Source organism: Sparus aurata, chromosome 14 (assembly GCF_900880675.1).
Source record: "Sparus aurata chromosome 14, fSpaAur1.1, whole genome shotgun sequence".
In the NCBI taxonomy this organism is placed as follows: domain Eukaryota; kingdom Metazoa; phylum Chordata; class Actinopteri; order Spariformes; family Sparidae; genus Sparus; species Sparus aurata.
The window spans coordinates 12,565,331-12,709,509 of record NC_044200.1 but is presented as its reverse complement, the minus strand read 5'-3'; the positions used below and the strand labels follow the sequence as shown (position 1 = coordinate 12,709,509).

At 41.5% G+C, this 144,179-nt stretch overlaps 7 protein-coding genes across 9 annotated transcripts in view; 4 read left to right on the top strand and 3 right to left on the bottom strand.

Moving 5' to 3' along the window:
* The window catches only part of ccdc146 (coiled-coil domain containing 146), a 51,557-nt gene extending 13,601 nt beyond the window's left edge, over positions 1-37,956 (bottom strand). For 2 of the 3 annotated variants that reach the window (XM_030440112.1, XM_030440114.1), the window contains exons 1-18: positions 37,791-37,956; positions 36,886-37,094; positions 19,297-19,379; positions 17,785-18,000; positions 13,260-13,317; positions 10,900-10,982; positions 10,573-10,666; positions 10,382-10,455; positions 9,573-9,800; positions 9,348-9,437; positions 8,853-8,949; positions 6,705-6,797; positions 6,057-6,224; positions 4,962-5,050; positions 3,705-3,869; positions 3,424-3,499; positions 2,736-2,884; positions 2,410-2,638 (exon numbers count right to left, since the gene is read on the bottom strand). In XM_030440112.1, coding sequence (XP_030295972.1) covers positions 2,410-2,638; positions 2,736-2,884; positions 3,424-3,499; positions 3,705-3,869; positions 4,962-5,050; positions 6,057-6,224; positions 6,705-6,797; positions 8,853-8,949; positions 9,348-9,437; positions 9,573-9,800; positions 10,382-10,455; positions 10,573-10,666; positions 10,900-10,982; positions 13,260-13,317; positions 17,785-18,000; positions 19,297-19,379; positions 36,886-37,094; position 37,791 — 2,202 coding nt within the window. In that variant the 5' untranslated portion in view covers positions 37,792-37,956. The remainder of the gene's footprint in view (positions 1-2,409; positions 2,639-2,735; positions 2,885-3,423; positions 3,500-3,704; positions 3,870-4,961; positions 5,051-6,056; positions 6,225-6,704; positions 6,798-8,852; positions 8,950-9,347; positions 9,438-9,572; positions 9,801-10,381; positions 10,456-10,572; positions 10,667-10,899; positions 10,983-13,259; positions 13,318-17,784; positions 18,001-19,296; positions 19,380-36,885; positions 37,095-37,790) is intronic. The other variant, XM_030440113.1, reaches the window with a different exon arrangement.
* On the top strand, positions 24,248-36,572 carry fgl2a (fibrinogen-like 2a). The gene is made up of 5 exons (XM_030440115.1): positions 24,248-25,122; positions 25,914-26,118; positions 31,994-32,213; positions 34,272-34,442; positions 34,525-36,572. Exons 1-5 carry the CDS (start codon positions 24,523-24,525, stop codon positions 34,838-34,840), a joined length of 1,512 nt encoding a protein of 503 aa, XP_030295975.1. The 5' UTR covers positions 24,248-24,522; the 3' UTR covers positions 34,841-36,572.
* A 26,746-nt stretch (positions 37,957-64,702) lies between the features above and the next one.
* Positions 64,703-94,639, top strand: lrrc17 (leucine rich repeat containing 17). Its single transcript, XM_030440692.1, has 5 exons — positions 64,703-65,034; positions 77,494-77,865; positions 78,692-79,172; positions 90,428-90,583; positions 93,643-94,639. The coding sequence occupies exons 2-5, from the start codon at positions 77,593-77,595 to the stop codon at positions 94,086-94,088; spliced, it is 1,356 nt and encodes a 451-aa protein (XP_030296552.1). The 5' UTR covers positions 64,703-65,034; positions 77,494-77,592; the 3' UTR covers positions 94,089-94,639.
* A 598-nt stretch (positions 94,640-95,237) lies between these two features.
* Positions 95,238-103,096, bottom strand: LOC115595863 (ras-related protein Rab-19). Its single transcript, XM_030440693.1, has 4 exons — positions 102,074-103,096; positions 98,720-98,903; positions 97,755-97,858; positions 95,238-97,673 (listed from the first exon to the last, which is right to left on the bottom strand). Exons 1-4 carry the CDS (start codon positions 102,266-102,268, stop codon positions 97,485-97,487), a joined length of 672 nt encoding a protein of 223 aa, XP_030296553.1. The 5' UTR covers positions 102,269-103,096; the 3' UTR covers positions 95,238-97,484.
* Positions 103,097-104,435: 1,339 nt separating this feature from the next.
* LOC115595479 (tetraspanin-8-like) lies at positions 104,436-112,623 on the top strand. The gene is made up of 9 exons (XM_030440031.1): positions 104,436-104,736; positions 106,658-106,723; positions 107,206-107,319; positions 107,716-107,790; positions 107,896-107,994; positions 108,680-108,766; positions 109,781-109,840; positions 109,975-110,058; positions 110,565-112,623. The coding sequence occupies exons 1-9, from the start codon at positions 104,653-104,655 to the stop codon at positions 110,667-110,669; spliced, it is 774 nt and encodes a 257-aa protein (XP_030295891.1). The 5' UTR covers positions 104,436-104,652; the 3' UTR covers positions 110,670-112,623.
* Positions 112,624-114,064: 1,441 nt separating this feature from the next.
* On the bottom strand, positions 114,065-120,249 carry pus7l (pseudouridine synthase 7 like). The gene is made up of 10 exons (XM_030440030.1): positions 120,025-120,249; positions 119,019-119,854; positions 118,189-118,348; positions 117,789-117,999; positions 116,961-117,059; positions 116,804-116,885; positions 116,279-116,444; positions 115,532-115,658; positions 114,785-114,838; positions 114,065-114,693 (listed from the first exon to the last, which is right to left on the bottom strand). The coding sequence occupies exons 2-10, from the start codon at positions 119,806-119,808 to the stop codon at positions 114,313-114,315; spliced, it is 2,070 nt and encodes a 689-aa protein (XP_030295890.1). The 5' UTR covers positions 119,809-119,854; positions 120,025-120,249; the 3' UTR covers positions 114,065-114,312.
* A 5,918-nt stretch (positions 120,250-126,167) lies between these two features.
* On the top strand, positions 126,168-134,460 carry LOC115595477 (tetraspanin-8-like). The gene is made up of 9 exons (XM_030440029.1): positions 126,168-126,410; positions 130,143-130,208; positions 130,315-130,431; positions 130,573-130,647; positions 131,548-131,643; positions 131,792-131,884; positions 132,083-132,142; positions 132,326-132,409; positions 133,479-134,460. The coding sequence occupies exons 1-9, from the start codon at positions 126,351-126,353 to the stop codon at positions 133,611-133,613; spliced, it is 786 nt and encodes a 261-aa protein (XP_030295889.1). The 5' UTR covers positions 126,168-126,350; the 3' UTR covers positions 133,614-134,460.
* Positions 134,461-144,179: the final 9,719 nt, after the last annotated feature.

The following is a 144,179-nucleotide window of genomic DNA, read 5'->3' as shown; positions in this document are numbered from 1 at the left end:
GTTGTCGAGAAGGCCTTACTGAACAAAACAGAAATGTCAATCTCATGGTGGCGCTAACGGATAAGTCGGGGATCATCAAAATCATTAGGATTCATCCCCTGTGGATCATGCTGTCAATAGCTGTCAGGATATTTCAGTCTGGACCAAAGCTTTGGACTGACCAACTGGCAGTCATTTCCAGCTATGGAGTGCAAAAAGGACAGAAGGTAGGAATGTACCGTATCTTCAGCCAAACACAAGGTCAGCCAGAAAAGAAAGGCGAGAAGAGAAAAATGGGAGTATGGACAGGAGAGTGAAAGGGACTTTCTAGTAAAATAAGATACTCCCAATGAAACAAAACGCCTAAAAATGTCTCGAGGGAGCAATAAAAGGAAGGATGGGTGAGGAGGAAATGAGTAAAGCAACTAATGATGACAGACACAACAGGAAAAAAAGGGTGAAAGACAAAAGATGGCACCAACAAGGCTTCTTGTAGCAAATGATAAACAGCAGAAGGAGTCAACAGATGGAGAAAATGGAAAGGGGCGTTTTTCAAAAAAAAAAAAAAAGGCAGCACATGGTGGAGTCTGTTCCAACGCTGTGTTCATCCAAAAGAGCACAAGACTCAGATGAGAAAAGTCTGGTCAAAACCAGTCACTCTGATCCCGAACAGCAACACACCCAATCCCACGACGCAGACACTGGCAGGGAAACTCGGCGTGTGTGTGTGTGTGTGTGTGCGTTTGTGTTGCCTCTCTCGAATCTCTATCCTTCTATGCGCCTGTCACTCGAAGTATTGAAAAAAGTTGCTTGTGTGTGTTTGTTTGTATGTTATTTATTCATGTGCGTCTCTGGGAAACTTGTGCACTGTGAGGTTGTTTGGGTCTGTCCCCCTTGGTTTCCATCTTCGTCTCCTTTCTGCATGTTTGTCTGTTGAGTTTAGCTCGCGAAAAAGTTGTGATTCTGTGTCTGTTCAAACCAATGAGGATGCTAACCACTTCAAGAAAACAACACCTCTGAAAATAAGGCTGAAACTGACCACTTTTGATGGGTGAAAAACACAATACTTTCTTACAGAAATGCTTTATTTTCAAAGCCTTGGATGGGGAAGTCATGGAGAGTCTGCCAAGACTTTGCAGAATATCTGGAGTTTGGTCAAAATACATAGTTTTCTGATAGTAACTGTAAGCAAAGTAGAAAATGAGCGCTGGATTTGTTCATCAGATTAAAAAGAAAGCCTGCAATATTATAATAGAGCTGCTCAAAAGTCTCATACGCTGGAGCTTTGAAAGTATTTCAAAACAGAGATGTGCTCAATAGCTACGCTGTTAAGTGAATCTGAATGTTTTTAAGTCCTGTCCTCTGGAGCTTGTTATCAACTGTTCTTTGTGGTTTTCCCCTAACTTGACAAAGATACACGTACCGCTGAACAATAGTCTGGAATACCTTCAACCCAGACAGCTCACATGTACACACAATCATCTGCTTCTAAGATCCTTTGAGGACTCTCACTGACATCACATAAATCATACAAATGTCCAAATTTGTAATTTTCACAGGGTAAGGAACACACGCACACCTTGCTGGGAATGGCCTAAAGCACTATTCGATAAATTCTCTGGCTTGGACATGCATAAACGCACACAGAATTTGCAAGAAGATTCCAAAGAAAATCTTGCAGACACACAATATTTTCAGTTTTATCATCCGATCGCACCGGGAAGAGCTAATTGACAGGCCTAACTGCTTCCAGATAGGATTCTCAGTCTCATAACTGCAGCCACATTCTCATGTAGTCGAGGCTCAAGCTGTGATGGGACACTGTGGAAATGTGGACAGCAGTATACTGAAGGCAAAATCTGCACAAAATTAGCAGACATACTGCAGGGGCGGTATACAAAACAATAACACAAGCCTCTGCGATGCTCATTCAGCGCAATAATAATCCACCTGGAGGAGGCCCTAACTCTAGCCCTTGCAAAAAAGAAAAAACGAAAAGACAAGGAGCACGTAACAGGTCTAAAGTGCACCTGCACTTTGCTGTAATTTTCGGGAAACTTGGCAGCAGCGTCTATTCAGTGTTTTTATATCTTGCTGGCAAAGAATGAGAAAGGACGGAGTGAAAGGAGGAGTGGGCGTTAGGAGACTGTCACCAGGACACTGTTCACACAACAGATCAAGAATTTAATGAATGATTTCCGTTAGACATGTCTATAACCCATCCTCAACAATTTTTAAGTACACACAGATCTTTCTCCACCCACAAGGTTTTCAAGTAATTAGTGTGCAGTTCTTCAAGTTGAGTGGATTTACTTCTTTTGTTCAAGTTTTCTTTGTCAATAATAGGTAGACTGAGAGGAAGTTTAGATGCTCAAAAACTAATGTTTGTGTTAGGATGTGTTTCAGTTTATGTTGGTAGACTTCTCCCACCTCTATCTGCAGCGTGGCGATGTCTTTCTCCAGACTTTTCATCAGGGGCCCCTCCTTCTTCATCAGGTCTATCTGTCTCTTCTCCTCATTAATCTCCAACTGTAAATCCCTCTTCTCCTTCTCCAGCGTCTCCAGCCCCATGTTGCCCTTATTGATGGCTGCCTCCTGGACGTTCACCTTTTCATAGCAGTTGAGTAACACCTCTTCATGCTCCAGGAGCTGAATGCCACTGTAGGTGACACATGCAAACATTATTTGGCAAATGTAGTTTAAATCCTCTACTTGAATTCATGCAGCATGATGTGAAAACTCCAAATTACACATACAGAAAATTGCGTCGCTGGATGGCCGTTTCATGATTCTTGTTTATTTCCAGAAGGGCTTCCTCCTGGGCGCTGATCATTTGTGTGAGCTTCATCAGCTCCAGCTTGTTGTCCTCACACTCCTGAGTGATCTGACTGTGCTTCCAGGTAACCTAAAAAATATATATATATTTTTTTTACATACAATCGTCCGAATACGCCTCCATTGCTTATTGTTGATTTAGGGATACTTGTTAACCTCCGTCTGATTGTCTGATCATGAACTGTACATATTTGACAGCAACATTTAGTTTGGCACACGTTTACCCTTCAACTGCGATGGAATGCCTCCACTTAATGGTGCTAGGCAATGACTTTAAAACAAACAAGAAGCAACATACAGTACACGACAAAAGTTTGCGTGTCACTGCTCAAGTGTATTATGAAACACAAAGATAAATACAGAGGAAACTGCATGTCGGTTTGCCTCGTTACACTCGCAAGCTGTCTCATAACACTATTCAAGGGCCCTGCTGAAGAAAAAGAAAGCAGTTTTGACTCTGCATCTCTGTTGAACTCCACACCCCTGGATCATAATCACTCCTCATAACATCTGTTTATTTAAACTGCTAAACTCGTGATACTAGCTTATGGTGCACCATGTGTTCTGACTGGTCTTATCTTGTGTTCGTGTCTGTACGTGTGCCTGGACCTTGGAGATGTCATTGCGCAGTTTGTCCCTCAGTTTGGAGCTGTTAGAGATCTTCATATAAGCCTTTGTGAGTGATCTGGAAAGAAAAATATCAGAAACTCGATGATGATGACAGATAATAAAAATAAATTAAAAAATTTGCCTTATAACCTTTAGAAAGACAGCACTGGTTGCAGTGCTATAACAGTATTTCATTATGGAGGTTTATGCATTCTTTTCTGCGGCAGTGTTAATAATGCTAATGCTAACATAGACGAACAACAGCCCTCTACATAACACACCTGTCCTTGTTGATGACTATGGTACGCTGGATCTCCAGCTCGTTGTCCTGCACCTTCGCCTGCTCCCTCAGCTCTGCGATCGTCTGTGAGGCGATCTGCTTCAGCTTGACGTATTTATTCTTCTCTTCCATAATCATGTTGCACAGATTACAATACTGTGATAATCTAAGTGGAGAAAAACACTCATTAGCAACAAGCTCAGGCTGACAAGAAATTCCATCATTTACAGTTGACTGTTCTTTTGATTTAGTTTATTTCTCTTCATCTCGTTAGCTACTGTAGGATTTAGTTTGTGTCGAATTTATACCCACAGCCAACGACAGTTTTCCATATCCGGACACTTTATATCAGGTGAATCAGCCATTGAAAACATCTGCATCTAAAGGCTTTAGGTCTAGGTTAGGGTTGGGGGATGTGGCCTTAAAAAATAATGCGATATTTAAGTAGTGTTGAGTGTCAGTATTTTGCCCAGTCCAAGAGTACTATTAGGCATGTTTAAACTAAAGAATGGACCTAAAAAATGCCATAACCATAATGACGCCTTCTCAATACTAATTAACATCAAATTTGTTCAAATATGAACTAAAAAGTCATGTTGATGTCACAAATTATCCCTGAAACAAAACAGTGTCATGACAGAACTGAAGTGTAATTCAGTGTGACATGTCATTTAATTACCATTATCAATAAATAATGCAAGTTGTGAAGAACTATCACAAGGAGAGTCAACGCAATATTTAATTATCACGCTTTGTTTTTGCTTGACTACATGCAGTTTTCGGATCAGATTCCATGTCGAGTGCAGCCACATAAGACCGTAATCTGTGGTTGTGACCCAACAGAATGCACCGTCAGAGACTGCAGTTGTACTGGGTGGTGCCAGACACATTAGTCTGAACGCTGAAGTATGACCAATTAGTAAGTTATGGTTTTCTACCCCTGACAACATGTGCAGATGTCTGAATTAATTGTGATCCCAGCTGTTCCGCAGATCAGAGCAGCCAAACAAATAACCAGGGAATCAATTAACAGCATATTGTAAACAGGAAACCAGTGAGATGCTGTGAAGACTGTGGACGTATTGCACAGGTACCAGTTGACCATGGATGCAGGAAGAGCACATATTATCACCACAGGGACAGGAAGCATGAAGACAGTGGCAGAGAAGAAGAATTCTCCGTAACAAACGCACTCTTTTATGACACACACTTTGCATTTAACGACGAGGAAATAAGAGAGAGAAAACTGCAGTGACACCTGCGCTGTAGCATTGTGTTCAGCTTGTTGTGGTCCATGATGATCAGGTCTTTTTCTATCAGCTCCTGCTGGATGTGCTGCTTCAGCTGCTGCGGATGGAGTTACACAGGTAAAAAACTACAGTCTCATCACTTCTGTGTGGCTGCGTTTACAGTATGTGCTCACAAACATTAACCTTCAATCAGATTTGTGGCTGTACATTTTCCTGTAGCAGCCTTTTTTTCTGACACTTTCAATACATAAAGGATGAAACAATAAATGAATTAGCTGATCTTGCAGTCCTGGTTTTTTGATTTTTGGGAGCTCACTGATGTATTTTGGTGCTGCTCTTTGTTGATATAGGTTGTCATTACTTTCTCCGTGAATTCTCATGTCACAAGTAACAAAATAACATACAAAGGGAGTTCAGAACCATTTATGAAAGTCATTGCTGCCTCCTTAGGCTCTGACTTCTATTCAACTGAACTAAAATTGCCTACACACTACATTTCCTTCAAATCATACCGACAGCGTTGAAAGTAAGTAATTTGTTAGGGTCCTTGCACTCTTTGAAATTCAGTTGTTGTCATTTTTTGTTGCTCTCCCGTCCCACTAACCTTCAGAGAGCTTAAAAAATAAACCTTCTTCAGTTCGTCTTTGATGTTTTTGACACATTTTTTTGTGTAAAACATGCAGGTGTATAACTCCTAAAAGCTAGAAAACGCTCTAATAATGACATCAAAACCTACTTTAAAGGTGCACTATGTAGTTTTGGAAAATAAATTCAAACTCAGAATTTTAATATCAAATAATATTAATGAGGCAATAATCCAAACCCAGTGAACTAAATGAACAAGCTGCTCTCAGAGGCAAATAAGGTCCCCAGAACACTGTCTGAAGCCTGAAAGGTGGCAGGGTCCGCCAAAGACAAACAAAGTCAAACAGTATGAAATTGCGTTGTCCTTTAAGGTCCGTTTGTTTATTCAGTCAAGAAAACAAAGAGAGTTTGTTTATTGAGTTTGTTTATGCATATAAAAATCAATCAAGTTTTTCTCCTAAATGACATAGTGCACCTTTGAATGCACCTTAGTGCGTGTCTGTGTGTTGGCATTGAACCTCAGCTCTCAGCAGTTCACGGTGCTTCTGGCCTCTCTCCTCGGCTTTGATCTGTGTCAGACATCTGAGGTTATGGAGTTCTTCTCTGAGGCAATTTGACTCCCTCAGCAGCCCCTGAATCATCCCGTACTGCCGCTTCTTCTGGCTCTCCTCCTCGGCTACTGATAGCTGGTTGGGAACACATTAAGCTCCGTTTTCAGTGAAAAAAAAAAATTCCCTGATTACAATTTGACAGCAATTTAAGGGTGACAGCAGAATGGGTCCAAGTGGAGTGAAAGTCCCTTAATACGAGGGAAATGGATAGAGGGCGGATATTGAAACTTTTCTGTGCGGACCTTTCTTCAATGGGGTCATTTAAGTTTTGTCTAACTACGTGACAGGATGATAATGAAACGAGAAATCTAATTTTTCAGTGATAGAAAATCTAAAAATGGAATTAATTTAGAAGAAGTGCAAGTGGTAAGAAGGGGAACTAAGCTAAGATAGAGTTGAACACACAATAAACACTCTGCTGTCACAGTTTCAACAAAAAAAGAAAATGTCAAGCTCCTCAAAGATAGATTTAAGAGAGGGCCTCTGAAGTAAACAGCATTACATTTGACAGTTACTAATGATATCCTTTCCATGCACACACACATTGTTCCCTACCTTTTTTTCAAAGCTGACTTTTAGAGCGTCCACCTCTTTCTGGAGCTCCATCCCCTGCTGAGCGCCGGCCTCACTTTTGGGAACAGCGTCTAACTGGAAATTCAATTCAGAAGTTAAAGTCAGAGTTAAGTCTGTTCAAACAGATCTCACATCTGCTGTAAGTCGGCCCTGCAGCTTAGTGAGAAGCTGTAAAAATGTATGATCACTTGTTTCTCTGGTTGGAGGCCACTAAAAGACAAGAGCACACGTACTCAGTACAGCATTACCAAACTGAAGATCAAATACAGTTTGTGCATATTCAAACCCACATTAAACATTGACTGCAAAATAATTAATGCTATATATCAGAGTTTCCCCCTGAGGTCTCTCTTATAGCAGTTAGATCCAGTGACACTCAGACTGTTCACTGAAGCGCATTAAAAACCGAATGCTTTAAGGCGCTGAGATTGCCCTTCTCTGCAGGGTTGCTGGGCCTTGTGTTCAGTGGTTCAGGGTACTTCAATTCTAAAGGTTAAAGTGTGTTTACAGGTCTTGGGGAGTAATACCGGATTCATACAGTGACATACTTTAGAAGCGAATGTCCTGATAAATCCTGAGCTCCTGTCTGGTAACATTTATTTCAGAAGATCAAAGTTTAATTCTGTTTTCTCTGTCCTACTACGGCTTTTAGATTTGCCGCTTAAATGTGTCAATGTATTTGCTGCGGTAACAATACTGCTTGCATGGAAATTTTTTTAATAACTGAAAAGCAATCTCTCTAGTCAGTAAAGCAGAGTGTACATGTGTTTCGAACCTGCCCGTGTAGGCACATCTAACCATCTGAATAATGCAGCCTGTGATAGCAGGAAAAACACTGCACCTTTGACTAGAGAACAGCTTTTTGCCGCCTAAAGACAGCAGTGTGCCATTACTGCGCCTGACCACACCTCATTTTAAAACCGAAAGGGGTGCACAGATGGGCGCATTTGCTATTTACACAACATGGGTGCTGGATGCGAAAATGACAACTGTGTCTGTGTGAAACTAGCAATGATATTTAACACCAGGAGTAAGATAAGATAAGAGATAAGATAAGATAGAGTCCAAAGACTTGTGACTTGACTCGAGACGTCATGACTCAAGTAACTTGTCAGTGTCCATTTTAAATTTTCATTTTAGTTTAATTTCTTTTTGTCTGGTAGTCACTGCATTTCACTGTTTAAAAGTAATGGGGAGAAAAATGTTCTTTGTTTGATTACATTTAGATAAATTGGCCAGTAATAGCATTATTAGATAGGTAATAATACCTTGTCTGTTCACTCTATTCAGACCAGATACTGCAAGTAAGACTGCAGTATCTTGTGGCTGATAAAAGTGCCGTGACTTGTCTTGATTATGAATTATGAATTTGACTTCACTTGACTTGACACAACCTGCGATTTGGCTTCAGTTGACCAAGAGAAAATGACTGAAGACTCGCTTGAGGACTGGACCAAGTGATGAGATAACACACCACGGTGTAAATATCACCATTGTTCACATCAGATTAAAGATTACTGTGATGCAATTTCTTGGTACACCCATTAAAAAATCATTATGAGTAACTGTTCACGTGAGAGTCAGTAGTTGAGTGGCGTATTATTGGAAATGAATGTACTGTACTGTACAAGTGCATTTGTTTTCAATATGTGTGTAATCCCTGGTGCGTCATGTTGATTTCCTTTCATATGGTTATGTGCTGGTGAGATGTGCTGACACATTTCCCTTGACTCTTCCTCTCATCTTCTTCTCTCTATTTTCTCTCTTTAAAAAACTGTCACAATCAGTAAAATGACAGGAAGCTCAAGCATGAAAAAAAAGCTTCTCTTGTCATGCAGATTAACAGTTTTTATGAGCTGATTACTGTGATCATGACATTTATACTTAAATGTTCCCACACCTGTGTTTAAGACAGGGAAATGGTCCTATCCGATTGCCAAGACTAGTGAAAACATAATGTGGCAACTCATTAGGAGTGTGTTGCTTTTAGAGGCATGTACAGAGTCAGTTTTACATCATTTGGATGTTTTTTTTATTGTAAATAATGAAAAGTTCCAGACCAAACAGGAATATTTAAAACCGGTTTACGATTGATCAGATCTATAGTGAAAGAAATAATCTAGAGGTCACCTGTGCCTGTAAGTCATTGTAGATAGACTGTGTGTGTTTCAGCTGCTCATTGGCCATGGTCAACGCATGCTCCATTCTCTTGAGGGCTTGCATCTGCCTGAACAGAAACACAGGCACCATCATCATCATCATCATCATCATTAAAATCATCTTGATCAGGCTCTGCTTCCTACACAATATGAGATATGCAATTTAGAATTAGGCTCATTACATATGGCTTACTGTCAAATATACAGGTTTTGTTTTTGATCTTCTTTTGTCAGCCTTTATATTGTACATCCACCGTGTAAGACATTTTTTATTGGCAAACTTATCTAAAAAGTACAGCAACAAGCTGTCAAAACTAACAGCTCTTTGATTTAATATCTTTTAAGTACACGTATTTCCTGTATTCTTTTGGTGCAAAACAGCTAAATCTCTTTTCGCACAGGGTGTACTGATGTGTGGGGACTCAGTTACGTGTGTGATGGAGCTCAACTTGGCATCATCCTGTACCTATTTTTCTCCCTGAGCTGCACAGATTGACTCTCGTACAGGTGCTTCCGGTCACACATGACATTGTGCAACTTCATTTCCAGGATACCTCTGGTGATGAAAGACACAAAGCGTGAAAACACACAGCGAAATTCTCTCCTACTTGAAACAATTCGAGTTGAATTGTCTATTTCTACCTTAATATATTTATCTAATGAAATCACTTTTTCTCTTTAGGGCATGTACCTGTTCCCTGTGAGCTGAGCCTCCTCCTCAATTCTAACCTCCAGCTCTTTTAGCAGCCGTCTGTACTCCCTCTGACCGGCCTCTACTTTTGCTCGAAGACCCTCCAGCTCCTCATTCATCGCCTTCTTCTTCAACCTGAGGGAGTGGTTACGCTGCTCTACCTCCCTCACTTGCTGCTCCGTTTCTGAAATCTCTCCGTTTAGTGCTTCTGTCTTCTTCATCGCAGCTCTGTTGCATTTGGAGGGATGAATTTTAAAGATCATACAAAAGACAAAGGGCGATCTTAAGAACCAAGAGAAGAATATCCATTCATTGCTCCTCGCTTGCACTGCAAGAGTGCATATCTGATGAAATAACAGCACGTGTAGCCATATTTTTTTCATATGCCCCCCACCAGTACGACTCAGCTTTGTGAATTTCAAATTACAAGTCGTAGCTCACATGGCGCATACAGACCGCTCCACTGCATCACTTGCAAGCCAAATATTAATTTGAAAAAACATAAAAGAGACTGCAGAGAAGTGGAACCATTTGCGAGTGAAGGAGGGGCTTGTGACTACAGTTGCACTTAATGATGTTAGATGCACATGTTTTTGTTTTTTTTAATCAAATCAGATGGACTGGATTCGAGCCACACGACAGAAAGGATTGTGTGAATCAGGGAGCAACTTTTCAAAAGTCTGCCGTCTTTTATTCTCAGCGCTGTCTCCCCGAGCACCCTGACTGGCTCATTTCTATTCCATGTGGTCAGTACATTAACTTTCTTGCCCTTCTCCGATAAATAATATTCAGGGGTTAAATGTACTTACTCCTTCTTAAAGTGTTTCCTTTCAATCTCCTTCAAAATCTGGTCAGGTGTGCTGATGAGCTGGGCCTTCTCAGCCTTGTTACAGCGCACAAAGAGACACACACAAATGGAAGAAGCCAGATGATTTGTTATTCTATTGATGGTGCGCTGCCAGCTATGCCCACTCACACGCATGCTCTCATAGACACAGACCTCTTTGAGCTCTATGATCTCCTTCTTGTCTTCCAGCTCTTTCTGTTCTTTCAATATCTGCGTTTCATGGGTTTTCACATCCTCCATCAGGCTTCTGGGCAGGGAGTGAGAGCAAGACACACACCAAAAAGCACGCTTATTATCTGAGCAACTTTGATGAACAGAACTTAAAATATTCAGGCGTGCTGCTTCTTCTTAAAACAGACAATAAGGGCACACTGAACTCAATGAAACTGAAAGTCATGAAGTAACACAGTAAGCGCGTACACCTATGCCAACGTGCAGGGTGATTTGGGTAAACTGCCTGTGTGCTCACAGATAAAGTACCTGACTTCCAGTTGTCTCTGGGCAACCTCTTTCTTCAGATCCTCATATTTGTCCTGCAGGTCCTTTGTTCTGCTCTCCAGCTCCTGGAGGAGCCGCCAAACAGTTTGAAGATTAGATCACACATCAAGAAAATCAAGTCTATGATGAGAATTTAATTGTGCTCGAGGCTGTACGGGCATAATACTACAGTTTGATCCCAGCTCTCAGAGTCAGTTCCAGCAGCATTTGTTTTGTCCTTCATAGAGTTTTGTCTTCAGTCATTTACATATTTTTGTCCCAGAAAGCTAGTTTTGGTCTTTTTTGTTGTTTTGGTGGTAAAACATGTTTTTTTCATTGCTGTAATTAGCTTTTGTTTGACGCCCAAAAATGTACATCCCTTTCTTGACAAGTTGTTCTTAAATATTAAAATCAAGGGCTTTCCAAGGACAATTCCTTCAAACTTCGGTCCAGACAGAAGACAGAAACGGAGACAGAAAAAATCAAGTTTAATTTAATTATTGCTACATGAGACTTTCTTGTAGAACTAGCTTGCTTTACAGAAAATAAAAAAAATATCAAAAGATGACTTTGTCTATTTATGTCTATTTTCAAAGACTATCTAGACCTTGATTTTTCCCTCAAATTCCCAAAGGTTTAATGATTCCAAGGACTGTGGAAAACCAAGTTGGACACTAAAAAATCATTGAGAAAAAGTTGGATTACAATAGCCGGTTTGCCCACTAAATTAGCTCTGGTTCTGGAAGGATTCTGTTTAAGATTCTCCGAACCAGCGTTGCACAACGCATAATGACTTGTGGAATATGACAGCCCCACTTCGGTTTGGTTGTTTGGTTTGGTTTCAGCTGTTAAACATTTCTGAACCAATTTATTTTTGGTCGAAATGCTCAGAATGGTTCAAAATTAGGTGTGCTAACCAGCTGCATGTTGGAAATGCAAGCACGCCTATGAAGAAAAACAACTGCAACTTAACAGCTGTTATCAATTGAACTTTTATAGCTAGAGTGCGTTTTTGTTCACTGCAGCATTCATCTACTGTATAAACCACAGAAATAATTAGAAATGTATGTGAGGAATCTGCGATGACACACATAGCTTTTTAATCATGTTTGACAAGTGTGTATGTGTGCATGTGTGACAGAGAGAGAATAGCTCCCTTGGGCGCCTTTGAGTGTTTCATTAGTTTTGATATCACATTTGATGCAAAAGGTCCCGTGGGTAAAGGACTCAGAGAAAAGGCCCTTTTACACATACACTCCTTTACATAAAACTGTTCTGGTAAAGAAGCAGTTTCTGTTAATCGAATATCAAACAGAAGAAGGCATTGCTTTTATGGATATATTTTGACCACACACTTCTGGTGTGGTACATTTTTAGAATTGGACCATGTATGGAAACTAAACCAGCTAAAGGCATAAAAGCAAAGCTGTAGTGCATTTAGGATGTTTTGTTCCTGGAATTAGCAATCCAACAGCAGTTGTGTAATTGAATCCCAAAAGTATAAAAGATCCAATAGTGAATTAACACATGCTGAATTTATTTAACACGTTCTAAAAAGCTCAAACTCTAACCTTATTCAGCCCTCAACAGAATTCTGATGAAGTCTGTTGATTGGAGAATTGTGAATGTGAAGCTCCTTGAGTCTACCCTCAGGGTCTTGTTGTTTATGTTCATAATTTGTTACCTCTGAAAGGATTTTCTTCAAAACAGTCTTAGGACTGAGAATTTAACCCCTACTGCAGATTTCAATGCCCATCCAAATGTTGGCAATGTTCCATCTCCCCTTCATTTTACTGTAACTACATCTGATAGACTAAATCCCAAAAATTATAGGCCTACTGTAGGCCTATTATTTTTGGGATTTAGTCTATCAGATGTAGTACAGTATTACACCCTACAGAATGAATAACAAATACTGAAACTTTAGTTCCTTTTCACATAATCTTGCAGAGATCATATATATTACGATATATGATATAGTGTGAGCATTATTACATCGAATTGTTTGAGTTAGATGAGAAGAAGAGATTCATACAGGAAGCAAGAATGCTCTTAGCAGCTGACTTTTTCAGTTTCCTTTGTGGATGATTACCAGCTATTACTCACTTAATTCTCCTGTTTAAACAAAACAAGGATTTAAACTCATTCTTTTGTCTGAATGGGAGACTGGAGTAGAAAATGTTTAACTTTCAAATTGCTTCGAATTGCTCCAGACAGAGCCAATGGTAAGTCTTCATTTTTTAGGGATTAAGCTTGAATGGAGGCTTAAAGTAAAACTCATATTCATCCTCTCTGAAGACGGCTGTTTGAGTAGTAATCCACGTCTATGAAACTACACCTGCATGGTGCAACGATGAACTTACAGCAGGCTCCGGCTGAATCTCACTCTCTCTCTCCAGATACTGCTTCTCTTCCCAGAGACTGCACGGGGTGAGGTAAGGTGAGGCGGAGAGAAGGAGGGAAACGTTTGAATAAGAAAACAAAATGAATATGTTATTAAGAGAAGCAAACATGTTTCAGTTCGTGGTTCAACAGAAAGAGGAATGCAATGAGAGGAAGGGGCATTTACATTTTTTTAAAAAAACATACTCGTGCAGTTTCCAGTTAATCGAAGGTTAAATTCTACTTACTGGAAAGAGAAAGCACCTAAAAGGAAATGACACAGACTGCATATTCTTAAAACTGGTGTCAAACATTTAAATAACTTGCTATGAAACCTTTCTCCCATTAGTGCATGAATTAAAAAAAAGAAAAGAAATCTATGTACTTCAGACCATGGATTTCCAACCGTACCCTCAAAAATACCCACCCATTCCTATCAGATGAACTCAAGTACCCCGTTTATTAACACTACCTATCATGTTCCCAATCTGCTCTTATGAATGGAATATAAACTGGATTTGGACACAACACCAGAACAACATTACTGCTCTATGAAACCCAGCACATATCGCATTAGGTCTGAAAGGCCCTTTATTCACCTTTAACTATATACAAGTAGATACTTGTTTTTTCATTGATTCAACTGACTGCTACATAGCTACTACCACAATTTCATTACTGCTACTTAAGATAATAGCTTATTAACTATCTTAACCATGTATCCATTACCTTTAGCTTACTTTTCCAACTAGTTATCACTTTTAGTTGACTGTCTCAACTGATTATGTATTACTCGGATGTAACTATTTCAACCATTTATCCATTATTTTTCAGCTAACTATTCTGTTTATTACTTTAAGCTAACTGTTTCAACCATGTATTACTTCTAGCTTATCATTGCGGCTGGTTAGCTAATTATAGCAGCTTGTTATCAAATATTTACTATTTCAACTAGTTAATCATTATTTTTAACAAACTAGTTCAACTGTTTAGCTTATTCTTTCAACTGACCATACATTACTCGTATCCAACTATTTCGCATTAATCCATTACTTTTAAGAACCTATTTACTATGTTACTTTTAGCTGTCTATTAACTTTTTGTCACTTGCTTACTAACATAGTTTTCACGTATTTTAAATAAGTGTCAGGGTGTTAACCCTTATGAAGTATTTGGATCCATATTTTGAAGTCAAATTAAAACATTTTCTTAAGAAAGAGCTTCACTTAATTTTTCCAATGTACTCTCCTGTCCACTGCAGAAGTACCCCAGGTTGGAAATTACTGTCGTAGACCAACATAATGAGTAAAAGAACCGTGCCATACAATCTCTTCCAAACATACACAAAGAATTGGAACTAAACTATCCAACACTGTGCAAGTGTGCATATAAAAACATGATTTCCATGAATTTTTCATCTTCCTGCGGCAGACGCTTGAGCAGCTGATTAAACTTTGTACGAAATAATTTCAAGTCAGCTCTGTCATTGTGAAAGAACCTTACAACGACACGTATTGAACAGCTACACGTTTCACAAAGTAAATGATATTAATCTTCTTGACAAGTTGATATATTGGATATTAACTGATATTCGGAGAAAGCTGCATGAATGCTAAAATATGCGACTGGAAAAAGTGCTGAATTCCTGTGTATCGGTCTGGCTTTAGATAAAAGGACGCAAAGATTTTAAAAGGCATATTTGCATGCTGAGCATCTGCTTGTCATATGCAGACTGCTGGCCATTTGGGCAAGAGAGGGGAAAAGAACAGAAGAAAACATAAGGAAGAGGGGATTAGATTAGGCCAGAGGGGACAAAAGAAAGGGCAGAAAGAGGTAACGAGAGGACAAGAGAGCTTACTACCAAAAGCTGTCACAAATAATATGCACACTCATTGTCTAGTATTGTCTATTACTGCATCCTCTGAGGATACTCTGTAAGCGGTTTTCATTCAATATTTCAATTACTGCTGTGCCTCCAACTATTTGCCACAGTGTGTGTGCTCCGCACTAAAAATCACCGTATCCTACAGATCATATCTTTGCAATACAGTGGTGACTTTACGTGCTGTGATGGGTTTAATATTGCTGAGGCAATCGAGGGGCAAATGCAAAAAAGGAAAGATACGGACAGAGATCTACTTGTGAAAAAGATTATAAGCTATTGAGTAAATAATGAGCATTAGAAATGTTTAATTTAGAAGTTTAATTCACTTATTTTTCTTTCTTCTTCTAACTTTCACAGATACGTCTGAGAGCTTTTTAGCATGCAAAAACATCTTCTTTTGAAATTATTATTTTTCAGACCCTCGTCTAACTGGGACCTTTACAACTCATCTTCAACCTGTACATACACATTCATATTTCCAACTAGAAACACCTCTCTATTTCATCGTGTTAGTTCAGCTTTTTCAGAAGTTTCATAGTTATTTCATATTCATAGTTCCAAGTTTCATGCTCTTTTCAAACCCTGTCAAATGTTCGAACCAAGAATGCAGTGATTTCTTGGGTTTCCCTCCCTTGAAATTACTTATACTTCACCTATTTTCAGTGCTCACACTTCAATTACTGAATCTTTGGTGCTTCAACTTCAATTGCAAAATTTAAATGCTTCCACTGCTACACTGAAAGAGAGAATTAAAGTGATTTTATTTTGTTATTTCACCTTTTAACTGACAGATATGGAAAGGCTTTAATCTTTTCAAAAGCGACCACTTTAAGTGATTCAATTTACAACTCCAATTTAACATCACACATTGAATTATCATTTTAAGACAGACCTGCAATTTTTAGCTTACATAGGTGCTCTTTTATTTTTTCCAGGCCTCTAAAAATGATTCAATCCAAGAAAGAACTGTCCAGCATATGTACCCTGTGACGAGGGGTCACATGCAGACGTTGCTATGTTTTCAAGGGTCATAAGCCAAATTGTTTGGGAACCACTGGTGTATGTTATCATGTTGCTTAGCAATGTTCCAGTGACCTCCCATTGGCCCTTAAAAAAATTAAGTTTGTGTACAGAGAAGAGGCAAATACTCGAGTGAGTGCATGGTTTTCCAGTTCTGCGCGTGTGTTTGACCCTTTGAACACACAGATAGTGGTGTTGAGTGAGTTGGGGGAAGGAAGAGAGAAACCTGCAGCAGAAAAGAGGAAAATTGGTTGCAATGAGAAAGGAGACTCACGGGAACGAAAGGAATGGATTAGAGGAAAGGAACAGAAAACAACTACAGGACTGACGTCAACAAACCGAACCAGTGCGGAGAGCTCAGACAAGTAAACATGTTACATACAGAGCAAACATTTTAAAAAATCCACTTCAGCCTGGTATTTATATGATGAATTGCTTACATACATTTTTTCCCTTTGACGCAACTCTTTGAAATAATGTGGTGACTGAAACAGAAACAGCATTAGAGGCAATGGCAATAAAATTTCCTCTAACAGTAACAGAACATTTTCTTCCTATTACAGGGAACAGTGTCAGTGGTACAGAAGAAAAAAGCTGTAGCCAAGCAATTCAAACACACACCCACACACACAGTACCAATACTATTTGTGTGTGTTTATGTTCTTAAACTCTTTCACCTTCACCTCCCTCTAAAGTCAATGAAAACTTGTGAAGATGCCGCCTCTTATAGCTCACCTCAGTTGGGCTCTACTTACTTGCACGCGCGTGCGTGTGTGTCTGTGTGTATGCATGTTTTTGTGAGTGTGTTTCCATGCACGCGTATGCTCTCCGACTGTACACAACACTTCTGGGTTTTGTCCTTACTCTACTCTATCTCTCGGGTCAGTGGTGTGAAGTTAATCTTGTGTATGTCTGCGTGTGTGCCTGTGTGTGTGCACTTATAAGACAGACGAAGCTGCATCTATTTGAGAGATGTATTTGTATCTTGAATCGAATGTCTTTTTCATTTAAATCATTTGACATTTGATGTAACATGAGTTACAGCAATAAAACTATATATATCAGGGTTCTCCCCAGAAGGTGGAACAGCGGCGCTGCGCCGCTATACCGCTCGGTCAGCACCGCTATACTCCGCGCGTGACAGTGTCGAGTGTCCGTCCGTCCGTCCGTCCGCCGTCCCCCGGTTGACGGCTAGGAGCTCCCGGCTGACGGCGATGAGCGTCCGTCCGTCCCCCGGCTGACGGAGTTGATGACCGGCTGTCCGTACGTCCGTGTCTCCCCCCCCGGACTGACGTTGACGAGCGGTCGCGCACCCCCCCCCATATATATATATATATATACATATATACATATATATATATACATACAGATATATATATATATACATACAGATATATATATATATATATATATATCTGTATGTATATATATATATATCTGTATGTATATATATATATGTATATATGTATATATATATATATATATATATATATATATATATATATATATATATATATATATATGTGTATATACATATATATATATATATATATGTATATATATATATACACACACACACACACAGCATATATACAGCTCACCATTTCAGTTTATGCTGTGTCTTGTACTCTCTGTCCTCAGCAGCTTTCAGTTCATTGTATGCCTGGAGGAGCTGCTGCCTCAGTTCATTGACCTCACTTTCAGGCTCCTCAGAGGTGCTTTGCTCCTCTGTTCTCTCCACCTCGGCCTGCAGCCTCTCCAGCTCAGCACGACACCTCTTTGTCTCTCCCAAAAGCTGAATCTCAGAATCCTGGGAGCTGTAAGATGAAATGATTTAAGTGTGTGGTATGCAGTATACAGATATTATTTACTAACTGCTGAGTACATTTACACTATTTCTAGAACAGTTGTTTGACCAATTTGACCTCCATTTGGAGATTATTTCATAATTATAAGTTGAATAACACAGCTGGATTATTGCATTATTTCTATTTGATCAGTTTTCTGTGTGAGGACATGACAGTACCCTGTACTTTTCAGGAGAAGTAGAACCATTGAGATGAATCCTTGCAAACCTTTGTTAACTAGAAATAACCCTACAAACAGCCTTAACTTCTATCTTTTCACTTAACCTTGCTACAATGAGCAAGTAAACATGCAGTAGCTGCTGATCGACTACTGAGCGCTGGACCAATCAAATTTAAACATGCACATTTAGATTTTGTTTTCAAAAGGAATTACACAAAGATTTGTTCTATCCACAAGACACTGAGGTCACAAAAGTTAATTTCCCTCCCTCTGTTGCGTGCCTTGGTGGCGTTTAAAGCTTAAAATAATACGTTTATGACTGACAGGTGTCTCAGCCTATTACATTCAGCAGAGTGGTTGTACCTTGCTTATACTGATTCAGCTACATCCTCCTGTCCACCTCTGATGTGAAATTAGGATATCTGGCTGCACTAAGTGAGTGTGAAGTAACCCAACTAAAGGCTTCAAAATAACTCAGATGCTACTTCCATATTTTTGGGATCATATATAACAGCAGACAACTAGATCTGATAAGGAGTTGAAGTCTCTTTCAAGGACACTTCAGCTGAATGGATTGTGGCTGTCACGAGCAGTTAACTTCTCTAGTATACTCAGCATCTTTTAGGTCACAATGCACCTCCAAAATATGACATAACTCACATATGAGTGTCACAATTATGAAAATAGGACGCAAATGCATAACACTAAAGACAGGCGGGTGGAAAACAAAAAGCAGGCTTTAATAAGCTGATGTAAAGCTGAAGTCTGAAAAGGAAGCAACAAAACAAAAACAGGCAGGGGCAAATCCACAAAAAACAAGAAAGAGAAATAAAAAAAATAAATAAGGCACAAACCAAAGAAGCACGCGGGACACTGGCAGGAACACAAAGGACACCAGGAACGACAAGGGACGGACATGGGAAAGCAAAACAGACCAGCTGACACATACTGAGCAGGAAGTAGACAAGACACAACAAATAGGATATAACTACAAAATGAAACAGGAAATCAACAAAACAAAAACCAAAAAAACCAAAAAACCAAAAAACGTGACAATTAGCTTTCATTATAGCAAGAGAACATACCTCTTCAGAGTATTGTGGAGCAGCATGTAGCTGGATTTCAGTTTGGCGACTCTGGTCTGGCTGATTTTGCCCAATGACAACAACTGAGGAGCATGAAAATAGAAATATTACCAATCAGAAATACATGAAAGAACAGTTTGTCATGAAGACTTTGGAGGTAGGACCTTATTTATGGTCTATAGTAACTCTAAGTGTGTAAGCAACATTTCCAAACTCCTATCAGCATATGATTGGTGGCTGGGATTTATACATTTCCCCCGCGTCAATCATCTACATCCGAGCACTCCAACTCCAGCTGGACATTTAAATACTGTATTCAGCTAAGTGGGCTACAAATCTTCTTGTGTGCGTTTGCCAGCTCAGGTTGCACTATTTCAACATCTTTGAAGTGACCCAGAGCTGCCTGAATAAAAGATATGAATAGAATAACACATTTTGTGGAAATCTCTAGTTGCCGTTTTTCCCAGCGAGAATATTCAATAGGGTAATATTGTTCTGAACCAGATACAATTCTGACCAGTAAGCTGTTTTGTGAAATTGTTTCGAGACAAAATTAAGTTCCAGGAGTAGAAGAAGAAGAAAACAAAACCACTAGAGACCCCTAAAGAGATCAAAAGTCAGAACAGTCAGTTTTTTGGGGGGAAAAAAACCTCTTTTATATGTGTCTGAACTTACCAACAGAGCCCAGCTCCCTGATGTCTGTGAAAAGGATTTAACCCGAAATTGGGCTGAATAAACCTTTATCAGCGCAGCAGTTATCAGAGTATCAAAGCACCTATCACAATGAGTATGAAAAAACAAACCCCCAACTATCTGCAATCTCAAAAAGAAAAATCTTTGAAATTGGCCCGAAAAAACATCAAGTTACGTCAGTTTTTGAGATTACAGCTACCATTAGCTGTGTTGGAGTAATTTTAAAGTTGGTACACAGCTGTGAAACCTTGGTAAAAACAAAAACACGGCGACAGCTTTACAAAAAAGGGAAAATTATCACCAAGAGCTGTTGATAAATTTCTCTCTGTGCGAAGGTTGTTGTGTGCGTACATTACAGTGATAGAAACAGAAGAAAGGTGTTGTTCTCTTCTTATCTCTTCAGAGCCAGGTTGGCATGGTGGGGAGTAATGAGGGATAGCCTCGTCTGTATCAAAGAGCTGCAGAACTGAGGATATCTCAGGTCGGACTGTGTAGCGGCAACGAACACACACAAACACACTGATTATACGCACATACAGGCACACACGCACTGATAACTCTCCCCGACTTCAAACATTAGGGATAGCCGATTATGTTTTTAGATTCATCCCATTATACTGTTTATCTGGGTATTGTCAAACGTGCTCGCAAAGCGCCCGAGCACGTTCCAAGGGCTGAAAGGACAGAGATATGGATGCTGTGAATGATGCAGATTAGGGCTCTCGTTAATATGATTTATTCTGATGTTTTTCAGTCACTTTGCATTAGCAGTCACCCAAGGTCACGAAACTACAAGCAAAAACACCTTACTAGTATTACATGATCAGAGTTTAAAATGTTAAATCTCTCCCTCTTACATCTTGAAATGGTAAGTGGGTCATCTGTCCTAACTTCAACCATACTCATGTAATCTATTATTGAGTCCTAAAATAAGTGAATTACAGAAACATGTGAAATGACCTCATCAAACCAACACAAAATGATAATTTTAAACAGATTTCAAAGCTAAATAACACATCCAATATGGCCATTGTGGGGTTTTCAAAAAAGACATACCAGTGATGCGGCAGACATCCTGGCCATACGCTGGGCATTTATCTGAGAGAAGCAGCCCAAAGCGGTTTCAGGCAGCCTCTCTTATTCTGGTGCCAAGACTTATCTTCAGCAGTATAGAGAATGGGGGGAGGCTTTTATGGGGTGGCTGCATAAGGCTCACATGTGGCAGACCACATCTTTGAAGTGAGATAGAGACAATCACTGGAAGATATTGATGCAGGCACATGGACACACATACACAGATGCCCTCAACTTAATGAAGCAAGCATGTGATCTGCACTGAAGAACAGCCGTAAACATTCCAGCAATGTGAGTGCGTGGTGCAGCAGGTATGTGAAATGGGTAACAAAAAGAAACCTGTGGGCTTTCATACTCCGCACCCTCAGGGAGAAAAATAATGACCACAGAAGCACGGCAGTGAAATCCTCTGTGTGACGGAGACAACCACCATCTCTCTCGGTGTGTATCTCTACCTTCACGTCTTAATATTTCTGAGTTGAGCCTATAGCTAGATTGAATCACTTTGTTAGGAGAAGTTTCCTCCATCAGGGCAGAGGGCCACTTCTGTAGCTGAAATCAATTATCCGAAAAAACTATGTCACTTCTCTGGAAATATGACGAGTGCATGAGATATTCAACCGAGCCCAGAAAGAGAAATCCAATTACATGACCTGTGGTTATGAATCACTTAATATACCGAAACAAAAGCCATGTCCCACAAACAAATAATCAGTGCCAAGTTAACGAATCGACATTGAAGTTTATAACAAGACTCCAAGTAGGGTAACATCCAGGCTGTGGGTGAGGATCCACAGCTAAGAGTCACTCTGCACAGTAAACAATTAATTTAAAGAGCTTGTATTGCTTAATCATTTTATTACTAATAAGATGCTCCATGAGATTCCATATTGTATGAGCAATGTTTGTGGTTGTGACTTTAAAAACCATCAAAAATGACCACATGACCACATCGTCATTACAGATGAAAACAAGAGGATTGTTTGTTGTTTATTCATTAAAACTTCATTATCTGTCTGCTTAGTAAGTAAAAAAAAACTACATAAACCAAATCATAAAGGCATCAATGCTACTGCTGTGACATTGCAGCAATTACAGTTTTAATACATTTTAAATTAAGTTGTGCAACTTTATAAACGTATAAGGGAGCGCTGAGGATGAGAACACTTCATTTAAACCCGCCTGTCAGCCTACATCTGCCATGGTGATGTATCCTCCAGCAACACTTACTGTAATATAATAGATCAATAATCCAATTTCCCGATCTCTCTAAGAGGGAGGCAAGTGAAATAACTTTCAAGCGAGGTAATAAAGTTCAAGAATGTTTTCTAAAAATGCCAACAAAGGGCACTGTTGAATATATTAATTAGTCACATACATCATATCAGGTCAAACCCCTTGAGATGTATCTCCTGTTTTCAAGGAGGTCCCAAAACAAGTGTGTTGTGCTACTAAAACGTCCCATTTCCCTTCATTAACACACTCCTAAGACACAGCGGTAAATGCAAGAGAATCGTTAAGCAGCACACATGAATAGAGAGCACCCAGCAGTTTCAATTAATGATATCCACCCTGACAGCCAGTGAGGCGACCAAAGCAAGCCAATTTTGCATTTATTTCAGTGACATGTTGCAGGCGAATATTGTGTAGACATATTTTCTTCATGATACAGATAAAGAAAGGCTATTCAGTCCAAATTCAGTCCACACTTTCCTAAAAGTGTGACAAAGAAGTAAACCATTAAAACTGCAATATGATGTAGGCTAAATTTAGTAGAGCTAGACTGAAATGCAGTTTCTGGGGGTGATGCCAATATTAATATTAGGAAGTGAAAAATTCAGATTTTTATTTATTGGCCAATATACAAACACCTTATGCCATGATCCCTCAAATGTGTTTATCATTCTTTTGTGACAAAGAGATGTAATGGAGGCAGAATATTTTACAGATTAACAATCAACTTTATAGTCTAGAAGGATATCAGTGAACTTAAACTGTAGACTTAACTCAAAATTGAATAATTGTAAATCATGTTCTTTGAAACCAAAACATTTACATATCAGCCGATATCAAGAACAAATACGCCAATACCGATATATCTGTGATAGGCCAATATCAGCCGATAATATCGGCCAACTCATATATCAGTCATGGTGTAATATTTACTTTTTAAGCACTTTTAGCCATTAGAATCTATCTTAGCTCTATTTGCTTTACTCATTCCAAATAAAGTTATATTGTTAATGTGCAATCTGCAGCTGTATTATGTAAGATAAACGATATATTGAATCCAGACAGAGTATCAGCAGTAAAGATTGACTGATATGGTTAGTTATTTTGCAGATTCAGATCATTAATACAAAATGACACTGACACTTGTTGTTTAATCAATTAGATAGTCTAAGTAGTAGTAGTAGTGTGGACATCGAGTGACACCACAATGGTTACTACAAACAGAGAGAGGCGACTTTCATAGAACCAAAACAGCTTAATCAATTATAACAGAAACTGAAAGAAGATATTGGTTCCAACAATAGTTTAATTTCAGGGAAAACAGATTTTGAAATCTCTTGATCATTTTTCCGCTTCATTTGCAACATCCTCAGCCAGCCTTGTAAAATACAAGTAAACAAACAAGTTGTTTGTACTTGAACTTGTAATTGCTTCAAGCTAAGCATGGATTTTACAGTAATTGTGCCCACCTGAGCCTAATTTGGAACTGGAAAGTGACCGGCAGAGTTTTTCAAATGAGGCATTGGAGTCTGGACTGGGTCAGGGGACGAAACCTTTAATTTTTTTTGCTGCGGACATCCAAAACCACAAAACAACAGAGCGTGAAAGAACATCACCCTAACATCAGTTGAGTGGATAGTTCCTGTGCACTGAGTCACTTTGCTCTTCGGGGAAATGAGCAGGACGGCACCATGCCCTGACTGCAGGAAAAAGGACCTACCATCACTCTCTTCTCCCCCCCCTCATTTCCTCCCCCTCTTTCTCTCCCTCTCTCCCACTCCCATAATTTCTGTCTGCGTCTCTGTGGTTTTTCACAGTGCTGCTGATATGGTGTTTTGCATTACGCAATAGTGCTGCCCCTCCCATCTTCTCTCACTCAGCACCCTCCCTCTCCCGTCTCTCTCTCTCTGCCTCTCTCTCCTCCCTCCCTCACCCGTCCTGATATTAATGACACAGCTATCTGAGGCAGCGGCAGTTCCCCTGCGCGCTCTCCGTCCTGCAGGCTGTGCTCACACACACTCTCACACACACACACACACACACACACACTCTTTTAAACCAATAGGATACTGGACACACACTCATATACTCCTATACTTGCAATCTACAGCTGCGGGCACAGACACACACTCTCATTCATACAACTATAGGCATCCAGACACTTTCTGAGTTCACATCTGAGGCAAGTGCAGACACTCTCACTTTACACACACTTATTTCAGTAAAATGAGGACACTTGTGCTTTGCGTTTGTGCCAGTCTACTGCTCACAGCCACCTTGGTGCCGCGCACTAGCCGGGCAGCGGACCTTCCCATCAACTCACACCAGAGATGGGACGCTAGAGGACCCTACTCTGTGGGATCTGACTCTGGTACCCCCGTCTCTTGCCCCATGAAACTGAGACCCTCTGGCCAGTGCGGGAGCTCGGGGGCTGGGGCAGAGGAGGGGGAGGATTGCCCTTACCAGCTCACCTTGCCTCCCCTCACCATCCAGCTGCCCAAGCAGTTCAGGCTGCTGGAGAAGACGATGAAGGAGCTGCAGAGTCTGAAGGAGGTGGTCAATAAGTTGAAGAGCGGGTGCCAGGAGTGCCGTGGGGCACGGGGCAATGAGGCTTTTGTACATCAGCAAGCTGACCAGGGACAGACGCAGATCCCAGTTCAAAGGGACACCGAAAATGTGAGACACGACCTGACAGGGCAGGATGTGCAAGCTGGGTCCAGCCAGGAGGAGAGGGGAGACGGGATGGTGCCTAGAGTGGACAATGCTGGACCAGGTTCCATTTTTGGGAAAATTACACCGAGCCCGAGCACTATGCAGGAGATGCAGGTAAGAGTGCAGAACAGTCTCACAAAGAAAATATCATTTTTAACACTTTTAATCAGAAAATGTTGGATTCTACAAAGGAATGAGCTCTATTTTAATATCCTTGTTTCGATGCAAAGATGAAACCTCAAGGTTTATTTTCTATATTCAGAAAATCTTTATGAATTTCTCATCACTGAATGGTGTCTATAAAAGTTAAGTGTATTTGTCATCCTAGTCTAAATTTGGGTGAACATTAGTTTGGGAATTGTTCAAAAGATGTCAAAATCTACACTGATGCACATTCTGGATCAGATAAACATAATTTGGAGTGCAACAGTGTCATTGCACCAATTTCTGTTTTCCATCAGGACCATGTGAATTCCCAGTGAGCCAGCATCATTATCAGCCTTGTGAATATTTTAGTGACACTTATCTAAACAAACTAAACTAAAATGTGCTCTATAAAACACTAAAGGAGAAAAGTCATCGAAATTTGTCCGATAAAATGTACACAGCTGGAATGTAAACTGGCCAGATGTTTATAGACCTGTGAAGTCCAACCTGGCACCAGACCACCAGGGAAAATTCCTGCTACTGTCAACGGGGTGGGGAATCGGCGCTAAATCTTTGCCCTGTCTGCTAACTTTGTTGACTCTCACACAGCCACTCTGGCAGACAGCCAAACATCACGCAGACTCGTTCCTATTCAAAAATTCTAATTGTCTGGTGAAACACTGAGGGAGGCTGGTGACTTCAATTATCCACCTGCTTTGCAGTCTGTGCACAGATATTACTTCCTTTCCTTTCCCCAGGTGAAGCTGAATAGGATGTCGGCCAGCCTGCGCAATGCCAGGAGCCAGATCTCTGCTCTGCAGGGTCGCCTGGAGGGGCTGAACCTGCTCAACATAGACAATCTGCAGGCAATGGTGGACAGGAAGGTGGAGAACATCACAGGAGTGGTCAACAAGCTGAGCTCCACGTGCACCACCGCGTGTCCAGTGCAGAATTCCCCTCAGTGTAAGCCTGCTTTTACTAAGATTCTCTATTTTGGTATTTTGAATGCTCCAATCTTTTTTTCTATCCCATCTTTCCTCTCCTTTGAAAGCCCTCTCCATCTTTTCAGCTATTTCCTATAAATGTATTCCCATTTCAACGAAAACCCCTTTCTTTGTGTTTTCTGTTATTTTCGATTCTGTTCTATCTGCTGTTTCAAAAGCTGCCTCTCCTGTTCTCTCATCCTCTTATGCATTTCATTTCTGCAATCTTTCTGAGCATGATCAAGAGGTCATTTCTCTATTCTCCTCTCTTCTGTTCCTTTAAATTCAGCACAGATGTTGTTATGGTAATGAAACTCAATTTGTAGACCGGGACCGGGGATCTATTGGTCTGTAGTGGGGTGAATTTTCTGGCATAGGATGTATCCAATCACGCTTAAGTGGACATAGCGACTTGTAATCACTACAAACAACTAAACTCTGGGTGGTCACCTTCATCCAACTTGGCCTTTCTGGGAAATGGGAAATGAGATCTTTCAGGCTGACAATGACATTGTCTACCAAACACAGTGGTTTGTTGCGACATGCCTTCTCCATTACTGATATGAACGTATTTTTTTTGGAGGGGGGGAATTGTAAGAGGAATTTTTCATCACCTTTAAAAAGATAAAAGTCCAATGCCAACAATAGCTGCCTGCGTCTGCTACACTACTAAAACAGAGCCTAAGTCGGCTTAAGTGCAGCCATAGCAAAAAGTTACCACAGCAAATATCTTTAGGTTGAGGTCATACTGTACATGAGTGAAGCAATATGACAACTGGGGTCAAAGTGAGAATTCAAATTAGTTGTTATATAACTAATTCAAGTGCTCTGACATTCCACTACTCTCCATATGGACAAACTGAAAAGGGGGAGGGGGAGGAAAGACAGATACTTGGCGCCTACGCCAATGCAAAGTGTGAACATTTCAAAAAAATAAGCAGCAGATTCTAGAGTCAGGTTTAATTCTGTAAAGAGGAATGAGGAGAACCTCCTGATGGTGAATATATGCAAAGAGTTATCAGTAGGGATTGCAAACTAGCCAAGCGTAGCACACATTCCACTTCACATTGATGTAAAAGCTTATTTGGATGAGGGCACAGTTGAAATGCAGGCCACTTTTCAGGCTGAAGCTGAATAATATCCTGATTTTGCATGAGTGAATGTGACACTATTTTGGGGCTTTTATGTGGAAAACAGATGTGAGCTTATTTCTAAGTAGATTAGCGAGGACAGTGGTGTGAAGGGAATCCCATCTTGCATTTTCTTCTCCCCTAAACTTGCCTCTTTCTCCTTCAGACTCTCCTTCAATCCTGTCCTCTCTCTCTCCCACATTTATCCTCAGTCTATCTGTTCTTCATCTATCCATTTCTCCACAGAGTGCCACTCTTTTTCACTCCTCTCTCCATAACTTTCACCGTCTCTGTCTCTCTTTAATCCTCTACCTCTGCCCCCCCCCCCCCCCCCCCCCCCCCACCTCTCTCTTCCTCTGGAGGTCATGCTCTTGAGTGCTCATTCCTGCATAAAACAACTAGCTCTCATTATCTCTTGACAACAACGCAAAAAGTAATGTGGGCGGCTTTCCCCAACATTAGTCACGGGTGGCACACAGGGTCACTAACACTTGTATTTGTACATCAATCTGTCATGTTAAAGTCAAGAACCGGCAAATTATTCTGCCGCAAGTTGGGAAATCGTGCCTGACGGCGTCTGGAGTGAATCCAAAGAAGTAGACAGGACGCAGCTGTTGTGACCGAGTAAGGATACCAAAATGTAATAAGACTCGTGCAGTTTCACAACAGGAGTATAAACAATGTTGTAACTGCTGTTTTACTCAAGTGATTCTTCTTACTCCAAAAGACAGGATTAACATTTAATATAAACAAAACTTTCAAGATCCTGAAGAGGCTCCGATGTAGGTTTTTTTCTTACTACTCATGACAGACTCATGTCACACTAATCCCATTTTACAGGCCAAACACTAGATGTGAAAACACCATTTTAGGCTTTTATGCTTCCATATCATGTTTTCCTTCAGACTGGTGTAAAAGAAAAGATCGAAAATACACACTGAAGAGTTTATTTTACTCCTCTGCTCTGGAAGTTTACACAAATTGGTGCATATTTTATCAGATACGTCTTCAGCAGCACTTACATACATCAACCTTTCCAGCTTCATATCCTATCAATATTCTGAAGGTATTTACAGGGGCGGCTTGTTCATATATCATTCATAGCCTGATTTATCTAATATTCTATTAATTAAAACACCTGGCTTTATCCAATATTCAGATTTATGTTCTAGAAATGGAATTCATTTGAAAATTCCAGATTTGCATATTACAATACAACATTTCAGGAAAGTCAAAATACAGCCGATAATTGTCTTTAGGTAAGTAATCAACGGGGAAGTTTCATTGTGTTTTTTAGCCTTTTCACCATCAGTGTAGTTTAATTAAAATACCAGGTGCTGAATTAATGTCCCCACATGCTATGAACACTACAGTGACTTTCAGTGAAAAATGTTTTCAAGTTGTTTATCACAAAATGAAAAGTGCTTAGCGAAGCAATTCAGAGTTTAATGGCTCTCCTGACTCCTGAATAAACCATCCAGCTGCCAAATTGCAGCTAAATCATTAAATAATTGTTAAATAGAGATTCGCACAAACAACATTTAAATTCCGTTTGCATCTAGCGCAAGAGAAAGCAAGCAGACCTAAAGTGCTCATCTGAAGATTATATCAGAACATTTTTAGAGACAGATGTGTGTATTTATGTAGATAGGAGCTGTGGTGATGGATCATTGGCCAACAAATGCTAACCACTCACACATGAGCTTCAGGATTTAGACATCAGCCACACTAGTACAGCTCATTAGCTACACAACACAGTTCGAACAACATTTACACTCAGTGGGTTTAGAAGAGGCATCTAAGGACACTCACTTTATTGAACTTTCTTCATCCTTTTATCCAAACTACTTTGTTCCAGGTTAAAAAATACAACAGCAAATGAACAATGCAGCTTATAAAAAAACACTGGCATAAATTACACCAACATTTTAGGCCAATGTAGAATTGCATTTTCATTATCAAGCAGGAATAATAGTTAGTTTGTCAAGATGCTTTTATCACTCGCGGCTCGCTGTGCTGTAAGCATTTATTTCACCCCCCTTTCCAAGTCCCATCCTTGCTGCAAGCACTAATCTTCACTTTCACTCCTGCAAGACGTATTAGGGCCTTGAGGTGAATTGAAAGCAATTCATGTTACTGTTCAGCTACATTAACTCAATTATAAACACAGAGAATGGATGTCCAGTCTGCCACATTGTCAGGAACTGCTTGTCTGCAATGTGGTGATACACAACTTCCTAAGGGAAGAGTGTTGCTGTTTGATGAGAGTTTCTTTCCATCAAGCAAACAGCAATATTCTATCTGAACTGTTTTTGTGGGGGAAAATCACACTATCACTTAGGATACATGTTTCCTTCTATCAATAATTGCCTATCAGTGTGACTCCTGGTGGTCAAAGGGAATGTCTCCTTGATAACAGAGTTGTCTTCCTTTTATGCCAATCATTTCTGTGCAGTCAGTTGAAAGCATGTAAGTTATGAGCCTTTAAGGGAGCCTATGGAATTATGATTAATAAGTAGGCAAGAAAGCAGGAAAAGCTATCAGCCACCCAATTAGAAAGTCATTTGACTCCACAGCCACCTCAACAGTCAGACAGCCAATCAGCCAACAGTCATTTGGACATCAGTAAGTGGCTGATATTAGAGTTATTTAGGTCAGGCACAGTGCCAGAGTAGTTAAATGAGATGGCTGTTGTCTGTCGAGGGATACTGGCTGCCCAGTCAGACAGATAGGGACAAATAAGGAGAATGAAATGTAAAGCGGAGAAACTACAGTAAGACACTTGAAGTGAAGGAGACGCTCGAAGAATTTACAGGACAATACTTTGAATGCAAAGCGCAGACAGAGCTGTTAACGTGACAAGGATAAAATTTGTAACCTCACGTTGGACTCCCAGACTGTTCTCCTTATGGGGGGATCTACCGTCTGCAACCCAAGTAGGGGTGCAATATGGATGCAGATCGATCTTGAAGGCAAATTGCAGACAGCACAGTGTTTAATGTCCTCTTGCTTCTGTTTAAACTTCACATAACCTCAGTGACTAGCAGATCTGAAGTATAAACACAACAACAGAGGGATGAAGCCAGCTAGATGGCTGTGCTGATTCGACAAATTACTTCACATGGCTCTTCCTTGGGTGATATTATGTGAACTACACAATATGAGTTATAGCTAGTGCCATGGCGGATGAGGAACTTTTTAATGCAACATTATGTTTTAAGATGAAAATGAAGAAATTCATAGGCTTATTCTAGTCTCGCTATAGTCTATAGTCTATAACCTGACACGCCAGATGGTTTCTTACGTGAAACCATCTGGTAAGAAATTGTTCAGAAAAGGGCAGGCTCTTGCCACAAAAAATGCTTGGTAGTTGATTGGACGAACAATATGTCTATCACTATTTTTCAAAGGCTAACTTCAACCGATTTGATCAACAGCATGAGAGCCCTACCAACAGAGCTCACTGTTACATCAAGCTTAAACATCTCATCCGTTGAGAAATTACTTCAGTGCCATTTTTTGCTCTTCTTTCAATAGAGAAATAATTGTCCACTTCTAAAAATAGTCTTACAGATCATTTTGAAATTCAGAAAGCAACTTAAATCATGGATCATGATTGCGTTTCAAAGCAACCAAAACACATGAAGGGTGTTTTTATTTTGTGCACCATGTACAAGTTCTGATTTAATAATGACAGAAGAACACCAAAGTCTAATCTTTTGCTAATGTTGCCATGAAGCATCCAAACTGCATGTCTCTAAACTCACCAAAACACTTTGGTCTAGACTCCCCCCTCCCTGGGCATGAACCACCTGATGTCTGGCTCTCTGTAATCGGTATGGTTCCCAATACCCTTGCTCTATTATAATCTACCAAGCCACTAAACAGATTTAACTGTGTGACAAAACTGTATCAGCAATGGAGTTCACCAAACAATCTCAGGAAGGGGCCCACATGCTGCCTGCCCAATGTCAAGATGATTTAGGCCCCAGGTGCCAAACATGCAGGGAGGGGGTATGCCTCTCTAATCCAGTTTTACACTTTCCCACGTTTTGACAAGTCTGTTCCTTTCAATTCCCAAATGCTAACTGACAGGGGCCTTTGGACCTTGGTTCTGGGTGGGGTCAGCAGCCTGCAGCGCGACACAGGGGCAAATGTTTGAAAAATAAGTGGGCAGGTTAAAAAAGTAAAGGATCTTGGAAAATAGAGAAGTTGTATGAAATGGGCATGTGGAGCAGAGCAGGGGAAGGTCAGTGACTTCTATAGTTTGATAGTGGCCTTTGTCTGTTCACTTACTTCTTAAATGTTGGAGTCCAGATAGTCAGTGTGATTTCCCAAAAGGGGACATCATGTTTAGAAATAGAGGATAAGACTATGGAGTTCTCAAATGCTTACTGGGAGTTAGTGTTTTAATGCTTGATGACTTGCTGAACTCCAGCCTGATCAAAACAAGGAACTGACCTAAAGTCTGGTTGGCTAAAGGGCATACTGAACTGTTTTGCCTTTCCATAGACTGCCCCGGAAATTAATGTAGGAATGAGAACTTCCACAATGGTTAAAGCTGGATTTCCTGCTAACTTATCGCATATTCTTTTCCCATCCTCAGCCTCAGGGGCTGTTTCTATTACTGTCTCTTGGTTGGGCAGAGAAAAATGCCAGAGAAAAGAGAAAAGATTACTGAATATCACCACCCTCCATTCTTTCTCTCTCTCTGTCTCCCTGCAGTCATCTTAGCCCCTCGGGACTGTTCAGACTACAATGTGCTTGAGGCGAGGAAGAACGGCGTGTATCGCGTGACCCCTGATCCTCGCAACGGGACATTTGAGGTCTTCTGTGACATGGAGTCCTATGGAGGTGGATGGACCATGATACAGCAACGGCTCGATGGCTCTGTCAGCTTCAACCGCACCTGGGCCGAGTATAAGAAAGGTTTCGGGAACCTCAGGTAACGGACTAGGGTCTCAATACGAGCTTCCTCTCAAAATGAAACTTAGAATGAGGGAAAGAGTTGCTTTGACGCTTTCATTGACAACCAGTTCTATTCAACTCTTACTTTTAGGCTTAAATGTAATGGCTGCAACTAAAGATAATTTGGCAGATTTGCAGATTATTTTGCAGGATAGAATGCCTATAAAATGCCTTAAGAATTGTGAAAAATGCTCATCATAGTCTTCAGTTGTCTATTTGTCCAACCAATAGTCCAAAACAGGAAGACTCTTCCTCTACTCTTACTTCAGTTGTCTATTTGTCCAACCAATAGTCCAGAACAGGAAGACTCTTACTCTAGTCTTAATATAATAAATGACGAAGAAAAGCAGATAATCATTATATTTAAGAAGCCTGGACCAACAACTGTTTCACATTTTTCCTTAAAAAGCTTTGCCAATAGTTGGCAATTAATCTTCTTGCGATGGATTTATGATTTATTGATTTAATTTACTTATCACTACGACTCTCAAGTCATATACAGACTTTAGTGTCAAAAGCTAAAATTGTATTTGGATGCAAGGCTTGATTGGGTATGCTGGGGTTCAAATATGAACACAAAGAGATATATAACAGACTTAATTACATGCTGGCTAGTGCCGCCACCCCACATAGAGGGCAGTTTGTGTTGAAAGGCACTGGAAAACTTTTAGTCTGAGAAAATAACCCTGAGAATCTAATTTATTATCTGTCAGTGCAATACTAAATCACCAGAGTACCCTTCTGACTAAAATAGTATAAAAGGCAGGCAAAACACAAACCCCAAGAAGTTCAACATAAAAAAACTTGAAAATAGAAAACTCATGGTGGGAAATCTACAAGCTGCCACCTACTTTACCTCAACTTTGGCTCAGTAACTGGCCTTTAATCATCTTATAAGTAGGCCTGCAACTAACAATTATTTTAATTTTCAGTTAATCTTATTATGTTTTCAATAATTGTACTAGTTTTTGGTTTATAAAATGTAGAAAAAAATCAACCCGTGTCTCCTGGAGCCTAAGATAATGTCCTCAAATGCATTGTTTTGTCCAAAACCAAAATATTCAGTTTACTGAAAAAATTATTTTGTTTTCGCTATTTCTTTCTTTAAAAAATACTCAAACTTTTTACCTGATTATCAAAATAGTGGGTGATTAATTAAGCAGTTGCCAAATAATCAAGTAAACATTGCAGCTCTACTTCTCAGCCTCACCTAACTGGAACCTACCACCTGCTCGGTTAACCATAGGGGTGAGCTAGACTGAAGCAAATCTTCAACATAATAGGAAACAATGCATTAATTCAAGATTCTTCTGTTACTCTTGACAAGCAGAACTCATCTTTCGAAATCCAAGTACACCCATCAGTGCACTAACTGTAACAGAATGTTATTTGTTAGAAAACGGTTTTAACCTTCCTCCCACCACTTAAGAGTGGCCCATGCTTGGAATATCTTACAATGTACACCTGTTCTCACTATCACTATCACATGTAAAACAACAAATAAATACAAATACAGCACAACAGTAGGGCTCACACATTTTATCAGGTAATACACTTCTTGACTTAAATTAAAGGACTAAGACAAAACAAAAGATTGTTAAAGTTGGGAACAGGTGAAAATGTTAGGAAGCAGCCCCTTTCACACTGATTATATTTTGTGTTCATGCAGAGCCTCTTCTATAGCCTCTGACCAGATTAAAATTTCAGCTCTTTTTCTCTATTTTTGTCTCAACTCCTGTAGGAAGGAATTTTATAAGGGAAATAACCGTGGCTACCTCTTGATAACAGTGCCTACAGATCTAGTATAACCTCCCACTGAAAGAATAATGTCTGCTCTCATCTTTCTTTTACTGCCACACTACTCTCCCCTTGCATCTCCTCCTCTCCTCTCCTCCCCTGTGGGGATGAGTAAATTCAGTTAGAGTATCCACTTTCTAATCAAGTGAACAAGCATATGAGCTCGTTCATAACCTATATCTCATTTTGTTCTCTTTCATCCCCCCTCCCTTATCTGCTTTTTTCCCCCCTGCTGTAGAGGTGAGTTCTGGCTGGGCAATGACCATATCCACTTGCTGACAAAGGCCAAAGACATGATCGTGCGTATCGAGCTGGAGGACTTTGAGGGTGTTCGGGAGTATGCCAAGTACGACCAGTTCTATGTGGCCAATGAATTCCTTCGCTATCGGCTGTCTGTCAGTGGATACAGGTACAATATTGGTTTCTCTGCATGTGTGATCAAATTTTATAAAGGAGGACTCCATCTTAAATAAATCATTGTGCCATTGCAGTGGGACCGCCGGGAACGCCATCAGCTTCAACAAGCACTTCAACCATGACCAGAAGTTTTTCTCCACGCCCGACCGCGACAACGACATGTACCCATCCGGAAACTGCGGCGCCTATTACAGCTCCGGCTGGTGGTTCGATGCCTGCATGTCCGCCAACCTCAACGGGAAGTACTATCACAAGAGGTACAAGGGAGTCCGAAACGGGATCTTCTGGGGAACATGGCACAACATGACAACGGAGTACTATCCCACCAACTACAGGCAGGCCTTCAAGACTGTCAAGATGATGATACGGCCCAAGAACTATGCTCCTTAAGAGGGCAGGTACAGTGAATTATCATGAGTGTAGTCAGTCAGACAAACACAAATAAAGACAGTCAGAAAAATGGAAGAACAAGTAGCCTGAGAAGCTCATACACATGCGCATAGTCATGCATTTGCACACATTTACACATGCATACGTGTACAGTGAAAAAGAAGTCCTATAGACAGTTTGAATGCAGTAATAACAAAAGTAATTGTGAAAAAAAATAACCGTGCTATTACTTTTTTCCACTGTGGTGAGCGTGGCCTTCAAAATGTTGGATTAAAACGATGATAATAAAGGACAATGGACTATGAACGATGATGGACTAATAAAAAAACCACACATGCAGTGTAAAGGCCAGCCTCCTACAGGGGCCATAATATTCAACGGAGGGTTACCATGAGAGATATTTTCGTTCTTTCTCCGACATTTCTCTACTTCCTGTCCTGGTGCCTCCTGCAATAAACCCAGCTGAGACGCACCACAGCACACAATGGCAGTAAAAACTAATGAGCTATCACTTTCTCCACTCTGAATGGTTTAATAATTAACAGCAGCCACTCAGGTGAGGTATATGAGAGCTAAGTTTTAAAGTGGGTCTGAAATTCATTGTCACAGACTTCACGCTGGGGTCAGAGTGTTTAAAAAAAAGCTACAGGAAGTGATATATAACACTTACAGCTTCCCTGTCGTTTATTTAATTACACTGGGACATTTTACTAATGTATAACCATCCTTTACAATAAAAAAATACCCCAGTATAAATATGCAGCCTGAGATAAATTTGTATCAGATCACTCCCAAGTACATTCTGCATTATTGATGCTTTAGTAAATTCTTCTTGACAGCAGCTGCAGAGCAGGACTGCTGCAAGATAAAAAAAAAAATGTTTTTCCACCCTTGGGTGCACTGAACTACAGCACATCTCTTGATGCCACACACCAGTTTTCACATGGAGAAAAAAAAATAAAAAAAGTTTCCTTCCTGACTCACCACTTGTACGATACTGCTGCCTGATGTTAGAAAACTGTATTGCATCATTTAATCCATTCTATACACACTGTGAATGGGAAGGATGGGGAAAGAAATGTTTCGCTTTAAGAACGTGTACAGTATTTATTTTATTTTGTGAGGTATGATAGCTTTTATATAATACATAGGTCCCACAGTACAAGTTTTGACGATTGTTGATATTCGAGCAGTGATAAAGACTGTGCATTATTGTGACCATTCATAGTAATTTTGTGTGTATTTGGAGCTTTGTGTGTGTACAATATTGACCTTTTCTATCATTCATATTCAACTGTCATGCCAGAAAATTATGCACTTTTTATATCAAAAAAATGAATAAAGTTCTAACTACATGGCTGTATACATAGCAGTGTCTGGTAGTTTTAAATCACATTGATGCCTGCTTGTTTTTGAAAGCTCCTTTCCTTATTGGAATCACCTTTTAATGAATGTATACACAAATGTATACAACTTTAGCATGAGTATCCATGAGTATAAATCCCACACTCTTACGTCTCTGTTGTCTAATAACCTGGGCGCTTTGACGTCTGTAAAAATGGAAGGATTAGTTGATGCATGCCCATAATAAATGGGTTAATCAGGTGTTGACTCAATAAAGCCGCTCAGTGAAAGAATGAGCTCATATGAAGTTCAAACTGTGGGCCTACTTGAATGTCTGCTTACTGTATGGGAGTACTGAGTTCATAATAAAGTATTGTGCTCATCCACAGTTGATTTCACTTTTGTTTAAACCTTGAAAACATCTTAAGTTTTGAGATAAGAAACATAAAACCATCTAAAGTACCATGTTTTGCTGTAAACATCAATTTAACTAGAACATAAAAATGGTTGTTGTTGATAAACAGACACATTAAATCCAGCTGTACAGTCCTCCACAAGCATTCATATCCTTCATCTTCTCATAAGTTATTCGAGTAAATCCTGCCACTGCCACTGCAAAATATGGTGTTTGTCCTCGCTGTGGAACCTCCGAGCTGCCATCCCCAAGAAATATGATGCCTTACAACATTTACGAGTCTTACCTCATCCAGGCACTGGAAAGCAGGACTAGTAGAGACATGAATAGCAGCAGAGGGTTGCTCCTCTGGGAGTGCAGCATCAGGTGCAAGGGCCACTAGGGGGGTGTCCTTCTCCATTCCCTTTTCCTCCTCCTCCTCCTCTTGATCTTCCAGCTCCACTTTCCCTCTGCTGGGAGGCCTCCTGTCCTGATGCTCCTCCTCAGATAGACTCACTAATGCAAAACACATAGATACAGTAGGTCAAGCAAGGCTAGGAAGAAATACAAGGGCACCCACTCATAACCAGTTTTGAATGAATTATACTATAATAACGAGGCACAGAGGGAGAGTCAGGTAAATATATGAACGCTGTGCTTTTATTTCGAAATGTTCGAATCGGAAGTTTTGCTGCCAGAGATCAAAATTAAAACACATTTAGCTGATACCTAACTAGCTAGGTTGTGTTACCTTAACCGTTCACATGGAATTCTGGGGTGTCTTAATAATAATAATAATAATAATAATAATAATAATAATAATAATTTTTAAAAACCTGCCAGAAAATGTATTCATAATATAATTGGATATATTCGTTTGTTAAAAAGCCAATTAAGCAACAGGTCAAATGTAACAATTTGTCATCTTGGCATAATGAAGCTCGCTTTCCTTTTCAATGTTTTGCCTGTTATGTTATGTCGCACATGTAAACCCAAATACAGATATCATTTGGCTTAATTATTGCCCTAAAACACCTTAGTTCCTCTTTAAAACATTCACCTTGAAATGTTTGCTAATAGCGTTAAAAACACTGCGTTGCCCTCTGAAAACTACACAGAAGCTAGCTAGCTAATTAGCTGAATGGAGTTAGCCCTAATGTTTGGGGTGTTGTCTGCCAAACAAAGAAGCAAACACCCATGCAAATGTCTTACTTGTCAGTTTCTCCGGGTCACCGTTCTTACACGTCCTCGAGATAGCCGTCCCTATGTCCTGTAAAACCACAGAGACCGTACAACTTGAAATACAGCGAATGTTAATGTTGGCAAAAGTCAAATCACAGATTTCTCTCTGGTTGAACTGGCGTGGTGTTGTGGTTACCATGGCAACGACGCAACGTAACGTCAGGTGAAATCCCTTATTACCATGATTATTTATACTCAAGCTACATTTAGCTTGTGTTTATTATATTTCACCAATATATATTATACAAAGATCTAAAAGGTTTAAACAAATGCACTCTTACAATCAAGTCTTATCTTTACACTTACACTGACCGTCCAGCAGATGGCGGTATTTAGTCGTTAGCTGTAGTCATCTTTGCAGCACATGATAAACATGTGTCATTCATTGGTCAGGCAGACAGATAGCACTAAAAAATGACAGTGGATTGGACTGACCTGAATCCAAGGTGAAAGTGACGGTGGTGACGCAATGCTCTCCTGTTAGCTTCTTTTCCCACAGTGCACACACTGGGAGCTGGCATGGCCTCCATTACTCAACTCCCTCCAACAGCTGCAGAGGATGTGTTATCTCTGCTGTGTATGTGAGAGCATGCCAAAATGTGTGGGAAAGAAGATCCCCTTAGGATTTTAGGTCAGCGATGATTAGCAAAGGTAGACACAGAGGTGATCAAACTCATATAAAAAGGCATGTTTAACCTCTTCACCTTAATGGGAGGGCCAGCCTTAAATCTTTGCATGAATTGTGGGTGTTTGCGTGTTTCTTATTTGCGCTGGTTTTACTGGCTGTCACACTAACAGCCCTCATCTTCAAAGGCTGATTTCTCCGTTACTGACTGTAATTATTGTCTACAAAGACAAACAAAACCATATGGCTGAACATATGGTGCAGGTATGTGCTTTGAGGGTGAGTGCATCTTCACGCGCAGGAAGATATGCATGTAAATTTGCGTGCAAAAGCTCAGCACAGTTATGCCTGCACATACACCACACCCAGCCTTTGTGAGGTTAACTGGCATCATTAAAGTAATTGCTGTGTCTATAACTTAGCTGCAATTTACTTTAGCCATATCTGACCATCTGATTGTACACTCTTTTGCAATTTGGTTGTTTTTGGCAGCGGGGAAATCCTATTTTCGTGCACAAAGTCAACAACTGAAATGACTAATTTTCCAGTGGTTGCAGTTTTGTTTGACGCATTATCCACGGCTTGGCTTCTGCTTTTTTTTTTTAGAATTTTGGAAACAGTGACACAGAGGAGAGGCATCGGCTAAATGAGCTATAATGGCAAATTTTTTCGAGCACAAAATTTCATGCATGACAGAAACACAATCCGCTGTTTTTCCATTGTGAGCCAGAACGAATTAAGCAGTGCGAAATGAAGGCGAATGTCGTCCTCCGTCTACATGCAGCACCAAATTAGACTTTTAAAGCCAGGCTCTATAATTAAACCAGTTAATTATGTAGTAGCCCTAATTTTACCACCCCTCGTTAAATCCGAACAAATCACCTGCTGCTTTGGGATGAATGTTTTTTCGATGGAATGGAGTTTCTTTCCCAAATTAACCTTGAATCCCCTCCAACAGTCTGGATATGCAAACGTCTGAACCCTGGCAGACTCCGGTGTATTTTCTGCAGAATGAATATTCCCCGTCATGTGACAAGTTGCTACCATTTTTGGCTTAATAAAACATAAGCCCCTGTTTGATAGCTATTTTGAGGCAGAGTAACATTTTGCAGATGTGGCTTCACCCTTTCTTCTCAGTCAAACTGTTCAAATCTGCTGACTGTACGTGTGTTATAAAACGCTGTTTCGCCATATCTTCCCGTCAACCCGACCAAACTTGCCGGTTAACAGGAACTGCTGTGAAATTTAACAATGTTCAGCAGATGTTGATGAATCAGTCACCTGCGGCAGTGAGAAGGGCTGAAGACTGGGATTATACAGTACGTTGAAGAGATGATATTGTACAGTTGGACGGCTTTAGGGATGGGAATGTCTGTCTGCCATCTGGTTCAGATTGAAATAGTTCCACAACTATTAGGTGGATAAGCCATGAAATTTGGTGCAGACATTTATGCTCCTTCTTAAGATGAATTGTACAAGTCCTTTTACTTTTCGTCCAGCATCCATCATCAGATCAAAATGTCATATTTTCTAATGTTTCTGCTTTATGATTACACAAGATAACCGTCTTCGCCTCAATGTCAGCAAAACAAAAGACACTGTAATTGTTGCCCCTTCACCTCAACGCTTGATTCTCAGTTGGAAAGGCAGACCGTTTTAAAATACCCTGACAGAAGCCAATTGGTCTTGCATAGATGCTAAAGAAAGGTCTGGCTGCATCAAATCTAATTCTAGTACAGGCGGGAAAATGTCGCAATGGTCTTGGTGCAGGGGGGAGCTTGTTGTATACACGGGGAGACGAGCCATGGCATCGAAATGACTGAATCCCTGCAAATGAAAAGGTGACAGCTGCTTGTTGACGTTCATACCGGTAGCGACCAGGTTAGGGTAGCTTGCCATTCTCAACATGTAGGCCGCTGGCTCTGAGGTTGTTGTTGGTGGAGTCTGGAAACTGTAAGACGCAGATAGCGGAAGGGAGGATAGGGTTAGCACCTGAAACAGGGAGGTTACACCGCCAGCCCACATCCGTGAGTCAGACTGCTGGACAGTTGCCTATAGACCAAGCTTCTACCAGCACACTCATACGAGAAATGAGACTCACAATCATCTGGAATCTTGTCATTCAGCCACTGTTATCGAACTGTTCCGTGTCATCTCTTACAAACCAAACCAAATTAACACACATAACCAACACCGCTGCCAAAATATTTGGTCTCCCCACACCCAACCTTGCAGAGCTACACAGCCAGCTTGTGTTTAGTGCTGTTTAGCAAACGTTTGCATGCTACGCAGTAAAACGGATACGGTGAATGTGCAAACGTGAAGACGTTATTCCTGCTAAATATCAACGCGTGAGCATAGTCTTCGTTGTAATGTCAGCACGCTGATGTTGGCATAGGTCAGCCTGTGGGTGTGCTTAATAGACAGTCAGTCTTGTGCTTGACTTTAGAGGCTGCTGTTTCTCTTGTTTTAGTGAACTCTGTGTAAAAGCAGGTCAAGAACCACAGAAACCAGCTGTCAGACTGTGTGTGTGTGTGTGTGTGTGTGTGTGTGTGTGTGTCCTGAGTGTGGTTGCTTGTCTACTAGCCCGTGCATAAACCAGGCCTATGGAAAAAGTTACTGTACTCCCAGGGCGAAGTGTCCAGATCCCTGTTTTACTGCTGTATTGTAGTCACAACAAACCCAACTGGGGGATTGGGGGTAATTTTACAACCCCCTCTGACTCTGGGTTCCTGTCTTTCATGTGCAGTTGGGTGCTGGGAGGCCGCTGTAAATGAACGCATTAAAATGCACACTGACTTCTCTCACGCACACACAATGTGTAGTGTTCTTTTTCCGCACACAAAATCTGCTGTTACAATTTTTCCTGTCAAAGAGGTTGTCCTTCAGACAAAGCGTCTGGAGACACTTCATAAACAGATGTTTTAAAGCCTCTTAAAACCGTGAAACCAGCTTTTTATTGAAGCTCAGACGGAATACTTTGTGCACCTCTAAGTAGTATTTGTGTCCCTGAGAAAAGCTTTACCTTATATTCAAGGGTTGAATGATATGTAATGGAAGATTTTGAGATTACTGTTATTTCACCAGAGGGTTGGAAACACAAAACATTATCCAGCTCCTCATTGTCCTCTGTCTTGGATCAAACTGCAAAATATTCTTGCACCATCAAATCTGAGATTAATAGACTACCTAAAACATAAATCACTGAAAAATTGAGATCTGCTTTTGGCAAAGTACGAGCCTGATGTCATCCTTCCCTAAAGGATCTCTGTGGAGAATCCAGAGCTTTGTTCCACTGTGTGTCAGCGTGCAGAACGAAGGCCCGGGAAGAAAACGTACCTTTTACTGTAACCCACAGACCACAAGACCCCCTCCAGCTTGGACACCCTTCACCACTGCATTTGACTCTTCAGAAATAGAAAAAAAAAAATCCTATGTGCTGAACAGGCTTGTCTGTGTTTCCAGTCGACTGAAGCCACATGTGTGAGCCATCAACAGCTGCGACCATTTGAAGAAAATCTTGAAGCAGTTGGAACAAATGCTGATCTTTGACGAGTCTCTAAATCATCACGGACATGAACAAAAGTTGCATTTTATTGGGACATATAAGGAGGTAAATTGTTTCAAGCACTGGAATGCAAAGCAACAGGATCTTGAGGGGACGAGCCATAAGCATGAACACTGTGTAGGCTGTGAAGGTTGTGTAGGCTTCAGCTCATAAACGGCTTTACCTCAAAACGAAATGAGAGGAAAACGAGGTGGCCGACACTTCAGTTACTTCCATCATCACCTCCATGTTTCTTATTTGTTTTTTTTTTTACTGGATTTACTAGCCCAACGTGACATTTTACTTTACCCTCGGGGTATCAAGCAATCTCTGTAGTTAGGCCCTATCATGTCAAATTTCCCCATTTCTTGCCAGCTCCTTAGACTTACAATATGTATGGAAATTCTGCCGTTAGGGGGCTTTCTGTCAAAACAAAAGACAGTTGTCGTTTGTTGTGTAGACACCCAGAGCCACAATGGATTCTGCTCTGATCTGAAGGGGACGGGAGGAGAGCTCAGAGATTGACTTTTTTAAATTTTGGGAATAAACAGTGGATTTATCTTCCCTCCTGTTTATCAACCTGAGTGCAGCAGCGATCTGTGGAGGTGTCCTGGCGGGCGACTAATTTAAACGACACCTCGATTAAACTTGGATTTCTCTGGGTTTGAAGATTGATGGAACCTTTTGGGATAACGTACGTACACAACTCGACAAACAAACTTTTTAATGGAGAATTCTTACACATGGTATCTTTAATTGAATTGTAATTTGTCAGCAGTATGAAAAAGCGTTTTATTTTTTACATCATATGGAACAGATACACAACTGTCACTTACGTTAAATAATACATGGATTACATAAGACACTATGCCCGGACCTTCGTATTTGTTTGGGTATCGACACATGCAAGTTAATTACGTTTACAACCTGCAAGACTGCTCCAATGTGTTTTATAGGAGGATATTCCTTTCGGCACTATTAGGAGCAACACCTGGTCTTATTATGGCGTGTGTGTCGGTGGTTGTTTGTGAACATGTGTGTGTGTTGGGGCAGAGTCTTCGGCTGCTGCGAGCCTTTGATAAGTCGAGGTCTGCCGTCGCCGGCCCCTGGGATGAGGTAGTGTTTTCATGCCCTTACCTCATTCAGGAAGTCTATAGTTGTGTAATAAAAGAAGATAGAAAAGGTTGAAGAGACCGTGAAGATCAAGAAGAACGTGTAGTTCAAATAAAGTCGTATTGACACAACTTTTCCTTGCAGTGAGCGGCAACAGACTGATCTTCTCCGTGATCTCATCGTATTTATGGGGACAAAAAGGCCTCTTCTTCTCATCCTGCCTTATAGACTTCTGAGGGAAGTGTTCATGTGGTGCTGGTAACTAATCATCTGTGGCAGCTGTGTGCACCAGGCCGATGTCCAATAAAATGAAGCAAATTGCTGCACAGGTAGAGCCTGAGAGGAAGTTTTTTCGGGTGCAATTTATTATAGGACTCTAGCCTGAGGGCCACTTCACTGACACACTTTACAGCAATAAATTGTTACAGAGAGTTCTGTCACATCAGTATTGTTGTGTTCGTTTTCCATTGTGTCTCAAAAATGGCTGCCAAGCCAGTTTATTCTGACACTTGACGCTAGAAACAATGACTGCATTTAAAGTCAGCTTACATAAATTCTAACTCCTGAAGAAAATCAATGGAAAAAACATTAAAAGATAATTACAAATCATTTGGTAAGCCTTGCTCCATGATAAATAAACGGCTGAATCAATGCGAGTTAATGCTTTTTACCCTAAATGCCCGGGCTAATTATCGTTTGCTGGAACCTACTGAATCGCTGCCTTTGTTCACGTTAAACAAAGCAGAGCCATGTGTGGTAAAGAAAGTGGACCTCATCCCAAATGTCTTTACGGGGTAGAACACTGCAGCAAACACAACACGAGAGAGACAAACATTTTGTAGATTCAGCTAGAGCTGGATAAATCCCCGTGTGTGGCTGACATAGGTGAAAATTCTAAGGTAAAGCTTTGACAGTAATTGAATCCAGGTATGTGACCCTCTGCGACCTTTGCGGGGGAATTTATCCAAGGACACCCTACAAATGTCCAGAGGGATTAGAGTTAAAATTACAGCCACTTTTCTGTTTCCACAGAGGAAAGGTTTGAGAGTCATGTATCTATTTTAACTGCTCTCCCCAAGCCTGTATGGACTTCACGGTCATGGATTTGGAGGTATGTTGGGATAACTCAGAAGGGGTCACTCAGGTCACATTACCTTACTGAGGATGGTTATAATGTCAAGTCACATTAAACAGATCGGGCCAGATTGTCTTATTGCACTGACAGCAAAGGCAAATCAATGTGCCACAAACTGAAGAGTTGGTTTGACTTCTCACGGAAACACACTCACGTTACATAAATATCTTTATGTTTGGTTTAGCTTAAGATTAAGTTTATCTTGGTGGCACTATGGCTGTTTTTTGTAAATGTGCCACAACTGTTTTTCCTTGTCGATCTTTGTCTATACACTGAGGATTTACATCCCATATGCAAGTCTCCATGATTGGCTCAGCCAGATTAGCCTCTTGCTCTACACTCAAGTCTGATTTTTAAAACACAGTCTAAAAAAATAGAACTGCCTTGATAAGAAAATAGTAGAAAGTCTCAATTTATCTCTTGAGCACACACAGTCTGGGAGTAAATCCAATATTTGTATCAAAACAGCACTATAATGTTTTAAAAATAGAAAGGAAAGATAAAGAACATAAGTGTGCCAATAAAGATTTAATTGACTGATTGATGGATTGATCTTGTTGCATTACTATGACTTAGGCGTTTATGTGTATGGAGCATTTTAGGCCACAACTCAACTACTGAACCATACTCACGCTGGCAGAGATAACCTTATTGCCCAGACAATGAGTCCTAATGAGTTTTTCACAAGCCTACTGCCGTCATCTAGTGCCACCAACAGGCCAAGATTTAAATTGGGCACAGGTAGTCATAATTCATGTTAACATTGATTTCCCAGGACATTTCACACAGTTCCCACATTTGGTTTATGAGCCAGCCTCAGCTGTACTTTGTCTTTAGTGGTCACTTTCAAATGAACAAAGAACAAACAGTTACAGAGACACAGATGCATGTAACAACATGTCAGATGAGATTGTTATCACCTTGCAAACATCTGTAACTGACCCATCCTTGAGGGTGTTAACCTTGTTTTTTTAACGGGTAACACTGGAATGTCTGCAGAAGAAAGAAAGAAAAGAAAGAAAGAAAGAAAGAAAGAAAGAAAGAAAGAAAGAAAGAAAGAACATCTCTATGATGTGTGCCTGTTCAGTGTTAGATGATTTGAGAGTTGCCCTGTCGAGACGGATGGAAACAATTAACTTCATCTGCTCGACAGATCTGCAGGGTTGCCTCTCATTTACATATATGTTGACGTTGTGAGTGTGTGTGAGTGCGTGTGTGTGTGTGTTTTTGTGTGTATTCCCCGCAGATTCACGTAGGAATCCTCCAGGGCTGCCTGGCTTCCTCCCCTTTCATCTCAACCACAGCCCGCGGACGACCACATCCTTGAAAAACGCAGCCCTCCCTGGTCGAGGTGGTCGAGTCTACGGAACATCTATGTGAAAAGATCATCCCCCTCTTTCTTCTGTCTTCTTCTTTTAGGGCCTATCCTTTCTCTCTCTCTCTATCCCCCTCTCTCTTTCTGTCACACACACATACACACACACACACACACACACTCCACATCTGGTAACTTGTCACTCGTCACCACTAATAAATGATAATAGCAAAATCTCTGCAGGGAAACAGACGTATTATATTTCTTGGGCAGCTATATTCGGCTCATATTAAGAACCCTGATGTTTCATATTGGAAAACTACTGTTCAGTATTATGGAAATATGTCTATGTGTATTCCACACACTGATAAAGTAATACCTCTCATCAAATAAAATCACATGGTATGTTATGATGTTTTTCAGTCGGGAGCAGGGGCACCCCCATATATTTCTCATAGGGGCCAAGGGAGGCCCCCTGAAATCCCTGGGGTGGCCACCAGGAGGTGGGGTGGGAGGTGTTGTTGATAAAATTCAGCCACGTAATGCGGCGTTCCATCTCGCCCCTACCATTGCGCTCAGGTCACAGAATCCTCCTACCCCTCGAGTGGTTGCCAGTTTGTGCACTAGCTAGCTGACGTTAACATCGCAAAAGCTATCTAGCAAATGTAGCATTGCTACTTCTAGTGAAAATTGATGTTTCTGATGCTAGCTAGCTGACGTTAGGGCTCAGCCATTTTTTCTCTTTCACCACAAACTGGTAACAACCACGACCGTTGATCACGCACAAAAAACACAGACACATAGACATGACATTCAATTTTGAAAGTTTGAAATAAAATGACTGATTCACAATCATAGAAAGGTTTTAAAGAAAGAGAGATATTTCATTCTGCACCTCTCCACGAGTTCTGTAGATGTGTTACCTTACATAATAATGTTATCAACGTGGCCTTTACGTTAAGCAAGTTTACCAATAAGCCCCCGCATCTTTCAGTCGACCACTGCGACACCAGTTCTCTCACTTTCCCAACAGAGAGTCAACCATCAAACTCTGGTATTTAGGCTTACTCCGATTATTTTACATCCCCAAACCCCCAAACTACCACTTTCCTTTGTTTCAATTTCTATTTTACTAAATGTACAAACCACAGGGACAGACTGTAATTTTCCATGGAGTCCAGTGCCATCTTGAAGAAGGCACAGTTCTTGCATGATATGCTACATCCACAACTTTCTTTTCTTTTCTTTTTTCCCTGTCTGTGGTCAGAAACAGGCTCAAAACTGTTTCTATGTACTGTGGAGGGATTTCTGTTTAGTCCTACACCCCAAAACCAAAATTACAGAGTAGAGAGCTCAGACTGTGAGGGGGAGGGAGGAAATATGCAGCTTCCACGATGCAAACATCTGACAAAGGGCGATTTAACTTCTTCAGAATCACAAAAAAAAAAACCTTAATCGCGCTCTCTTGAAAACAGTCATCATCTAGTCAAGGGAGAGAAAAAGAAAGGAACAAAACAATAAACAAAGAAATGACCAGTACTGGAGATCATTCAAGAAGAACTGTGTTTGCTGAAAGGCGTCATGACTCACTCCGTCTGCCAAGTCTCGGTGAAACTAATACACTTTACGGTCATCGAATAACCGACCCCCCACTGTGACCCCAGTCCTCGCACGGCTACGCCCGTCCGCCAACTCCTCCAGACTTCACTACTTAGTGGTCAGTTTAATGAGGTGTTAAAGCCTGGCCACGGTGAAATGAAGTGATGAAAAACATAGCGGCACGGACCTGCTTCTGGACCAGATGACTTACAAGTGAAGAAGAATGAAAAATGGAAAGACCAATTGAAAAAAAAACAAATAAAGGGGTATTTTAAAAGCTGCCGATGACGCGTTCATTCTGCGAGCGAGCCGACAAGTTAACACAAGTGTTCAGCCGGCGAGCGGAGATGAGCAGATGCTGAGATCACGGTGAAGATATGCAGCTCCGGGGTCGACTCAGGGCTCTCTCGGTGAACTCTGAGCCCTCTTTAAGCTGTGCAGGATTTCGGCCAGTGGTGCTTCAGGGTTAAAATTCCCCCCCAAAAATGACATTAACCAGAAAACACATCGGAATTTTGTCAAAAGGAAAGGGTGGGACTTGTTAAATCTGACTGGAGGTCCAGTCGTGGAGGTCCACGCTGATAGGAAATCCGATGGGAGAAGAAGACTTGAAAAAGTTGATTAATTCCTTCATCAGCTCTGTCAGTTCACTTCGTTCATAATGTATTGAGTAATATTAAGTGTTACCGACACATTACCATGTGAACTATCTGCAAATTATATTTTTCTTTGTCGATGTAGCTCGTCTTCTTCTTCCGTATGATTTCAGTGTTGACCATTTCCATTTGATAAAATTCTGATGTGTTTTCTGGTTAATCTCGTTTTGTTTATGAATTTGCAATCGTGTTTTTTCTGACTTTGCCATTGTGATTTGCATCCGTCGGCCCCCATATTAAATTTATAGTATATACAGTTTGCCTCCATGAACAAACCATGTGTCACTGCTCTACTGTAGCAGATGTATAAGTTCATACTGCTACATGCTGTGCTCTGTGACCAGAGTCCCACGGGTTATAAACCTTTACTATGTGCGTATGTATGTCTGTTTCTGTGAGTTCACAACGTGTAGGGAGACTCGAGTTTTGACTGAAACATTTAATAGCCTACGTGTCTGGAACGGCAGACTCAGTCGATAACTCTGTGACACTGCGGGAGACGTTTCTTGTATCTGTGTGTTTAGTGCAGATTCTCTGTAAAAATGAGAGTCCAACTTTTCATTCACTGGAACTTTTATTGAGGTCTCTCTTCATTTTTTGGCTTGTACTTTCAAATAATGGACTTTATGGAAACAGTTTGGTTCACAGACATTCTGGACGGCAACCTTACCTGCTGCTCTTCAGAAATATACCCTGGGAAACATTGTTTTGCCCTTTTTTTTTTTGCAAAAAACACCAACTGTGCTCTCTCTCCTCTCTGTACTGGTTCTCCACCAAGTGCTGAACAAAGAGTTCTTGTGAATTTTGTATAGTGGGATCAATTTGTGAAACAGAAGGGACACAGTGAAGAAAACACACTTTGGTTTGCCACGTGTGAATGATAAATAATGCAAAATTCAATAGAAGTTCAAAAGAACCTTGTGGTGCCAAGATGGCGGCTTAAGCCAAAACTGAAACAGCACATGATTCTCTTTTACTGCCCCTCGTGTATGGGCTCAGTTAATGGCCAAATTAATGCAAGTGCCACTCAGATACGTGGATATATAGAGTTGACATGTATGTATGGATGTTCGGATGTTCACTTAAATATTTGAATAGAGAACATATTTGTAAGAAAAGCAGAGATTTTCCAGTCTCATTCCCAAACCTGTCAAAAACGGGAAGAGGCACTGGCGATTGTAGGACCGGCTGCCATCCCAACGTGTCAGACTTGTGAACAGGAACTTTATAGAGCATTATTAAAATGTGCGAGTCATTGTCGCTTCGTGAAAAAAATATCTTGCGAGCCAGCAGTCTTGCTTTCAGTTGTGTGACTGCAATTTTACAGATGATCCGATGGATTTATCTCGGAAGTAGGAGAATTTGCATCCCGGTTGCGTGAATCCGCGAACAATTAAGGCCGCATGAGAACTGCCTGTCCCGACTGACCGACAGTCCAAAACCCAAAGATATTCAGTCTGAAATGGACAAAAAAAAACTGCAAATCCTCACTTTCTGAACACAGAACTAACAGTATTTTATTCTTGACAGATAGATAGAAAAATCAAAATTCTTGCTTATTCTGTCAATCTACTGTATCCATGGCCGGGAACATCAGGACAAAAAACACAGACAGACGAGCCCAGAAGTCGACGCCTCATTGGGGTCGACAGCACACCAACACACACACACACACACACACACACACACACACACACACACACACACACACACACGTATCATCATCACGCTGTAGTCTCATCAGTGCTGGAAAGCAGATGTTCCGATGAGAACTTGCCCTTCTTGGTAAATCATCCTTCAGACACACCATCGACATATTTCATTCGAACACACACAAACACACGCAGACACATTTGTGTGCGACACCCAGACTGTACGGTTCACCATAAGTCAGACTAGGACCGAGAATTGAAGACGGCACGGAGAAGAGGATGTTTTTAAGCCGGCATGAGTCGAGGGGGTTTGTTCACCGCCAAGTTATTTAACCATCAGCAGAGACTTTTCTTTCGCATGCATTCACGTATGTGCGAGTGGATATGTATCTAAACCTGTCTATATGCTCAACTCTATTACATGTCTGGAGGGCAGATTTAGAAGTAAATTGGAAGAGCTGGAAAATGGTCTTTTTTTTTCCCCAAAGTCTCTCAAAGGATAGAGATTTAAAGGGCCTTCGTGGGAGGTTTAAGCCTGCGACTGACATCTGTCTGAGAACAGGTGTGCTGGCTCCAGGCTCACACACACTGACAAGATACTGACACTCACATACATTCATGAATAACACTTCCTCTCGGTGCATTCCTTCAGAGGAGATAAACTTACAACCCAGGAGGGAAAAAGTGGCACGAGAGGATAAGAAAAGGAGCTATTAGGAGAGGATGACGTGAGGTGAGGAGGGCTAGGCTGTGATGGAGGGAGTAAAGGAGGGGAGGATGAGAGGGAGGATGAGGAGCACAAGGAAGACGTTGAGCCGAGAGCTTATTCAGGGAGCGGGGGTAGTAAAAAGACAGACGATAAGAAAAAAGGGTGATAAAGAAGACAGAATGAGGGACTGAGGGGGAGAGATAGCGTTTATTTGATTTCACATATTTATTGAAGGAGCATTATCTTCATTAAGACAGCTCTGGTGACCTGGTGAGAGACACTGAAGACACCATGCTTTTTTTTAATCAAGATCTCCACAGCTGACAACCGCCAAATCTCTGATAAAAAGACACACAATCCCCACATTTCTTTGGAAATGGTATAAATGAAATGCAAAACCCCCAAACAATTAATTACTGTGCTTGTGAAAATGGAGCCTAATAAAACACAACTGCAGTGAAAAGTAGGGGAAACAGTTGTTTAATGAATGTTGCCGTGGGTCAGACTAACAAACCAAGGATTCCTGTCTCACACAGTGTTTTCATAAATCTATCCAGAAGACCACTATATCTTACAGTTTAGGATGTGTTCCTGCCAACAAGCCATATAAATTGATGATTGTGTGCTTTAATGGGTGATCTGAAGTTAAAAGTCATCTGCTGATAACATCATGTGCATACATACTTAGTGTATGTTCAGGTGAGAAACCAGACACACTCGTTACAATGTTATCTACATTGTCAGGTCAAACATCATCATGAAGATGTAAATAAAATAAAATAAATACATTTCCCGATGAAGCAAAACCACCACGGTCTGCCAGAAAGCGCGTCCGTCGGGGAGATGCACGAACACCGCGCTGAAGAAGACAAGAGACGCAGAGGAAAAGGAGGTTTTGGCAGAGGTCAGGATAAAAAAAAAAGAAAGAGGCAAAACAGTGCTGAGGAGTAGAACAGAGTTGGATCTTACACAGTAATATTTCAAGCCTTCCGTGGAACTGGTCAAAGCGTCCGGTTTGGCGTCATTCACACACGCTCAGCAAATGTGACAAATCTACTAATTCCGTTTGTTATAGTTCGAAGACACAGCTTGTTTTATGTTGTCGCAAGTTACAACATTAGACCCAGACAGGGTCTCAAACCTGGGGGCCGCTGCAGTGAGGACAAAGCCTCTGTACATGGGACGCTTGCTCTACCAACTGAGCTTACGGGCGCTTCTCAACGAATCATCCCATCAGTTTCCACGCATGTCATAAAGTTTTGCTCAAGCATTGACATCTCAGGACAATGTACCGTGAGGGACGACTTGTGCGTTTATGACAGCTGCTATAAACAGCTTGTGGCATTAATAAACGGCTCACTGAGTGGCATGGCATCAGAGCACTGTGACACACCGCAGCCTCTATTAGCGGTTGAGGTTTATGGCGCTGTCATCCTCTTAAATCCAAGATTGTAGCTTTTGAGAGAAATATAGTATCTCTATAAAAAGATCCAGTGAAAAAAAAAGCCATGCAGTTAAACAGATGTAAAACTTCCACGTCTTATGCACCAGCCAGTGGTTATCACAAAGCTGCAAAGGAAATTAGGAGAAACTGACAGCGTGTATATAAAGAAAGCGTTTCAGCCACGACTACACAGATGGGCCTATTTTTAATCTCTGTCTACCAGTTTAAAAAAAGGACTTTTCCATGTTAAAACTGTTAAATGTAGAATAAAAATGATTTAGTAATGACTTTTTAGTGAAATTATGCCAGTGGTTACCAAAAGAGGTCTACATGTTCTCTTATTCAATCTCATCTTAATCCTGGAAATGTATATAAAATTATCCTAAATGCCAACACCTGTCAATTCCAAATTGAATTCAAAGCTGTTTAACCATTTGGAGTGCAGGCATGATTTTGGGCTCCCTTAAAAGGTTAGAAGCTGATTATTTCCCAAGCTGTCAGAAGCTCTGTAAGTGCTTCACTCAATGGCTGTTGTGGGCTCTAGGGTGGGCATAGAAGCTCATATTTGCTCAAATGAATTTACGCATTGAAATCACAGTTTTTACAGATGGAACAATGAAAAAGCATTCATGGTCACAGTGTTTTCGTGGCCATTTTGTTAGCATTTAATCATGGAATACATATTTTGGACTAAATGTGTCAATTAAAACGGATCAGCCGGACTTTTAGGAATAAAAGAAGGCAGTCGACAGAAGAACTGCAAACTTTGTACTTGCTAGTTTGTTAGCTTGTTGTTGTTTGATGAAGTTTCCTCTTCAAATCTTGATTTAATCTTGAATCACGTTAGCCTATATGCTAAACTGGGATTATATGCTGTGTACTACAAGAAACTTTGAACTGGTTATGAAAAAGTAAAATACAGATGTGAACAAGACCACCAGTGAGAAGACGCTATTTCTGTACAATAATTTTACTTATTTATATGTTAAACATACACTGTGCTACACACATGATACCGGCCACTGATCTCTGGTCTTTGGTTCCCCAGGGCACTGGCATACCATGAAATATTGGCCAGAAAGATCTGAGAGATCTGAGTGTGATCTGTTATTAGCAGGTCAGTGCTTGCATTGTGTTAGTATGTGATCTGTGATTATGGTGACACCTGGTCGTTCAGACTTTATGTGTTCTTCAATTTCAGTCAAGTCAGCACAGATGAATCATAACCTACTTGCTGAGGCAACAAAGATGTATCATAGTTTCAACATGCAGCATGGCTTAGAGAAGGGATTTGAGTTGGACCAAATCGGTTAGAGGTCTGTATACATTTTGTATAACAAGTACAATTCAAAAGTACTGGTAATGGGGACACTTTGTAAAGTTGCTGTTACATACACCTTTGAAGCCAAAACCATAATAAATGTAATATAATTATGATGAACTTTACAGCACAAAATCCTTTCCACTGCTGTAACCCAAGGACAAGGATGGCCTTTGGTCAGGAGAAAAGGATTTGGGTACAGCCAGATGACACAGGGTAAATTAATGAAATGAAATAAAATCTTAAATTCAATTTTAAAACTCACAACCAGGGAAGAGCAGCATGACCTCTCTTCGCTTCGTGCCTCAGTAGGGATAGAAACTACAGTGAGTGCAGAAATGAGCAAATGTGAGATCTGAGCATGCCTTGCCAAAATAAAAGCATATTTGAGCCTTTCAAGGACTCTTTTCAGCAGTATACCTAAAATATTGTACAACGTACAAGCAACACTATACAACTGTTTTCTTTTGAGCAACAAAAGAAACAACATTTCAATAAACTGCATGCACAGGCTTTCGTATATGTATGTGTTTGTGTGTGTGTGTGTGTGTGTGTGTGTGTGTGTGTATATATGTATAAATACCAGACTGTCTGTCTCATCAGGCATTATCGTTTCCTAAATAAAGGAAGATAATACAACAACAACAACAACAAAACAATCATGGACCCAGTATTGAGCCCTGAGGAACACCATTCTACAATTTCTGTCGCTTTTATCTACAGTCTTATACCGCAGCAACATGAGACCTAAAGTAGCATGAGTGGCATAATTATTGTAGCTTTAGTCCATTATCTGTATCTACAGGATGCAATTCAGGCATAGTATTGACTGTAGTTTTCTTGCATTCTGGCAACACACTTTCCTCATCCTCCCCCAGCTGTCAATCAATGACAGAGAGGTCTTGTGAAAAGAAGGATTAACAGCTGTGGTATGCACTGGCAGAAAGACAGATTTGGACAGTGTTGGTCTTCACATTACCATCTCCTTGGTAACGAGAGGAAGTGCGAGTGGTCTCGGTCTTGTCAATGAGACTCGGCTGAGAACAGGAAAGATGATTTATACTTTTACCCTGGAGTTATTATTTAGACATGGTTACAAAAGAGCACAATGAGGACTCTTATCATCTGGTATATTTATCAGTAGTACGTGAGATTATTTAACTGTTAAAGAAAGTGAAGATAATGTACTATACGTAGGAGTTTAATAGGGTGTCTGAGTCTTCAGCAAATTATACTTCTTCGCCAGGCTCTTTTGTTGCATCCTCTACTTCATTTTGAATGTTTACTTCTCCCATTTAACCGACCCTTTCATTCTAACTTACAAAAAAAAAAAAAAAAAAAAAAAACTGGGGCATGATATCTCAGACTAAGCAGTGCCCTGAAGTAGCATTGGCTGTATCTCAGTTCCTTCTTGATATCTGAGCTCTTCATCTTGCCCTTGACATCAAGCCCACAAAGGAAGCACATTTCATCTGCTTGTGTTTGAATGTCTTTTTTCTTTTCCATCATTACCCAGAGCTCATGACCATGGGTGAGTGTTTGACCATAGATCAAAATGATGAATTACAAGCTTTTTTCCTCTGGCACAGCTTCCTCTTCAGTACAACTGACTGGTCAAACACCAATCTGCCCCAGAACGACTTGTGTGAGACTTGCCAATGTTGATTATGGTTCAATGGGATCTATCTGTCATAATACTACACAGGCTTGCATAATGCAATGAGAGTTTGTAACTAATTCTCGGCACACAAACATAGAACTTATATACAGTGATTAAGACAATAAACATGAACACGTAAACACCTACGAAACAATTCTGTAGTGCATGTTAAAGATTTATGTCTGGGCGAATGCAAACAGCGGCAATGATATGGTGATGATAATATGATCGGCAGCTATACATTCAAAGTAAGACATCAGGTAAACACTGTCCATCAGCTTTGACTGTGTTTGAGCATCAGTGACGTGGACAAAGGGTCTACCTCTCCTCGGCCAGTTCCTGTCGAGTGCAACAGCTTGGTGCAAGATGTTGTGTTGGAGACGGGTCTCTGTCAGATGTGGGCACAGCAGTTTCTGATTTCACGTTGTTTAGCCCGCCTGAGCCCCATTTAGTCCATTTAATTTCCCTGCTACCAGATATTAGCCGGGAGCAGCCTTAAAGTCAAGAAAGATTAGGACAGCTCTTTAGCCTGACTCCCTTCCTCTCCTCCCTGTGGTGGTTCAGCTGGTCAGGTTCGATGGGCGAAAGATGTTGGATCACGGACAGTAATGAAATATTTTAGTAGTAGTAGTGCAATACCTGTATCAGCAAAAAAACAAACAATAAACCAAATGTATTGAATTCTGGAGGAGTAACAACATTCAAAACTGGTGGAAATGTACGCATTTTGTGGGCTTCCGCTATGGGCGGGGAAAAAGATGTTCGCCAGTGCAGTGGAATTATTCGTCATGAAACAGGAAGTACTTTGAACTTTTCACGTGTTTGATTAGAGTCCTGCCCATAACATTTCTACATGCCAACTGGGAGGTATAGGTATGTGTATACTGTAGATGTGAACCTTGTCCGACAATCATCATTTCACTTTTAAACCTTAACATTTAATGGTGCATTCCATGACACTGTTAAACCAAACGTGTAATTAGTCAGAGTTTGCTAGTGCCACATAGCTGTAGCAGGAATTTAAAATAACCTCCTTCGCAGTGTCCAAAACACATGGAAATTCAGAGGCGTGTAAAACACTCAGTGATGAATGGGCCCATGTGCGCGGGGGTACAAGGGCCGTTCATCACTGCTTGCCGCTTTGATTAGCGTTGATCCTAGCGCTGCATTTTTCACTTTCAGTTAAACAGACTGAAACCAGAAGAAAGAACAGAGGTGATTAGAGGCATTCGCAGAGGTGAACAGAGGCTCAGTCAATTGATTTAGAGTTAATGTGTCTCATAAGAGGTCACAAGGCGTCTTCGCTGTCACACAACGGATATTTTGTCATTAGCTAAATTAGATTTACTCATTGGAGTAAATGGAGTAGGTGGAGGATTTCAGTGACATGGCTGATTCCTGCTATGAACAGGGCTGTTTCAGCAGAGGAAAGGGTGGAAAACTGGAACCAGAATTTTAGCACACTTGAGTTTTTATCATGGGTCTTGGGCTGAGGCACGGTCAGGGTCCTTGAGGTGATTGAAGCAATTTCAACTTAAGACAATACAGAGCCAGAGAACACATCTGTATGTTGTGGATACTCTAGCTTGCAGCTAATGGCTAAAGTTAAAGGTAGCCAAATCCTGCTTAAATCTCTGGACATTGCATACCTCAGCAACACATGAGTTCAGCCAGTGGGTGACAAATACCAACTGTAAATACACAGACACGAAGTTAGCTTTGGATACATTTTTTGGAGACAATTTAATTGATTCATTGTGGGTTATGGGATGAAAAGCTTGAGGTATTGGAAAGTATTTTTTTCGGGATCTATTTTAATTCGAACCACCCCTGATATTCTCCATAAGAGCACATCATAATTTGCCGCAGCGGAGCAAAGGGAGTAGAGATTCCTCAGTCAGAGCAATTACACTTGGAAGGAGCGGACAAGATGTTACTTTCACTCTTTTCCAGGATGCTGTAAGGTGGGTCAACTCTTTATGCAGCAGGGTAGTGATAGTAATATGGGATGACAGGATGTCAGGGGTTCACGCGACTTTTGAAGGAAGAGGTGCGCAAATAACCAGACTGTATGAGTCCACGGATAAGAGCCGGGTGAACTTTTGATAGCTGTGAATTATGTGTGGGATATGCTTGAAATGAACTAGTTAAGACAAGATGAATAGGATGAATTGTAAAAATGGGAATAACAGCACATACTTTCGGGCAGTCTGTGGTCTTTTCAAAAGGATTTTATTACGTTGAGCTCCACAGCAAAAAGTGACAGAGACAGTCGTGTGAAGAATGAGCAAAAGACCTTGAACGAGAAGCTGCGTACTTTCCCGCTTCTGCATACCTGGCCGATGGCCGTGTGAAGTGGGTGTTGTTGTCTGATCGTCTGTTTTGGAAAGCTGCAGCTGTGAGACACGGCATCCCCAAATTCTGGAGTGAAAAAAGGCGTAGGGGAGGAGGCTTCAGATGTCTCCAGCGAGCACGAAATCTGAAGCACACTAAAGCTTTTTGTACTTAAGTATTGTTTTCACTAGTGACCTTTATCTCTACCAAAGTAATATATTTACTTTAACTGAAGTATGACCTATGGGTACTTTGCACAACAATCGTGAACATTTGTTACTACATTACATTTGCCACAATCGTCTGTTAAAAACTAGTGCACTATACCTGCAATCAGTCCATCCGCGAGTATGCAAGGAGAAGCTTGGCTCACAAACACATTTGTAAAAGGGGAATGAACCAGAGGCTGAAAGACTTTTCCTATCTGGGTAGACATCTCAGTGTTGTTGGAGTAATTATATGAAGGGAAAAATATTATTTTGTTTGTGGTTATTACAAATGCAAGGGGAAGAAGGGACAGTATGTCAAAGTAGCAACACAGAACAGGCTGTACAAATGTTTTTGTTGGATAAATCTTGCAGGTTTTCTCTGCTACCAGAAATATCTAGAGGGAAAATGTCTCCGTTTTCATTTGTGTCCCAGAAAACCTTTAGAAATGTTTCTGTCCGTACATTTCTTATTCCCACTATGTATTTTTTTTAAGTTCTTGGACAAATCCTACATAGAAAACGTATTCCATGCATTAAAGTGTTAACCAAATTTTAAGATAATGGTGAACTGTAGAACATTAGAAACATGTCCATGATATTGTTGTTACACATGAGAACCATTCAGAGGCAAAAAAATAAATACAGATTTAATATATCCAGATTTACCACATAATATAAATAGCATGTGTATGCAACACTCTAAATATTTAACAACACTTAACCACAGTAGTTAACTTAAACAGCTACACTGAAACATCTTAAAGCCATTAATGAATTGGCTTTCGTGTCTCAAAGCCTTTTGTTTTCAGTAAAATTTCCCTCTTTATCTGGAGTATTAAATGACTCAATCGATGCGAAAGCGTTCTCTTCTTATTTTTACTTTGTTTAAACCCCCACTTGTTAAACACAGAGGAAAGGGGTCAATAAATTCACACCTTCAGAAGACTAATTTCGAACCGATTGTGCATCTAATTGTGATTTGTACTCTCTCATTTGATCAGCATTGATCTGTGATGGGAGTAACACACAGTGACAAAAGACAGATGACATATATTGTGACAAAAAAATGACCAAAACCATAAACGTCCTTGGTTTCCTTCTGTTTAACAACCTCCCGACACCCGTCTTATCATGTCACAAACTCCTCATAGCTGGAGTTTTTTTTTTAAAGTAAGCTCCCCCAGACATTGGCAGCTCAACACAAAGTCCCAGAAGCCACTCAAATGTTTATGCAAATGAGTTTTACATGAGCACATCTCCGTCTTCTTCCAGCCACTGAAAACATGGTGCTTCCTCGGACTAATGTCGTCTTGGCAGTGGAAATGTTCGGTGCTGGATAACTTGTCGTGGTGACCTCACTCTGCACTCCCCTCAGGGACGACTGCTATGCGGCCTCTGGGCTATTAGGCTGTAATTTAAGGTTTGTTTGGTCTGCAAGGGGTTACACTGGCAGGATTTTGACCAGGGTGTTGGTCCTTTTAGTCTTTGAGAAAAACAAAAAAAGAGAAAATCGTGACAGCAGTCGTGAGATTGTAGGTTATGTTCAGCAACAGGAGAGCCAGATGTTCCCATGGAAAAATGTATAAGCATTAAATCTTCAACCCCAAATACTCCCCAAGGTTGTAGCAATTAATATCAGCTTGTTTTGTTTTTTTATCAGCTTGGTTCCTCAGAGAGAAGAATCTCGGTGCACAGGCCGTCAGAAACTCTCTTGCCGTTATTTTATCACATTAGGGAGAAGAGCTGTGCAGTGATTGTGATACCTATGAAATGAGATATGGGTAGCAGGGCAAGAGAGAAACTGAAAACAAAACGTGATAAAGCGGTTGTCTTGACCATTTTAAGCCATCAAAAGTACATTTTTTGTCTGGTGCTTTATAAGTTATGTCGACTACAAACGGGGGAGTAGGGTTTGGTTTCGTCACTTAAGTGATTTATTTGTGTGAACTCTTGCTATGCGATGGATATACAGTAGCTACTGGAAAAAAAAATGTTTTTGAACAACGCCAGGCACGTTGTTGTATGTGAAAATTCTTAGGGAATTAATATTCGAGTTATTCAACATTAGCTTTCAGTTGGACAGACACTTCAAATTCACACACACATTCATACACTGATGGCGGAGGCTGCCATGCAAGGCGCCGGCCGCTCATCGGGAGCATTTCAGGGTTCGGTGTCTTGCTCAAGGGTCCTTCGGTGTGCAGCTCGGGGAGCCGTGGATTCGAACCAGCAGCCTTCCGATTACTGGACGACCGCTCCTTCAAGAAACATCATCTACAAGCCTTGTGATAGTTTCCCTTTTAGATCACACCGGCGTCCTTATCTAACTTTTTTGTCTGCTATTTCTTACGTGACTCATTTCTCACGCTCTACATAGTTCACTGAAATTGTTTGGCAAAGTGGAGTTCAAAATTACAGTTTGATGCACAGCAGATCGATGAGTTACAGTACTGTAGCGGTCTTGGCACTCGCAAACTGCACAAAATGTATCCAAAACAGTCTCGTTTCCACCCTCCTGTTAGCCTGGATTAATAGCACGTCTCTCTCTAAACACACAGCAACACTTAAGTCATTTTTTAGTCATTAGTGCACACTGAACTACAGGCGGACCTGTTATTCTCTCTCTTTGACACCTATTAAGACGTATTTAATGTCTCCCTCTGTTTATTCTTCCTACACTCCGCCTTCATTTGTCTTTGGCGTTCGCTTTGGTTACATGTTTTGATCCTTTAATCCACCACGACTCCCCGGGAAGCAGATTGCTGCAGACCTCCGGTTTATCATGTGACTCATAATCCAATCCGACAGATACAAAAGTTTGTTCATTGGGTTATTAATATCGATCTTCTCGTGCATCCTTCATTTGTCCATCTACAGACGGATTCCTGAGGTGTATCCCACAGTGCACTGCACAGTTGGAAAAGCAATTGTTCGTAATGATAGCGAGGATAAAAGACGACGGGGAAAACAAAGATGACCCCAGCATCGAAAGAGTGATTAATGTCTGAGCAATTACCTGTAGAGCGCAGAGTCAAGGAGCACTGGAAGACTTTATTGGGAGGGACTCGGCACTCTTTGATTAAATAGGATTTAGGTTTATGGCCACAGCAGATGGAGACACGGGGTCATCTGGTTTGTCTAAATAGTTGCATCCGCACGGCTGCGTCTGTGTGTACATGTGTTGTTCCGATGCGTTTCCAATCTGTCATGGATCGTGGCCAGGTAGGGAAGCATGGGACACCGGCCGAGACAGGCAGAGGGGATGATTCGCAAACAGAGGGAGCCAATAAAAGAGAGAGAGAGAGAGAGAGAGAGAGAGAGAGAGAGAGAGAGAGAGAGAGAGAGAGAGAGAGAGAGAGAGAAAAGCTGAGTTAACAGACGAATCATGTATTTCCCAGATCAAGAAGGATCCCATGGGTGATAATTGAAAAACCTCTCATGTCCGGCCAGAAAACAAAGACCTTTTGGATTCCAAGACCACAGAGGTTTGCGACTTTCTCCAAAAATAAATTACAAAGTATATCTTTTCGGAATAAAACCTTTGGAATATCGATATTATAATGTTCTGCTTCCATAATGATACCCTGCAGCCTTCCCGTCAGTTCTTCTCTAACTTTTACAGTTAAGGTCTCTCACCAGTGTTCTCTTTTTCTGTCCGGCCCACAAAACAGATGGAAGAAGCTGCGAGTTTATAGATATGTAGGTAATCTCGTCCAAATCATCAAACATTTGCTCATTTAGTAGCGCTCGGCTTCTTGGCCCTGAGTTTTGTCCTCTAAGGCTACCGCATCCTTCGAGGTCCTGATTTGAAGAATGGATGTTGGACGAGAAAGAGTGTAGTGAAGGAGCCAACCGTGGGATTGTTTTGTGGCCTACCCTTTCCAAAGATTCCGTGGGAGTTGGATATGCTTTTGCAAAAAATCAATCAGACACACGGAGCCGAACAGCAGCCGAATACACTTTTCGCTGTAATTACGGGGTTCCAGATCACTTGAATGGCCAATTATGCAAACGTTAACAGAATAAGGGACTTTGATACTGTCAAAGCTGCTAGGTAGGCGACTGGAGTGGTGTGTCATGATGGAAGGGTAAGGTCAGGGAGAGCTAGGGACAGACTGGTATACTAGACCGTCTCATTTAACAACGCTCAATAAGCCCACGCCTTGATAGACCGTGTTCTTCGAGGCATGCCTTCCCTGAATTGAGTCACAAGGAAAACGTGTTGGATTGATGTTAAGGAAGCCTTCAGACGACAGTAAGGGCTGAAAAATGTTTTCATTATTTTTTCATTTTGTTCCAAGATCAAAGATATGAAACTTAAGTGAGATGTGATGACTCAGAGGCAGAACTATCAACTATTTTTCTGTTCCATTAATGGCATTAATTTTCAATGCTAAAAGTTTCCCACATTCAAGAGTTCAGATGTGTTGTGCTGGTCGCTGATAATGCCTTAACCAGAAATGAGACGTGGGATACAGAGGTCTGTTCAGATCACTTTTTCTTTTTCTTTTTTCAACACCACTCCCCCCGATGTTTTGATCAACATGGCTGAATCAGCTGACATCACATGAAGCTATATGAGAGTTTGCTCAGCTGGATCCATAAAAGGCTTTTGGCAATGATCTGAAAAACACTGAAAAACAAACACAAAATGGCCAAATTCCTGAAGAAGAATACGTTTGCTCGCTCATTGTTGTTTCCCATAAAAATGGGGATTTTGAAAATGGAAACATGCATACAGCATAAAGGAGCAGAGTGCCTCATCACTCTAATGTAACTTAAATCAACTTTAACTGATCTTTAGCCACTTATAAGCAGCTAATCCCAACATTTTGGGTATTATCACCTCTAAGTACGCATTCAGCAGTTCTTCTTTCGGGCGTTGTAATTTTGCTGCAGGGACAGAAGAGCACTGCAGCGACCATGGACAGCATGTGTTTTCCCTGTGGCAAAGGCTGGGAATGGAGGAAATGCAGCTTAGGCATAATTAGAGGACACTTTTTCATGTTTACATAACAGAACTGCCAACTCGTCTCCAAAGCATGCAATTATAATACATAACGGCATTAAGATGAATGTCCTACCCCCCAAGAAGCCTTTTGGTTTCCATTTATTTCAATGTGGCGACTTGAAACCTGCTTCACATTCTGCGAGCTGCAAGGTTATGTTGTAAATATTGGATTCTTTTTTCTTTTCTTTTTTTTTTAAAGATATAGGAAAAGCCAAACTGCCTGTCTTGATTAAAATTAGTCATGTTAGGACATTTTGCTTTCATTTGAGATTCAATGAGACATTTATATAATACACACTGGCTATAAAAATAGCTTTAAAGGATGCATTGGGTTCAAAAGTCAACCTGGCTCTTTAAAGAATGTGTTTGAAGCGTTTTTAACAAGGCGCACATCCTTCATCTCCCCACTGGCACCGCAGCTGGCTTGGCACACAGGCGGCCTGTCTTATCGCCGGGTAAGAAACACACACGCTCTCTGGCGCATGCATGCAAGCTTTTGCAGAAATGTGTGTGTACACTTGGTGTGTGCAGGTTTTAAGGAGGGGACGATTTTGTGTCCACTGCTACACAGACTCTTTTCTAGCCTTTGCAGAAAAGCCCCAAGGTCTCCATCTCGGCTCCTCCTTCTTACTTAAAACAATTGTTCTGGTGTAAGTGCCCTCAAGCCTATTTAAGTGTTTGGCAGTAAACAATCCATTTAAGCCAGCGCAGAATAGTGATCCTAATATGGAGCTGTTTCACTCAGTGTTGATCCAGCAACGAGAGGAGAGGAGAGGAGGACTGAGCGGGCCGCCAGCGTGTTGATTAGCAGGGATCACTGTCCTCTGGCACTGTACAATTACACAGAATGCCCATTATGAAACTATTCCTGTGGGAGCTGTTTAGTGTCGGAGAGGCCGACTGGTTCATGTCGGCAACCATGTGGTAGAGAGTTTCCAGCCACAGAGGGAATCTTCACATCTTCATGAGTAAACATATGGATGTACTACAGTGCAAAACAGTTAAACAGAAATTTACCTCGGAAGAAACACCAGGAGCTCAAGCATGATTCATTAGAGGAAAGCCAAAGAGATCAAACGGCGCGAAAAAAAGAATTGCATGAATCCGTGTCTGACGTCTTGCGTTACAGCTGAGCTTTACAATTCGACCCCCGCTAGCTGGCTGTCTGGGTCGCTGTGGCAATGATATAGGCATCGGTCACTACGTACGCTGATGATGTGGCTTTCCAAGATGTGTAAGCATAAGGAACGGAGATCCAGTCCGCTCTACAAACAATCACCCCGTAAACCGTTGTTTTCTGCATTGTCTTCCATAACGCTCTGCTAGTAGCAGCATGAATTCAGACCTCAAGAACCCTGCCTTGAGAGAACAGGGCAAAAACCCTTTAAAGATCCTTATTTCCTTATTTACACTATATTTTATGTATGTAAAATAGTCAAAAAGTGGAGAAACAGCCTTTTCAAAGGGCAAAATGCATAAAACAACATAAACGTGCATAATTTCCAAGTCGAGGGCTTTAAAAACTTTAAAATGTACATATTGCTAGATTCGAAATTTCATTTGCTGCATGATGCATCAGTCTGGAGGCTGCTGTGTTAGTCGCTCAGGAGAGACGAGAAGGAAGAGAGTTGGTCATTTTTCTACACAATCAGTCATTGGTTGTTGTAGGCCCTAGGGCGGGCCTAGAAGAGCATTTCTGCTCAGATGAGCTGTCAATCAAACTGCTGCAATCTGAGGATCTCTGGTGTGGACAGGTGATGGCGTCTTTACAGAGTTAAGACCAATGGAAGCAATGAAAAAGCATCTGGGAACCATGAATGCTTGTACGAAATCCCTTGCATAAAATCTCTTAGATATTTCAGTCAGCACCAAAGCCGTGGGCTGAAATTGCTTTCATCAAAGCCATACAGCTAGCAGCGGTTAAAGGTTGCCGGACAGAATAAAACACTGTGGTTGGTTCGACCTGACGATCCTTGCACGACTCGTAAAGTGATGCCGTCCACATGATGGGCGGCACAAAACCCTGTGAAACCACAGGTTCCGCCTGCAACATTCCCGGTAACATGGTGGTTCAAGTCTCAATAGAAAAGGAGAGATCTTCCACTGAAACACCGATCAAAGGCAGATGTTGGAAGCGGATCAAGGCTATTTTGGAACAAACCTGCTAAGATCTCGAAGACGTCTGACCGGAGCCTGACACCACGCACACCCAGTCAGACACATACACACACACACACACACGGGGGTGTTTGTGGTGGTAGGTGACTTTGTCTCTGTGCCACCAAGGTGCCCAAACTCTCACTTCCTCCCTGTCCGTCAGGCTATTAGCAGCATATCCTGGAAGAAGTCTGTCGGTTTAACAGTGGGGACCAGTGCAGGGTTTCAGCCCTCCTACACGTGTGTGTGTGTGTGTGTGTGTGTTGTAACGCTAAACCAGACACAGGCTTGTGGCTCCTTTGAGAATTTACTTTGCTCAAAGTCTCTCTCCCTCCAACGTTTTCGGTGCGATCCAGCTGAGTGGGTGAAAAAACCAAGGGAGTGAGGGAGAGAGAGAGAGAGAGAGGCAGCTTGTAGAAGGCAGCAGTCAATCACTCAGCATAGGCAGCCAGAGAGAGAGAGAGGGAGAGGGAGAGAGAGAGAGAGAAAGAGAGAGAGAGAGAGAGAGAGAGAGAGAGAGAGAGAGAGGGGGAGAGAGTGCAAGAGATTGGAGAAGCAGCCAGTCGTTCGTCCCTCACTCTGAGGCTCGAAGTTTATAAGCAGCCAGGCAGATTTTCTTGGCTCAGATGCAGCGCTCATGACAGGATTAGGAGCCGGGGACACGGGACCAACCGGAGATCTGCAGGTCCAAGTGGACGAGCCCGAGCCAGATTCTCTGCCTGCACAGGTAGGACAGAAGCCCTCACATTTAACTTTAGTGCATCAGATGTCCCCGCTTACAAAAGGTTATTCAGCTGACAGCAAATCCCCAAATCCTTCCTGATACAATGCTGATCATGCAAGCAGAATTTTTGGCAAGCACTGTTCAAACCTCTGTTTAATTCTTGGTGATGAATTCCAGTTCCCTGAAGACTCAGAAAAAGAGCGCAGCATATTGTTTTAATCTTGATGTGAAATGGTTTTGTGGTTGCAGAATATGTAATAAAATCCATTTAAAGGATTATTCCTGCCTCTTTTGAATGTTTTGTGGAGATTTTAATAGAAGCATGACTCCCCCCTCTTTGTTTCTTAGACTACATGGGCATGCACTGATAGTGTCTGCACAGACAAAGCGTGAATTCTCCTCGGTCATGTTGAGAACTTAACATGTGGTAAAGAAACTGCTAACGTGATAGATACGAATGGACAGAGACGGTTGCACAACATGCAACATCGTATGGATCCGTTACATATTTGCTGCTGGGTTGGATTTAACTTCTTCTTTTCTTTTTTTTTTCTAACATCCATCCCACAAGTTGCGTGTTGGTCAAGGTCAGTGTTTGACGAATTGCTGAAGTAAGCGCTTCAGTTTATGGAAGGGTCATTGCACCCCGGCGTTGAGGTTGATTTCCTCTCAGCGGCATATAAATCATTCAGCGGGGAAAAACATTAAGTTGCCAGTTCTAGACGCTTGCTTGATGCTTTTGTTATGTAACCGGCCGGCAGTCCCATGCACCATAAGCTAAAAACGCGCTGACGGAGCTTAAGCACCACTTCTGCCAGAGTGAGGGGGTTAATTCACCCACTTGGACCCTCTTTGTACTATAGGGAACTCTAGATAGTCATCCCCATCAAATGACTCATGCTCAGTGATTCCATAGCCAAGAAATTCAATGGGCTTGTGAGACTTTGGTGTTGTCATCCAGGAGAACTCTTTTTCTCCAAAATTTAAGGGTTATATTACAAAAAAGGCTTAAAGAGGAAGTCGGAGCTGATTGCAGTTTATGTGCAGGTTTTACAAAGGAGAACTATTACTCTTTTTTTTTGTTTTCTTTTCTTTCCTTCAGTGGTTATAAAGGTTCATCTTCATGTAAAAGGTCTTGAAAGGGAAAAAAAAACAGAAGCCTGCGCTGACAGGAGCTCCTCTCTCCCGCATCGCACCTCTTGACGTCGCCATGTCACACATTTGCATAACTGTTGCCTATATTCACTGTGAAAGGGAAGCCAACTGGAAGCTGAAAACATGACATGGCCCGACTGGATACACAGTAAGCGGTGCTGGCTCAGGCATGTGTGAGCTGACCAATCAGAGAAGACTGGGAAATCCAGGAGGTGGGGCTTGAAGAGACAGGAGCTAAAACAGACAGAGGGGGAGTACAGTGCTGCAGGACTGGATGGTGTTTTTTGAGCATTAGAGCATGTCAGCCTATCCTAGTGGTACCCCAAAGTAAAACGATGAACCTGAGAGTGAGCATAGCATGCCTCCTTTAAGCACCCACTGTGTGTGTGCGTGTGAGCGCAGCTTTTATGTACATCTGCACATGCCGCCGTGTAACTCTCAGCGAAATTCCAGGCTCCCGCAGCGCAAAGCTTAGCAATGTGTGGTTTCACTCTGGAATCCTGTGCCCGCAAAAAAAAAAAAAAAAAGAGGGGAAGAGAAAAAAGCTCAACTTGCAAGTTTACTCTGATTACAGAGCAGGCGCGAGGGAGTCCCCCCCTTTTTTTTTTCCCTCCAATTTGTGATGTTTCAGCTCGCCGCACTTACGTTTAAATGGAACACGTTGTAGCAGGAGAAGTGTGCGTGATGGGTCTGTGGCATGTGTGTGTTTAAGGGTGCAGATGCATATGGCGGTGAAACAAAGCAATCGACATAGCCGGTCGGTGGGGAAGAGATTGTGTGTGTGTGTGTGTGTTATGTGTGTCTGTGTGATCTGTTAAACGTCTCAGGACAGCTGACTCCCCTGTTCTAATGAAGCCGTTGGAATACACATGATTTTCTTGAGAAAAGGAAGGAAAAGAAAACAGAGAGCACATGGGATTCTGATATAACAGATAAAGGAACATCTTCCTCAACTAAACCTGGCAACCTTTCGTCTTTACAGTAATCCCCTGTTGGACGTTGCTGTATGATGGAGCTGAGTGTTTTTTTCATAGTATGCAGTTTTTGAACATTATCATACACAACCAAGAAACATGCCAAGAACTCAGATGCCTGCATAACATCAGCTGAGAGCCGGCCAGTTCTCACACACACACACACACACACACACACACACACACACACACACACACACACACACACACACACACACACACGAGACTGACCTCTTTCTAGGAGTGTAGCTGCTATTCTTGTGGACTCCAGAGAACAGGAGAAAACTCATTTCTCAGGAGTATAAGGAACACACACAAAGGCATACATCTGGCAGCTGCAGACTCTGGATGTTCGAGGGGCAGGGGCAAAAAAAAATAAAAAACAGAGGGCCCCAGCTGTATGTGGTGGCGAACCATCATGCAGGGTCATGTTACATTACACCTGGAGGGCACTTTATCATGTTTATCTACCACGGGGGCGAACCAGAATCACTTTTTTATGTTTTTTCTTCACTGGAAATGCGCCCAAGATGGCACTTTTTTTTTTCTCCACTGGAGGGGCACTTTCACTGCATTTTTTTACCGAACATGGGAGCACCGTGGGGGGTTTCCCTCCCCGAGTGTCGCTCTGACCCCTGAAAAACCAGACGTTTTCTGTCTCTAAACTTGCCTCCGCTCCTCTGCAGAAATGTCTGGTTTCAATTAGGCTCTCAGGGATGGGTGAGGGCTCTCTCTCTCGCCTGGCTCTCGCTCTCTCTACATACACAGTATATGTTTGTCTGTGTCACAGCCTCGTCCTCTGGTTTTAGGGTTTGAGGTTGGACGATTTTCCTCCCTCTCCTCTTTACATTCTCATGGTTTGTGCTCTCATCCTTTCCTCGCATTCTTCTTCGTTCAAGCTGGTTTGCGGCTCGGTTGTAACGATCTGCAGACCTTTGGGCACACACGTAAAGGAAATCCAGCCCTAAGGCAACTAACTAAGGTCGGCCTACTGGGAGGTTGACTTGCAGAGAAAAGAAATACCTCATCTTCAAGCTTTCTCTATGTTTTTGCTTTTGCACTCACTGTTTTTTATGTAATGAGCTGCTTGACTGACCGACTGACTCTCCTCCAGTTTCCTGCCTCCCTGCCGACATATAGACCCGATGCATGCGGTGTGGATGGAGGCTGAATTTTCTGCATTTTTCTGCAGCTCATTCTTGTTTTTACAGCCTCTCCCGCTTGTTCACGCTTTCTCTCCGTAACACAGAGGCCCTTGTGTTTCTGAACTGTTTCCTCTTGAGGTCTGAACTCTTTTCCATCCCCAGTGGCCTGTCCAATATTATTGGAGCGTGGGGAGCCTCTACAGGCAGTCAGCACAGGTAAAGCATGTGCAGCCTCTAGGATTTATGGGTGAAAGGCTGTGGACACGCTTTCAAAGGTGCACAAGATTTTTAGTAGTTTTTGTATCATTTGCTTGTTACTCTGCCTGGTTGAGCTTGCGAGCTGTCATCTTCACATGTACCATTAAAGGTGCGTTATGTCGGAATTAGCCAACTGATGAATTCATCCTCAAATAGGGAGGCAACATATTACCAGAGTCAGTGCTGCTAACTGTAGCTGTTTTTAGTTAGTTCACTCAGTTAGCTGTGCTGCTAGCATACTGGACTGTGAATTTTCAAGAGAAAGGGGAGTGTTGGTGATCACACCGCTAGCACAGAAGCTTTGGACTGGGTTGGGCAAGGGCTAGCTGGCTGGCATGCTAACATTAGTAGATATCTAAGTACCACAGTATGTCATGAAGTCAAAACTGTTATTTCTTCACATTTTTTGTTTTAGTTTTTGAACGTTTTCAAATAAACTTGATGATGACATGATATTATATCACTTCATAAAGTTTGTATGACAAACATGTTAGCAAAGAAAAGCAACATTAGCATTTTTTCATGTTTCTGATAATTTGGTCAATTATAACTCTCCTTTTAGCTCCGTTTTGGTCTCCACCAATTCCAGAGAAGGGTACCTGGCTCTTTAGCTGCTTCAGTGCTTCGCCAGCTAGTTGCTAATTGTGTCTGTCTGCTCTTCCGTGCTAGGCAGGGACTGCGCACTCAGTTTGTTGGAGTATTTTCCCTTAAAAACAGCTGCCTGCTGCTGCTGCTGCTGCTGCCGGGAACAAGATGTGGTGAGAGCGAACCACAAAAGTAAAGTTCCAGGTGGTAAAACCAAAACAATGAGCTGGAAAGAAGAAAGAAGAAGGCCTTTTTTTGGATTAAGGGCAGCAGACTTCGAGACAAACGTGGCATTTTTTGACCATCCGGCCTGACCAGCTGGACCGCCCGAGGAGGAAAGTTGGGATAAGAACAATCAGAGGCTGTTGTGCCAACGCCCCGAGTCCAGTTTTTACACTAGATGTAGAGATGTGGAATGTGTGTTTACATAATTGATGCTCAAACGCAGTCGACAGTTGACGGACAGTGTTTAGCTTTGAATGTAAAGATTTTATCATCACCATCTTGCGGCCGCTGTTTACATTCACCCAGACGTAATTTTGAAAAAAACGCACTACACTACCTTTTTTTGCTATGGTATATACGTGTTTATGTATATACTGCATGGTAATATATATAAGTAACTGTACATATGTTCTATGTTTATGTAGCATGAGGAAGTTACAAACTTTAGTTTCCTTACGACAAATAAAACCCCTTGAACCCTGAAAAATGTTCAAATGCTCTGTTAGATGATTCTCTGTCATGACCAAGTGACCACTTTCACATTGACATAGTAATTTGATTCATGACTGATATAAAAATAATCATAAGTGCAGCTTTAAGCCAGGAACTCATTATGTTTTAGCCTGATGTTGTTACTTCCCGGCAGTGTTTGTGTTCTTTGGTGTTTGATTTTTGTGACCAACGTGAAAGGGATCCTGTTATTTTGTCCCACAAATGTAATCTGGGAATGTCCATTTTATTGTTATGGTGAGCTGCTGGCTCTTTCGCTGGCTGGTTATGGTTTGACAAATCTACTTGTGTGTTCCTGCCTTACCAGGAGCACTGCGGTATCACTCGAAACTAAACAAATCTCTCTCCTGTTTCCAGGGAAAATTTCCCTAAAGCTGACATCACGATATTTTAAATCCCCTTCAAGTTGACCTTCTGACATTAATCTTGCACTTCCGAATTTCCCCTCCGTCTTTTACTTTCTCCCTCTGGTTTCTTTTCAGTGCGAAACACTGGTTGAAAGTGCTTTTTTGAAACATGTGCGCTGCCTCCATCTGTATTTCTCTTACTCTCGCCGCCTCCTCCTGATGTAGGTGGGTTGTGATGATGTTAGAGGCCAACCTGTCTGTGTTTCCTCCAGTCTGATGGGACCAAATGACCCATTTGAGCCCACAGGCTATTCAAAAAACATACACAGACACACACACTCTCTCTCTCTTCTGTGTGTTGGTGTCTGTGTTTTTCTCCTCAGTTCACTGTCCCTGTATGGGCTCCTGCGATATGCATATTATAATATACTGTTTTATATGTGTGTGTGTGTGTGTGTGTGTGTGTGTGTGCCATGTGGAGACTTCCTCTGCTTCATTCACACACATTTGAACTTTGACTTTTGATTCTTTGGCTGAGTGATGTACTTCCTCTCAGCCATGTCACCCCTGAAGTCCTGCCAAACCATCTGGTTAAACTATATCTTCCATTTCATTATGCAGCGCTACCCTGAATTGTGTGTGTGTATGTACTATGTGGTGTGCTACTGTACATGATCTCACATTTACAGCCAATCATTGAGTGACAAGTGTAAGCGTTATAAGAAAGAAAGAGTTGTTTTAGTTTTTCGATAAAAAGGCACATTAGATCCGATCCAGCAGGAAGACATGAGATTCAGCTGGGATGAGTTTCGATCTAACACTCCCTGCACGCTGTTCCCCCAACACAGAATTCCAGAGAAACACCACAGATTTAGGTATTAGCATTCAGTGGTTTGTTTTGATTGAGAGCACGCTTGTGCCGAGCACTTGCTGTGCCTCACTTGTCAAAAAGTCTTGCTCAATAAACTGTTTTGGTTTGAAAAGCCATTCGAAAGATTTAAACGCAAACCAAATAATGTTTTTTTTTTCTTTCTCCATTTTCTCAGCAGTTTCATACACAATGATACGCCAAATATTTGCACGGCGCACGCTGTTCGCCGAATCTCGATCACAGCTGATGACGTAATCCTTCTCGCCCTGTTACATATATCTGAAGGCTTCACTGGCAGCGGCAGTCTGATTGTGGTTTCCCTGTAAAACCCACCTAATGTGAAAGTGCTGAAAACTGAGCCAGGAAAGTTAGCAAAAAATAAAATGTGTCATAATCGGCACCCAATATAAAACCCAAACAACATATTGTTAACAGACTGACCCTGAGGCCTTCAAACTGCACTCTTGTTAGCATGCAGGACCTTCACTAAACTGTGAGCAAATTGATAAAACTGTCAGACATTTATGGCACTATGCAATGTGCTTAAGAGGATTATGAGATCATGTCTTTAAAAAAGAGACTTTATTTGGATTTCAGACTATGATAACATTTAAGTGAAACTCTCGCCAAAATGCAACCAAGGCTTTATTTGTGATTGAATATGAGTCAAACTTTCAGGTAAATGCATAATTATGACGAAAGAGGCACTTTAATTTTTCGTATTTTCGTTTTCGGGCACGTTAATTTTGAACGGGAGTGCTAGGGGCATGGATACGATGGCATCAAAATCACTATTTTTAGAACACTAAGAAGGCTCGACACAACATGAAACTTTGCTCGTAGCATCACCAGGGTCTCTACTCATGAACACGAGCATTGAGAACATTGTTTGTGTACACAGAGTTTACGAAAAAGAAGGTTTTTGAACTACTCACGTTAGCTGCTGCATCTCTGGCGCGCGGCCGTCATGGCAGGCAAAAAGCATAGTTCCATATGAATGCACGGATAAATCATTGTTTTGTCGTTAGCGAAAAGCAAGATTGACGTCCACGTTGAAAAGGGAGTCTCATATTACAAACAATACTACAATCAGCAGCCGGAAAAGTCACGTGACATCTCACGTGAATAGTTGTTGCCGGACGCCAGTATACTACTGGTGACCTAAGAGACCTAAGCTTGAGGAGCGTCCCACCATTACTCTCCTTCCTGATGGTCGCACTCGTGGATCGACACTTTTTGCCTGCCATGACGACCGCGTGCCGGAGATGCAGCAGCTAACTTGAGTAGTTCAAAAACCTTCTTTTCCATAAACTCTGTGTACACAAACAAAGTTCTCAATGCTCGTGTTCATGAGTAGACCCCCGGTGATGCTATGAGCAAAGTTTCATTTTGTGTCGAGCCTTCTTAGTGTTCTAAAAATAGCGATTTTGATGTCATCGTATCCATGCCCTTAGCACTTCCTTTCAAAATGAACGTGCCTGAAAACGAAAATACGTTAAATCTTAAAAGTGCCCCTTTCGTCATAATTATGCATTTACCCGAAGGTTTGACTCATATTCAATCACAAATAAAGCCTAGGTTGCATTTTGGCGAGAGTTTCACTTTAACCAAATGATGCCCTGTCTCACTTGCATGTAGAGCTTTAGAAATATGTCACGTTGGCTAACAACTTTAAATTATGAAACTATGCTTGTGAACATGTTAAAGCGGAAACAGACAACTTTTCAAATTCACCGATCCTGGTATTTCCCTTTGGTATTACTGCTGGCGCCGCTGTCACAAAGACAGCATTAGCAACGTAGCTACTGCTAGCAGCCGGGCTACTGTCCATAACAAAAAGCAACCCTAAATTTTCCAATTTGACCTAGAAATCTCAGTGCTATGGGCACTGGTAAAATAAAAAGTGCTTAAAACGTTTTCATGACTTTGCGCCACCATAAAATAGACATCTAGAACAGACAAAATCTAATAACAATATACCAGAAAGACTTTGGCCAGACTGAAGCCATCATATTTAAGTGGTTACAAACAAATCAAATGCAAAAGAGCAATTTGATTGTCACAGCTGCATACAATTAATGATAATTGAGTATGATCCATTGAATCAGAGGTTTCCTAACATGCCACTGTCTTCCAGAAGTTGCATGCACATGGCAAAAGCCTTAGACTCTCCTCCCAGGCTTATTTTGCCATGGTCCAAAATGCAAAACATGTTGTTACCACATTTCACAACCACACCAAACTTCATTCTGGTTCAGTGCAGATGACAACAGCACCAAATTAGAGTCTGCCTGAGATTTAGAGCAATATCCTCGGAGAAGTGACTGACTGAAACTCTGAAGGGCTTTGTGCTTGATGTCTAAAAAACAGATTTTATTTGAGACTTTTTTGGCTAAGCACAGACTGACCAGGCGGAACTGGGGTGGGAAATAATGCTAGACTAGAAGAGCTAATTCGGGGCTGGTATGGGCATGGTCTGAGCCACAGGGACCGGATTGGCTCGAGTGGGTTTGTTATGGTCCCAGCTGGAATGTGTCTTGGATATTGCAGGCTGACCGTAACTATAGTTGTCTAAGACGGGCTGGACTGTTCTTCCTGAACAGCTGTGATGTGGAAAAGATCTTAGCCTTACTGGTCCAATTGGTCCAAGGGGAAATAAATAGAAAATGTTATTTAATTTAGTTTTTGCAGTTCAAATAAATAGTCTCATTATGTTCTGTTTATACAAATACAATGTCATGACATGTAAAATATACAAGCCTGTATCATTGTAGCATTTTTTTTTAAAGTATTTAAATGACAAGCTATATTTACTTAACCTTAGAGAGAGGTGACAAAGAAAAGGACTGAATGTAAATGTAACAGTGTTCGTTTACCAAAAAATATACAGGGCACCTTTAATCCAACAATTACAGGTGGAAACCAGAGGGAACGTTGGTATTGACAAACAAGACAGGCTTTGTCAGTTATGTTGCTATGTTGACGTACAAGGTACAGAATGAATTATGTTGTTCTATATTTCATGATAAAAGAAAGGTTATTTAAGGTACAATATATAAGAATTGGCCACCTACGGAAGGTCACTTGAGACAAATAGGGGGCAATGCATCAGCAGATCAACTGCTTATTGCAGATAACTGAATATACAGTTAGCTAGTTAGCTCAGTTAGCCCTGCTGCTAGTGATCCAGACTGGAAGCTTGGAGTTGTATCATGAGACAGGAGCGGGTTAGCAATGCTAACATCGGTGGACATTTCTGACATCAAACCTGTTGTTTCTTCACATTCTGTTGATCATTTCTATTAATTGTTCAACCAAAATGTCTTATATATTGTTACTTTAAGTAGAAACAGATACATAGACGTAGTATGTTTTGGAAGGATAATGTTCATCCCTCCAAAATAGAGCTGAGGAAACTTGGAGAATCGATGTTGTATGAGTAGTGAAGCTGTTCTGGAGGTTTGAGATGGCCAGGTGGTGAACTATGTCGGTTTTTCCATTCATTTGTCACCGGAACAGTCCTCATATCTAAATCGTGCGTTTTGGAGGATGTGGCTAATCTGTACTGGAGAGTGCGTTCACTCGGACCCAAACTTTTAATTCTTGCAAAACGTTAGTGCAACGTTTTCACCCGCTGAGCTGCACAGGGCTCCTGGTACAGCTCACAGATCACAGTGCCTTAGCTGTATTCAAACCACATGGACCAGACCAAGTGACTTAACCTGAAAGCAGAGAGTGGAAGTGTCTGTGCCTGCTCAAGACCCGTCTCCATGCTTTCCACCTTGGTGCAGTCTGGTCCGGTGTTTGGACTGGCGCGCGTCTCACCTTGTGTTGAAACATGTCTCTCATCAGCTGCACAATCAAGCAACACGGACACAAGAACATGTGTTTGCAGTTGATGTACAGTACTCACACACATACACATATACAGATCTACAAGGGCTTATATATAAAGACAGACACGTACACACACACACATACACACAAGTAACAAGTAATAGCTCATTAGAAGTGTATTACTGCCTGCGACGGCTGCAGTGATGGAAATCGACCTTTAATGCTCACTCCATTTGAGGTGATTGACAGTCGAACAGTCAAAGAGCTCGCAGCGGACTGGAAAGTGAGTCCCCAGATACATTCTCAGCTGTTTTCTGTCTGCCAGCTAACATGCCCAGTCTGTTATTCACAATGGAACGACACCATCTGCATTGACATGCTTGTTCCACTGGAACACTGTAAGGGGGCTGCGGTTTTTGTACAGTTGGACTGAGTCAGCATGCACATGTCAGTCGGTATGAGCGCGTACGGTGTCTTGGCAGACCGGCGGGCCTTGCCTTTTAGTCTCCCAATCACACAAGGGAACCCATGACTCACCTATTTTTTTTCTTCTCTTCTTAACATAAAACAGGAGCTCACGCCCACACATGAAGGCATATTCACATGGACAGCGAGCAGAGAGCGAGTGGCTATGTGGCAAAACAATTGCAATTACCATCATTATTAAGACGGTGGGTTCACGGTTTGGCAAAAGAGGAAGGAGTAGTCAGACAGTGGTTTCAGAGCTATAATTATGAGGAGATAGACGCCCCTCTCATATCCATCTGTTAAATATGAAGCTACCACTAGCAGCCAGCTAGCTTAGCATAGAAAATTGGGAAACAGCTAGCCTGCTCTGTTGAATATTAACTAAATCAGCCTTTCAGCAAATATGAACATTAATAAAGTCACATCCTTTGGACTGTCCTCTACAGAGAAATCTACAGTCCAGCAACATTAAACAAGTCGTCCACAGGCTTGTATAGGCAACGGAGAGAGACAGAGAAGGTCTCATTTTCACGTCACGGTATAATCTGCTCACATATGGCCAATAAAAAAAGTGATTAATAGGTGTAAATGCCTACAAATTGTTACAGAGCCCATTTATTATAGCAGCGGGAGACTAGATGACACTTATATGAGTCATTTTTTGAATGGTCATATAGGCTGAGCGGGGCTGGTTTAAATTCAGATGAAAAGCACATACAGGACATGTTAAATGTAGGCCTAACATCTGACATGTGACATCATGCACTTCAGATGTACTTTTGTGCAGACAGAGGACAGACATCCTGCAACTGGATGGAAAAAGTGAACAATAAGACCAGAATAAACATGGACACAGAGAAATGTTACATGAAGACACAGAAAAAAAAAAGACAGGGAAAGACAGCATGCGGCTCTGTTTAGCTGAAGGTAGAAAACATTCATGGGGTATCCCGGAAAGAAAACCACACTTTACTCCTCTGACCACATTTTAACCCATAACATGTTAACACGTAACAAATGTCTCTTTCTTTCCCTTCAGAACCCCTTTTCCTGTTTCCTCTCTCCCCGCTTTCCTCTCGCTCTTCCGCTCCGCTAATTCTTTCAGCATGTGCCCTGTTACCTTGTAAGTCTGCAGTGTGTCTGCAAATTTCACCGGGACAATTCCCTCTACATTTTATTGCATCTGTGAATACAAATGTTATGTTATTAAAATGATTTTTACAGCGCTCTTTTGTCCACTCCACCCTAAATCTGTGTGCGAAACTGTCTATTCATGTTTTATGCCTTTATTATTTCTGTTTCTGACCAATGCACACATTTGTTTACACCTATACTGTACATGTTGCTTGAAAATGTTCAAATGTTAATGTTTTATGTCCCATTAAAGGGTTAAACACAATTGCACACTGCCCTTAAATGCTGGAATTTTTTGCATTTTCTCACGTGTGTTGTTACTTTAACTCTCGTGCTACTTATTGTTGCTATGTTGTTGTCAAACCAGTTGGCAACTTAACATTTCTTTGGGTTCAGTTTTCAATTTTATTTTGCGACAACACTTTTGCGACAACAAAAACCACCTGCATAGGGTCTGGAAACGATCATGTTTTGGCTGATCTGGACTTATTGCCACAAAGGCATCTAGAAAATGTTCCGACAATCTCCCGAAACACAACCGGTGGTTTCACTCCTACAAATATGGAATGGTGATTCGCTCGCATCTCTCAGGAAAATGAACTGAAGGTGAATTTCACTTGGCTTCGTGTCGTGCATTGTTCAATTAGTCTGTTAGCGGTGTGGATCGGCAGCCAGTGGACTTTGTTGGCAGGTTAAATGCCCCTTGAAATACCTCTATAATTTAATCAACATTCAAAGCCTGAAATGAGAAGCGAATAATGAACCTCTAGACAATTTGCGTGTCATCGTTAGTTAGAGTGGAATTTCGGTCACGGCTGATTAATCTCCTACAAAAACATAAGTGTCAGCTAAATGGCCAAATTGTGCATCAATTTGTTTGGACTGCCCGATGAAGACCTTTGAAAATTCACCTCTCCCTGTCTTTCTTCCTGTTTTTCTCTTCTGACACACAGCTGTGACCGGCCTCCTGTGTCCAACAGAGAACAGTCTTCTGAGGTTGACCTGATTAGCAAGAGGCCTCCCATTCCTCTCCTCTCCTCTCCTCTGCCACCATGCGTCTCCTCGCCACCCTCCTCCTGTTGCTGCTGCTGCGGTCAGCTGAGCCCCGGAGAGGCCCTCGGTCAGGGGCTGAGGCGAGGGGAGCCGGGGGCCGTGTCCGGGGCAGAGGCAGGGCCGCGGTGACGAGACGTCAGACACAGGAGTGCAAGGAGTACATGGAGGCTGGAGAGAAGTACCTGGACTGCCAGGACAGGCAGTTGACCACCGTGATGCAGGACTGGCCCAAAGATATTCACCACCTGCTGCTGGCGAGAAATAGGTTTCAGGTATTCACACTTGATTTACACTTGCAAAAAGACCAGTTATGAGACACAGAAAATATAATAAACGGATTGTGGGAATGTCTTCCAGTTTTGTGTAACCCATGCATTCCTGTGAGCTAGTGTCTAACCGCTCTTACCCTGAGCCCCTACTCCTCTACCCAGCCAGCTGGTTGATACCCCAATCATTTGTGCACCATTTGTTTGAGGCCTCCGAATAATGAGGACATAGTAATTAAGGTTTACTTTCCCCCTTTAAAGTTTAAAGAGCCACACTCATGAATGAATGAGCAAGGAGGGAAAGAATGAAGTGGATTTTGTTTTATTTTTAGCTGTTTCTTTAGACCTGATGGATTTAGCATAGAATTATGTAACATTCATCCCTGTGTCACACGGGTAATCTGCAATTTCTACAATCTCTCTACAGGCTACTTTTATATTGACAATCTTGATTTTTTGGGCTATTGTCTTACCTCCTCTGGTTCAATCTCACCGCCCTCGCAAGCTCTTACTTGTGATAAAACTAAAACTATGAAACCTTTAGGTGCACCTGACTAGCACAAACATGGCTAGCAACTAGCTGGTGAACACAGTGAAACATTTGACAGCTAAAGAGCTAAATGATCACCCAAAGAGTAAACGGAGACAAAGATATAATCAGAGTGACATTGGGCAGGTCTTTTTGGAAGTTTTTTGTATATTTGGTTTTCAGAATTATGGGTCGCTGGAATGGTGTTTTTCAGTAGTAAATTCATGCAGTGTGGTGGCGAGACTTGTGAATGATAAACTAAAGAATTCAATCAACTAACCATCATTTCGTATCCCCCTTTAGGTTTTGAGGGACAACATGTTTTCCCAGTTCACCCAGCTGAAGAGCCTGGACCTCCAGCAGAACGACATCTCCATGGTCGAGGACGGAGCGTTCAGCGGCCTCTCCCAGCTCACCACCCTGCTCCTCCAGCACAACGGACTGAGAACAGCCACCGAGGAGGTCCTCCTCCCTCTGCCCCGCCTTACCTACCTCCGTCTCTATGACAACCCCTGGGACTGCCTCTGCCCATTGGACAGCTTGATCAGGACCCTGCAGGTGCCTAGCAATCGCAACCTGGGCAACTATGCCAAGTGTGCGGAACCCGAGTCGCTGAGGGGCCAAAAGCTGAAGATGCTGAGAGTGGAGTCGTTGTGTGTGGACAGGAGGCCAGAGAGCGGAGGTGGGGGAACAAGGCCTCCACCAATCAAAGCGAAGCCTGAGATCACGTTTCTGTGCCATACCTACATGTTCCCCAGACCTCTGTTGGACTGCAGCAGCAAAGGTGAGACTGTCTATCTTGTCTGATGGTTATATTAACCTACTGAGACCTTAAGTGCAGATGAGTAATGACTGATGAGACACAACCCTTCTTGCGAGTGATGAGATTGGTATTAAGGCCGTAACCAATGATTATTTCCATTATTGATTAATGCGGGGATGGTTTCAACATTAGCCGAATAATCGTTTAGTCTGAGAAACGCTCATTTCGATTTTCAAGAACTCAAAGCAACATCTCCAGATTGCCTCTTTTGTTGAACCAATAGTTGAAACCCCCAGACACAACAATTACCTTCTTCCTAAAAGAGTTCAGATCGGCTCCCTATAAACCTCTTTTTCGTCTGTCGGTGGGCACGAATTCCTCCCAGGAACATGAAGGCAATCTGACCATGTTCTGTCCTTTGTTGTTGGTAATTGTGGCAGGAACGATCCAGTTGTTCTTGTCACGGTGGCACCAACAATAATACAATGCTAGCTGGGCACTTTTTCTACTGAAAAATGTATTAGTTATGACAACAATATACTCATCAACACGGGAACATGTAGCGTGAGGTTTGGTTACAGCGCTGATGACTCGTGAGACGTTTTCTGCCAATGGTATTGTGGTGTGGCAAGTGGTGTGATTGCCACAGGAAGAGAGAGACGACAGCAGGGATCAGAGCTAAGCTAACCCATCTTGGAGCTAATGCTAATCCTCCGCCCTGCCTTCTTTTGGCTAATATCCGGTCACAGGAAATAAAATGGATGAAATAAGACTCAGGTTCACTTAGCAGCAGGAAATCATTGGCCACATCTTCACAGAGACCTGGCTACATCACAACATCCCGGATCAAGCCATTGCACTGAATGGGCATTTGTTGCGAGTGCTGGGTCAAAGCGCTCGTGCACTGATAGAAAATAAACGCTCCATGTCCCTTTTAGTTGACATTGGCTAACATTATGGACAATCTGCGATCGCACTCTTAGAAAGGATGCTGGGTGCAACCTTTTTTCTCTAGGTGGCTGCATGCTGCCAGATACACGCTTTCCTCATTGGGAACAACTGAAAAACACATCCTGGTGGCGGACTCTGTGTTTACGTCAATGATGCTTGGTGCTCAAATGCAGTCGGAGTGGACGCACATAGATGTTAACCAGATGTCGAGTTTTTTAAATGTTAACATGTCGACCAGAGTATCTGCCCAGAGAATTCCCCGGTGTGTTTGTTGTTTCTATGCACATTCCTGCGGATGCAAAATCATAAAATGCACCCCAGGAGTTGTATGAGGCCATCAGTAGTGACATGACAAAAACAACCAGATGGCGTTTTTATTGAAGCTGGTGATTTTAATCAAATGAATATTCCTGGCAGCTACAAAGCCCTCCCACAGTCTTGTTTTGGTCATTCAGAACATATTTACTTTTTTTTCTGCTCACTTACTTCCAGCTGATAAAAAAAGGGTCAAACTGTTTAAGTGTGGACAGATGAGGCCACACCATTCCTTCAGGACAAATTTGAGTGCATAGACTGGCAGATGTTCAGACCTGCTGCTGTCCAAGATAACAAGATCAATCTTGAGGATCTTCGGTGACATCACATATCAGCAAACGTGTTGATGATGTGGTGATCACAAAGACCATGAAATTGTTTCCCACGAGAAAGCCCTGATGAATGAAATGGTGAGGGCTCTATTCAGAGCCAACAGAGCTGCCTTTCAGTCAGATGACAAAGAAGCATTCAACACAGCACAACATGCAAGGACAGGAGGGCTCAGCAGCAGGTGATTAAAACTTGCATTGGTACCCATCTACCGAACACTGGTGATAACAGTGATGTGAGGTGTCTGGACAGAGATCAGAGGATTCTTTAAGACCCCAAAACACCAAAGTCAGCTACAGTCTGTTCACCCTGTGACCCTCTGGCAAGAGATACAGAAGTATCTGCTGCCGTCCACCCAGACTACGGAGCACCAGGATTAGTCGGACTTATACAATCTACACGTGACCCTATCTCACAATGTAGAGTTGGAAATACATTCTTGATCCGTCCTTTTATCCAGATGCGGACCTGAAGATAACGGGGTCTACTCTGGGCCGATACCCATCCTCCATCAAAGTTTGGTGGCAATCCATACAGTAATTTTGTTCAATCCTGCTGGCAAACCAACCAGCCAACCAAAAGGGTCAACTTGACTCTAACTGCATCTGAGTGGTGGCATAAACACACCCAGAGAATCACTTTATTTTTCCTGCATTAGAAGGTGTTCATTTGCAGCCAAACTAGAGTGAAACGGACCAATGTTTTTGTGCCGTTAGCTGTGACCTTTCTACTTATTCGATGGTTATCGTGTGTGGCGAAAAATAATTTTCCTGGCGGATATATCGAAAACAAATAGACTGTAGCCCTGGCTTAGGAGTACCTTGTATAAAAAGGTACATTTGTAGAGTTTGAGTCTCGCTTGCTTGAAATTGGGCACAAGTTTGATGTCTCGTGTTTTGGTTACAACCAGGCTGAGCAAGCAGAGCTGTGTTTGTTTTATTAAGCCTACCACATGAGGCATTTGAATCTCATTAATGGGGAAGGGGGGCAGGCTCTGGGCTTGTCATGGGCTTTTTACTATTAAGTGGCAGCTTTTAGTTTAAGGTTAGGTTGTGTTAGGTTGGCATTTTGATGAGCCAGATTGCTGCGCGCTTGTGTTCTTGGGTAGAGTTCAGCACACGCCGCACCATCTCTTTTGTATCGCATTCTAATCTGAATCATGCATTCGCAGATTTTCTTTTTGGTTCTCAGAGTCATTTTAGAAGCCGCTAATAACCCCCAGCACCTCAATCTGCTTTTGTTTTCAGTGTGGGTAACTTTGTCTCAGCTCTTCCAAGTTTCTCTCAGCTCCTCCAGTTTTCACATCTGGTTTTCTCTCTCCGTGTTAAAAAAAAAAAATGCCACTATGGAGGGCTGCTATCACAGAGACTGTAATTTCTCGAGTGCTCTATAAAAAAAATAAAAAATGTTTTGCATCAGCATTGCTTTCAAAGACAGACTAGAGGCAGAGATGACAATTGCTGAGTTTGCATGGACAGATGTGGGCCCTTTAATCCGGCTCGCTCTCTCATCTTCTCCATTTTCCTCTCCCCTTTTATCGCTCTCCTCTTCAAAGCTCCGAGACACGACTCCTCTGACGCCCAAAGAGCATCTGTTGTCAACAGAAAGATTGTGCACTGTGCCAGCGTTTCATACCCAAGAGCAATTGAATGCGTCTATAAACGGGCAGCTTATGCCCCCTCGCAGAAAGCAATCTTTCACAGAGCACAGACAAGCCAAAACCACACAATGCAGCATCTGTGTCATGTAAATGCTTGAGGAGCCTTTTTGCATATTTTCCAGATTTTTTCCTCTACAGTAGGGCTTTTGAATCGATTCATTATCTGAACCACTGTTCTGTTTTTTGTGCCCGGTAATAACTCTCTGCATCCTGCCTCCTTCTAAACCATGCCCCACCATGAAAGCGCTATGCGATGTGTAAATCTCCCATAATATACTACAGCTGTTGTCCATGACATTCGATACATGGTTTCTGTTGTTTTGATCTGTGAGGACGTGCGCCTAGTCGCACCGTAAGCTGATACCAGTCTTTTTTTAAAAAATGTTTTGAATCCAGTGGATTTCAACAGCCTTTGTGACATCGCACTATGTCACCATGTCGCACATTTGCATTATTTATGCCTAGAGGCTAGTTTGGCTTGTAAGAATTGATTTAGCACAGCTGCTCTGTTGTTGTTACCAGTGCTGGGTCAGGCATGTGTGAGCTGACCAATCAGAGGAGACTGAGTATTTGGGAGGGGGGGACCTTAAATAGACAGGAGCTAAAACAGAGCGTTTTTAGACAGGGTGAATACAGAGCTGCAGCACTGGACAGTGTGTTTGTTTTATGATCGTTAAACGATGTAAACCTATTGTGGTATTAACTCAAAATAAAGTTATGAATTTGAAAATGTCTATAATATGTCTAGGCAACACTGTTTACATCTCTTTAGTTTCTAGCTCCCTTTTGCTTTCTTCTTCTTCTTTGCCTTTTGTTGTCACATCGCCACACTTCTCTGCGCATTTAGACACAGTTAGACTATAACCCCTTTGAGTAACTTGATCATCAGAATGACGATAGTCAGAGTGATTAAACTTAAGTGCAACTAAACTGTGAACAGGGTGAACATGAGCATGTGGAGGTGGACCCAACATGGGGAATGGTTCACATGGGACTGGAAATGCAAGAAAGAAGAAAATCCAAATGGAAACATACTCCGATCTCTGTGCCTCCAAAGTCCAAACCCTGCATTTTCCTCTTGTGTATCTCTTTCTCCCTGTTTTTCTCCCCCGTCTCCATGTCTCCCTCAGTCTGGTCTGAAGGCTGTTTCTCTGAGGTGAACCACAGCAGATTTCAGGCTCCACATCAGTCTCACTGGAGCTCCATGCCATACAGAGCGGTTGGAGTTAATATGGAAGTTCTTAAGGCTGACTTTTTCAAAAATGGGACGTGGACTTGAGATTTACTCTGTGGTAACATCAAGACGTGTCTTCAAATAAGGCCACTTCTGTTTGAGTTCATTGTGTACAATGGACACATTGTTGATTCACTGCAACTCGCATGTATCCTGCAATCATGGTGGTGAAGCAATTTTTCACTCGATTACTCTGTTATTATCTAATATCTTTAAAATGCGGATTTGATTATTTCCAGTCTTTTAATGAAAGAGTCTAATTTCAGCAGGTTTTCCACTGACAAACAATTGAAGATGCACGCACCCTAAAAACATGGCCGCCATGGCATTCATATATTTTCAGTAGCCTATACAGACATGAAGTAAAACTTGGAGGAAATCAAACACATATTTGTGGTATTTACACGCCACAGATGTATTTATTTAATTTGTGAGCAACCATGTTAGCTGTAATATCAAACATTAATGTAACCATTTAATGTATAGTACAAGATAGGCTATTCGTCCGTCGGCCCTGGCTAGCTAACACGCCACACGCAATTCCTGTTAGAAATTGAAGCTAATGGGCAACATAACACTAACCTAGACTACGTAAAGTTAGCTCTAAAAGTCATGAGAAATTACCCATGTGTGTCCCAAACCACAAACAAGGCTTAAAAGCACAGAAGCTCTGCTAAAAAAAATAAATAAGAAAAAAAGGTAAAGAAAAGGAAGATAAAAAAGTATTGTTCTCATAAAAAGGTAAAGATAGCTTGAAAAAAAAGGTATAACTTAGCATTAAAAGAAGAAGTGTTAGTATAAAAAAGTGACGTCAGCTCAACAAGGTAACGCTGTCTTTTAAAAAGTAGGCTAAGAGTAGCGTAAAAGAGGAATTTTACCATGAAAAAGTGGTGTTAACATTAGCATTTTAAAACAATAGCGTTAAAATAACATAACATAAATGACATTAAGAGCTAAAGCCTTCTTCTCACACATTACATGAGCACAAAATTGATCTCCCTATGAGCTTTTAGTCATTCCAGTTGGTGTTTTTTCCCCCACGCATGTCATGGTGTTGCTCAGAAACCCGTCCACACGGCAGTATTGACTGTGTTGGCCTAGTTCTAGACTGCCTTCAGGACACATAAGGTCAAGAAATCATTGGTTTCAGAAGTAACATAAATCCTTCATATAAACTTCAGGCCATTCGGGTAGGTGACTCATGTTTATGGCGACTTGGCCGCTTCCCAGTCACACACGCCCACACGCACAGGCCTATATTATGTCAGACTCTCCCAGGACTGCCTGGATCGGGCGGCAGGCATTTAGTCAGCAGAAAAAATGAATCTTCCAAAAAGCCATTTGAGTGTGAGGCAGAGGTAGAGAGCATGAATGAGAGAGAGAGGACGGTATCAAGCATCACTCTCTACTAACAGCAGGATTAAGAGGCGCCAGCAGGTTTCCTGCAGTAGTTTGTAGGTCCCCTCTACAGTCGGAGCTGTGCAGCTGTTATGAAACTGAACTGATGTTTAACTTTCAGGGTTTTTAGGAGTTTCCCGAAGACTTTTTTTTTCATGCTGAGGTGAAAAGGTCACCGAAACATTGTGAGAACAGGCCATGGGAAACAAAAAATACCACCTAAACCAATTGTTTTGTTATTGCAGGCACGCTGGCAGTTGCATCCACTGTTTAGTGGTCATGATTTGGATGGATGCGCTGTGGATGACAGGAGGCTGATTATATTTTGATTACTTCTTTATTTTGTTATTCCCAAGATGCAATTGTCATGGTGACACAGGAAAAAGAAGCACAATTACATCAGTCGCAAGACATAGTCTGGATCAGATGTATTCATCAAGACTGGAAAAACAAGACTGTAGAGTTTTTATTTGTTTGTCTTAAAAAAACTTCTTATACAGCGACTTAGGGTAGACAACACTGATTATACATTTTAAAGTCTGCTTACAGGTTAAAGGGCTTGCTCCTGCAGATGTAAAACATATAATTGTACAAAGCCTTTCGTGGCTCTGGAGAGAGCTGCAAAAAGTCTGATGAGGAGATTTCTGTTCTCTGGCTAAAGGCTGAAGATCTGAAAATGATTCAAATCTAGAGCCATTATAAAGCCGTGAGCTTACCTGAGCCCGCAGCCCCCAAACCTTGAACAAGGAGCACGGCTTAAAAGCACAGAAGCTCTGCTGATGCAAGGTTGGCTTTAAAGAAAGTAACACCAGCTTGAGAAAAGTAACAATAGAATTCAAAAACTGTTACACTCTGTGGTAGGTTGTCAGACCCATAAGCGGACACGAGGCAGGATCAGAAGAGCAAGGTTATTTATTGGACTGAACACGGTTATTGCAGTTGAAGGCAGTAAGCTGCTGGGTTGCTGGAAACGGAGACACCAGTAGGGTGGGATTGCAGGGGGCAACTGGAGACAGAACAAAGCAGAATCAGGTCTTGAAGGAAAAACATACAAAACTCTAGCAAAGCTCTAGAAGCCGACCTGGGTTGAGCCATACACCATGTCTGACTGGCAAAATCACCCGGCAGCAGGTCACGTGGAGAGCGGGGCTTATCAGCAGGCGCTGATTGCCAACCTGCTGCAGGTGCATCAGCATCTCCAGTGAGGGAAAACACTCCACCCAGCCTCCGCCCAGTGCACCTCTGCAGGCAAAGACACAAATCTCACCCACAGAATATGGGATCATGACAAGGGGCTGCACGATACTGGAAAAAAAAACTGCTTGGTTTCCTGCTATATATATACATATATATATATATATATATATATATACATATACATATATATATATATATATATATATATATATATATATATATATATATATATATATATATATATATATATATATATATATATATATATATATATATATATATATATATAGCCACATGAAAGAAATTTAGAACATTTTCAACAGATAACTTGAATATCTCTATCTCAAAATCATTACACACTGGAAAGTCTGACCAGTAGTGGGCAATGTAGACGCCGCCATGTTTTTACAAATAATACTATATAATGCACAAAACGCACATAATACCCTTGTTTACTTTCAAAGGACGCAAAGTAGTCAAGAAAAGCAGTCCAATACAGGAACCTGCTACACTCTGTTGTGTTCTGTTGTTGGTGTGGAATAAAGCAGGCAATAAACATCTTTGAAAAATGTAGCATGATTTAAACCCCTCAAGACCATAATTTCAAGGGAGCATATGACTGCTAGCACTAATCTGGTCGTTGTAACAGTGACACCCTATAAACAGAATCTTCAGCGTGTTTAGGAAAGGCGTCACCTCTGCCTCTATATCTTCTGTCTAAATGATGACAGAGAGTACAGTCACAGCATAACGTAAAGCCAAGACATAAGCTGCATTGCAAAAATTCGGAGCCTAGCACCAGAGGCGGACATTGTAGAGGATGTCGACGCTGTGGCATCAGTCCAAACCACAAGAAATTCAATGCATTACGCACAGTTGACCCCGGAGTAATCATGTCAACACTGTTAAAGATTTACTGCTTCCCTTTCTTCTGTCCAAACAGAATGAAATGTTTTGCAGCACCCCGCTCAAAACAGAATCAGTGTGAGTGCGCGAATGAAATATATCCTGCAGATGTAGCCGTGTGTTTCACCTTTTGCAAAAATGAGGCCGCGTCAGACTGCAGATTTTTTTTTCCTGAACACGTGCACGTATAACTCATCAGCAGTGCTAACCAGCTCTCTCTGGAGTTGGACAGATAAATGTCCCACTTGTCTGCACTCCCACTAAATCGTGGTCATAGCTTCCCTCTCTCCATTCAAACTATGTCAATTCTGCCTTACATTTACTGCAATGGGCAATCCATGTGTTCTACAAATGCACGGCCTGCATGTGTTTAACTAATAATGGAACCTCCATAGGATGTTTTGGCAAATGACTGACTAGACTGCTGCAGAGAGTAATGCAAACCTGGCACTGTGACACAAAGCAGGTGTTAAACTTTAGACTCCTTAAAGCAGAGCTGTTATCAGAAGAAACGTTTCCAGAAAAGTTAAGAGTCTCTCAGGTAGAACCAAGGGGACAGATGTTCACATGTTTACCGACATAACGACTCTAGCAGATACGGCAAGAGAGCCGCTCCAAACCCAGTTATGAATGAACGACTTTCCTGACATGTTCTCCCTCCCGCTCTGTGTGCGCTCATTCAGCAGTCCGCTCTGAGGAGGCACAGATGTTAAAGTTGGAAAGGGGCCGAAACGCTTGATCTAAAAAGATTTGCTCCATTAAAAAAAAATCACGAGATAGCCCGAAGGCTCCTGATAAAGACGGCCCGACTTCCTGATATAGCTTCCACGAAACAATGCTGAAAGAGCGAGCGGTGAGCTATCAGAGCAAATTAAGTAATAAACAAGATTAAAGCTCTAATTCCATCTTTTGTTTGGCTTTCTTACTTGCCCTTCTACTGGGGCAGACCACGACCCAAGGTTCATTTATGCCCCAGATGTGTACAAAAAGATATGTCAGTCTCAAATGGTGTAACCTTAACTGCCCATATTCTCTTTATGCATCCGTTATGTTTGCAAAATGTCATAAATGGGTCTATCTACTCACCCCCATGCCTACAGACAGGCGTGTGAACGAAACATTTCTGGAACCAGAAAAACAGAGTTGCAGCATTCTCCGAAACATCTGAAGTAGATGGGGACTTGTTTTAAAAGGTACCCTTGTTCGGTGTAAACACAAGTCTCCAGCAGCACAGAGATTGCAGATTTGTTTTGAAATATGTTATTTACACCGTATTGAAGCCAATCTCTTCACCGTAGCTGCTGGGCTAAAAGTGTTAGCTTGATGTCTTTTCAAATCAATTTGCCACCCAGGGTATTGTATGAGTATGCCAGGCGAGCTGTATGGAGCCATTTTATGCTCATATGGTTATTTTTTGCTTACCTTTTACAACAAGTCCCCATGCACTTAAGTTGTTAAGGTTTAGGAGAATGCTGCACCTCTGTTTTGCTGTGATGCTCCAGAATTTCACATTTTGTTCATGAACTTATACTTTAAGCAGAACACTGACTTCAGGGCAGCTCAGTTGTCAAGAGCAGCTGACAACAGCAAAAGTGGAATTAATGTACCTAACCCTGACAACTGAGGACTAATGTTGTTTCCAGTACTTTGGATGTCCACCATTGCTCAGACTTCTTCGATGTGTCCCCCCCCCGTGATCTTCGGTGTAATCAGGCCGTTTCATTCACATCTGTAAACTCTCAGCCTACTGTCACTGCTGAATACACAGCAGGTTTATCCGTATTCACTGTGAAACACATAACACCACAGATGCATCATTCTTGGACGGCAAGTTTTTGGTTTTGGCACAAAATGTCTGATTTCTCACAAGTGAGCCTGGGAATTCAAGTCTGATGTGAGCGGGGGCCAGCGATTTTCCATCTTCTAAGCTGACAATCTGCTTGGACAACGCTGCAGACACATGTACACCTACAGGCAGGACGGGATTCCCTTTAGACGTCTTACCGTGGAGGACTGATGGCTTGTGGAACTTGAGAGTATCCAAAAGTCTGCATCTGCCTTTGTGAATGTCTCTGCCTGCTGCGCACTCAGCAGCCATCAGTGAACAATAATAATTACATTTCCCCGAGTGCGGCGTCTACATCTGTGCACATAATGTGTACGCCTGTCCGGCGTGTGTGTGTAATTATATTTTCTAAGAGTTTCTGGTGATTTACGGCGTCGTGCCTTCATGATAACATCTACAACATCTGTGGCAGTAAAATGCGCGCGTAAAGACGGCGACATCCGCACCGTGCAAGTGTCCAAAAGCACTCTTCTGTGCAAATCACACGAGCCCATGTAAATAAACGCTTGCAGGAAACTAAAGTCCACGCTCAGCCACACACATACACGCAATCTTTTTGTTTAAATCTAGAAAGTAACGCAGTCATTTCACGTCAAAATAAACACGGTTTGATTAGATCTCAGTCTGCGTTCAGCGCCCCAAACACACTTGTGCCTCCTCTCATCTGCAACCGTTCTGCTTTAAAAACAGTCAACCGTGCTCACGTTAATGATGCGGGCTGCAGGGGCCACCTGCGCGGCTTTAAACAGAGCTACGTGGCGATGGGCCCCGGCAGATGTTGTCATGACAGGTGAAACAAATCTGACACAAGAGTCTAAACAGGAATCCTGATTTATTATCTGTGGAAGAGATCGGTGCATCTAGATTCTTTGGGGTAAAATGTGTTGATGTGACGGTTAAAATAAAGATTCGTAACCAACATTGCACGAGTGATAAAACATTTTGCGCGGGGCTGTGACTTAAAACTTCACAGAGCATCTGTTATCGCGATGGGAATATGTGGGAATTCATGTTTCGTACATTAGAGTCGTCAGAGACACTTTTTACATGAGGGGAGATGTGTGTGTGTGTGTGTGTGTGTGTGTGTGTGCGTGAGTCTGGAAACACTGGAAGACAGTGAAAACACTCCCTGGCACAGGAGTGACATACTGTCATGCACGCTGTTACACTTCACTCCATCTTGAGAAGGTTAAAAGTTGCACACAGCCCACGCAACATCTTGAGAACGTATAAGGATGCAAATGGATTGGATTTCCAGCTCTCCCGGTGATTCTGAGGCCTTTTCACTTGGTGTGATGATCTCATTTGTTGTGCACATGTGGCTCAATCCTGTAAACGTACCCACAGAGATTCATATCTATTTGTTGTGTTTTGTGCATCATTCTCTAGGTAAAACTTTTGATTTACCTGACTTATGTTTGTTCGTCCTGTCCTTGCAGATTTGAATTACATCCCAACTGACCTGCCGTCTGACATCGTGAAGATGGATCTGTCGAGGAACAGCATCAAACATCTCAGGCCCAAACACTTCCTGCTGTCCAAAGACCTCAAGCTGCTCAACCTTAGCGGCAACGGCCTGCAACACATAGACAAAGGTGACGCAACAGCCCCACCCTCCCAAGCAGCAGAGATGCTTGTTTCTGATTGGCCGGGAGGTGTCCATTAAAATCATATCACAAGTGCACTCAAGCAAAGTTCCTGTTAAAAGTGAAACAATGCTTTTAAGGGTTTTGCTTTCGCTACATTACCACTTAAGTCTCACTGATGAAAAAGACTTATCCATGGGATAACCGTCACTTCTAGCCCGAAAAAGTGAAGATGTCGACAGCCGTGATGCCAAACTCAAGGCTTCAATACAGTCGTCCACAAACTAATAAGCAATACACCAACGATGGGTTTCCACTTGGGTTAAACTGATGTTGAAATCGACTTTAAAAAAATAGATTGTTTGTAGTATTGTTTCACAGATGAGGCATCATCCTGTGGTACAGTTAAATTGTGGCACATCTAACAACAGGAGTAACCACAGGCCCAGCTGTTAACAGTAAACAGAAATCAAGGAAATGTTAGGAAAATATTTGGTCTTTCATCAGGCAAACACAACATAATTTAGTATTCAAAAGACTAGAATATCTGTTCTGAATACTAATTTTGCCTCAGCATTGGAGGAGCACCATTAAAGAAGTGCAGACTCATTACCCTCTCCAGGCTAATGATGTCTGGGCTCAAGTCTTCTTGCCCAGGAGGGGAAATCCTTTAAAAACATAGAAGTTTTTCTTTATTACCCTGCAACACATGTAAACAATCTTTCTGTGTAGTCCAGCCCAGCGTGTCTAGAACTAAATGGAAACTAAAGACATTCAGAAAGCGACATATGTTCTTGATCAGGTTCACATCTGGAGTAAAATAAAAACTGTTTAGACGCATTTTTTAAAAGAAGTTGTTGAGTTACACTTTTTCATGTGGCGGGTGACCAGAGCGAGAAGGAAACATGAATGTCAAGGAAAAAGACTTTGGCATACTTGCGTTATTTGCAATCTTCTTACATTGTTGGTTTTGGACAATTTTCGCGCCAGATTGCTGCGGTTTTTGTTCGCAGTGCAAACCCAGAAAATAGGCAGAACAACAACTTAGACAGTGACAGGAAAGTCAAGTATATTTCTAGGTCAATTTGTGACTAACTTCCCATGACTGATAGCTTGGCGGATGACACTACCTATCTAAAATATTTCTTAATACTCTTAATAAAAGTCCCAGACGAGGGTCCCTGCTGCTTGCATCTACTTTGTGTTACTGTAAGTAGTAGTGAGGCAGCTGATGTAATAGTTGGAATTATGCAACGGTGATATCTGTAGTTATGGTGACTACAGTCTTTAAAATTGTGTTTATTTGTTATGGCGACTCGTTGCCAAGAACAGCACAGAGCGGGGCAAGCCTGGGGGTGGTTAAAACCCTAATTGTATCACCTCGGCTAAAATTGAAAAAAGGGTTCAGTTTGCTTGCCTTTCTGTCTGTTCCTTTGTGAGCTCAAAGAATGTTAATGCGTGTACATCAAAGCTGGAAAGAATGATGACAGGGTTTTTAAGCCTCAGTGAGTGTTGTGTTGTGTGGATCTGTGACCCAGGTTGGAGTGCTTATTAAAACACTTGAGGATCAGGGTCTAATGCGGAGCTCTTTTCTTGCATTTACTGTGTGACAAAAGATCGACTGCAGTCTCAGGGATGGTGAGATACGGATGCTTTGAAACGATGAACAGATGGAAGAGAGGAACTGACAAGTCAACAGGAAGTGTGGTCATTAAAAGTTTAGTTTGATGCTTTGCACTTGAGAGATTGATGGCACTCTCATGTCTGTATACGAAATATGAAGCCACAGCCAACAGCTGGTTAGCTTAGCCTAGCACAAAGACTGTAAAGAAGGGTAAACCGCAGCACCTCTAAAGCTCAGTGACTAACATGTTACATCTCATGCTCTCAGGGCTGTCCAGGAAGCCAGAATTTCAGGAAGTTTCTACCCAGAGCAAGAACTGGTTTAAGCACATTAACCTCTCATTAAACAGCAAACTGGCAGTTTTAAGCTTCCGTTTTGGTTGCGTACAGATTAAACAAACCAGATGCTATATGATAATCGGTGAGCTAGCTGAGCCAGATAGCTGTTTCCTCTTGTTTCAAGTCTTTGTGCTAAGCTAAGCCATCTGACAGCTCAATGTCGTTTTATATTTGATGGAGTCAATGACGTTTGTATACAGCTTTACTCACAAAGTGTCCACATTTTTACAATGCTGGCAGAAAGTCTCATGGCCGGTAGACTTTGACTAATACTGATGGTCATGGGTGTGTCACTAAACCACACTGGGCTTCCTGCGGTCATAGTGGATCAAACAAAGCAAATGAGCAGTAGTCCATTTGAGCCGGTCTCCTGAGTTCAGAGATAAGGCAGCAGAGGGGGATGTGGAACAGGGGTGTCCTTCCTCTCCTATTTCCCTCTATCTGTGTCACATTTAGGGTTGATTGATAAGATTGTAGTAACTGCCTCATCTGTTTCAGTTATTGAAAGCGGATTTCAAAGGGAATTTTAGTCCCCCGCGTCCATTTCATTGTCGAGTGATGTTTTTATTCTCACTATATTTAACTACCGCTCTATGCTCCACATAGTCTTTGCCTCCTGTTCTTCTTCCTACCCCTCCACTCATCTGCTCCGTCAAGATCAAAGCTTGGCCCGAGGCTAGTGGACAGCTAGGACACTGTCTCAACTGTCCCATTACGCAGACTGCTAACAATGTCTGGAACCTTTTAAGGACCAGGACATTTATAAGAGACAACAAGAAATAATTATCATTTTGTAGTATAAAAATGATGACAGTTAATGTCAATTGGTATTGGCTTCCGCTGTAAAAACTTGCTTGACATATTTACATTTTAAGTCTTCCTTTACTTACGTTTAAAGTCTCCCTCCATGGATTATGTGCTGTAGTTGCCCTGGTAAACACATTGACACTTTGGATTGGTATTTAGCCTAAAATCTTAACTTAAAGCATCAGTATTCCCATTAAACAACTGTTGGCTAACAAACAGGAAGTGTCCAGGGAGAACTTTTATTCAAACAGCAGTTTGAAATGCCAACTTATCTTGTTCTGCTCTTCTTCCCTTCCCAGCTTCATTTGCAGGCCTGCTGTACCTCCGTGAGCTTGACTTGTCCAACAACAGCCTCCATTACTTCCAGTACGGTGTACTGGAGGATCTGTACTTCCTACGGAAGCTCTCGCTGGACAACAACCCCTGGATCTGCGACTACAACATCCACTACCTGATCTACTGGCTCAAGCACCACCCCGGCGTCTTCCACACTGGCCTGATCTGCTCTGAGCCACAGGAGTTCAGGGGCTGGCGCGTCGAGGATTACGTCAAGACCTACAACGGGGAATGTCCCAAGGATAAGCAAAATGGAGTGAACGGAATGGATACTGGACAGGGAGGACAAGTGGGGTCAGACAATGATGCCCAGGATGTGACAGGGGAGACAGTTGAGGGGCAGGGTGAGAATCTGTCTCAGCCGCTGAAAAAGAAGCCCAACAAGTTTGAGATCATCAGGCTGAGCTAGAGTGGTCTGGACTGGTGTGGTTTTGGTATGGGGAGAGGATTGTTGGCAGTCTGTGGACAGACTGAAGAATGGATTAATACAGGTAGATTCAGTGATTTGATGTTTAAAGAAAATGTGACATGTGAAAGTACAATTTTGGGACAAAATCCATTATTTGCACTTGAGATGTCTTTTAGAAATCATCATTTTCCATGACAGTAAAAAAAAACCAACTCATTTTCGAACATCTAAATCTTCTTTAAAGATTAGTTGCTAACCTTTGTTTTTTTAGAAAATACCATTTGAGCTTTTGTTTATCTTTTATGCAGAGCAACCCCAATCCAGTCTGTATCAGATCTAATAACCCCAACAGAAACGTCTCTTTGGATTTCCCACACAAACAACTGCTGGTGCTCTCTTATTTCTGTTAGTTATTTTGGTACTGAGTTCAGGATATACTTTTTTCCTTCAAAAAAGTAGTTTTTGGTCTTTTTTTTGTTGTTGTATTAAATAATGTATGACACTGTCAACCTCTTTTCTGGAAATAAAGTTGGGTTTATTTTTTCTGAAAATGTGTTGTTCTAAGCGACCAAAGCTAAAATGTAGTCGGGCATACTTGAACTGTTAACTTACAGTTAGCTATCAGATATGATGCAAAACAGATGCATTGAGTCGTACAGTGAGTCAGTGTTTAAATGAGGTCACTTAAGTTCCCAGACACCTCACTGGGAATCTGCCAAGTGCATGATGACTGATAATTATCGGTTAATGTGCCAGATTATAAAAATGGCGTTGATATCAGACCTTGACAGTGACGATGATGGAAACTTTGAGTCCGTCACTGCCAGGGTAATCTTTTTGCATTTGGCATCAAAATCTAACCGTTTACTCTTAAAACTGCAGCAGGCTTAAGGTATCAGATTCACCCAAGAAACTGACTTCTGTAAATGATGTTTTATTTTTTCCTGGAAGCCAAAGGTGGGAAAAAAACAAAAAAACATCCCCGGTCTTCACTGATTGTCAGCTAGCGCCATCCAGTGTGCAGGAGACCAACACACAACAGCAGACTTCCTTTTTTAAAAAAAAAACTTATCAAGCAGACCCTCTTTCCTGGTTAAGACACATTTCTGTAATGTAAAACCCATGATAATGAAAGAAAGTGAAGTATAATGATTTTACATTCAGATTTATTGTCGGATGTAGCTGAATTTTCATTTTGTACAAAGGATAACCCTACATCTGCACCATTCCCCTCCTTATAACTAAACATGTAGGTAGATTAACCCTATCATGTAAGAAAATACCAATCAGTGCAAGTCCAGCTGCATGACTTCCAGGTTGGTGTTTAAATAACGCCTGCCAACTTGGCATTAGACACAAACAAAGATTATATCCTGGCTGGATATCAGCTCCATTACATCAGTTTGACTGGTGTTTTGGCAGGAATGGATCTTGGCAAAGTTCAGCCTAAAGGGTCATTTGACTTGTTTCCTGTTTACAGCGGTGCATGTAAACATCACTAATTGTCTCTTAATGCAGTCGCAGATGTTTTACATCCCCTCTGAGCAACCTGCCTGTCGTTACAGATCATGCATGATAGCACAGTGCCCTCTGGTGCTCACAATGAAGTGGTCCACTGAAGGCACAACACTTTTTGAAGTCACTTGATGGTGCTTTATCCCCTCAGTACATGACATCCTCTACAGAACCATTGGTAACACTTTACAATAACCATTATTAATTCATAGAAAAGTAATCCTTAATGAAACATTAGTTAATAGTTATTTCACTGTTAACAAACCGTCAAATGCTTTATAAGCAATTTATTACACAACTGTTTGTTGTAAAGTTGTTTATTATACTTTGTTATCGGTTAATAAATACTGTGTAGTTCATCTATGAACATTATTTGGATGGTCATTATAAAGGTGCTACTGATTCACAAGTAAATAAAGCATTCCTGCTTGGTTAACAGTGAAATAACTATTGATTATTGTCTAATTTAACTATATATTTACCATTTATTAATGACGATTGTTAGAAAGCGTTACCGAACCTTCGTTTCACGCAGAAAGTCAAACGTTGTCCTGCTTCATTGAGTCAGAAATCAAAAGTATCCATTGAGGACATTCAAAGCCAATTATAGACATTTATAACAATGTAGAACATCAGAATGTAGCCTCCACAACTGACAAGATAAGATAAATCAACGATGTATAATTCACAGTCTTCTTGCTTTGTAGCAGGTTCCCCCGAGTCATTTTCATCCAGAGCGCAGCAGAGGATCACAGCCCTTCATAGTGGCACGACAAGAGGTCACTTGGGTGAAATACTCAGAGTCTTATGCGCTACGATAGTCTTTACCAGCGTTTCGAAGGTTTCACCAGAGTGAAACATTAAGAAGAACATATGGATAATGTGGTCGAGGCCAGAAAGTGTTGAGAATGCTCAGAATGCTTACATTCTGGGGTAACCAAGTACCGTATTCATTCTTTAGTCTTAATTCAAACTTTGATCAACTTTGGTAGTGTAAACTAAAAGGATATGTGACAGTGCCAAAGAATTTTGTGCTGATAATTATTCAGATATATGAGGAGAAAAAAAACAGGAAGAGTTGGTTAAAGTCAGTGTAAGTTTGCCCAACACTGATCACAGTTGCCATCACCAAACATGCTTTGTTGTCTTTATCGTATTTGTTGTACCAGCTGAACCACTCTCTCAGGGAAAGCCGTGAGATGCCCATGGAGGTCATATTTATGTTGGTCCCAATATTAGCAATGATTAAAACAACAGCCATTCATTGTTTCTTCAGTAAAATCTTGCATTTCATGATAAAAAAAACCCTCCTCATGCACATTGTGTGAGCCTTTCCTTCTTTTGCATACATCAGATTGGCCACCCGACCTGAGGAATGTACTCATCTAAACAAACTCACAGCTAAAGTTGGTGAGAATTTCCTTCTATGCCAGCTCCTGCATGTATCTCATCAGAATAGAAAAGAGAGAGAAAAAAAAGAAGGTGTTCAGAGATTTTGATTGAAATAATCATGTCATGACCAACTTTTTTTTCAGACAGCTCACATTAGGAAGCTAACGTTACAAACTAAGAAGTAGGTAACATGGGTGAAGATGTCACTCGACCTTTTCATTGGACCGGCAGTATCTGTCAGCGGGGCCTGCTCTCAGGTCAGGTAAGTCACAAGAAAGTACATCGATCTGATTCCTAAATACTTTCCAGAAATGGCCCAGAACTTCCCAAGATTTATGGTCCCCACGGCCATTCCCACACCGGTGCACGTTTGAATCTTCTTCCTCTCCTCCAACATTCATTATGAGCAGTGTCCTCATCCACTGTCAACACTTAATATCCAACATCATCCAGTCTCCTTTCCCGCCCTCTGTCCAATCCACGTTTGTATCAGCAACATGTCTTCTTCTCCGGTGGAGCGTAGGCGCCTGCGATGCCATTGACCGGCCGAGAGTTGGCCCGCAGCAGAACCCGCGGTGTGCTGTTGCTCTCCGAGTCCCCCTGCTGGACACTGAGGCCGTTGCGCGCCATCAGCTCTCTGGCCATCATCATAAAGGCTTCTTCCACGTTCTGACTCTCCTAGATGAGAAGAAAAGGAAACTTTAGATAACAAAATGACCAAAATCAAAACTTCTTTTCATGTGTGACTTCACCCGTTACCTTTGCAGATGTTTCTAGAGCAGCTAGTATGCCTCTATCTTTCGATAGGTTGCAGGCCTCCTCAAACTGGACCTGACGTTCCTGCTCCAGGTCACTTTTGTTACCTAGATGGAGGCGGGCAGGGAGCAGAGAGTTGTAACGTAGGACTCTCACAGCAATCACAACAAAAGACGCAGTTTGATGTAACATCTATCTGACACAGGAGGAAATGTTCACGGATGAAGTAATGTATTCAAATTTTATTCATATTATGTTCGCTCACTTCCTTCCTCGCTCTCTGGCCTGATGCTTTTCGCAGAGGTTATAGCAGCACGCAAACAAATGTAACACGCTGTTACCTTCCATAAAATTACAGATTTCCGCGGGTTCATCGATTGTTGAAAACGTTTGTGATGATAAGTACACATCTCAAACAGGTGTGTAACCAACTCTTGTTTTTTTTGGCCTTGAATGCAGAAATGGTACATATTATATCTCTAAGAAAACAACTTTGATTTAATCTCCCTTTCACAGATTTTGTAGCTGATCCTCTTTCTTCCAACAGTAATTCAGAACAGACAAAACAAACACTGGCTCTAGGGTGGGCCTTTCACATTGTCCATGTTTTCAGTGGCCATAGCAGATTCTCCACCAGGCTTGGTGAGACGAGGCGTGTTCAGTTGGTTGCAGTCTGCAGCCTCACAACTAGACGCCAATAAATCCCACAGACTGGACCTTTAATAACCCTTGGAGAATTTACTGTGCCTTCGCGTTTAAACTATTCAACAGAAAAAAAATTGAATTCTAAGGAATTCTCACATCAGATCTCTCTGACACACTCCCTGCAGAGCTATTGTACTATAAATAACTTGTTCTGAAATATGTATGCTGTTTTGTCCACCTTCTAGCACTAATCCCAACACGTACACTTTAATCATGCACTCACATGCAATATTCATGTGACCAGTCACACCCTACAGACTCACCTATGAGAACCAGCACTACATTAGTCGCTCCGTAGAGCTCCACCTCCTTTATCCAGTGGGTCACCGAGTCAAAGGTGGAGCGCCTTGTGATGTCGTAGGCGATGATGGCGCCATGAGCGCTGCGGTAGTAGCTCTGGGTGATGGTGCGAAACCTTTCTTGACCTGCCGTGTCCCACACCTGCATCTGTCACACATGAACGACAACAAGGGATCAGCTTAAACAGCTATAAGGATAAAATATACATGGCTGAATGACGGATACATGACAATTCTCACACACACACACACACACACACACACACACACACACGCACACACACACACACACACACACACACACACACACACACACACACACACACACACTCGGGAAGTAGTGTGTTAGACTCCTTGGTCTCCCTCTATATACTCCCTGAGCATCTGACAGATGGTGTTAACGTGGTAACGGCTGTTATGGCAACCACTCCAGACTCACCAGCTCAACCTATTTGTTTGTGTCGATGGGTTGAACCATGTATGGTTAGGGTTGGAGTTTTGGGTATATAAGCTTATATCTTTACATTTCTGAACATAAAACTGTATATACATAATACATGGGCCTTATTGTATATAAAAGACTGATTCTGACAGTGCTTTTTATGTTAAATGACCCCTTATGTATTGTAAAAAAATGTATAAAACAATGAGTTAACTGGTTCAATTTGTCGAGAAAATATGTCCTTAAAGCTTTTTCCACCATGTCTGCTTTGCTAGCTCGGTTCATATGAAACATCTGTGATTTAACTTATCTACGAAAGCTGACACACCGATATTACAGGCTCAAGTATGTAACACATTTTAGCAGTGGCTCGCTAGTGGTTAATAAATACCAATTAAAAGCAGCTAAAGTGAAAAAGGAAATTAAAGGAATTAAAACAGGAAATTCATGCGTGGCTCAATTACACACAGCCTCAGGCCTGAACGGTTAGCTGAGGGTTGAGGTAAACACAGAAACAGGAGCTTATTCATTCGCAACTGTCAATTTAATGTGTTTGTCTGTTTACAAGCTTGTGGTAGCCATGTACAGTGATTTACTGATTCATAAAAAGAGATTGGGAAGATAAAATGCCTCAGGACTATCAAATGCTGGCATCGTGCCTGTAAACAGAGGGAGATACGTGTAAACCAGTCCCTTAAGATACTATAAAAACGTTATTAGCCCTTTAACATTTCACACATAAATTGAAAATGTTTACCTGAGATTGGCTATTGTCACATGTGAATTCAAATTTTAACACTAGACTGGAAAATAATGTCACATGTGAACTGAACATTTTCAGTCAGTTTATGCTGTTGGGAAATGTAAATTTGCACATGTGGATGAGAATTTCCACATGCGGAAAGTTTGGGTCTTTGACATCATACCTCTCTCTTCTACAGGTTTTTTTTCATTTTTTTTTTTTATCTCAGAATGAGGAAAAACAGTTTAGTTGATGACACGTGTTGTGAGATGCCATGAATTCTTATCCTCCAGTCATCTAACTGGCTTGTCCATGGAGCAAAACAATTGCTGTAGGTGTGTTAAATGTGTGTGTGTGTGTGTGTGTGTGTTAAGTAACAGAATGTACCTTTGCCCTGGCTGTGATCAATGTACAGACAGATATGAACAGACAACACTACAAAAATGGTAGTAAATGTGGGCGTCTCAGTGAAGAAAGTAACCTTATTTGACCATCCTGGGCTTCCATACCTGACAACAATATGAGTGGTAGTTATTGCAGCAACCATGTCTACCCATTGATTAATACAGATATCAGTTTGCACATAAATGATGAGTTCTTAAGTGATTATAAGTTATGTGAAAGCCACCAATTAACTGAGCAAACTGATTTTTTATATCCAAATCAGACGTGAAGTACTCAGGTAACATGCTGACTTTTGATGCATGCGGAACCAATCTCTGTCCTCCTAAATCATTAAGTTCCTTTTTCACGCTCAATGACGTTGCAGAGAAGTCACCCCGGGTTTATTTTTGTCTGCACAAAAGCTAAAGGAGAGTAGAGAAACCTGAAGGACAGGTCCTCCATGTGAGCAGCTGGTCTGACTTGTTTTCGTTTAACTGTCACTGTAACCCAAGGACTCTGTAGTGCCATTTACCCCCAAGCCAAGAAAATTCTACCACATCTCAGGGTCCATTCAGAGTTTTTACTTTCCAACCTGTGCCATAGCTTTTCATTAAATATTTGACCCAAAAAAAGCCTGTATTCTTGCTGTGCAGCCTCTAATTGTCAGAGCCAGATGACTCAACAACACCCATGATAAGGATCAGGGCATTGGCCGGAGCATAAGCAAGGTTTCTGCAGGGTCAGATTTAAGATCTTTTTATACCACACAAGATTGCAATTTAATAGCCAGGGCCAAAGTATGATTGAAAACCAAGAGGGACTGGTTGTTACTTTCACTTTACATTATTTTCAACCTTTCCCAGAGGTATACTTCTCATTAAAGCTCCACTCTGGTGTAAATAACTAAACTTTGTGCACAAAGTAGCTAAAGCTGCTAAAACTAGATGACGACATATGACTACAGAAAAATGAATGCCTACACTTTTTATTAAAGTTTTTGCTAAAAATCTAGAATTGTCCATTGACAGACAATTAGCTTGCTAATGTAGCAAAAGGAGCTAACAGTATTAGCCTAACAAGATAGGTGTAACGGGGCTGACTGAAGCTCACTTGAAACACTCACAAATAAGGATCAACCAGCCTTCTGTGTGCACAATTACATTTTACTCACATTAAACTTGTTCATTATCTCCTTTTAAAGATGCAACATGCAAGAATCTGTCACCTAAAGGCAAATAGAGGTTGCATATCACCAGAGTAACTGCTAACTGATTGCTAACTGTATTCTGTTTATACATCCTTGACTGTAGCTGTTGTTAGCTTGTCAGCTCAGTTAGCCATACAGCTAGCCAGACTACTGGGGGAGTGATGGTGTTTACACCACTAGCACAGGAGCTTTGGACTGCTGGGAGAATGGTTTTCAGGTCTCAGGCTAGCTGGTTAGCATGCTAACTTTAGCAGATATCGCTGCAATGCATAGCAGTGTGTGACATAACTTTAAAGCTGTTATTTCATCACATCCTATTGATCATTTGTTAATGTTTTGAACTGAAATTCTATTTCAATACATATTGCCCCTTTAATGTCAAACATTGACTTTAACTCAAAGTCACATGCTTGGTTGCATAAAAAGGTCTGTAGGTGGGGGGTGTGATGTTCTTTGAGAACATCTCATCACATGCGTGCCCTAAAAGACCCCACATGCTCCACTGCACACACACCTACACACCATACACAGTAGCCTACTAACCTTTACTTTCTTCCCCTCGATGTCCACGGTCCGCACGCTGAAGTCCACTCCGATGGTGTTCTGCTGCTTCTCTGAGAAAACCCCTGACTTGAAATTCTGAACCACGCAGGTTTTCCCCACGTTTGAGTCCCCGATCAGGATGATTTTGAACAAGAAGTCAAAAGAGTCGTCATGCTCGGGTCCCGGGGTCTGCATGGTGGAGGTAGAGGGCCCGGGAGAGTGTCTTTCCGTGGATGTGACTGGAGGAAAAGATCTCCTCCTTGTGCTGGAGATGACTTGGAATGCTTGGACGGTGTGGACAAGAGATGCTGGGTTATCTTTTATGGTTGAGTCAAGGTGGAGTCAAGGGGAAGGAAAATAGATCCCAAAATGCTGTTCTGTTGAGAACTCTCATAGAAAAACCATCACAAATATTATTCCACTGTTTCTCCTTCCAGCAGCAGGGAAGATTAACTGAAATTGGTCCACATGTAGCCTGTAAAACCAGTTTAGGGTGAGGTAGTTTGTTTGTCGAGATGTAAAATAGTGCTTGCTCAAAGATTGGATTGGATTCGAAGTGCCTGACAATCCGCTTTTTCAACAAAAGTCAAATGGCTGGAAATTGTAGTATAGTGTCAGTCACGCGAGCAGCAAACACCTGTGCCTGTTCCCCGTCGCTGAAACAGAAGGTTTTTGTGCCTCCAGCCGGTCTCTCCCCCTCTTGAGCTCTCTCAGTAGGACAAGCCTGTCTCAGTCTCTGCTGCTCCTTTCAGCTCCTTCTCAGGTGTTGACCCACTTCACGGCCCCCGCAGCAAAAGACATGAAAAGGCACGAACATCCTTTTTTTGTTTTTTTTTTTGTCCTCCAGCACAGGTCTTCTGTCAGAGCAAAGAGGAACTTCCTTTAAAAATCGTTACTTAAAAAGATGGTTGTCTTTTTCCTGTCCAATCCACCTGCTGTTCCTTCACACACGTGTCAGCATTTTTTCCCTCCACCACAGGCCCCTCTCACTCTCTTTATCTCTGTATCCTTCTGTCATCAGTTTTTCCGGTTCTTACAGACCAACAGCCTCCTCTCTCTCTCACACACTCCCCCTCTCTCTTCACAGCACCTGTGGAAACAATAGAAACCCGCCCTACCTGTTCCAGGATGGTAGCCCGGCCCCGCTGCTGCTAAGGGATCCTGGGAAATGCAGTCAATTGGCCTCTGTGGAGCACCCACAGACTCTCCTGCTGTAACTAACAGGACATTATTTCACTTCATGGTCATTGTCCAAACTTCAATTTGATGTTTCCCTGAGGATAAGAGTGGAAAACAAGCAGCGCTCAGCAGTGGTGGCATGCAATCACAAGTACTTATACAGCAGTGGTCTTCTTTTTCAGTTTTTGAGAACACAATTCAGTATTAAAGTACTCATTTCTTTCATGTACTGTTGTATAGGGAGCATTCTGCCATTTCATATAGTTAAAGCATGTACAAATGGGTTGTACACGATGATCAACATCACAACATCTTTGCTCTCAAGACAAAGAGCTCACAGACCAAAGATCAGGACATTCTGATGGCATGAAGACAACACTGTCTTGAGTTTAGGCATCAGGCCGAGGTCCATTCAATGTAAGGTTACACAGCACAGCTTTCAGAATTATAAAACATAAGGGAAATTGACATAATTACATGTGCACGATCGAACATAATTTCCCTCCATCCTTCTTTTACCTTAAAGCGAGGAAATACAGATGACCTCAGAATTACCAGGATAAATAGGCTATTACATTTAAGATTATTAGACGACTTTACCATGTATTCACTTTGAGGTCGAGTCAGCTCAGATCAGGGCTTTCTGGACCATGGACGCCAGCAATAGACGATAATCTTATTTTACTTTGAACCAAAATACTCAACTTGACGCCTAGTTGAAATCAACTATTTATTAGTGGTTGCTTCTTTAAAAGGTAGCCAGTTTCAAAATGAAACACCCTCTCTTGAAATGGGTATTCCCATCTATCTATCTATCTATCTATCTATCTATCTATCTATCTATCTATCTATCTATCTATCTATCTATCTATCTATCTATCTATCTATCTATCTATCTATCCATGTGTTTATTTATGACTCAGCCATTTCAGTGTGTGGGTGAGTGTGTGCCCCCTGTATTCCATCAGTTAATAAAATGTATATAATGTAAAAATAAATACATAAATAAATAATCCAGGAATAATGTGACCTTAAACCATATTTTTAGATTCTGGTCAACATTGTGTGTGTGCTGAGGGGTGTATTATAGGAGCTCAGCGATGCCATAATCCTAACCTCTCCTCTGAGCTCGTAATGTAAACGCCGCCACCCTTTCCGATTGAATTCCTATAATCGCGGGCTGCACAGCATTCCTGCGCGCTGATCCCTCTTGAACGCCAGCATTTCCCGACCGCACTTGAAAGCGGCACGGAGCATCCTCACACCAGCGCGTCACGGTGACGTCCTGACTGTGCGGAGAAAAATAGGTGCCCTTACAGTTAAAAAACCATAGCTCTGGAGCTTTAATATTGTTTTCTTTATGTAAGAAGGGCGTCTGAGAGGCTCGGGAGAGAAGCGGCATGATGCAGCGGAGCGCAGTGATCGTGGTGGCGGACAAGACGAGCCTGAAGAGGCCGTTTATCTTTGCAAATGCTGTTCATATGGTAGGTAACAGAAAAAAACTGCTTTTCTATGTAATTCAAGCCAAGAGGCCTGTTTGACTCCCTACACAGGCTGTTTCTCGTTCTTTTCACCCGAGTCATCATATCATCAACCATCCCCAGAAACTAGCAGTGATTGTGTTTGTCTGCCTCGAACACGCTGCAGCGAGCTCCCCCCTCCATCAGGATGATGTACAGCGTCTGCAGTCCGCTGCACACCGACACGTTCACAGGCTCAGCGTGAAGAAAAGTGACGAGGGGAGACAAAACAGCTGGCAGCCCACGTCAGAAAAGATGTGCATTAAGAGAATTAGTAGCGTGGTTTCCATCCCTCATCCCCTCAGACGACATCTGGAATGTGTTTGTTTTTTTGTTGTTCTTTTCTAATGCTGATGTGAGGTTATGATGTGACTGTAGCCTGTCAGTTCAGATGGATTCCATGTTGCTGCCTCCAGGGCCGGATTAGATGGACAGATTAGACAGGGCAGACTGTATTCTTTTTTTCACCCCCCCTCCATTCACATTTTGATATCTGGTAAACAAACACAATTCTCAACGGCCTAATGATTATTATCATGTTCATTCCTTGTAGTTAGGTTTATATTTGAGCTTATCTATTTACCCTATATTTCAGTATTAATGCGCTATCAGAACATAATAAGAAAAATGTATCGTTCATGTACTGTAGCCTACATTTCATTCATATGCATTGTCTGTTTATGTATATGTCATATCGTATCATATCATATAAACGTGCCAGATTTAGTCATACAGGCTTATTTTCAACGGCAGTCCCTGGCAGGCTGATGGCATTAGATATCTTATTTTAAAGTTGCACTATGTAGAACTGGGGAATACATTTTAATCAGAAGCAATATATATTTTATGTCTAAACAAACTAAATTAATAAACTCCTCCTGAAATGAGTAAACAAACTGACTCTGAATGACAACACAATTCCATACTGTTTTACTTTGTTTATATGTGGCGGACCCTGCCACCTATCTAGCTTTAAACCTTATTTTCCTCTGAGACCAGCTTTTTTATTCAGTGATGAAAACTGAGTTTATGATATAACCTCATTAATATTGTAAATATTATAATTCGGAGGCTGGGCAATATATTAATATTATATCATTATCTTGATATGAGACTATGTATCATTTTAGATTTAAAATATTTGGTTTTAAAGGCCGCATTACATTAAAGTGATGTTATTTTCTGAGTTTATCCGACAGCTGTTCTTGATCTAATACCTGACTTTACCACTTTACTGATGATTATCGATCAAAAGATCACATGTTGTTAATAGTTTGTAAAAGCACCAAGAGTCATCTCTACAATATTGTTGCAATATCGATTTTACGGTATCATTTATGAAGAGCTTTAGAGGAAACTTCAAACTATCAAAACATATATTGTCCGTCACAATATAGCAATATTATTTTGAGGCCACATCACCCAGCTCCAGGTAATACAATTATATTCACAGATTTTAAATTTATTATGGTACAGACACTGAAAAGCTTAAAAATGATCTACCCACTCCCATGCTGATGGAAAGCCGGGTGAAGTTTTGTAGTCCACAAAATATTAATTGAGCAGCTTGTTCAGCGTGATCCAAGAGTCCAGAAGCCCTGAGATCACAGATTGATTTGAAAAGACATCATCACATCTGAGGAGGATGCACGAGCTCGACCGCCCAACGTCTTTTAAAAATCAATTTGGGATCTTTTTCTGTTGTTTTCTAACATTTTAAAACAACTCCTCCTCTGCCGCAGTTTTTTAAACTTGAGTTTCTGGGTGAACTGTTCCTTTAAGTATTTATTTTCTTTATCGTCAATGTAGTCTTAAACCATGTTCAGTCATTCTTAACTTGCACTTGTTTTAAACCTAACAATTGTTAATGTTCTCTTCTCCGAAGGCGCTGTGCTTCTTCATGTTGACGATGACTGTAGCCTGGCATCGAGACCTCCTACAAACCGGCAAAGTAAGGCTGACTTCAGCAGCTCTTCTTATATCGGATGATAATAATTCCCAATGCAGATGTTGTTTTTTACTGGAGGCAGAAATAGCTCCTGTCTTGTCAGGATTTTGAAAAGGAGCAATGGAGTTTCTGCGTTACAGAAGGACAACTGAGGAATTATTAATGCATGGGTTCACCCGGTCTTCCATCAGTACTGTCTGGCAATTTATATTGTTTTCTTCTCCGAGCTCGAGCCCTCATATTGGCGAGCACCTGCCCGTTGAAGTGTCCTTGGGCGAGACAGTGAATTATCTTCGGGCGCCAAGGGTGCCATTCCGTTGCTGACCCTGACCTTTGACCTCTTTTGTAGCCATGCTATCTTGGAAATATGCTTGTGATGACAACATCATATTCATATCAATAGTAGATTAATATCCTTTGACCTTAATTTGTTGAATGAAACAACAATGTATCCCCTTTAACACCAGTGTTATCACTCTCCCCAGCTGGTGTCCAATGTTTCTGTTGTGATCATGTACGTCATGGAGATTGGCTGCCTGCTGCTCTCAGTGCTCGGTGTGTTCGGAGCCTGTACAGGAAAGAGATGGTGTCTGATTCTGGTAAAAACCTGCTTTAAGTGTTTGTGTTACCACCGTGTGTATGTGTGTGTGTGTGTGTGTGTGTGTTCTTGTATTTGTAGACACATTTGTTGATGGTAAACATGTAATATTTTAAATACAGTGGACAGCAACCAATATATGCTAAGTATTTGTCTTCTGTGGAGAAATTCTCCAGACTCCCTTATAAAATGTCTTAATTTTCAACGTTTTTGCATTGAGAGAAACTTTGTACATTTTAAAAAACCATGTCAGTGACCAACTTTTGATAATTTGGACCTTCTTGTAATTTCGTCAGATTTTATACATTAAGTTCTTTATTTCTTTGTGTAGAAACAGACAAGTCTTTCAAGATTTTCATGTGCAGGATTGTTAATGTTGGTTTATGTGTGTGTGCAGTATGCAACTGGGATGGCAGCCGCCAGTCAAACAATCATTGTGAGAACAGCACTAAGTTACCAGGATATTTATGAGGTAAATGCTTTTATAATATTTCATTTAATCTTTGAGCACAATATAACTTGCAGGTATTAAAAAGCAGCTTTAACCACAGCACTTTGGATATCTATTCATCCTCAGAAACGTGTGGTCCGTGAAGAGACCAAGCTGCTGTCCATGATGCCACTTTCTGGAACCAGCAAAGCCAACAGGACGCTGCTGTACAGTATTCAACAAGAAGTAAGCAGCTATTTTATTTTTTTTCCCCAACTTGATTTCCAGTGGAAAACACAGAACTATCTACGACCTCTAAGCTGATTTATGGACTTAAATTTGCCATGGACATCAGAACAATAATATATTCAGAAGATGCATGTTGAAATTAATCTAAAAATGTGTATTATATGTGTTTATTTAGATTTGAGTTATGAGTGCAACAGTACACTTAAGAACTACACAATATTGTCGCTTCCTTGTCCACTTCCTTGTTTACTATTATTATCATTATTATTAGCTGTTATTACTGTTTTAGCTCGCAACTACAGCAGAAAACATTGTAGTTTATCAGGTACGCCTCACATCTTGTGCTAACCCACCTGCTCTATGCTCACTATGGACTACTGTAGCTTAAAGGGGCAGTTTGGAATGATACCAGCTGCCACACTTAGACAGAAAGCTACCAGAATACTGAAAAAATAGAAGAATAAAGGGAAGGGAAATCTAGAGGCTGACAAAAGATGACAGGCAGAGATAAATATATACCTGGGACTCATTCCCCGTATGAATCCAGCCAATAAGATCACAAGTTTGAATTAAAATACGAGGGATGAGGGGACTGCCTGGATCCAAGGTCACAAACATCTCTCAATTGTAGAATGAAACTTGAAGGGATGTGTGTCCCTCTGTGTGTGTCTGTCCCTTCCAGTTTGAGTGCTGCGGTCTTATCGAAGGCTACAAAGACTGGGGCTCCTCCATCCCTCCTTCCTGTAACTGTCAATATCCAGGAAAATGCGTGAGTATTTCCCTTTGTGTAAGCAGAATATAAGCTGTGAAGATGACTCATTCAGAGCGCAGGTCCTGTGGCCACACATTGTATTTCTGTCAAGTAAGACACTTCAGGGACAATTTCTTTCTTTCTTTCTTTCTTTCTTTCTTTCTTTCTTTCTTTCTTTAAATGCCAGGGTTTAATGGTTTTGGTGTTTGCGTTCAGATAATAACACGTGAGTCACACATTTTCTTGCTAAACATATAGCACTGGAAACTTGAAGTTAAAGTCAAGTTTTTTAATTTATTTGTTCATTTGTTGGATCCCCATTAGTTTGCTGCTATGGGGTGCACACAAAACAAATTCAAAATAAAACAGTAATACAAATACAAGAGCAAAAAATTGTTCACATTTCTAAAAGTGGATTGACATCTACTCTCCCATTATGGACTAATTTCTCTGCTCTCCCAGTTCTCAAACATTTATGAGAAACAATGTGTGCCGAGGCTTGATAATTTCATTGAAAACATACACAGTTTACTTAATGGTAATGATCATCAGTATGGATTTAGAGCTAATAGCTCCAATTCAGAGGCAGTCATGGAAATTTCTACTGCAGTGGATAACCAGGAATAAACTGTGGGGTTAATTATAGACCTAATTGAAGTATTTGATATAGATATCAATATGTGCTCAATGATGTTGACTCAGAGTGGTTCAAGGTTACTTTTGGGGTTCCTCAAGGTTCAGTGCTCGGCCCTGGTATGATATCAACAAATTATCACCAAATTCAAGTAAGTGCTGGTAATCAGCAAACAGATAAGCAAATCAATTAATGTAAACATTACCATAGCCACTAAGTTGAGAAGTAATATGTCATCATACCTAATGACCAAACTATGCAAATAAGACCCAGAATGCACCCATCTTTTACTACTCTTGAGTAAGGACAGTGTGTGGGGGTCTTTTTCCTGAATACTCTTAAGTGAGCATTATCTTTGTCACATTATACTTACTGGGAATGTTTTTTCCACTCACCAGATTCGACTACGGGGCAGTGCCACACTCGGGGCTCCCAAGAACCAGTATGTTTATCAAGAGGTAAAAGAGCTTCAGATTGTTTGGAAAACATCAAAGATAACTGTACCAGTCTTACTTCTCACTGATCTTCTCTCTAACTTTTTCCATTTTCTGTAAAATTAACCTTCTTATTCCCCCCCCCCCCACACACACAGCCTTGCCTACCAATTTATGTTTCTGAACTGAAGCTTGCATTCTCGCTGGCGATGGGTATACAGTTTGGAAGCGGAGTGTTTTGGGTGAGTGTTTGTTGCTTTGCTAGTTTCTTTCTGTCTTTCTTTTTTCCTTCTTTCTCTTTTTTCTTTCCTTCTTTCCTTATTGCCTTCATTCGTTTCTCCCTTCCCTATATTTTACTTTGCTTTTTTTCTTCCTTTCTTTCTTTTTTTTTTTTTTTTACACATTAATAAATAAGGTTGGACTTCCAGTTATCAAATTGTACATCAATTCTACTTTATAACTTAATTATGTTCAAATGTATGCTATGATTAATATATATAGAAACATACAAATGTCTGATGCCGTAGTGGACAATGACAGTCACCAATTATGTTGAATTATTGACCAAATCTGTGCTAGATAACTTCATTTGTGTTACATTGTACAAATAAATACTTCCTGTCATGAAGTAGACATGGTAAGCGAAGGCTCTGGTGGTCCAGTTTGATCCTGTATCAGCAGAAAACCCCAGCTGTAACCATCTTTGAACACCACAACAGGCTTGTAACTCTTGTGCTCCGCTTCCCAGGTGGTTTTACTCGTCATGAGCATCAAGCTGATGGGCCAGATAAAGAGGAAACAGGAGTTCATGGCCCTCCTCCAATCAAACAGATATGTTCCTGGTGCCTTCTAGTCACCATTTTTGTTATACAAATCCCAAGTTATTATCAAGAGTACCTTGTTTGAATTTGCACATGTAAACACATACTGCTGTGTACCATAATCTGGCTAATTTATGCTATAACAACACATGTTGACGTTGTAATTTTCTATTAACACGCGTTTATTGCATGTAACAGCTATTGGAAGGTAACCAACATGCAAAGATACATTTCAAATAAGTCTTTTTTCTTTTTGCAATTTAAGGAAATTCATTTATCTTCATTGAATATTCACATTGCTTTTCTGTTATCTTACCGAGCAATAACCTGCTGTTTGTTCTCTTTGAGTAGCCGCAGTCTATCCTGGAATTTTGCTATTTACAGTAAGTGTTGTCTTATCTGGATATTATTCCTTTTCTCCATTTCCTCCATTCCTGGACACATCAGTAAGTCAGATATTAAAGGGTAATTTGAGTATTTATCTACCTGGACTTCAATTTGCCATATTTTTGTGTATAATCTATTAATGGGGCAACATTTTTTTAATCCAGCGCAGTCAATAAAGGGTTTTCTTTTCACTCTAAGCAGAGTTGGTAAAAAAAGAAAGATGAACCGGTGTGGTTTGGGTGAGTTTTAGCCTGGTTAAACAAAAGAAAAGTTCTATACACTCAGAATAACAATCAGTGGCAAAAACAAGCACCTAAAGTGTATGTACTTTGGCGGCGTGCAATTGCCCCAAAGGATTACATTGCAGTTCATTTTGAAGCTGCCAGCTGCATCTCAACTCGATGCAGAAACAAAATAAAACTCACCAACCACCGTCTTGGTTAGTCTTTCCATCGTTCAAACAATCACCACCCTAAGTTTGGTTAAATGAAACCCTTGATTTGATTCACTGCATTAGATTGAAATATTTGGTTCGTTCCTTTGCTTTTTTTTGGGTAGGGTCTGAAGATACATCCTGCTGGCAGAGTTAAAGATTTTGAGCAATTTTGAGACAAATGTAGTCTTCATGATCATACGACACGTGACCAGTTGATGCTAGTGAACCAGTAAACACAAAGAAATATCTCTTACATTTACTCGATTAATGGCTTTAATATAAACACTTTGTCGACTGGACCAACTTTTCTTAAACATACATATTTAGATACGCGTACATGTCTTTAGCTCACATATTGAATTTTCAGCAGTATAGCGACCACTAACCTTTGAGCAAAAATAATAGTATTAATAAGCCTCATGTAGCACCTTTCTTAAACAGTGTTTACAAAGCGCTTTGATTGAGATATAATCGTTTATTTATCGCTGAGCAATGTAATTTTTCTTGGGTGAATAATCAGGTTAGACAAAGGAATGAGCCACACAGCTCTCATTGGGACACCAGAATGTCTTGATGCCTTGTGAATAAGCACATTGTATATCAGAAACCTCATCACTCCGTCTAGTTTCTCTCAAAGCACATTTAGCGAGTAGGTGACCATGTCCGCCAGAAGGAGAGGGGACTTTGGTTGGTTGCACATTCAGTAGACATGCAGTAAATCCTGAAATAAGTCTGCCTCCAAAATTTGGATTTCAAGGTTTGGAGAAATGTTGGCAGGGGGGCCGCAGCCGGACAGGTCGTGAGAGGCTCTCGTAAGGAAATGTGTCATCGATGTTCTTGCAGAGACTGTAATGTCCCAACTGATGCCACTCTCACCGAAGAAGCCTTTACGCCACATCACTTCCAAATATGACTTGCTGCATGAGCTGCCTGCGGTTGAAATGTCTCCTTGACTAATATGCTGTCAAACGTATTTCATCTGAAAACGGCAGGTCCAGTGTCTACCTGTGCACTTTAACCATTAATGCCTAATATACAACATGTTCTTGCAAAGTACGGTATTATCGTTTCTGTCATACACTGTTTTTTTTTAATTTACGGAATGAACGTATGTAAAATTTTGTAAATAGCAGGAATAAAATATGTGATTCTTGTTCCTTTGACGTCGTGAAATCATTTATTTGAGGTTGAATGCTTTAGACCTGCGCTTAAAGCAACATTATGTAGCCCCCCCAACAGTTTGCGAGCGCAGCACCACTGTCGTGATACAAATCCCAGGTATGTGACAAACAAAGTCAAGAATTGTAATATTTAAAATATAAATGAGCTTGTTACAACCAGGGCCAAGGGGAAACCCTGGCGCGACTTGAAAATGAGAATCCCCTCTTCCCATCCCCAAGCAACTTTAAACCCCTGGCTTTGAGGCAGGAACCAATCAGCTCCCTGGACAGCCTACTCACTCAAACATACCTGCAACCAATCACACACACACTCACTCACTCACTCTCTCACCCAGGTAACAGAGAGGTATTTAATCACAGGCAATTAAAGCACACACACAATAGAAATACAACCACTGGGGTCGTAACAGACGTAATGATACAAACTCAGAAATAGTTATCTTTTCCATAACTGAATAAACAAGCTGTTCTCAGAGGAAAATAAGGTGCCCAGAACATTGTTTGAAGCTGGAAATAGAGACAGTTCTTACTTCCTTGTCATATTGTGTTGTTTCATCCTATGAAAATAACTGGTTTTAAAGAGAGCTGCAATTTCAGAGAGAGGCAGAGGGGGGGCAGCAAAGACAAAGATTCTAGCAGTGAAGACAGCAGGCAAAGCACAAATAAGGAATGGATGGATTTATCAATATGCAGCACATTCAGTCTATATTGATACTTCCAAGCTATGAGCAGGGACATGGATTCTTACCTGCACAGAGGGGTAATGAGGGGGTTGGCCAGTCAGTTATTTTATATTACATTACATGAGATGAATGAAACAATTTGATTGGCTTATTAGCTGCCTGCATCAGCCACAGATAGTGTGATAACCCTTTTCTTTTATTTGCCATAACATTATCGATTGCTGTTGAGAGATTTTCTGGAAATATAACAAAAGATGTAAAAAAAAGACCCAGAGTAAAATGACGGCCGCCATTATAGAGTCAGTCAAGTGCAGAAGGCACGGCTGAAACAGGAGAGCAGATCAATCAGTGTAACGTTTCGTACAGTATCTTCACTTTGAGACATTTGAAGTTCTGACTCATAAGAAGAGTTCAGGCAGATTCAAAGGACTTCAGGAAGGATACTTCTAATGTTTAAAAATAAAATACTATATATGACATATCCATATCATGAAAGCTTGAAGCGCTGTAAAGGAAAATGATAAACTTCTACTGTGGGCGGTAATGGGTTAAGGCTGAGTTTTGAGATGGCTGTGGTCCAACCTGTGAACCAATGAGATCACTACTGAGTGCTCATGTAATAATAGATCGTAGGTCAGATCGTCAACGTGTTCGGTGTCTCGTCCTGTGTTTAAAAAATAACACAACTGAGATGGAGTCACAGTAAATGTTACATATTTACTTAGTTAAAAAGCAGAACCTTGTTGGACGGAGTCTTCATCATTTTATTCATGGCACAAAACACAAATACTGTTTACACGGTTTTCTTTTTTTTTTTTTTTTTTTGCATCTCGTTTCACATTGTTTTATCAGTCTTACGATCATTACTTAACAATAAACCAAAAGGCTCCTCATGACGTATCACAACGATGGGTTACAAAAAGCTTGATTCCACTACAAAACAAGAAAACGTATGTAGAAATAAGACGGGAACAATGTCCTCCGACCTCTAGGGGTCACACTTCATGATCTCTCTGAGGCATATAGTCGCATAGCAGGAGGAGTCCAGGTCGAAGTTTAAGGTGAGAGTGAGCGGGTCTCGCTTCCCTCCGACTGTTGTGCCGTTCAGCTGCCTGTCGCCTCTTCTGCTGCTGCTGCTGCCTCCCGTCGCCTCTCCTCCTCCCTCCTCGCAGGCTGCTCTCTGCAGCTGGTAGCGGAGGTTGCGTGGAAAGGCCAGCAGGGGGCGATAGCAGCCGGGCAGGTTTAGCTTGAGGCTGCCGACTCTGAAGCGACACTCGTCCAGTCCGTCTCTAGCCAGTCTCTCCTGGAACCAAGTCCCCATTGCGTTTTCTGGATACATCACGGTGTTTCCCAGCATCGGTAACAACACCTGACAGGACGAATAAAAACACATTAGCAACAGTCGCGAGAAAAGTAGAAATAGTCATATTTTTAAGGAGAATTATTTCCATACGGCATACCTGTCCTAGTGTATAAACTCCCTCTTGCTCCTCTTGGTCGGTCACCACATGGATCTGAAAAAGTAAAGAAGGAAAGTCTGAGCGCTGACATGTTTGCAACATGTGACAACTTTTTCCAAACATCCAGAGTGATTCCTGCAAGAGATCACAAGTAAAATCTCTGAAAAAAAAAAAATTAGTCAAGTCATTCTTTTAATAATACAGCTCTGCATTACGAATCAGTTTGACACTCGTCCTCAGACCCTCCATTCAGGTAAGGAAAACTTCCTGAGGCGCTGGATGGTTTCACCACGAGGAACTGTTTAGAAAAAGGGGCAGGCACTATTGTCATGTATGTCTTTCCTCAGTGTTTGACTGTTTGAAAATGTGAATTTGTGTCAAACGGAGGCTACGTTGTCGTAATTAACTAGTGAAGACTGCGTGCTAACTGATAGATGGGCCTTAAAATATCAGACACGTCAGCATCAGCACACTGGAGTTGTTAACAGGATCTGAGTGTTTCCTGTGTGACTTCCTGTCAGACTGAGGGCTGCAAGGAAGCTATCCAACTTGTTTGCAGCTTTTTGTCTCTACCTCTTGCAGCTGTCGCCTGCTCTTTTTCTACTTTACAACCAAGGCGCAGTTCATCTCGAACGGGCCTAATATCTGCAAGTCAGCAAGTTCTTATCTCCCTTCTGTGTCATTTCCATTTTCCTGCATTTTCAGTTTGAAACTGTGACATGAACTGTATCATCTGTCCTCTCTTGCCTCAGGTAAGCTGGTTTCTCCGGTGTCTTCTTCTTTCTTTTGCCCTTCCTGCCTCCACACCAGGTCTCCTCGCCTTGCGCGATGGCCCAGAGTCGTCAGCCTGTGTGCCACCGCCTCGTTCCACACTCTGCCAGCCACAAACAGATCAACAATTAGAACCATTAAACACTTAAAGCACTGGGAACAGATCATGGCTTGTTGTATTGTGGTGCAGTGGAATCATTTTAGATATTCAATATAAGTAATTCACTCATTAAAGACAGAATTTGTTCCTTGAAAAGAACAAATAATAAAAAAAATTATAATATTAATGTAGATGATAGTAGATTTTCAGGTTAATATTTAGTCTCCATGTTCAAAAACACATTATTTTTCTCATACTGTCCACTTTTGCAGCACCTCTATTAATCCTCATAATTCTCTGATTTAGTGCCTGTCTCTTTAAATCCTCACAGAAAGTGTGCTCTGATTGATCTCGCAGACCTGAGCACATCATATTTCAAATTAGTCAGAAAAGTGTTCAGAAATGTTTGGTTATGTCTTCACAATTAAAAAATCTTTCAAATCAATAAGCACCATGTTCACATTTAAAAAAGTTTGATGAAATGTCTAATTATTAAAAAAAATAATAATAATTTATTACATAATTACGACATTTTTACTCCAAGAAATGACATCATAATGATCAAAAATACCAATGTAGGCGGACTAGGTCAAAGGGTTACTGTTATCCTTCTTGCGGCTGACCTGCTACAGTAGGCGTGTGGGTAGAAGACTCTCATGCTGTGGGGCAGGCTGAGCCACGCCTGGGCACAACCATCCGGACCTGTGCCATAGCGGTTCAGGGCCCGGAGCATGAGTCGCTCCCTGGCCTTGGACAGTGGCATCAGAGCCAGAGACTCCTTGGCGTTATCTGGAAAACGAGAGAGCGTGACGATGAGAATGAAGTACCTACAGTGTGTTGGATTTACAGACGCTGAAAGTGGATTTACTTTATCGTCATTTACAGCATTTAACATCTCCAAAATCAGCTCATGAAAGTGTCTACATTAGCTCTTCTCAATACCACAATGACATGAGAGGTTGTGTACAAAATATGTTGAAATAAATCGTAAATTGAACTGAAACTTGGTGGTTAATTGAAGGGCATATTCTCTCATAGCTCCTGCAAACTTTGTGTTGAAAATGTCTTGGGTGGCAACTTTCACATCATCTTTTTAACATTTCCATGAGAAGTGAAACCGACACATTCAGTCTCCCACTCGGGCTCACCTGTTTCGAGGAAGTGTCTCTTTGCGTGGCTCTGAGGATCATCGCCTTCATCTGGAGTGAAGAAGAGACGCACGGCCCCCACCTGACCCACAACACAGCATGAAAAAAAGAAAAAAACATCTGGCTCATGTCAGTAACAATCGGCTGTGTAACTTACCATGTCTTCTTTGAGTAAAGCCAGCCCGACGCGGTCAGACTGAGCGCTCTGCCCGCTCCCAAACCTTTGTGGTCCGTAGTAGTTTACAAAACCTCTGGCCTGCAAAGATCAACAAACCAGATGAATGTGGCAGAAGCTATCTTTTTGTATTGTTGCATAGTTGTGTAGCAAATTGAGTTTACAGGTCTTGGGGAGTATGTGAAAAAAGTTGTACTAAGGCTTTTGTGACTCCAGAGGAAGCTGCGTGTTATTTGGTAATTTAGCTCCGGTTGGCTAAGTTGTATTGTGGGTAATGTAGGCACCAGGTTTTGAAAAGTAAAGAAGTAAAAAAAGGTGATGTCTCTGCTTCTGCTCTCACCATTTTGATACATTGTTCTTAAAGTGCAAAATGTAAGAATTTTAGTTGAAATCATTCAAACATTAAATAAATCATCAATAGAATGTGAAGAACAACAGCTTCAACAGTCGGTATATCATCATGATCAATCATGATGTCTGTGTATTGTGCTGCAAAGACATCTACTAAAGTCAGCATGCTAACAAGTTAGCCCTAGCCCATTTAGGTCCAAAGCCACTCTAACAGCTTAAACGTTAACACTCCAATGGTCCCCGAGCTCCCAGTCCAAAGCGCTATCTGCACAGCTGAAATAACGAGAAGTTAGTTACCTGCAGCTAGCAGTTACTCTGTTGTTATGCTGCCCCATGTGTGTTTTGACTATGAAGTTGACAGGTTGCCAAATCTTACATAATGCCCCTTTAATCTGTCAACACAAGAGTAATGTCATAAATGTGATAGTGTACACTGTTGTGAGCAAATATGAGAACTACCTCGACATTCTCGACTGCTTCCTGTACCAGCCCTGCCAGGCGTGTGTGTGTGTTAGTGTTTGTGTCAGTGGCCCCGTGTGGTCTCAGGTCGCGGACCACCAGGTCGAAGTGGTTCCCCTGCAGCCGTCCAAGCCTGAGAGGCTCGCCGACAGAGCAGATCTGCGACAGACGCATCCCTCTCTTCTCGAACTCTGCAGTCTTCTCTTTCAACCTGGTGATAGAAATAGGAAATAAGTGGCCGGAAACGAAGAAAGGACGGAGTTTCACACTGATTTTTTTAGGTTTCAAAGTGAACTCAAGAACTTTAAAATCTTTTAGGATTGGTTTAACTTTCAGTGTCTTGAGTAGGGAAAAACAATTCTGCAACCTGACCAAATCCATGAAAGGAACGCAGAACTACCGTTGAGGTGAGACCTTCTTGACCACCATGGACTGGTACGTGATGGCTCTTTTATCCTTGATCCCAGCGTAGGTGAAATCTGATGGCAGGACACCGAGAGCTGCTGCCATGTAGCTGATGGCCTCAAGAGTCTCCAGGTTCTCCTTACACAGAGTGAAACCTACAGGACGAACACACAACAGAGCACTTAGAGGGAAACTGATTAGAATTTTTGACAATTTCTAATGCATCTTAAAAAAAAATAAAAAAAAATAAAAAAAAAATTTCTATTTCAAACGTCCTTACATGACAATGACAAATGATGAGTTGGGGAATTGCCCAGTGTACTGGCACTGGCTTGTACTTCCGTATAATTTGTTTAAAAATATTTCATGATATCAGTTGGTGTGTGACTGTGTGGTTGTATGCTAAGGGACCTTGTGAGAGTCAACTGACTTGAGTAGAAATAACAGAAAATGTATTGTCCTATGTGTACTTTGCGATACTTTTCCAAGCTTTTCCTGTGTTAAAAAAACAAAAAAACACACTGATAACAAACACCAACTGATATGAGTCCCAAGTCTGAACAAAGAGGCAGATATAACCGGGGCAAAGTGCACATATTTCGTGAAATTATGGCCACCTTACTAGAGCTGAAACTATTAGTAGAGTAATGGATTATTATGTTTGATTAGAGTGCCAACTGTTTGGTGGGTCCAGCTCCTGAATGTGAATTTTTGCTGGATTTCCTAGCGTTATTTCAAAGTAATTTCTATATTTTTAGGATGGATTTCTTTTTTTCTGCCATTAGAAGTTTGATTCGGAGAAACCATTGCAATCATACACCTCACCGGTGTAAACTTCTTCTTCTTTGCGTTCCTCTGCTGTTCTCTTCTTCGGCCTCCCTTGCTCTCTCAGTCTAACCGAGATCGCAGTCGTCCCCTGGTCGCTGAAGCTTTTTGTCTCCACCAGTTTGCCAAACCTTCGGCTCAAGAAGTGGTGGACCACCGTCCTGTGCTCCTTGCTGTCATCAGGGCCGAATGTGTAGGACGAGCCTCGCACTTTTGCGTCTATGAACCTGAAAAAGTCCTCCGCCTCGTCCTCTGTGACCAGCTGGGAGAGCTCCCTGTAGTCAGGGTCTTCCCTCACCCTGATCTCAGGCTGAATGGTGACGGTCATGAGGAAGGGGAAACGGTGTCTGACGGCCCGGTGGACATTTGCTCGGTGGTGCTTGTCGGGGAAGCATCCCAGAGAGAGCTCCTGCTTGGTCGTCTTCTCATCTTTGAGAGTCAACACAAACTGCTCGAGCTCGTCGCTGACCGACTGGCCTAAAATCACGCTTAGATCAAAACTGCCTGGACTAGGTATGGTAACATCGTCCCCACAATCAGCTGAATCATCAGCATCCTGTGAGACCAAGTAGTGACTGTCCTCTTCAAATTCTGCTCTGGTTTCATTGTTTTGATGTGAGGAGGCACAGGCTGCTGTCTGTGTGTCTGCAGCTGTGTTAACACGCTGTCCATTGATGTCTATCTCAGTCACCACAAAGTCTCTGATTAAGTTCTTGATGCTCCCAAGAAATCCTTCATGGTTTGAGATGAAGCATGCGGGGACGTTCACAGCATCACTGTCCTGCCTCATGGTCACTTCATCCAAACACTGCAAGAGTTGTCACTTATTCTTGTCGCTGAGAAGGACAGAAAGAAAAATGTTAAAGGCAGCGAGGGTCGGGCACACGTTAAAAACCAATGTCAGAAGGCTTAAAGAGATGTCAGGAGCTTTATTTCTGCTTACGCACAGGTTACACATGCTTAATAACCCGTCTGTTTACAATAACATCATACACATATTTCCTACCTCGTCTGTGGATACAGAGAGCTGTACCCGCTCTAACAAAGAAAGTAAAGCACGTAACTGTCTTTGAACGGGGACATGAGTTTGCTTTGGAGAAATAACACAGACTTAGCCGTTTGTATGCTACTCATTCAGCCAACGAAGCTGCATGCGGCGTGTAAACGAGAGGCGGTTGATGTAAACACAACAACGCTGAAACAAATCGGTCCTCTTCCGGGTCATGTGACCGTCACGTGACTTCTCTTAAAGGGACAGACACTCACTGCGAGGAGTAACTGAGACAAATTAACCTTTGACAACAGTAATAATAATATTGCTTTAAATGCCGATCAGGGTATGTTATTAGAGCAATGATAATAATAATAATAATAACAATAATAATAATAATGTTATTATTGTTATTATATATTATTTAACCATGTTAAATTAAAATGATGGTTATAATAATGATAATAATAAGTATTGTTATTATTATCATTATTATTATTAATAACATTACTAATTGTTCTTAAGCTTTTAATCATGTCATTTGACCGTGCAGCGCTCAGACAAAATTCCAGCCAACTGAATTTGATGGCAATCGAAAGCTTCCTCTGCTGACAAAGATCACAGTCAGTAATGGGTAAAAAATTTTAGAATTAGGATTAATAAACATACGAGTTACAAACAAAATCCTATTCCCTCTTTTATTGCTTTCGTAAACATCATTGAAATATGAAAATGTATACAAAGAGTTGAAAGGAGAAATGACAAGATGAGGAACTTGACGCAAAAAGCTGCAGGGAAGATTAGTCACCCAGTGGGGATAGTTAACTGGAACTGGGTTGTCCAGTGGTCGGAAATTGTACACATCTTCTTTCTGAGAAGAGCTGATCACTGACTTTCAGCAATTAATCTTGTACTAACATAATCAAATAGTCACCTGCTGAGTGATGTGATATAGTGTTGACTCACGTAATTGTCTTACCATGTAAACATATCTAGAATTTAGAAATCAATGCTGGGAAACAGTACACACACACACTGCCTGCACTCTTGTGTGTTGCCAAAAAAAACCCTCCTCTTCCTTTCCGCCTTAAGAGTGATGGCTAAAGGGAGTTAAATGACCATTTCTCGCTCTTCACGACAGGCACATTTTGTCAACTTTAACCTTATCTTATGACATAAATCATGCATGTGAAGTGTTACCCGTACATAAATATGTACACTTTTGCTGGTGATAACAGACAGACTGATTACTTGTCGGAGGAATTTCGAGCAACATATCTAAACACATGCACTATTTCTCAGCTCTTATCGTAGATACAGATGAGTTACATAACTTCCTGCAGACCTTAGAGGGAGAAAACTGCAAGATGATCCTCCAAGTGATATGTTTTTAATACTGATGCTGCTGCGTCTCAGCTGCTCTGGACAAAGGGCCTGAAATTGTCCCTGCCTGGGACTTGGGGAGAGCTTACATCTGCTTTGAATTTAAGGGAAGGAAAATACCTTCTTTACCACATTGTGATGCTTTTATTGCTATTTTACAAATGAGGTTCTTAAATACCATGCTTTAGTGATGATGTCAATGTATTTCTGTAAAAAGATTTGTTTCCCCCACAGCAGTTAACACACAGCTGGAGTGTGAGCGGTGCCAAAGTATTCAAAAGCAATGGGAGCAAGTGACAGAACAGAGTGCTCGCCCCGTTTTCTATCAACAAATACTTGAATTACAAAATGTACAGTATAATACTTCACACAGACACACAGCTCCCATAAACATGAAAATGTAAGGGGTTGAGTTTGATGCTGATTGACAGTCTTGTCGTGAGCAGCCAGTAAGCTTAGCTTAGCATAAAGACTGGAACCATGCACAATCAGCAAATACCACACATCAGAGCCGGCCCGAGGCATAAGCGAACTAAGCGGCCGTTTGGGGAAAAAAAATAAAAATAATAAGGGGGGGTCCTTATGCATCTGTGCCCAGGGGGACAGTTGTTCATAATCTGTCACTGTATTAATACAATGTATAATGTAACATTATAGTGTGACATTTGTGTCAATAAATGTCAAGCACAGGTGACTCCGTGGTGGTGGGAGGGGGGCCCTAAATCAAATTCTGCTTAGGGCCCCCAAAAAGCTTGGGCCGGCACTGCCACACATCAATATATTCTTAGGAACTGGATAACTAATTTCTAAAGAAAGCTCAAGAAACTTGGATGTATTATGCTGAATCATTTACTTATGCTTGATGGAGAAGGCATAGCGATACAGATGAGAAGACTGCATATTGCCAGATCCATTCTGAAGGTCACTTCCGGAACAGGGAGTATTTCACCCCCAACAGACCCCAGAGACTTGCTAAATGTCCAAATAAGGTTACTCTTCACTCATCTACACAGATGAAAGGATTCTATTGGGTGCACGATTCTAAACAAGAAACTATTTTTACCTATGTTGTCCTAAGTTACGTTCCGTGATCCTGCGGTCACATGGATACACAATCTAGAGACTGGCTGTCTGTAAGAGTCCAAGGCATCATATCTATTTGCCTTGGTTGCCTTGGAGACGGCATTATCAGGACAGCTGCCCAAACCAGTCATCTGTAGGAAACACAGGGGCGAACCAGCATCCAAGGGATTAGGACCTTTTACCTTAAAGGTAGGAAAGACGATTCTGGTGGAAGATAGTTGACTTGCTGTCCCAGGTTGTCATATACAGACATTTTGGGTTCGAATCTTGGCCTTATACGGGCCCAAAACATCAGTAGCCTATTCATCGACGTGGGAATGAGATTCAACAATAGACTATCTTTCTCCAGAATCGCCTTCAGTGACTTCAGGCCTGAAGACGGATATATTCCTTCAAACTGGGTTTGAACACAGGGACACGGGGACAGGAGCTCTCAGAGAAACAGAGACAATGTAGTGATGCTCACCTCTCTTCACAGGGTCATCTGAGGGATAGAGCCTGTGGACAAGCATACAGGAAGTATGGTGCCAGCGTTGGACCTGCACCTTTTTTTCCTCCATCTCCTTACAGTCTGGTCAGGCAAGAAAGAGAGTGCAGGGCATTGCTTTGAGAACAAAGTGAAGTCACTCACATACAGAGCTGGTGGTACAGACCACCATATTAGGTCCCTCCATTGCAGCTGTATCAGTAGGGAGAGGCAGATGTGACAGGCAGTCCGCAGCCTGGTTCTCTGACCCAAGTCCCAAATTGACTCCAATCTCATTCCTGCCTGGCCGGTCCCCTTGGTGGCAAGCAGCATGTCCAGTCCCTGGCGGCCTATTCTTAATGTAAAGCACCAGACCAAGAGATATTAACTCTTCTGTCTATCTGGGTGAGCCAAGGTCAGCAAGTCACCCACTCCTTAGTTGGAATGCATCTTAAGTGAAGTTTCGAAGGGAGGGGTCAAATAGTTCAAGCACTTGGTTGTAAAGCAGCAAGGGGGTTTCAGTTCATTAAAACTTCGCTCAGCATCCCCACTCCACTCAAAGCAAGGGTCTGTTGCGCTGTGCGTCGTTCTCTGCTGGGCGTAAGATAGAGCCCATTGTTTGCCCACTTTTTCAAACGGGTGAATATGAAGCACCACCCAACTCCCACCCAGAGTGTCTTTATTGGTCCGGAGCAGCACAGTCTGTAGTTCTGGTAGTCGTAAGTCTCCCTACCGTTTAAGCAAACAGGAATACCACAGCCCTTTAGAAAAATATGTGTATATCTTTCTACTGCATAGACAGACCTGTTTTGTGCAAGGGCCATCCTCCCAGCAATGAAATGAAATCTTTAAGGATCATCTGCAGTGGGGGTCATTTCTTGTAAAAAAAACGTCAACAACCTTCTCTCCTAACGCTCTACATTTCACATCTGTAACATTTAAGTCTTGAAGCGCTCCCACATTTTCTCAAGATGTTGCTCAATGTTGATATAGTTGCGCAACATTAATCTCCAGACAGCAGAACTGGTCCTAGCACCTCCAGAAAAGGCCTTTTGCTGTACTTTGTGTCCTCCCTGCCCACCAACATCCTTTGCATCACAGAGTGTCTTTGTGTTTTCATGTCCTGCAGATGTGCGAACGCGGGCAAACGAACACGCGCGTCTGCCAAAGACTTTGTGGATGTACACTGGTGACTGAACCTTTAGGACTAAGTAAGCTGTGTGTGTGTTGATGTCAGCACTGGTGTGTGTGTGTGTGTTGATCATTTTCTCCAGATGTTTCCTTTCTCCATCAGGAAATGCTCCACTCTGAACAATGGAAACTGTTTTAGAGGAACCCCAGGGACCAATAGCGTTGCCGCAATTTGCATCTGTGTCTGTTTTGATAGATAGATAGATAGATAGATAGATAGATAGATAGATAGATAGATAGATAGATAGATAGATAGATAGATAGATAGATAGATAGATAGATAGATAGATAGATAGATAGTGTGAGCATCTGTCGTATGCATGCTGGGAACTCTCAGAAAAGGTCATGGGATGCAGCCACTCACTGGTTCCTTTGTTCGTCCAAGACAACAGCAGACAAAAAGTGCTTTATGGGGATTGAACAGAAGGCAAGTTCAGTCGCACACACACAAATTAAAAAAAGAAATGTGATTCCCTGCCTTCAGGTTCCTGCTTACATTCAGTTCCTCTCAAGAGCTGAAATGTGTTAAATCGGGCCCACGTTATAAGATTCCTCAATGTCCCGGTTCCCTCGACAAAAACCCTCCGGGATTCTTGAATCGGACCTGGGATTCTTGCCAAAAATGAGCTCTGTGGCAAACATAACTTTATGATACTTGTACGATTTGTTCGGCAAGACAATCTTCCCAGATGAACACCACTTTTGTGATTTTTCAAAGGATAATTTAAATCTCTAAAAGAAGAAAAAAAAGCTCATGTTCGGCTATAAACAGATGGCATTGCGGTCGCATAGCATGAATGTCACCACCACTTGGTGTCTCGCTACACAATTACAATACAGATTTAATATAAACTAATCAATCTACAAGTTGTACAGTTAGGGTTAGAATAGTTTGTTACTAAACTCGGCCTGTAAAGACGGACTAGTGAGTAGAGGAGTCTCTGTGTTCACTGTGATGATGTTTAATGTCTGTGAATAATGTCTGTAAGTGCTACATAATCCAACTGTGGGTCTCTCTCTCTCTCCGTCACTCAACCCAACCGGGCTGGACAGATGGCCGCCCACCATTGGGTCGGGTTCTGCTCCGAGATTTCTGTTAAAAGGCAGTTTTTTTCCCCTCCACTGTCGCCAAGTGCCTGCTCATCAGGGAAATGATGGGTCTCTGTAAATGAATTCATCACCAAGTGTGGTCTAGACCTGCTCAACCTGGAAACTTTCACGAGATGACTTTTGTTGTTAATTGGCGCTACACAAATAAAGATTAATTGATTGATTGATGATTTTTTTTTACGGTGAAAAGCAAAACGTGTACGTCTTAACCACAGACTTTCAGGCATTTAATCCAAAACCCATAAAAAAAAAAATAAAACATAAACTATGAGACGAGGGAAAAAAGTATACAGCAGTAGAATACTTGAACATAACACGACTGTAGTGGTTCGAATCATTACAGAACTTGCCATGACAGTTTCTTTGGAACAAACATTCCTTAAGGCAAGTGTTTCTATTCATCGACTCGGGATGCAACAGTCAACTATCTTTCTCCACAATCGCTTAACTGGAAGGGCCCTCCCTTCCTGTGAAAATGTTAAGTGTTGTTTTTTTTTTTTACTTTAGCACACATGTTTGATAAATAGCAGCTACTATGGTCAGATGAGGGCTTGGAAATTGGTTCTCTTTTTTTTTCATTCTTAGGTTATCGACAGCGATATGTTGTGGGTTTCCTTCTCGCGACAAATGTACTTATTGTGAGTCGCTTTGGACAAAAGTGTCTGCCAAATCACAATCAAATTTAAACACCAGCTTGTATCTGCAGACAGGGGCCCTTAGGTGCCCTTACACACACACACACACACACACACACACACACACATACACACACATGTCATAAAGTTGTACTATTTCTGAGCAACGTGCACAAAAAAACATTCACCCCTGCCACTCCAACTCCACCCACACACACATATCCAGCCCTCCTTTTTCCAGATGAGGAGGGAGGGCCTTCACAACATAGGGGAACCCCCATGTCTCCACGGACGCTCATAAACAGCAGACTGTAGTGCGCAGCAGCAAGGAGTGAGGTTTGTCTCTGTCAATCACAGGGCAGTCTCTCTCTCTCTCTCTCTCTCTCCGCGGCATGTAGGCTTGTTCTGGTGTGAAGATCTGAATTCTGCTTTGATAGATCGGTCGAGACAAACTAACAATAAAAACAAAAAAAATGGGGAAAGTGAACGTGTGTTTGAAGCGGAGCTACATCACCGTGACTAGTTTGATCGCGGTAAGTTTGTTTTTGTCTTTGGAACATAACTCAGGAAAAACAATCACGGTCCGAGACCACGGGGGGGACAGGGGTCTGTGGGCGAGTCCTCGTTTTTTACTCCAAACTATCAGGATGTTGTGGTGAATTGCTTGAGCAAAGTTTTCGTTCTGGCGAAATACGCACGATGCGCGACGGTGCAGAGAATCAAACCTCTGCAGGACTTGGAAAGGTTTTTATAATTAATAAAAGTTGCAATTTGATCATTTGCCATAACAGCGACTTGGAATAAGTGTGTATGACTTCTTGTTGGCAGCTCATAACATTATATTACACCTATTTACACGTTATTTACATTTAGGGCATTTATAATTTACACGTTATTATGTCGCAGCTATGATGTTTTCAAAGACATCCTGCAATTATCTTTTATCTTCACTATTAACTCATCTGCTCAATATTAGCTGGTGCTGTTGACACATGGTTTGGTGCAAGTTAAAAGTACAAGTAGTGACAATAATAGTGAAAATGGTGAAATATGTCCCCCAGTCCAGACGGTTTCGTTTGTTTGAATAAATGTGTAAAAACCCAAACACATTCAGTTTATCATCTCATATGACAGAGAAAACAAGGACATCCTCAAAACTGGGAAGCTAGAAATGTGTGTGGCTTTGACATTTTTAACCTGTACATATTTTTATGACCCTTATTATTATATATCCTGTTTATTTATCGTACTGTTCATTTATGACAGGCTGCAGCTGTTGCGCAACAATTCCCCTCTGGATAAATCAATCAGTCTCTTTCTCATCTTATCTCTTTCTTGGCCATGTCTCTTGAAGAGTGACTTAGGAGATTAGTCGATTGTCACAGTAGCTGCCGAGGAACCTCTGCTGATTGACTGAATCGTGAATTGCTCAATCGTTTTGTTGTTTTTGTTTCATCGCAGATATATTTTATATTAGCTTCAGCTTTAAAGGAGTGCTGTGTTTTGTTTTAAGGACGACTTTTTAATCAGAAGGGGAAAGTCTTCGTTATTTTACCAAATACACAAGCTGTCTTTGTTTTCATGCCTGAATAAACTGAATAAACAAGCTCACCTTTAAAGGGCAACACAGTTTCATACTGTTTTGTTTATACGTGGCAGACCCTGCCACCTTTTCTAGCTTCAAAACAGTGTTGTGGGGACCTTATCTTCCTCTGAGAACAGCTTGTTTATTCAGTTATGGGAACAATAAATATTTTAGTCATTTTGTATTAGTACCTCATAAATATGGTTAATATTACCATTCTGATCTTTTGCTTTACAAAACTACACAGTGGCCCCTTTAAAACCAAAAGCAAAAACGTTTGGATGTTCCGGCCCATGTCTAATCGATAGTGATTACTACATTAATACACGAGTAACCACTACTCATATACGGGACCACACCCATTTTCAAACTCCTGCATTTTTTTTTATCTCAACTAAACACCCGTTTTATGAGTTTTTATGACTGCGTCTTACGTAGTAGCGACACTATCGCGGCGACAAAATCTGCCCACAGTCCCTACCTTCAGCCCCCTTGCTCGCCACATTATTATCTCAGCCACACACCTGTAAAGTCTCATGACTCAGTGCCTTGGCCAGACAATCAGTAAATGAATCAATCATTCAGGACCTAAAACATTACAGAAAGAGACAGAAAATTGACCAAAATACATTTTAAGGATGTTAGTAGAATAATTATTGGTGCACTTATTGTCAGTGTCCTCGACAGATACAGTAGGTACGTTTCCTTTAACCTGCCTCATTCCTTATCATGACTTCTATGCTTTCCAGCGAATTAAATTGTTGTAGCTCTGAGCTGCACTGGGCTGGAGGCACTTCATATTTAATAATAATAAAGTCAACTGTTAAGTTGACCACAAATATATGGATGAGTACTTCCATTTTGAAATAGTCTAATTTCCGAGTGGTAATCTGTGTTGAATGTAGACATTAAGCTTTGATTAGTTTATTCTACTTTAAAGGGTAACATATGAACAACCTTCTTTTGGGCTAAAGATTCATTGGCTCCGTCCGTATAGAGCAAGTATAATACAATATCACGGTAAATTCAATACAGTATATCACAGCAGTGCTGCTAAACACATTCCTGTGCACTGCAGATCATAAATTCACCACAGTTGCAACTCAGCAACCTGAGAAACAACACTCGCAGGCTAAACGTACAGTGGATATTTACTGTTGTGGTCATGCACTCGACTTCTGTAGGTGTAATTGAAAACAAAATCCATACCAATGTTGAAACGTAACAATACGTGTTTTCTAATCTTCACTGGCAGCACGACATTGTAGGACCACAATGCATAGCATCTCATTAAGGCACTGGCTGCCTGTCACAAGTCCATTTTGAGTACTGTACAAAGAAACGTGTGTTAAACCTCTATGTATGTATGCATGTGATTCAAAAATCAAAAGGTTAGTTTACAGTTAATAATGTACGTTCGGTACATAGCAGTCATATTTTTCCTCTATGTTAGCAAACAGCTCACGCTAAATTAGGCTAATACCTGTTCGTTCAAGTTGGTAAATGCTGCAGACATACATAATGGCCCTATAAAAGATGACCAAGATGTGAGGGGAATGTGAAGCAGCCCTTTTTTTAAGTTAATTGCGGACACGTGACTCTAATAACATCTTTCTTTGTGGTCAGTGGGCACCAGAAGAGACTCAGGTGTGTTTGTCTGTGAATAGTGCTGCTGTTCATAGACAGGATATAACATTATAGATTGATTTTTACCGACCATGGCATGGTGGCTTCACAGCTTTAACATAATGTTTATAGCTTGGAGCTTGGAGGGAGAAAAGGCAAACTGACCTGGTTCATGCAGATACGCCCGCTAACATGTGCAAGACCAAAACATACACATCACAAAATATAGAAGATGCACCACAAATTATGGTCATGCTCAATATGAAAATACCTCAAAAACAGGTGCAGGTGAAAATACATTTTTATCTTCAAGATGGCAGGCTTTTTTTGGAACATTAACTTACAGAATGGCAAAACACTTAAAACTACTTATGCGGTAGTTCCTGCTATACTATACAGGTGGGTGTTTTCAGGGCCTCATTTTGCCCCGATGACACGCGCACGAACACAGATTGACATCAGTTCCCATGTACCACCAGTAGATGGGAACTGGATTATGCAACATGTGGTTTTGCCCGTTCTTGTGTCCCTCCAGGTGTTTTCTAACTGTCACCGTTGTTCCGGGAGGCTGGTGGTTACCTCCCTGTCGTTTAGTGCTCAATTATTCACAATAGAGTTTGACTCCTCACAAGCTGTGGGAGCAACATGCTCTTGCCGTTTTTCCCGGAGCTCTTATGACAGAAACAGACTTTGTAACGCCTCAGTAGGATCGACACAGGTATTGAGCCTGTAGCAGCTGACGTGGAGGGTCAGCACAGTCATCTTGAGTGGGTCGGCCGATCAGTGAGCAATATGTCAATTTCTCAACAAGTGATTATGTCAACCATGCACAATTTCTGACCATATTCACTGACGTCTTTCCCATGGATCTGAAGACAGGTGACACTTCAGTCACCGGTCGAGCAGCATTTGTATTTGCAGTTTCTTTTTTTTATGTTTCTCCACTTATTTATTCAGGTTTTACCCTTTAGTGTGTGACCTGTGTGTCTCGGCCAATCAGTTCTAACGTTCATACTTGAAAGTGCAATGTGTGTGTGTGTGTGTGTTGTTGCAGATCATGAGTGCCTTGTTGTTGGCACTGACTCTGTTCAGCCATGGAAAGTTCCACGACGATGAAGAGGTAACACATGCACACATAAGTCAGTATCTAATTAATCTATCTACGTATATATCCATCCATCCATCCATTCATTGTGCTGTCATGGTTCTCTTTTTTTTCCCTGCAGGTAGACAACATGCTCCCAGGCATACGTGCCATGTATATTTTTTCTATCGGAACGCTTCTCTTCGCCAGCATTGGCCTGTACGGTGCCTGCAAAGAGAAGAAGTGGGCGCTAATAGTGGTGGGTAAAGAAAAACACATTTTTATTATTCAGTTTTAGTAGTTCTACTTCTTGTAGCAATAATAAAACAACAAAGTTTTTTTTTTTCCCAAAATCTGATTGCTCATGCATGTATACTGTATGTCTCTGTGTGTGTCTCAGTTTGCAGTTGCAATGATCCTGAGCAGTCTGTACTTGATTATAAATGAAATTGGAGGACTGGTTGTGCTACCAAAGGTATTTCAATGTACACTTCGATTTGTGTTGCTCGTTTCTTTGTGAACCTGTGAACCATGTAAGCTAGCAGGATGCATCAGGAAATGGCTTTATTGCTTTTATATAAAGCTTCTTGAAGTACCTCAGAGCGCTGTCACGGCAGGGGCAAAGATGGGGTAAAAAGCTTGGCTAAATGCCACCCTGCCTACCGTTAACGTTGCCACACCTGTTTTCCATTCTCCCATGACACTCTGAGGGTTTAAAGTGATAAAGGAGGCAGGTTCAGGCGGGAAACAAGACGCAAACAAAAACAGGCTTCTTTTGTGGAGACGATGGTGTGTATTTTTTCACCTGAAATGACGCCTGTTGCTAGCTGAGTTAGTTTAGCTGTGTGACCTAGTTACGCACCAAAGCTGACTTTTTAATGGTGATTGGTTTTAAAGGAAAACCCTCTAGAATGGCCTAAAATATACACATGATGGCTAAATACATAATACTGAAAGACGTGGTGACAAGAAGTAATCAAAAGCAGGCTTTACTGTTTCCGTCCTGGAATGACGGCTGTTACTAGCTGATTTGTTAGGTGTAGCTATCTATTATAAGCAAATGCTAACACTTAAACTAGCTTTGTGAGCTAGTCGAACACCCTAGCTGACTTTTTAATGTTTACAGCTGGTTTGTTTTCTAAAGGGAAAAGACCACAGAATGTTCTCAAAATATACATGGAATACATGAAAGAACGGCTGTTGCTAGCTGATATGAGCTAGCGTAGGCAAATGCTAATGCTAAAACTAGCCTACCTGTGTGAACTGGTTGAACACTCAAGCTGACTTATGTATAATATGTGACAAATGCACTTGTAAAAAAATAATAAACACTAACATATTATACACTTTTATATCACTTTGTTTTGTCGTGCAGATGGCTGAAGGAGTAAAGATGCACTACCGGGAGATGCTGCCACTGACTAATGCTAGTGAAAGTTTTTTGAAAGAATTCGAGGAGTTGCAGAGCGAAGTAAGTAACCCTGTTTGTGCATTTAATTTGGAGTTTAAAACAGATTATTAGTAAGAGGACTCGCTAGGTGGGGGTCAGTGTATGTTTTTCCAGTTAAAAAGTCCCTCCGTGTATTTCAATGTTCTCTTCCTTTCACCTTGCGTCTCAGTTGCAGTGTTGTGGAATGGAACAGGGCTACAAGGATTGGGGCAACAACATCTCGATATCTTGCGCGTGCCATGAAGAGTCCACTAATCCGTGTGTGAGTGTGATCGCTTCTTAATTTCTATACCAGACCCCTGTGCATCAAGTAAAAAGTACCTTAAAAAATGTGAATATTCGTATTTAATTTCACAGTTTGGTTGATGACATGTAAACGTTAACATGTTTTGCTTTTAATGGTGACAGTGGCACCTGTTCGGAAGTCATGCACCTAATGATGAATGTCTGTGACTTCTAGGTTTTAGCTCCCAAAATGAGCAGCCTGAACAAGTACGGGCCTACGATGATTTATGAGGAGGTAATAAAAACCTTTATAATTAAGTTGTTCGTATCGGTATTTACAAGTTGATGTTTAAACTGTGTTAACTGTTACTTTACATATTGCATACCTAAGGCAGAAGTATCCTCTGAACCTGAATGTGTTTCATGGAGATGCTGCTGTGTAAAACATTACACTGATTGATCCGCTCTCCCGTTTCAGCCGTGCCTTCCACACTTGATCAGCCAAATGATGATTATCATAAATTTCATACTGGTCATAATGGCGGGCATCATATTACTCTGGGTATGTACCGTCAGTCAACTCCTAATTCTCCATTTCATTCTTTACCGCTCTCATTTACACTTAATTCACAGCTGTTGACACATTCTTCTCCTCATCTTGGCTCTACCTTCCTGTCTTATTGGTGAAGGTTGTGTGGGCTATAAGAAAATACCTGCAGATAGCAATCAAGGCCAGAGAAGTAAACTACTACTTAGATTTATTCAAGGGGATGATTTTTAATACAGTGAGGACTGTCCCTGACACCCGCCAATCACAAGACAGTAAAGCAAGGAGCTCTTTGAAGTAAACAGGGAAATAGTGTGGACGACTGAAACTGCCAATGTGCAGATATAAAGAAATGTAAAAGGAAAAATGCACAAGATAATATGGAAATAATACAAAAAATGAATAAATAATAATAACTGAAATAGAAAACTAAAGGGGAAATTGAATACAAAGGCAAATTAATTACATGTAAAGAAATACAGTAGCAAATTGAAACAAAAATAATAATATTTTACATTTTAATAGATTAATTAATGTCAGCATGTACATTTAATATTATTTGAAGTGCATTCAAGGGCGTATTAATCCATTAATTGAGCATTTAATGTTTTTTTTGTTTTTTTTATGCAGTTTTAGTCCAGTAAGTCAGTGAGAAATTAACTGAAGAACTCAAGTAAAGGAATAAAATCTGGGGTGAACTTGCTCCACTAGAAATTCAGCAAACAAACAAACAAACAAACAAACATAACCCTCTCCTTTTTTGACCCCCTCCCTCCTCCGAATCATTTCATACAGTCAAAAGACTCAAATTAAAAATGAATCCATTAGTTAATTAAGTGTTTCAGTCATTTACCCATCAAATCTTAATTCAGCATATATTTGGCTTGTAGATAACATTAACGATGTCTGCGTAGCGAGATGTTGGTGCCGGCACGTCCTCAGCGGAAGAATCCGTCAACTCTTCTGCTTTGTCTCGTCTGCCGCCTTCTGTCCCTTTCTGAAATTGCAGCTCTGTGTTGTCAAAGCATTCACTAACAAAAGATACACAGAGAGTAAGACCTGGCTCTGTTTCACTGTCTTTCAGGTCTCGTCGGTTGCACTGTGCATCACTATCTTGTGTCGGCTGAATCGGAAGGATAATATCCCCACGGTGGTTTACAGTCCAGAGGCAAAGGCAGGCAACTACACCATTCTTTCAGATCCTGCAGAGAACACCTGATTTTTTTTTTTTTTTTAATTTGTCGTTGCTCTTCTCTATGGAGGAGTTCATCATGTCAGCATATTTTGGAAAAAACATGGGGATTGGTGCGAGGATATAAAATGTATTTATGATGAAATAAGTGAAGGTGGATGACAGGTACACTAGTGGGTTTTTCTTTCTTTCATAAAAGTTTCTCTTTGGGTAATAACACGCAACCGTCGTTCATTTTTGTCTTAGGATACGCATTTTCCTGAACATACTGTGAAAAGAGCAGAGCCCCCCCCCACTGTTTGTTTGTAATAAAGCAAAAGATCCATCAGCTGCATACTCCAGAGTTCAGTTACACAATGATGGAACAAGTATGGAATTACTCTGTTACTTGGTACTCGGTTACATGAGATTTGTTTCATCAACGCGTCCTCCCGCTGCCTTCAGTGGGCATCAGATTGATGCAATAAGAAGTCAAGCGTGTTAAAATGTATGTACTTCATGCGATGTGGCCATGTCATCTGAGATTTTAGTGAAGCAAAACTGCAAGTAATTAAAATGAGATGTTTAAAGAGAATGTGACTGCAGAAATATTCACTTAATGTTTGTATTTTGTTGTTTTTCTGATTTCCTGAAATGTTCTGCATCATGTTCTGCCACACTTTTAATGAACTTTGTTTTCCTTTTCTATGTTTATCCAACTTTTTCCTTTGACGTTATTATCAAAGAAACCACTGGTATACTTTTCAAACAGGGGAACAACGCTCATTTGCCTGGCCGACTATTGGGGACAATGTTCAGCATTTTTTCCAATTTATCAGTGTCTGTGATTTGTCTGACAGATTCCTGATAAAAAATAAACTAATCTAAAAATGTGCTTCTTTGGCTCTCATGTAATACCCTCTCTGACATAATCCCACCTAACACACCAACTGATTGGTTACATGTCACAATTATGAGGCTCCAAACACTGAGTAATCTGAACCAAAGTAACTGCTAACTACATGTAGTTTAGAGGAAGTATATAGAAGCAGAAGACAGAAATACCCAAGTAAACTTTTCTCAATTTTTGTTATTGTACCGACCACCAATCGCCACTAGATGGAGCCAACACACAGTGAAAGTCCCATAACTCCTACTCCTATCAGTGTAATGTGTAGAGGCTAAATAAACGGACTCATTGGTGAAAGCAGGATGATTGTTTTTTAATATGAATCCACCATGCTTTCAGCCGTGTCGTCTTGATTTTGAGTTCCTTATGTGAGAGGAAACAGACAAAACAGCTGCTGCATGTTGTTAATGAGTATACTGCACTGCTAATCTGAGGCCAAATCCATCACGCAAGTTCACTTTCGCATTCAAAACATCTGTACATGGGCAGGAGAGGCCTTTCCTCACAGATATAAAATATAATGAAGCATAAAACCCTGGTCCAATCCTGCTGCTGAGGGGCAGCATCCGATCCGTATTAAAAAACCGAGCCAGCTTTCGCCTCCTGTGGCTAATTCATGCAATTTTTTGATGAGAATGTTTAACGACAGCCGCGTGATAAAAAACCTCCTTCATAAATAATTCGCGTCGGATGTGCCTCCAGGCTGTTTTTTTTTAATACCCATTACTGTAAGCAATGTGAAAAGTGACTGACTGTATGGATGTTTTAGTCGGAGGTGGGTTCTGACACGCAGCCTGTCATGGAGCCCATCGCGCTGGTTGATGAAGTACCTGCCTGTGAGCTAAACTGTCTGCCAAAGAGACGCATTAGCAGTAATGAGTTTCTTCACTGTTTGAAGAGTTTTGTTACAAAATGACAAACAATCCAGCAGAGAAGAGGTGGGACGATTAAGATCCTTGTCGTAACACTCGAAGACCGAATCCCACACTGTGTATCGGGAGTTTTTTAATGTGTCTTGCCTTGGGAGTCAAACTTAATCTTGACAGATAAATCCTTTCACTCGTAATAAGTGTTTTGTTTTTTTATGGTTATAAATACCTCAAACTGACGTCAAATGAGATTTAATAGGAGTCATGTGTTTGGTGGATCCCCTAGGTGGCACACAGGCTGCATATTTAAGTGTGGTGCCATCTGACCTTTCAGCAGTGGTTCACCTAACCTCACCTGCAGATGCGTATACTGACACGCCCATCAACAAGCACCTTTAAAGGTGCAATATGTAGGAATTTTAGCTCAACTTTCAACAGAAGCTGGGGGAAAGCTGTTTTGAAGCTTTGTGGCTACTGAAGTTAGCACGCTAACCAGCTAGCCCAGTGCCTGAAAACGTCTCTCCTGGCAGTCCAGAGCTCCTGTGACAGCGGTGTAGAAACCAAGACTCACCCAGTAGTCCAGCTAGCTGCATGGCTACCTGAGCTAACAAGCTAACGGCAGCTAGAGTCATATTAAAGAACAATTAGCAGTTGGTGATATGCTGCCCTTGTTTGCTGAATGAATGAATTCAGCAGGTGGACAATTCTTACATATAGCACTTTAAAAGATGTGCCCCTCTCTTTGAATATGAAAGCAAATTAATACCCCCACCGGAAAAAAACAATACAGTACGTTATACTTTCTGCAAAGGGCCAGTGCATTTGCAGTTGAAGAGCGGCAGTCATTGTAATTGTTCTGATCTACGTCACAGTGAGAACAAGACTACGTCTTGCTTCTTCCACGCAGACGGAGATGGGTGAGTCAGTGACTCCTCGGGCTGGATCCGCGCTCCAGCCGGCTGCAGATAAATGTTGACCCATTTCATCAGTGAAGACGACAACTTTACTGCTCGTCTCGCTTAGCCGACAAGCATGGCAAAGGCTCGGGAATGAGAAGGAGGTCAGGGGTTATGAAACATTAACCGAGGACGTAGGAGTGATATACTTCTCCTCACAAAGAGAGACGGAGAAAGAGGAGGAAGCCTGGGGTTATTAAAGAACACTTACCAAGCAATGTGTACGGCTTTTTCTGGCCATTCCACCCCCCCCCCCCCTTTTTTTACAGCACTTTAAAGGCCCTGGAAACATATTTTCTCAATCAGCTCCTCACTATGAGTTATGGCCCCTTCATAAAAACAAAGTGTTCTGCCAAAGATAAACAGTTTTGGTTATTTCAGTTAAGAGGTTTCTGTGTGACACATTACTGTGCACCGACAAGAACAGCAAAAGCACGACCGGAATTGAATCTCATGGCAGCTGTTTGTTTTCGACACCCTGTTCGCTGATTTTGTCACAGTCAAAGGTAATAAAAACTGCATCCTAACCCGCCAGCCTATCACCGACAGAAGGAAGCACGCACGGATGAGAAACTAGGCTAACTGAGCCAACGTTCAAGCCAGCCTCTTTCCCCAACTGTTGCTTGCTTTAGCTGGGTTAGCGTCTAGTGGTCCAAACTGGGAGCTCGGAGCAACGGGGAGTGTTGGTGCTTGCATTCCTAGCAAGGGGGCTTTGCCGAGCTAACCAGTTAGTCCAGCTAACCGGTTAGCACGGCTAACGATAACTGGCGTCATACCTTTAAAACTGGCATTTCTTCACAGGCCGTTGATGTTAGTTCGTGTTTTCACTTAAAATTCTCACATGTTGCACCATTAAGAAGACAAACCTATTTTTGATTTTGGGCTGAACTGTCCCTTTAAGATCGAAAACCAACATTTTTCAGCTGCTTGTGGTCTTGGGGCCACCTGCGATACTGAGGTGGAAGATGATGGAGGCAGGAAGGATAGAGGTGATAGGGAAAAGAAACAAATGAAAGGAGAGAAAACAACTCAGTTTCAGACAGATGAAGGAGTGAGCATTGCCTTCGGTCTGGCTCGATCAGTTCGCTTGAGCCTGATGGTAATGACAGAGGTTCATACGCAGACACAGTTCCTCATTCATGATTAGACGTATAAACATTCCAGTGGCCTCTGACCCGCCCGAGCTGCCTTGTCCTCCCGTCGCTTGATTGGCCAGTGGCTCCCTGTGTTTTCACTGGCGCAGACGCTGATATGGGACTGTGCATGGGGGAATTTTTGCAAACGTCTGTGCGTTTGCGAGCTTGTCTGTGCCTGCGAAAGAGAAAGCAAAAAGGGAGTGAGTGTTTTTTTGGGGGGGGGGGCTGTCAGCCATGTTGATGCAGGAGCCACCTCTGGGTGTTGCGCAGATGTGACAGTATGTGAACGCAAGGTGGCCGAGCGCCGTCAAGAGAGGCTGGATGGAGGCAAAGGCCACGCTGCTGGTAGAGGAAAATAGCTACAGTATGTGCCTTTCTACTTCCAAGCTCCCACATTAATGTGAATATGCTCTGTTTAGCCTTTAGTAGTTCCAGTTGTTTTCTTAAGAACTCCTACACTTAAACTGCAGGTATTTATATAAGTGATTTATTCAACAGATGCACTGAGGCCTCATTCAGACCAAATCGAGCAACGCAGCATTAAGCGCGGTGAACTCTTGCCTGGATAGTTCCGGGTTTCTGGCTACCGGCTTGGGAGCTACAGCTCCTCCAAAGAGGCTTCTCCATCCGGAAACAAGTTTGCAGAGTACTCGAGGATGTTGTCTGAGGCACCAAAGCAACAGAACGGGACACTGGAGCGGCATGGAGCGCCTCTGCGCATGTGTCACCGTGACATCGGCTGTGTCACGTACACTGGTGCTTCGAAGAAAACATGAAAAATGTCCATTAGAAGCACTATGGTGGTGGGCTATATTACATAATAATGTCATTTTATTCATTTAGTGGAAACAGCTCCAACAACAATCTTTGGTTTCGCGAGGGCTCTTTGGCTGGATTCTTGTTCTTTGATTTCCAGGACGGAAGCTAACAGCAGTGCAAAAGTTCAAACCAGTCCCTGAAATCACTTAGAAATGGTTTTACCACACAGATGATTCCATCCACAGAAAGCACAACTTTTCCTTTACTCTGCGCTGGTTTTAAAGAGGCTTGCTGTAAACGTACCTTGTGAAAAAATGCACGAGATAGTAATCACACACGGCCGAACATGTGAGCTGTCCGCACGGCCCCCGACCGGTGATGGTTTCATTGAGAGACAGTGTCATTCAACAGTAAAAATCCAGCGGACCTCTCTGCCGCTGCCCGGAGGCTGCTTTATCACCCACTTAGTGTACTCCAGTCTGTGTCCCACATGTGAAAGGTCTGGATGTGGAAAATACACTGACCTGGTAAATGCAGCAAAGCTATTGACAAGCGGAAAAGGGAAACAAAACACTGCTGAATGTGGAATGCGATTGATTAACGGATAATGTAATGCAGCGTCGCTTTGGGAGCGTCACCGGACCCTGCAGAGTGTAAGAGATGGGTGAGACACTCCCGTGACGTAATCGTGTATCAAAAGTGATGGAAATGCACAACCTAAGTTCAGACACACAGACACACATGGTGCTCGCTAACGTACGCTTACAGCTAATGCACGGTAAAGCGATCTGGCAGTTTGGGGCGGATAAACACTGCGGGAGTAACATGAATAAACATGAATGCACCTGCAGTCGAACTGGCTTTTCTGGTGGTGAACACACCATTAAAAAACCACCAGTACTGATAAATAGAAATCTCATCTGATGTGACTCAGGCACACATGTTCATGAACGAGGTAGCGTTTTAGTCATATTCACCTGAAGTTCAGTCCTGTTGCTGACCTTTCTTATCCGGAACGTAGCGACAGGTGTCCAAATAAAATGACACCGTGAGTTAAGTTGTGGATCTCTCTTGGTTTGAACATTGGGATAATGTAAGTACACAACCGGACAAAAAATATGACAAAGGCCTAGTAGTTTTTACACATTTTAATGCAGAATTCTCAAGTATTATATCTTAAACTGTGAGCAAAATCCTGATTAATTCCATCTCCACTACAAATGAAGCACAGATCCTTTACTACAGCTCTTTTCTATAATAAAAATGAATAAAAGAGCCGTAAAACATCTGGCTGCTAAAATATAAGAAGTGGCTGTCGTTTTTTTTTTTTGGATCCGACCGCTCACTGTGTCCAGCCGGTGGAAAAACTTAATTTCCTGCCCCGTTTGTGACCCAACGAATAACCCGACTTTTAACACACTCAGACACAACACCAATCGTGTGGTAGACTGCCTGCACGTGAGCCATTAATGGGTTACTCGCTACAACTTGGGCTTTTTCTCACACTGTAAAAGTTAAGGGGAAAAAAAAACTGTTAAACCTCTGCCTGGGTACAGTGAGCACTCTGTGCCAGTGTGGAGGAATCTGTTGACTGGCTGCGAAGCACAGGGAGGTGAAGGAAGGCTCATTATTTTTAATGGCGTCTCTCCACCGGTTGAGAGAGAGCGAGAAAGAGAGAAAGAGAGAGAGAGAGAGATGATGGACCATAATGCTATCATAGCTAGCTCCAGACTGCAACACTGAGGCCTTGTCAAACGTATGCAAACATGCATGTGATACAAAAACTGAAAAAACCTGCACTTCTAATGTTTTTCCACTGCCACAGTTTCTTGATTGACACGTTAAATTTAGTCTGTCAACACATTTCCATTTGGTTTAAGGAATTAAACTATTTTTTTTACAAAATAACTGATGGAAAAGACTAGTTAATTACACTAAAGAAACTACATTGTGTAGAACTCAATCATTATTATTAAACATTTAAAACATTTTTTGAAGTTATACAGAGATTCATATGAATAGATCTATTCCAGTCGAATCCCTGTACACTGCATGTGCAGCTAGAGCAAGGAAACTAGCTTAGCTTAGCTTAAAAACTGCAAAGAGTCTGACTCTGTCCAAGGTGCGTGCTGTGATTGTTTTTTGGCCAGAAGCAGTGACTTCGCCACTAGTCACTGTCACTTATGACAACAAGACTCCACTTTTAAATTCAATTCCAATAAGTGTCAATAAGGTGTCAGCCTCTGACTCATCTCAGAACTCACCTAAGAACTCCAGTTCTTTCTGTCATTTTCCACCAGTCTCCTTTTCTTTTTATTTATAAAGTAAATTCATTAAGTCCTTGAATAAGGGAAATGTTTTTCCTCAGATCTCAATGACACTTCTTTGCATCAGTTTGCATTGTCCCTGTTGAAATACACATCTAACTGTACCCACTCAGGACTTTAGACTTACTCCCTTTGCAATCGCCACAACAAGTTCTGTCTGAAGTATATTTATTTATATATATTATATTTATTAAGTATTTAGAACAGTATAAAAAATAGATCAAGCCCCAGGTCTGAAAAGTGAAGCCACCACAGAAGTGCCTATAATCTGCTTACTAATGGCCACTGGTTGCACAAACAAGTCAGATTGTATGTAAGCTTATGAGAAAATGACACCAATTCTCTCTTGATTAATTACCTTACTAAACAGTTTCCTGATATGTTTGTGGTAACAGTTGCTAGTCTAAAGTCGTCTTAAACACAGCATGAGGTTCATTTTGTACATTATGATCTCATGTAGTGTAAAATACACCGTAAAGCAGGGCATCCTTTAGGGCTTGGCTACCTATTGATTGATACCAGATCAGTCCTTTGGTTCTCAGTCTGCTCCAATCAGGATATCTTCCCCAGCTTGTCCAAATACGATCACTTCTGGGCACCCCCAGAAAAGGTGGGGACAGCCCTTATGCGGCTCCAGAACTCATAACTAAGAATTAAGGCTTCAGAGAGGTAGTCCACAAACTACAGGGTGACGTCACAGTGGGTTTACACCTGGTTTGAACAAAGCTTTACTTCCTGACAACACTGAACAAAGGAAAGCTCCCAATTCCCTCCTGTTTCCAGGCTTTATGCTGAGCATACAGTCACGATGGTGCTATTAGCAAGAAACCAAACAAGCATGTATCTCAAAATGCTGAACTATTCCTTTAAAGAAATACCTATCAGCATGCATGCTTTAAGAAGCACATGCTAGAATTTAGCGTCCTGCATCCTTTCATTGCCATCAACCTTTCTCTTTCACATCAAACAGCGTCTAAGGCTCTAAACTAGCAACACCGCCGACTGTAGTCCTGTAATTACCTTGTTGGCCAAATCCCAGCTGTGAGTGTGTGTGTGTTTGTGTGTGTGTTTGCAAAATATGTCCACGTGTGTGTGTGTTCGTGGACCGACAGGAATGAAAATGGGAGGCAGGCCACTTTGGAGCAGCTGCACCGATGAGTCTGGTGGTTTCAGTGCCCGAGGAGGAGAGCGGGAGAGAGCTGTCCTTGTTGTGATTGATGGAGCGGCTTCCTGTCCTGGTAGAGGTTATTGAGGAGCTCTGAGGGACCATCGTTATTTCCTGATGCTCTTAAATATCCTGTTCCAGTCCCACCCCCCCCTTCATCTTTTTCACTTTCTCAGTCCTTCAAGCCCCCTGCCCCGCTCCCCTAACCCTCCCCCCTTGTTTTACAAAGGAATGGCAGATATTGTTTACATACGGCAAGGCCGATATCTCCATACGGCAAATTATCTACACAGTATCTCACATCCAGCCGTGCTTAGACCATTAGATAATGTGTTGAGGGAAGTAAAAGCGCCATTTATCACAGATGTAGGCTAACAGACACATTACAGCCCACTAAAAATTGGATATGGCACATACTTAAAGCTGTTATTCTCCCAGTGTCTATGCAAACAGTCAGGAATCAGACCTATAAGTCACGTATATCTTGGCCGTGTTTGTCCACTCCCTCTCTTTTTTACACCCGTTTTGATCTCTGTCCTGCTCTCTTTTCTTTCCCACACTGCCTTTTTTCTTTTCCGCCTCATGTAAAAGTTTAGAGAAATAGTTTGAAATTTAGGGGAAATACACTTACTCGCTTTCTTGCCCGGAGTTAGGAGATTGATACCATGTGTCTGCATGCTACATGCGTAGCGAGGGCCAGGAGACGGTTAGCTTAATTTAGCATAAAGACTGGAAGAAGGGGTTTCACGGGGGTTTATTCGCTGGACTATTTTTTGGCCTGGCACAGAGACTTTCCTGGAGTATGGATTGAATAAACAAGATATAGCATGTCAGTTACTGAGCTTTAGAGATGCTAGCAGGAAGGGGTTTTGGCTAGCTGTTTCTGCCTGCTTTAGGCTAAGTTCAGCTAATTACCTCCTGGCTCTTGATTTATCCTTATCGCATCTATGAAGCATGACATGTGATAGTAAATCATCCGCTTAAGTTTCACCGCAATGCAACTAAGCGTATTTCCAAAAATGTCAAACTGAGGAGTACTAACTGCTGCTAACTGTAGCTGCCGTTAGCTGGTTAGCTCACCTTGCACAGGAGCTTTAGACAAAGATGGGTTGGGGCTAGCTGGTTAGCATGCTTACTTTGGTTGACATCTGCAACACAATACACAGATGTTATAATGTCAAAATGGTTAGTTCTTGACATTCTGTTGATAAGTAATTTTTTTTTACTGTTTTCAACTAAAATTCTTACATATTGCACCTTTAAACAATTTTTTTTTAACTCATACTCAGACGTTTTGATTTTTTTAGAGTATAGACTTTTATGCCACTTTTGTGCCATTGTCAGCACACTAGTTAGGTGAGTTGGCATAGTTTGTTTCACCCAAATAACATGGGGACTCTTGTCTTTTGCATTGTATTTAAGAAAAGTCACATTTTTAAAGTACCGGGAGCGTCTTTTAACCAATAAACCACAAAGCATGTATACTTTGATTGCCAAGGCATACCACTGGTTCTTTCATTGATTTCCTACCTTCCAGGCAAACTTTGTTTTTAAGTTAATTTCAGAGACGTATGAAAAACAATTTGCAGAAATTCAAGCTCCAAATCAAAGTCCTGTTTATTTTCTAATCTAATTCCAAGCACAGGTTGTTGGCAGCACTTCCACATCAATGCATTCAAGATAGACATTATAAGTGTAGGTGCCAAAAAAATCGCTGCACATACTTGCTGTGATGATGAAAAATGAAACATAATACTGCCCGAGGAGCAGCTCTGACCTTAAAGGGGAACTTTGCCAGTTTCATGCATCAAAGTCTGTCTACAGGTCTCAGGGAGTAATGCTGAATATGCGGTAAAAGTTTTAGATAGCCTTTTAGCTCTGGAGAGAAGGGCATAAATTGCCTCGAGTGATGACACGTTGGAGTTGAAGAAAAAAACTATATATGTGTGTGTGTGTGTGTGTGTGTGTGTGTGCAGACTGTAAGAGAAATAAGCTTACCAGACCCCCATAACCCACTTCGTACCTCTGAGCTCGAGGCTACATTAGCTGCTACTAGCATAACCAGTCAATTACCAACAGAATTGTCAGTGGTGGCACGGTGGGTTAAATAGGCACTGGATTTTGGAAAGGAAAAATGTCTTGCTGTTTGTGATTTATGAAAACCACAACTTTTAAAAAACATGATCCCATTTAACCATGTCCCTCCCAAGTCCTTGCTGTCGACTGTCACTATGCATTTTTGAAGCCATGTTTTTTCCACCTTATTTTATGTGAAGTTGAACACAGACCAACAGATGCCAGTTCAGAGGATATGGATGCAGTACGTTGTGATCTACACTGGCTCTGACCAGGACTGTGAATCCAGGGATGAGGAGATAAGGAGAGTTGTGAAGCAGCAGAGAACTGAGAGAGAGTCGGGCGTCATCCGCTGACGGTAACAGCACGCTCAAATATTTACACATCTTACTCTGTGGACCGAGGATTTATTTGTT

What these genes read in the sequence shown, in the direction of transcription:
- fgl2a (XM_030440115.1), top strand. Translation starts at nt 24,523, where the DNA reads ATGAGGACACTTGTGCTTTGCGTTTGTGCCAGTCTACTGCTCACAGCC. An exon ending in GCACTATGCAGGAGATGCAG is followed by an intron (nt 25,123 to 25,913) that starts GTAAGAGTGCAG and finishes TCCTTTCCCCAG; the next exon opens with GTGAAGCTGAATAGGATGTC. An exon ending in AGTGCAGAATTCCCCTCAGT is followed by an intron (nt 26,119 to 31,993) that starts GTAAGCCTGCTT and finishes GTCTCCCTGCAG; the next exon opens with TCATCTTAGCCCCTCGGGAC.
- lrrc17 (XM_030440692.1), top strand. Translation starts at nt 77,593, where the DNA reads ATGCGTCTCCTCGCCACCCTCCTCCTGTTGCTGCTGCTGCGGTCAGCT. An exon ending in TGGCGAGAAATAGGTTTCAG is followed by an intron (nt 77,866 to 78,691) that starts GTATTCACACTT and finishes ATCCCCCTTTAG; the next exon opens with GTTTTGAGGGACAACATGTT. An exon ending in GTTGGACTGCAGCAGCAAAG is followed by an intron (nt 79,173 to 90,427) that starts GTGAGACTGTCT and finishes CTGTCCTTGCAG; the next exon opens with ATTTGAATTACATCCCAACT.
- LOC115595863 (XM_030440693.1), bottom strand. Translation starts at nt 102,268, where the DNA reads ATGCAGACCCCGGGACCCGAGCATGACGACTCTTTTGACTTCTTGTTC. An exon ending in TGTAGTGCTGGTTCTCATAG is followed by an intron (nt 97,859 to 98,719) that starts GTGAGTCTGTAG and finishes GCCTCCATCTAG; the next exon opens with GTAACAAAAGTGACCTGGAG. An exon ending in CTCTAGAAACATCTGCAAAG is followed by an intron (nt 97,674 to 97,754) that starts GTAACGGGTGAA and finishes CTTCTCATCTAG; the next exon opens with GAGAGTCAGAACGTGGAAGA.
- LOC115595479 (XM_030440031.1), top strand. Translation starts at nt 104,653, where the DNA reads ATGATGCAGCGGAGCGCAGTGATCGTGGTGGCGGACAAGACGAGCCTG. An exon ending in TGTACAGTATTCAACAAGAA is followed by an intron (nt 107,995 to 108,679) that starts GTAAGCAGCTAT and finishes TGTCCCTTCCAG; the next exon opens with TTTGAGTGCTGCGGTCTTAT. An exon ending in TTGGAAGCGGAGTGTTTTGG is followed by an intron (nt 110,059 to 110,564) that starts GTGAGTGTTTGT and finishes TCCGCTTCCCAG; the next exon opens with GTGGTTTTACTCGTCATGAG.
- pus7l (XM_030440030.1), bottom strand. Translation starts at nt 119,808, where the DNA reads ATGAGGCAGGACAGTGATGCTGTGAACGTCCCCGCATGCTTCATCTCA. An exon ending in CTTTACTCAAAGAAGACATG is followed by an intron (nt 116,886 to 116,960) that starts GTAAGTTACACA and finishes GTTGTGGGTCAG; the next exon opens with GTGGGGGCCGTGCGTCTCTT. An exon ending in CCACACGCCTACTGTAGCAG is followed by an intron (nt 115,659 to 116,278) that starts GTCAGCCGCAAG and finishes TGTGGCTGGCAG; the next exon opens with AGTGTGGAACGAGGCGGTGG.
- LOC115595477 (XM_030440029.1), top strand. Translation starts at nt 126,351, where the DNA reads ATGGGGAAAGTGAACGTGTGTTTGAAGCGGAGCTACATCACCGTGACT. An exon ending in CCGTGACTAGTTTGATCGCG is followed by an intron (nt 126,411 to 130,142) that starts GTAAGTTTGTTT and finishes GTGTTGTTGCAG; the next exon opens with ATCATGAGTGCCTTGTTGTT. An exon ending in AAGAGTCCACTAATCCGTGT is followed by an intron (nt 131,885 to 132,082) that starts GTGAGTGTGATC and finishes TGTGACTTCTAG; the next exon opens with GTTTTAGCTCCCAAAATGAG.